The sequence below is a fragment of the Pseudonaja textilis genome, chromosome 1, assembly GCF_049901715.1.
Source record: "Pseudonaja textilis isolate UNSWEBS1 chromosome 1, rPseTex1.2, whole genome shotgun sequence".
In the NCBI taxonomy this organism is placed as follows: domain Eukaryota; kingdom Metazoa; phylum Chordata; class Lepidosauria; order Squamata; family Elapidae; genus Pseudonaja; species Pseudonaja textilis.
In genome coordinates this window covers 52,427,470-52,571,648 of record NC_141990.1, presented here as the reverse complement: position 1 = coordinate 52,571,648, position 144,179 = coordinate 52,427,470, and the positions used below count along the sequence as shown (strand labels likewise).

Here is a 144,179-nt window from a genome sequence, read left to right as displayed (position 1 = left end):
GCCTAAAATCTTTTGTGCCTAATACCACCAATTCTAATTTCTGCCTCTCCTTCCTGCACATACTTTCATTTTAAATCTTTAAATCCAACAGCATTTTAAAATATTTGTAGCATGAGGAATAAAATTATTTAATAAGACCTCAGGGACAAGAAAGGCAGAGCTTTTTTTTTTTTTGCTGTATTAATGTTTTATGTGTTGCTTTTTAATGCAACAAAGGCATCGGGGGTATTGGCTGGTAGGATCTAGCAAAATATCTTTATTGCCAAGTTTATTTTGGATTTCAGCTGCATGCACAATATTTCTGGAGACATAGCTAGGTCTCAGCCAATCTTTTTTTAACCATGTCTTCATTTAGAAGACTATTACAAAACAAGCTGCAGAGCAAGACATAAGGGCATTAATCATGACTATTTACAGGTAGTCCTCGACTTACAACAGTTTATTTAGTGACTGTTAGATGTTACCACACCACTGGAAAAAGTGAATTATGACCATTTTTCATACATATGACCATTACAGCATCCTCATGATCACATGATCAAAATTCAGAAGTGTGGCAACTGACATGTTTATTACTGTCCTCGGGTCATGTGATCCCTTTTTTGATCTTCTGACAAGTAAAGTAAATGGGAAAGCCAGGTTCACTTAACAACCATGTTACTAACTTAATGTTCTAACCAAGGCTTCCTGAGACAGTAACAATCACAGGCTGTTCCCAAAAACTTTTTTTTTATTCAACAGCTGTGAATTATATGCATTCACAGCCCGTAATGAGTCCCAAACTGTTTATGAATAGTCCAAGTCTGCCAGTCTTTCAGGATAAGGCTGATAAGCATCCACCTTTATCTCCCTTGAAATCCTGCCAACTAGCTGTACAAGGCCAAATGGAGCACAAAGTCAACATAGAGCTTCAGATTTTAAATCAGTCAGAATGAACAAAGTTGCTTCCTGCAAAGGCTCATGTCCCTTTGCTCCTCCTTTATGTCTTATGGGAGTGGCCAATCATCTCCAAGCCTTACTGCCGAGTCGCCCCTTTTGTCTTAACTGTTCTTCCCTTCTGGCAGCTCTGCGCAAGCGCACACTGATGTCAGATTCTAGAGCCTCACTGATGTCAGATTCTGGAGACTCCAGAGTCAGCACATAACTCTTAGATGGCCCTGGCCCCATCTCTGTGTCAGACCAGCTCGCTCATCTGAGCCCTCCCCAGACACCAGGACTGGTCCATGTTCCCCTCTACTGTCCAAATCTGCTGCCAGCTCTGCAGGTCTCTGGTGGACCACAACACTTAATAAGTGCAGTGATTCACTTAACAACTGTGGCAAGAAAGATCATAAAATGAGGCAAAATTCATAACAAATGTCTCACTTAGCAACAGAAATGTTGGGCTTAATTGTGATTGTAAGTTGAGGACTACCTGTACTGCCTTCATGATTATAGTCAAACCAAGAATAACACAAGTTGCATGAGAACAACAGCAATGGGAAAATTTCCTCCATTTGTAATGGAATCTATTAATTTATCTCCAAAGGGCATCTGATTGGCTAGTGTATAAGAGACTGGATGCTGGCTATAATACAATTATTGTTACAGACTCTCTAATAGTTAGCTTAATTTTCTAGATCAGCCAAGGTTTCCTTAATACTGACCAATGCTCATGACTGTGGGGATGCTGCAACAGTCGTAAGTGTGAAAAATGGTCATAAGTCACTTTTTCAGTGCCATTGTAACTTTGAATGGTCACTCCACACAAGCAAAGTACCAGCAAAGGAGGGGAAAAAGCTCCAGAGAAGTTCCTGAGACAGGAAGTCTAGTCCTGCCAAGAATGTAATAAGGGTTAACGGAGAGGCAGTTTCTGTAAGCAACACCAGAATGTTTCCTTCCTGCCTTCCTTACAGGATTAGGCCAGTAATTTCTTCTAACAACTGGTTCTCTGAACTGCTTAGAATGTTAACAACAGGTTCTAGCGAATAGGTGCGAACTAGTAGAATCCCACCCCTGCCCAGGGCACTGTACTGTCATTCAGTTATCACAGATATTCATTATGGTTTGTTTTCTTTCCAGTATTTTCCCTTCTTGGAGAAAATCCATATTTTTCAGAAAAATACTGCTATCATTCAATCCTTTTTTATATCTGGAACTTTACCATGAGTAGTCATGAATTATTAAATTAAATCTATCATTGCTTGGTGCAAACCTGTTGTAAACTTGCCATTTCTGATGATTTCAGACCAGGTTTTTTTTGTGCAGTTGCCCTGCCTCATATGCAAAATGCTATACTTCAAGGGAAGCCACTAATTATCTTCTCCTTGGATCTTTTTCATGTTTTTCCATCCTTTTTTTCTTTCCATGAAAAAAAACCCATTAAATAATTTCAAAAGACTTGGCCTGGTATACTAATTTTTGACACTTTCTTCTTTTTCTCCAATCTATGAGAATTTACATAATCCTAGAAAGAAATCCAGCATGTGGAGCAAAACACCAACACATGTAATTTAAAAAGCTCAACTACCTTTTCAATAAATTTCCTAACACCCTCTCTCCTGTCTTCACCCTCCTTTTTTTCTGACAATTTCTGTTAAAAGTGAGTAGTACTTGAAACACACTGTTGAAGATGATTGCTTCTGTATACCTATGTAAAAGATTTCTTTCCGGAAATACATAATTATTATGTAAAAGTATGTTTCTTTCACTGAATAGGCCTATAGAATTTTAACACAAAGCTCTTTTACCACCTGTACATTATCAGCAGGTGAACAATTTAACTGCAGTAATGTTAAGATGCTTTCTCCAAAGAATCATACTAGCTCAAGCAAATGATGTCTTGTACATACACGATTGCAGTTATTATTATAAATGACTGCTTGTCACAGGAATAATGGGTGACCCTAACATTATTAGACTTTTGTTCTAAAGTTTACCTGCCTGATTTGAAATGGCAACACTGAAAGATGAGAAAATTGTTTGTAACTAGTTATTAGGATTCAGAAAAGGATTCTGTATTTTGCTTGAATAGCTGAAATGCATTTTTCCATTCTGGGCAGCCACACCAAGTGCAGTGTTAATTTTTTGGCTCACCAATCAAGGGCTGTCACCTGATGTTTGATATCATTTTAATTTCTGTTTCTGATTGTTACTGATTACAGGGCTGGTTGGAACAGAAGGAAAAATATTGAATAGGATGAGTTTACTAATAAATGGGAGGCTGATGGAGAGGATCACACTCCTAGATGTTTTCATCTGAGAAGATTTAGTTGATGAAATGATTCAACTAAGTTTAAAAGCTGGCTCTGCAATCCTCAAGTTGAAAAGACTGTATGCTCATCTAAAGGTCTTCGCTATCTGAACTCCAGAGGCTGACCACAAGGGAGAGAGCTGTTTTTTGTGACACTGACTGCAATAATATTATTTTATAGTCTAAGACTTTTTTTGCTCTTTTTCCCCTAATATTTATACCATACTATTTCTAGCCTTTCTGTCAATGACAATTTTTCCTGCTTCTTGGTTTAACAGAATGGATTCAGATATTATATGTTTTTAAACCAGCATAAATCATCACAAGGGCTGCTTGATAGCCAGCTTATTAAGTTGAGAACTTCAACACTGAAGCCTTTTGTCAATACAAAATTCTCCAGTGTGTCAGAAATAAAGAGTATAATATGCCAGCATAAATTTATTAAATTAAAATTAAAAAGTTACTTGTAAAGTAGAACTGCAAAACCAATTCATTTTGATCACTTTCAGTAATTAGCAGAGTTAATATGTAATTTTTTTCAAAGCTATATCTATTATATCTGGTGGCCTATCCAACCTACAGCTATCCAAATGTTGCTTCCCCCTCCCCAATCTCTCTCCTTGATCTTTTTTGGAGCAAACCTCCTGGCCAGTCTCACCTACTCACTGTCCCTGCCTGGAGATCTCAGCACAACATCAGAAATAGTGCTTGCCCCTACATTCAAGAGTGAACAGGGTAGCATTGCTCACTGCAATTGTCAAAAGTTCTTTAGGTTAGGCTAAAGTGAGCTTGGTAAGCCATCTCATCAGGAGTTTGATATTCTTGTGCTGCTATGATCAGTACCTCAATCCTGTCTTTTAGTCCAGCTCTTTCCAGCCACTGGTAGGATTTCCCAGTGTCTGCAACCTCAGCTATCTGTTGATCTGTAGTATGTGTATGTGTGTTTGTGTGTGTGGTTTCATTTGTTTGGTAACAATATCTAAAATATATAATTATATCACAGCTGTCAAGTGTTGATAGCAAAATAATATTGAGGTGTTTTTTTTTAAAAAAAAATAATTGTTTTTTATATACAACAAATCATTCCATTTCAATCATGTGTCGACTTGGGTACATATTTCAATTATTTAAACATTATAAATGATATTCTTCTTACCAAATCTAACAATCCATCAATGTTCCCATATATATTCCCATATATATAATAATATCACACATTATAACTTTGATTAAATTTCTCTAATTGATCTATAAATACATCAAATTTTATAATATTGAGTTTTCAAAGGTTTTCTCTGCCTTTAATTCTCTGCCTTTTGGTTTATATGTTCATACTATATTATTCCAATGTCACTTTACATGTTTTCTGAAGAGCCTCTTTTAATTGGACCAATGTCTTTTGCTCTGTCTTCCCTGAGTTAGAAAATACTTTAATTATCTATTTTCACCTGTTTTTTTCTTTTCTTTCATAGTAAAATTGCTGTTAAATCATCCTAATTCCTGTCATATTTAACTAAAGCCCTTAACAGAATAAAGAAACTTTAGCAAGGAAACCTTAATGTCAAAACAGTATTCACTCAGATACCTTTAATTTAATTGTATTATAATTGGCTGGTTCATGACTCATATGAATTGTTCCAAAATTATTTTCTGTGATATATAAATGTTATTTATTTGTCCTATTTCATCACATTTTATTGAATGAATGATATTTGTTTTGAATTGCAATTTATCATTGAGATACAGACTACAAAATAAAATGACTAAATGAATGGAAGGAAACTATCTTGTACAGTAATATAATAAGGCATCTTCAAATTATGCATACTGTATGAATGAAGCCAGAAAGGGGTTTTTCCAGGCTGCTGAGTTGAAGTGTTACCATATCCATCCATTGAACTATACAATCCTAAAATCTGTTTACCCCTCATTGGTCCCCATCTTCCTGTGTTCTAACTTAGCGCTTAAATTGTATTGTCCAGATTATACACATACAATATATGACGGGCAAAGTGATTTGTCTTCCAGCTTTGTTGCCTTACCTCTTCTGCAGGATGTAAGTCATGACTCTGTAGCAGGTTGTGGAGAGTGGTGAGATGAATACCTACGAAGTGTCTATTTGCAAGCAGTCCGATGCTATGGCTCAGTCCCATGGGAGGAAATGCATATTTGAAGAAGATGTGTAGGAAAGCTCACTTATACTTTGTTACATGGAGGCATTCATCACTTTTCTATCTCTTAATTTACTTAGTTGCAGACAAAAACATGAGAGAGAAAGGAACAGAAACAAGACAGCACCGTGTTTATAAGAAATACTCTGTCCTATTTTTTTCCCTGAAAACAGGTTTCTTTCCCTAACTTGGTTAGCTGGTTACACACAATGAAACTTGAACCAAAGCGACCATTGTTTTAGCCTATTATGTCATGAAAACCCAGCTATATTAAGAAGGAAGTTGTTTTGCTTGTAGAACCAACCAGGCATAAGTCATGGAGACTCAGAAGGAACACCAGGATGAGAGACATGTCTTGTAAGGCCTATTAAATTCAGTGAGCCTTAGTCCTTTGGAAGTGGATAAAAGATTACAGCCTAAGCTAAGTGAAAAAGAAATATAGTAGTGTAGGAAGTTAGCATCCACCCCTCTCCTAGAAAAATAAATTATCCTAGGAAATATTGAAAAGGCAGAATATTTCCCCTAAAAAGAGAACTAGAAACTCAGAGATGGAGAAACTCAGCCCCTCCACCTTTGCACCTGGCCTAGGCCAGTCTATTTTGCACAACAAAGATCTCCAGGTAGAGCTATAATAGGAATTGCCCAAAGCCCTTTCATTACATCATCATCCAGCAAGGCTCAATCAGCCTGGGACTACAGAGTGCCCCTGCATGGCCCCATGGGAGTCTGACAACCAATCAGAATACAAGCTCAAATTCAAATCCCCAAAGAAGATATAAAACCCAGGCACTCTCAGCATCTCAGCCTTTTTCCTTCACCCAACATCTTGAAGCATGTGATCATCTTTGGAGCTCCAAGCCATGTGATCCTGTCCACCATTAAACCATCTTTCCAAACAGCCTCCATGTTTCCAATGTCTTTTCCCCGCACTTAGAACTGAACCCAGAAGGATAATTCTCCCCATGGTAGGAAATGTTATGAGCTTCCCTCTTGTGTGCAAGACAAGGAAAACAGGGTGAAAAATCTTACCCTCATTCTTCCTGAGTGACAAGAAAATAGTTTTCAAAATTACTTGTTTGCCTTGATTTATGCCATAATATTATTTTCCTTTCCCAAGTGCCTCATAATTATTAGCTGTAGAAAGATTGCTTGCTGTTTGTTTTTATGGCAGAAAGGAGCCATGTTGTTGTTTGTCAAACGCCACCTAGGTAACAAAATGCCAAGGGCACAATTGATTTTCTCCTAAAATTCTACTGTTCTGTTTAAAAACAAGCTACAGGGCTTATCTCTCATTTTATTGCCTCTGTTTTCTTTGTATGTCAGATTTAATCTTGGCACATAGTGCTCAGCTGAAATAGAGTTGTAGTAAGTCTTCAAATGGTGTGCTTCAATCCTAAACCCCCAATAACTATCATTCTGGAGTCTTTGATGATTACTTTAGGCCAGAGGTGGTATTCATCAGGTTCTGACCAGTTCTGGGGAACCAGTAGTAGAAATTTTGAGTAGTTCGGAGAACCGGCAAATACTACCTCTGACTGGCCACCGCCCTATCTCTTCTCTGCTTCCCGAGTCCCAGATGATTGGCTGGGTCTTCTTTGGTTGCCCTGCACAGGAGAACAGAGCTGGAAAACAGGTTAGTGGGTGGGGTGGGGAATGGGGATTTTGCAGTATCTTTCCCCTGCCACACCCTCCAAGCCATTCCCACCAAGCCACGCTCACAGAACTGGTAGTAAAAAAATTTGAATCCCACCACTGCTTTAGGCTTAGGGTTACTACTCATTTGTGTATCATTCTTCCTAAGTGCAATGTAGTTTGAAGGATCAAAATGTATTTGCATAATTACTTATGTGTGGGTGAAAGTTTACTGAAAACATTTTGTAAGTATTCTGAACTAATCTGCCCATATCATTAAGTGCTATATAAATCATATAAGTGTTAGGTGGTATGTGATAATTCTTGCACACTGTTCTCGCGTATTGTTTTTAACATCTAGGAGACAGTGGGCAGATTCGCATCTTCTGCTTGCCCCGTTCCAATAGAGACCAGTCACCATTTCCTGAATGCAAGAATGTATGACATCTTCTAGCGTTTCCAGCCCACTGCAAATACAGCCTAATTTTCCACCTTTGATTCAAAACTGCTGCTTTTCAATCTAAACTCACATAAATGCCAGGACAGATGATTTCCAGTACTTTGATCTAATCTAAAACATCCCCAGCTTCGTTTTGATTCAATGTCTAGCATCCTGCCATCTCCTCCAGCAGTTTTTCCTATCCTGAGCAACCAGTTCTGGTTTATCCAGTTACTAAGTTCTCTGCTGATCAGAGTTTGCTACCCTTAAAAAAAAAATAATGCAATTGATCTAACATTGGGGTGTGAAGTCAATGAACCTAGAAGCTCATGCTCCATTTAGCCCTAATGGGCACCCTTTTTGTTTTTAACCAAAGCTGGATGAAGCAATCTCCTTTTCCTTTCCCACCCCTTGCCCACAATACCCTTCTCTTCATAGGTACATTGGTACTTGTTTCCTCCCCTGCTATTTTGGTTATTACAACGTCAAAGCAATGATGATACCATAAGGTACTGAATACTGGGCTAAACATAGACAGCCTTTGACTTTTGGACCACAATTGACCCTAAAATTTCTGTTACCAAGACAGTTGTTAAGTGAGTTTGGCTCCATTTTACGACCTATCTTGCCATAGTTATGAAGTGAATCACTGCAGTTGTTAAATTAGTAACATGGTTGTTAAATGATTCTGGCCTCCCCATTGACTTTACTTGTCAGGAGACTATAACGATCACATGACCCAGGGATCACATGACTCAGGGACACTGCTACATCATAAATCTGAACCAATTACCAGGCATTCAAATTTTGATCACGTGACCATGGGGATGCTGCAGTGTTTGTAAGTGTGAAAAACAGTCATAGGTCACTTTTTTTCAGTACTGTTGTATTTTTGAATCAGTGGGGGTATTCAGCCGGAACCGGTAGCAAGAATTTGATATGCGTCACCAAACCGGTAGTACAGTAGTGGAATTCAAATTTTTTTACTACCGGTTCTGTGGGCATGGCTTATTTGGTGGGCATGACTTGTGGTCATGTGACTGGGTAGGTGTGCTTGGTGGTCATGTGACTGGGTGGGCATGGCCAACTCAATGTCACTCACATCAAGGGGTGCCTCACCTGGCCCCTCCCCCTCCCAGCCATTCCTTGTCACCCAGCCTCAACTTATCTATAGTTTTGTAAAAATGTTGTTCAGCTTTTTTGACTTTATTATCTGCAGATAATAGATGTACTTTCATGGACCACTGAAAGGAGGATATGGCTCACATGCTTTACTCAAGAGTGTGATAGGCAACAGGCTTTTAAGGGGCTGCCACAAAGAAAGGGGGACAATGTATTTTCCAAAGAAGCAGAATGCAAACAAGAAGCAATGGATGGAAACTGAACAGAGAGAAGCAACCTAAAACTAAGGAGAAACTTTTTGACAGTGAGAACAATTAACCAGTGGAACTGCCTGTCTCCAGAAGTTCTAGGTGCTCAATCACTGGAAGTTTTTAAGAAAAGACTGGACAGACATTTCTCTGAAATGGTATAGGGTTCCCCTCAAGGTCCCTTCTAAGTATTATTCTGACACCTTTACCAGGATTTCTACTCAGAGTTTGGCATCCTCAGTTTTCTTGCCTGAACTGGGGGTTGGACTAGAAGACCTCCAAGGTCCCTTTCAACTCTTGTTAAACACATGTGTATTTTATGCTCTGGACTATTGACATTGAATGCATGTAAACCTTGAAAAATATGTGGTAGCCCTGGGCAAAAGAAAGGCAGAAAAATCACTCTAGGGTGCGAGACGATATTCCAGGGGGTACGAGAAAAGTCCAGGTAAATAATAGGATATTGGCTATATGTTGGCATTTTTATTTATTATGCAATGGATTAACTTTGTTTTCATTTCAGAGTTAAGTATCGTTATTTAGTGGCCGTCACATACACAGCTGAAAAGATTCAATCCTACCATATATTTAATGCTTTCAGTACTTCCTAAAGTCTAAATTTCAGGGGGTGCGAGGTTCGAGTGAAATTTCTTTATGGGTGTGGGGCGAAAAAAAGGTTGGGAACCACTGCTCTAGGTGTAGGGACAGTGTAAAATATTAACACATGATAAATAATGGAACAATTAAAAATAATAGCACAGAGTTTTATCTCTCCCTCTCTTCCTATTTTTTCTTTCTTTCTCTACCTTCCTCTTTCTTTCTTTCTTTCTTTCTTTCTTTCTTTCTTTCTTTCTTTCTTTCTTTCTCTCTCTCTCTCTCTCTCTCTCTCTCTCTCTCTCTCTCACACACACACACACACACACACACACACACACACACACACACAGCACTTAACAGACAAGCATTTTGGAAGCAGCTCCTTTAAATTTCTCCAAGGCTTGAGTGGATTCTCCTAGCCCCTCTGTCAGACCACACTCCTTCTCACTCCAGCACTTTAACTCACAAGGGGAAAGCGATACTTGCAGCATCCATGGGGAATCCTTGGAGAAGTTTTTAAAAGACCTGCTTCCAAAATGCATTTCTTTTACGTTGCAAAAGTGCTCCAAGGCTCGATTCACCCCCACCCCCTCTATCAGACCGCACTCTTTCTCACTCCCAACACTTTAACTCACACGGGGAAAGCGATACTTGCAGTGTCCGTGTCTTTCTTGCTTTCTCCCAGGGAGAAAGAGGACATGGGGAACGGAAAGCTAGGAGAGCGATCGCAAGTGAGCGACTGGGTGACCGGGTTGGGGGCGTGGCCAGCCAGGGATTGCCACCAGTTCGGCGACCCATGCCAAATAACCGCTACCGGTTCTCCCGAATAGGTGCAGACCAGTCGAATAGCACCTCTGTGGTAGTAAGTTCTGGCTGGCCACGCCCCCCACCCGGTCACCCTCCTGCCTGATGCTCGCTTACCCCGCCCGCCTGCCTGACATTCGCCTAAGGTATTTCTTTTTTTTCCTCTCCCGACAATCAGCTGTAGATAAGATCAGCTGTGTTGGGATTCCCCTTGCTGAGGCCCAGGAATGCAAAAAATGGAGGAAGGAGCTCAGTCCCCCCCTCCATTTTTTGCCTTCCAGAGCCCCAGATGAGCCTTAGGGGATCAAAAACGCCCCCCCACCCCAGGCTCCTCTGAGGCTAGGAAGCTGCCCAAAATGGGTGGGGGCTGCAAAAAGCCACACCCACCCAGTCACATGGCCACGCCCACCAAGCCACACCCACAGAACCAATAGTAAAAGTTTTTGAATCCTACCACTGCTTTGAATGGTCACTAAATGAATGGTTGTAAGTCAAGGACTGCTAATGCACAAAAAGAATCTGTTAAGATATTGTCCCCATCTTTAGTAAATGTTCAACCAAGATAATACAAATTAATATTTCTTTGGGGATCTTTTTTCCAATTTCCCATTCTAGTCTACAGTGATTTCCAAGTAGTGACTTGTCCAGTGCTAACTAATATGCTAATTAAACTTGCATAAGCTTTTTGATATCAGTCAGCCAAATGCTGCCACCTGCTGTGGCTGTATCTAGAAATTACACTATTCCTAATTAAAAATTTGTGCTAGTTACATAATAGACAACCATATAAAAAGGATTAATATAGGAAGCAGTTGTCATTAAAATCTCACTAAAAGTAGAATTTAAAATTTAAATTTAGGAAAAGTAGCTTTAAGCTGTAACATGTTCCATATAACTGAAATAAGAAAAATCAATCATAATTAACGTGAGAAACTTAGTGAGATTTGATTTTTTTAAAGAGTGTTTGCATTTTAATATAGTGAAGGTATTGGATACATGTGTGAACGTTCATTTTTGGTAATTAGAATCAAGACTCACTATGTATCATAGAAAGTAATATTGTTTGGAGAATCAGAGTCTTGTATTTACAATTAAGACCATTGTACTATTATTGTGTTATTGCTAATTGTTTTGATCTATCCTTATTCTGTTGATTTTTTTAATTTTAGTTGGTATTTATTGACCAGAATTGTTAGATGGGCAGCTGTGTAAATGAATATAATAAACAAAACAGAGTTTTCTTATGCTTCTATTTTTCCTTTCCTTTAATAGGTTAATTATTATGTTTAGTGGCGAGTATAATCATGCTTATAGTGGCATATTTCATCAACACTAGGAATTAGATTTCTAAAAAGAATTCTTGGAGATGGACTAACATCCAGGCTATTTCAATATTTGATTTTGTTTATATTGAGAGCTGATATTCCATTTTTGCAAGGAAAGATGTGAAGGAAAATGTTGTAGGGTTTTGGCATGTTTTCATGTCAAAATATTCTTTGTGAATTTTTATCCCCCAACTTTCTAGTATTTATATTTTCTGCCTGCTGTGGAATTTGAGGAGAGGTATTCCAATGCCTCCACTAATTCATAAAAAGTATACTTGATGGGCCTAGGAAATGGATCCAAATCTGTTAATTTCTTCTCTTGGATTTTTGGACAACACTGCAGAGCATCCTAAACTTATTCTGGAAATGCTTACATTACATAGCTGATTATTATCTAGCATACGTTGAGACCATGACAAAGAGAACTAAACATTTACACACAATCCACATAATTATATACAAAACTTCTACCCGGGTTCAGCTAGCTAGAGTTGGTTTAAATGTCAAGGTTCCTACTCACAAACTCAACCAAGCTAGCATGTCGAGATGATGAGATCTCTTTAAGCATAACTTTATTGAATACATCATTTTGGCATGCATGAAGCAAAACCAACTCTAGCTAGTTCCCGCTGTTTTTGCCTAATTAAGGAATGAATTCTTCCCCCCCCTCCTTTGTCCAATTAGATGTTCTGGTGTATATGGCAACTCCTTCAAGACCTTGCCAAACATCTGTTGAGATGACCTTGGTTCCCACAGGACAATTTCTTGTAATCGTCTGAGTTAGCATTCCAAACCTTTCTCTCCCGCCCCATAATCTGTAGCAAGCTGAGAAACAAAAAGATGGCTGCAACAGGATACGTATGTTTTGAAGTTAACTGGATGTCCAATTCAGCTTATCCAGGTGATTGCTTCTGGCATTACTTCATACAGATCTTCTAAGGCAGCCATCCCCAACCTTTATGGCTTGACAGCCTGCTGGAAGGGAGAGGGGAACTAGCCTGCACAGCAGTGTGCTGGCGTGTAAGCACATGTGTAGGCACCGGCCCACTGCTCATGCAAGTTGAGCTGTGTGTGTGTGTGCCGGGCCACCACTCAGCATGCATGTGTGCTGGCTTGCCACTTGTGCAAGTTGAACTGCATACATGTACATGTGCGTGCTGGCCCCCCCAGTCAAGCTGCATGCACGCACACATGTGCCAACTAGCTGCTTGAGAAGCCCAGTTCCAAACAGGCCACAACCCGGTAGTGGGCTGTGGCTCAAGGGTTGGGGACCTCTATTCTAAGGAACCAGAGAATGCACATCATGGGCATGTACAATATGTTTAACAGTTTGCATATTAGCGCTATAGTCACAACAACGGGAATCTTTCCAACCCCACTGATAGAGGGCAGAGCACTTCTTCCTAGCGTCACACTCACATCTAATTCAGTTTAGTCTCTAGACAGAGTGAAGCAGATTAAAACCAGATGGTTTGGCAGAGGGATCACTAATGGTGATAATAGTTGGTGAAATCTCCTATAGCTGCAAACACCAATTAATACAGGATGCAAGGGAAGGAATAAGGACAGAAGCAGGAGGCATACTAAGAGCTGACAAATACATGACTCACATGCTGTTCAGAAGCCGCTGGGGCCTGGTACCCTGATTCCTGACGGTACTAGCATACTTGTCAGTCTCCCACCAGGGTCATCAAACACCGAGAAACTAATTTGGAAGGCAGGATTTCATTGGAAGCATATCTCTTTTGATGCCAGGCTGCTTCTGGCTGTTCCCCAAGGCAAACAATACTGCCTCAGTTCATTGAAGGTGGGGGAGAGATTTTGCACAATATATTTTTGATTTTTATGTATGGCTAATAAATAGAATAAAAAGGTCCTGCGGCAAAGGATTATGCTGAACACTAAAAAATAGTGAAGACCAAATTATCCTGGCATCTCATACTTTACAGAGTAGATTAAACTCCTATTTCAGAACTGCTTTCTTACTTCAGAATTATGTCCATATCTGCATAGAGTAAAAGAAGTCACAGGTCACAACTTCCCCAAAATAATTAGATGTACTGCATTTCTGTCTGATTCATGGTTATTATTTCCAAGTTTTCATTTGTGCATAAAAAATTGGCATATCAAATTTTATACAGATGTATCTTTTCCGGTGACGTGCTTCCTTTTTTAGCAATGCATAAGAGAGTACCCTATTTAAAATATTGCACAGAATCTGCTTGAAATGGTCTATTTTTATTTGTTATTCAAATCTGCTCTATACTTTTCCACCCACTGTGCACCAAGATGGCTAATAATGAAAAACAAACAGTGAAAGAATTAAAATTAGTATTTATTCAGCTCAAAGGACCTGAATAGAGATTGAAAGATTAGTGAGAAAGCACAGTTATTGTGGAACTAAATTCCATTATTTGTAAATTATTTGTAGACTAGTTTCTCTCATGTGCTCAACAAACAGGTGTTTGGAAGTTTAAATGGGATTCTACTGGCAGCCTCGATGCTCAGATAAGTTTATAGAGAGAGAGGCTCTGAGAAAATTATTAATATGAATGCACCAATTATCACATTAAACAAGAGGAAAACTTTCTACGCACCAATTCCACCCGTGCTTTTTACAATTTTGTAAACAACAAACTAAAAGACTCAAGGTGCATCCCACCCCTGATGGGACCTAATGGTAAAGACTGCAATGGTAACACCATTAAAGCCAACATCTTTAACACATTCTTTGGCTCAATATTTGTAAACAGCAATGGATCATGCCCAGTATTTTCTAGCTGAACCACAGAAAACTACAATGATCTAATACATATCGATTTTACAGAAGACAATGTTGAAAAAGCACTGTGTGATCTAAAACCACCTCTCTCTATTGGACCGGACGGAATATGTGCCCACTTCTTAAAAAAGCTATCCACAGCCATAGCAGAACCACTAAGCATAATCTTTGAAAAGTCTTTCAGGACCAGCTCCTTGCCTAACCTATGTTCACAAGCCACTGACATCCCCATCTTCAAAAAGGGAGACCCCACCCAAGTTGAAAATTACAGACCAATCTCCTTATGCTGCGTCACCTGTAAAGTCATGGAATCAATTATTAACCAATCCATTATCCTCCACTTAGAGACAAACAACCTACTCTCCAATAAACAATTTGGTTTCAGAAAAAAACTATCCTGTAATCTGCAACTCTTACACTGCAAAAATATATGGACTACATAACTCGATCAGGGCAAAACAATAGACACAATCTACATAGACTTCTGTAAAGCCTTTGATTCAGTGGTACACGACAAACTACTCCTAAAACTAAAATCTTATGGTATCTCTGGACAACTGCATAACTGGATAGAAGCATTCCTGTCAAACCGACAACAAATGGTCAAAATTGGGAGTGTCCTATCAAATTCTGTACCTGTCAATAGTGGTGTCCCCCAAGGCAGTGTTCTAGAACCAACTCTCTTCATAGTCTACATAAATGACCTCTGTGTTCACATTACAAGCAACTGCATCCTCTTCGCTGATGATGTAAAGCTGTTCAATACCACAGACAATACTGCTACCCTTCAAAAAGATCTTGACTATGTATCAATGGTCAAACAAATGGCAACTTCAAATCTCAACAAATACTCTGTCTTACATATTGGCAAAAATAATCAGAAAATAAATACAAACTGAATAGTCAAGACCTTGTTGATGATCCAAGCTCTGTAAAGGACCTTGGAATACTCATCTCTAATGATCTAAGTGCTAGAGCCCACTGTAACTACATAGCCAAAAAGGCATTAAGAGTTGTTAACCTAATCTTATGTAGCTTTTTCTCTGGTATATTACACTACTAACTAGAGCATACAAAACATTTGCTAGACCAATACTCGAATACAGCTCATCAGTTTGGAAACCACATTATGTATCTGATATTAGCACAGTTGAGAAAGTCCAGAAATATTTCACAAGAAGAGTTCTCCACTCCTCTACTCATTGTAGAATACCTTATGCCACCAGACTTGAAATTCTAGACCTAGAAAACCTTGAAGTAACGCTGTCTTCGGTCTGATCTAAGTATGGTATATAAAATCATACATTGCAATGACTTACCTGTCAATGAATACTTCAGCTTCAACCATAACAACACAAGAGCACACAATAGATACAACTCAAGGTTAACCGCACCAAACTTGATTGCAGGAAATACAACTTCAGCAACAGAGTGGTCAATGTCTGAAATACTCTACCTGACTCTGTGATTTCTTCCCCAAACCCCAAAAACATTAACCTTAGACTGTCTATTATTGACCTCACCCCTTTCCTAAGAGGTCTGTAGGGGGAGTGCATAAAGCGCACCAATGTGCCTATCATCCCTGTCCTATTGTTTCTTTTATTTTTCTTATATGTACCCAGTTCATGTATTCATAACTATGTATATACTTATACCTATTACCTTGTAAGCGATTGACAACTCAAAATACATAAATAAAATAAAAAATTCAGAGTGAAGTTTAAAAGTAACACAGTTTGTTATATTCAGAAAACAAAAGGCACTAGTGTAATATTTCAACATTACATAAAATGATCCCAATATAGTACACTGCTATGTTCTTAATGTATTTCATACTGATTGAGATGTCTTCTAGTAGTCCAGAACTATACCATAGGCCAAGGGTCTTCAAACTTGGCAAGTTTAAGACTTGTGGACTTCAATTCCCAGAATTCCTGAGCTAACATGACTGGAAGAGGAATTCTGGGAGTTGAAGTCCATAAGTCTTAAAGCTGTCAAGTTTGAAGACCCCTGCCATAGGCAATTGCATTGAAAGACAAGTTAAAATCTAAATAAATTACCATAGTACACCTCCAATCCAGTTCTTAAAATGGGTTATCCATCCCAGCTGAAAATCTAGCTGAAATTAATTTCAAATTTGCACCATTTTAACTGCCCTTATCAAAAAGTTATTCATAGGCAGGGATTTCCTTATCCTACAAAAAGATCCAGGAAGCATAAGATGCAGCCAGCCAGCAAAATGTCTAGTGACTCTTTTCCATTTATAGGAGATCTCCTTCACTTGCCAGTTACCTGAGTCCATAGCTAAAAACTTGGGAAGGTCTTCTCTACTACAACAGAATACTGTGTGCCTGGCTTTATAAGGTTTCTGGCATTTCACCGGTTCTGAGTTCAGCAGGTCCTGCACATTAGTTTGGTATTTTGGCAGCTCAGAATAAAGAATATATAGGTCTTATCTCAACTCATTTTCTTTTAGCATTGTATTTTTCACAAGGGGACATATGTTAGACCTGAAATATATATTGTTCTGTTCTTATCTGGAATATACAACCAAAATCAGTGATAGCAATATTATTATGAATATGTCCTTGGTTCCCCAGAATGATTCACTCCAAATAACACATTCTTTGAAATGACTCTGTTGTTAAAAAAAACAATTAGGACTGATGCGTCTCTTCCTTTGGCTCCCTTTCAACTTTTCTTCATTCCTTACATGGAATCACTTGTGTTTGAAAAGTCTTTGATAGCCTTCCTTTCCTGCCTATCCCCCACTTCAATGACTGAAATCTATTTTGAATGATAAAAATAGCTTCTCCTTATGTAGTATGCAATTACATAAATTGGCTTTATAAGAGATAGGCTTGTTCAAGCCAAATTTTTGATGATAAAAATCAGGACCCTTTGTCCAAATAAGTTTTCTAGTATTGTTAAGGCAAGAAATACATGGAAAAATAGTAATAGCTGATAAAGGGTCAAAACTAAACAATAAATAAATAAATGTAATTACATTTGCATAACTGAAGTGAAGAGTTTGGTGTAGAGATTAAGGCAACAGACTAGAAACTTGGAGACCATGAATTTTAGACTGGCCTTAAGCACAAAACTAGCTGGGTGACTTAGGGCCAATCACTCTTTCTCAGCTCTAGGAAGAAGGCAATACCAAACTGGTTCTGAAATTTTGCCAAGAAAACCACAGGGACAAGTCCAAGCAGTCACTAGGAGTAAAGGCTGTTTGAAGTACTTCCCCACTTCAAAAAAAAGTTGGAGTAACAAAAAAGCAACTTTCCAGTCACAGGAATTCACAGGAATGTTATGAATCTATGTGAAGAACTACATCCACATGCACCCACATTCACACACAGACAATAATAGACATTTCTAAACAATGATAGGAACATAAGAGTACATGATTCTGAACAAAAACATGTGCATTGGACACTTTTATAAACCTTGATAAATGGCAAGATGGGGTCACTCCTGTATACCAACTTTAAAAAATGGATAGGGAAGCCTCCCTCCACCACAGCAGTTACTTTTTGCATTAAAGAAGATATAAAATGTACCATACTAGAAAGCATTGGAAACCTGTATTTGTCTTCCTTTGGGACAATAACTAACTACAAATGTATATAACATTTAAGAATATCCTATTACTCACCCGAACAAAACTTGTTCAAAACGTAATCTTAAGAAGGTGAAAGAAATCAGAAAGAAGGAGACAAATTGTTGTATTATTAGGAGCCTTTAGTTAACCTCACATAAACTGGGTACTTTCACACTGAAGGTAATTTACCAATTTCCTACGTATTCTAAATTACGTTGCAGTTGGTCTTGGAACTAACCAGAAGGCAAGCAACTGGATGAAGCTTAAAGGGTATCAAACCATGCAAGATTGTCAAACTCAGGAAGAAAGAGCCACTAGGGTTTCAGGAAGAATCTTTCTTGCTAGAAAAGTAATATAATAGAATTTTGAAAGTCCATGAATGCAATTATACAGATCAACATATACCTGTACCTATAATTTCTGAAGGTTCAAAAGAATGCAACCAAAATGATCAGGAGATTAAAACATTTTCCTTATGAAAAGAAGTCTAGAGTTTGGGGGATTACTTAATTTAGGAAAAAAATGACCAAGGATGATAATGAATAGCAAGGAAAAAGTGGATAATGTAATCCATTGTAATTCACCAATGAAAAATGTCCCCCCTCTCAAAACAATAGGACCAGGGATCATTTAAATGAAGCTGATGGGAAGGGGGTGAATGGCCAAAAGGAAACAATATTTACACTATTTCAGTGTGTTATTCACCTATTAAAATCATTACCACAAGACTTGGAGATGGCTGCTAATATACACTAATTTAAAAGGGGAATATTTCCATCCATTGAGAATAACAATAGTTATAAAAATTAAATTGAGGGTTTTTCTCAAGTCTGAAAACATTGCCTGTGTGAAACAATATAGAAGTGGCCTTATCTGCAAGAAGCATAAGTGAAATGTTCATTTATTGCTCAATAGACTGATGGTGTGGAAAGTCCTTCAGCCTTAGTCAAGTTTGATTATTGTTCTTCTACCTCACATTGCTTCTCATCAGTTATAATTAATCTCTCTTGTTTGCAGAGATGATTTCCCTCTCTCCATTCTAGAAATGGAATATATATCTATTATATTCCATCCCAGCAGCCGTGGTAAATCCTCTGGGGTGAACGTGGGTGTAGGTAGCCCCATGGTAGAGATCCACCAACACCCGTGAGATGAAATATATTATTAATGTCATCTTTGCATGTTTCTCTAGGACTCCAAAGTCAGATCATGCTGCATATTTATGCAATGTCTTTAGCTATTAGCAGTATATACAGAAGAACTCCAGAGAGGAAAAGACTGATAAGAGATTATGTAACTCACAACACAATTCAATGTTTCAAAAAAAGCATGTAGGTGGATGTGGGAAAGGGAGGTCTTATTGACTAAAAATGACTTTTTTAGTCTTTCTAGGATAGATTTCCTCCCCCACTTACCCTGATCATTCAATCTGTAAAACACATCTAGAAGTTGGAATTCTGTAGGGAATCTGCCCACGCTCCTAGGCAATACTCAGGAAAAATTCTTAAATGAACTCTATTTTAGTCCTTAAGTAGGTGGTCAGGATCTGATTAAAATGAATTGATATTAATTAATGAAATTGGGAGATGCAGTGGCTCAGTGGCTAAGACGCTGAGCTGGTTGATCAGAAAGGTCGGCAGTTTGACGGTTCAAATCCCTAGCACTGCATGAGTGAGCTCCTGTTATTTGTCCCAGCTTCTGCCAACCTAGCAGTTTGAAAGCATATAAAAATGCAAGTAGAAAAATAGGGACCGCTTTGGCGGGAAGGTAACAGCATTCCCTGCGCCTTCGGCATTTAGTCATGCTGGCCACATGACCATGGAAATGTCTTCAGACAGCGCTGGCTTTTTTTGGCTTTGTAATGGAGATGAGTACCGCTTCCTAGAGCCGGAAACGATTAGCATGAATGTGCGAGGGGAACCTTTACCTTTACCTTAATGAAATTGTTTCCAAATTTCTTTGGATACTAACTTGGTCCCTAATTTCTTGGATGGATATCACAAAGAATGCTGTTTAACAAACTTAATTGTAGCTATTTGAAAATAGTGAGAAAAAGGATTCTTGAGCCCATAAAGTCTCCTGGAGAAATCAATCTGTCAAACCAAATCTTTCATCCTAAGAGGTGGGGTTTTTTTTAAACTTACTTTTATTATACATTTACCATAAAAACTTAGGAGCATTAAAAGCTGTTGTATTAATCCAGAGGCCTGTTTTCATAATGGTCAACCAGATGCTTTGAAAAGCCGTGAATAAAGTAGGAGTATAAAAGCATTCTATTTCTGTGAAATGCATTGCTCTTTGCTCCATTTTATTGTTCTTTGTCCATTGTATTGTTGTAAAATTCTTTCTTCATTTTATTGTTGTAAAGTTCTCCTTTGATTGTAAATCACTGTAGCATAATTTATTGTTCAGCAGAAAATTCTGTCTGCAATATTTACTAGCTATTTGGTATTTAACTATTTTGTTGTAAACTCTTAACTTGTTTTCTTTGGAGAAAAAGCTTTGCAACTCATTAGGGTACTTGCTTTAGGCTACAAAAGCTTAAGAGAATATAATGACTAATCCTGGACAAGTGGGAGCCGGTAAGGCAGTTGTTCTTTGGTATCTTTAATGGGTGCTTGGACAGAAGGAAACTTCTTGTTCCAAGCAAAAGTCTAATAATGGCAACATTAGGATGGAGGTCTTCAGGATTGAGTCACTCTGTTAACCAACAGGTTTGGGGAAATGTTGGAGGAACTTCTGTACACAGCTACTCAGTATGTCTTGTAGTAGAGCTGATAGGCAAATGGAACAGACTCACTGCCACATTTATAGGAAAAATCAGATCCTTTAGGTGAACATCAAAATTATTCTCAGGAGCAAGTCAACAGGCCTCTAGCCAGAACCTGATGAACAACAATATGGAAGAACAGAATTAAATCAGCATCTGAAAGCAAGTCCAAGATCAGCCCGGGAATCAAGCCAGAATGCCAGGCAGGAATGAAGATACATAGAGAGGCAAGAGCTGGTGGCAGATGCTGTTTCCAGCGTGGGCAGGTTGGAACTGAACCCATAAGCTCTTCTCTATGGGCCCTTCAGCCTCAGCATCATAATTTGGCTTACAGACACCCGTTTGATTTAGATTTCCGTATTATGAAATATGGTCATATTAATAAAGGACTATCAGATTGTAAATGTAAAAAGCCAGGTGAAGTTTTTAGGGGTTTGTGGTTTTTTAAAAAAATGTTTTACAAACATCTCGAAAGAATCTGTTTTTTTGCAGCTGAGATCTTACAGTCACATCTCTGTGAACATACAGATTTGTTTAGAGCAGTGTTTTTCAACCTTGGCAACTTTAAGATGTATGGACTTTAACTTCCAGAATTCCCCAGCCTGCTCAGCCAACTAATAGGGTAATTCTAGGAGTTGAAGTCCACATTTCTTAAAATTGCCAAGGTTAAGAGACACTGGTTTAAAGGAATGAAGGCAAATGTATAAGTCCCAGGATAATGATGCAAAATAGAATTTGGGTCAGTCAACAGGACCAGAGATTTACTCTTCCGAGGTTTTGGACTCATGCTGAAGCCCATCTTCAGGGATTTTTTTTTACTGGAATACATGCTTTGGACTGTTCTGTAATGTGGTGCCTTCCTATTGGTTGATTGGTCTGTTGATGGCTGGCGATTGGCTGTCATTTCCTTATGGTGCCAAGCCCTTGGCTCCTAGTATTTGATAAGCTGGTGGTAATTCAGCACTCCTGATAACTGACAAGGGGCCCATTTCCCAGGCTTCAATCACTTCCCTGGCTATCTTTGTACCTGCATGGCCAACGATCGTACTTGCTGCAAAATTAAATATGTGTCCTTGTTCATTGCAATGAGTTCAGGTCTCCTTGTCTGACCACTCACTTGCAATCTGGTGGTTAGCTTCCTCCTGTTAGTCATACATACTCACGGGGGTAATCCATGCAAGGGATTTGATAGATTACATTGGAAGTATCTCCCACCTCCAAGAGAAGTACAATGCATAATTTGGATGATGTGATAGTGCTGTTTGAGGGTGGGGTCAGGAAGCTTAAATGTTGTGCCACCCATTTAGCCAGGTTGTAGGTAAGAGTTTCTCATAGCACTACAATAGGTCTGAGGGGGACTCCTATTTTGTGTATCTTGGGGAGACCATAAAACCTCACAGGGGCGGCATCTGTTGCTCTCATTTTCCAACATTCTTGTTCTGTTGTACACTTGTTTTGTTTGAGTTGGCTGAGATACGCATTCAGTTGTGTGATCATCGTTTTCATCTCTGATATCTTTGCTGGCTTATATGCTGAGGAATCATTAAGCAGGGCAAATGCCTTCATTTCATAATCTGTGTGGTTCATCACACATGATAGCAACTTTTTGTCTGATGGCATGCTTTTCTGGCTCTTCTATCTCTACTTTGTTGAGTATGGATTCTAATGCTGCTATAAATTCTCTTGACATGGCACCTCGCATGTTAAATCTCTCATCATGTTCAAGTATTTGTAATTCCCACTGGCTTAATTGTTTGATAAATTATGTACCAAGTTCACATAGGTTTTGAATTTTATCGTTAAACTGTTTCCTTTTTCTAGCCTGTTTTTGTTTTACCAGGCTCCTAATAATATTTTCTGGATAGGTGACTAGTTCTTCTTCAAGTTGTGATAGACAATGCCCCTTATCTATATTGATGGCTGCTTTATATTTGCCCAGTCTTAAATGACAGTCATTGATTAAGACTTCTAACATGTTTCGCATAAAATAAGGCCGGGTCTTATATTTTTTGAGCCCCGAAAAAACAGCTAGGCCATCTTTTCAGGGGTGACTTAATTTCCCCCCTTGCATCCTCATCTAGAGCACCCCATGGGCAGCCTCGCCACCAGCCGCTCCTAACGGGTGATCATGGCGAAGCGCAGAGAGCTCCCTACTCCCACCAAACACCTTTGCTGCAGACCCAAGACCTTTGGCACCCGCCGCTGTTGCTTTCTCTTCTGCCCATCCCGCCGCCACGTTTGGAGCTGCCGCTTCCGTGTTTGGAGTGCCACTGCCATTTGGAGTGCCACCGCCATCTGGAGCACCGCTGCCACATTTGGAGCTGCCGCTTCCGTGTTTGGAGTGCCGCTGCCATTTGGAGTGCCACTGCCATTTGGAGCACTGCTGTCATGTTTGGAGCTGCCGCCATGTTTGGAGTGGCGGCGGTGCTCCAAATGGTGGCGGTGCTCCAAACAGTGGCAGTCCTCCAAACGTGGAAGTGGCAGCTCCAAATGCGGTGGCAGCTCCAAATGCAGACATGGCAACTCCAAACAGCGGCAGTGCTCCAAACGCGGAAGCGGCAGCTCCAAACGCGGCGGCAGCTCCAAATGTGGAAGCGGCAGCTCCAAACAGCAGCAGTGCTCCAAACAGCGGCAGCGCTCCAAACACGGAAGCGGCAGCTCCAAACGCAGTGGCAGCTCCAAATGCAGAAGCGGCAGCTCCAAACGGCAGTGGTGCTCCAAACAGCAGTGGTGCTCCAAACGTGGAAGTGGCAGCTCCATATGCCGCGGCAGCATGGGCAGAAGGGAAATCAACAGCGGCGGGTGCTGAAGGTCTTGGGTCTGCTGCAAAGGTGCTTGGCAGGAGTAGGGAGCTCTCCGCGCTCTGCCATGATCGCCCATTAGGAGCAGCTGGTGGCGAGGAACTGTTGCCCGCGGGGCGCTCCTAACGGCAAGTCCCCCCACCCTTCCCCCCATTTTGCATGTTTTAAAATAGGCCTAAATTTGGGGGGATGGGCTTAATTTCATTTTATGCCTAGAAAACATGCTGGGTCTTCCTATTGGGGGAGGTCATATTGTTGGAGAAACACGGTAACATATGTTTGCTGAATGCTTGTGCCATATGACTGCCCACCTCTGAATTGACTGGTGGTCAATATTGTAGGCTATGTGGAACCCCGCTTTCCAAATGCATCAGTGTAGGAAGTGTAGTTGTTCATAATTGATGTCTCATGTGCTGTGAAGGATTCCCAAAGTTGAACTGTTCAAAGTACTAGCTGCCCATATCTCTCACGAATAAAGGCAAAAGATACATGTTCCAGGATAATGGTGCAAAATGTGGATTGATTTAATAGTGATTTAATTTATTGTCAATTCAATATTGATTTAAAGCTTTAGCTTTCTCCTCATGAGTAAGTATGTGGGAATAGAATATGACACACAAAGAAAAACTGGAGAAAATGATGTGCAGATAAAGTTATAAAATTAATATCTTTCTCAACCCTAAAATCCCTCCACACGATACTGTAATAATAACCAATGATGGTCTAGGATCAGTTTGAAAGAAAACCTGTCCATCACTGAATCCATTGTTGTCTCTCCCCAACATAAAAATGCATCTTTTTTATTGTGGAAACATAGATAGAGATAGAGATAGAGATAGAGATAGAGATAGAGATAGAGATAGAGATATATATTATGTGGAACAAGAAGATCTGCTCATAAGTTTCGACGTGGTTTCACTATTCACTCAAGTCCCGATAAAAGAAACTCTTGAAATCTTCAAAAATAAATACCAACCAGCTAAACACCTCATGTAACTAGCAGAACACTGCTTAACCAATATATATTTCATATACAAAGGACAAAGATACAAGCAAATTGAAGGAGCCCCTATGGGATCACCACTGTCACTCATCATTGCAAACCTGTTCATGGAAGAATTCGAATCCAGAGCCCTAGCTAATGCCACCCACAAACCCAAACTATGGTTAAGATACTTCGATGACACATTTGTGATTTGGCCCCATGGAAAAGAAAACCTAAACAATTTCCTAACACACCTAAATAGCACACACCCCAAAATCAAATTCACCATGGAAATGGAAACAAACAACAACTACCATTCCTAGATGTACTAATCTATAAAAAAAAAACAGATGGCACACTAGGACACACCATATACCAGAAGAAAACACACACCAACCTCTACCTCAATGCCCAATCCCACCACCACCCAGCACAGATAAACTCCATGGCCAAAACACTAATTTCCAGAACCAAACTCCTGGCAGACAAGACACACATAAAGACTGAACTATGCACCCTGACTAAAGTACTGACAGCCAACGGCTTCCACAAAAGCAAAATCACTGGTATGATCCACAAAAACACACTGAGACATAATGGAGACCTAGAAGATGAACAGACCTATGGAACAGCTGTCCTGTCCTACATAAGAGGTACTACAGACAGAATCAGTAAGATACTACATAGGCATCACATCAACACTGCCTTCAAAACAGACAGAAAAATAGCAGCCATCCTAAGAAACCCCAAAGATAAAATTGACCTGGAAAACCAAGGCATATATGAAGTCCCCTGTGCATCATGCCCTGCCACATACATTGGACAGACCAATAGAAGAATAAGTATCTGCCTGGATGAATGCAAAAATGCAGTAAAAAAGCTGGAACACACTTCCTCACTAGTCCAACACATGAAAGCCACAGGTCATAGCATCAACTTCAATGGCACCAAAACCCTAGCCACTATAGAAAACCCCAGCCACAGAATTATCAGAGAAGCCATAGAGATTGAACAAAGACCTGAAAGCATGAATAGAAGAGATGATTCCACCAGACTGTCAATTTTTTGGAATCCTGCACTCACAAACAAAAAAATCTCCACACCACAAGCCAGGCAAACACCTGGGCACAAACAGACTCCCCCTGATACCTTCAGGTCAAACACACCCCAACCAGGTACCCAGATGAAACCTAGCTTCCTAATAAATGATAGCCGTCCATTTACTCAAAGCCAAGCCACACTAAAAGCCTCCAATACAGGAACACGATGTTGCCAGCCAATCAAGACAAAAAAAAGCTACAAAACAGACAGAAGATATTAGAAACACCAATCAAGCAGAACACAGCAAACTCCAAGACCAATAAACACAGACCAAGACTCCCAACCAATCAGGATGAAGAAAAAACCATTCTGGCACAGCAGTAGGCTAGCACCAAATTTAAAACGGCTGTGAAAGTCTGACTCACAGACGAACACTATACAGAAGCCTGATGATGGCAGATGAGATTCTGCCGAAACGTTGCTTTCCTTACAATATCTAGTTAGTTGGTGCTTGTAGGGATAATTACTCTGGCCAATTTCATCATGTCTATAAATGTTCTCATATTATACATATAATGTAATTCAGCACACTTCACAGTTTAGGAGATTATATGTGAGACTACTCAAAGATCAAAATCCAAAAATAATTATCTTCAGAGATCTATAATGGGCTGTCAAATGCAGTTTTATTCAATTTATACCAGCACTTTTAACAAAACTAAAGGCTTCCATCCGTTTCTAATTACAGTATCAACTTTTTATCAGCCATCCTCTCCTAATGCTTCCTCAAATGAATTCTTTTTTATCATAACCATGGTGCATTGAGTCAACATTTCCATTTAGCTGTTCTCCATCATGACACACACAAAAAATTCATACTGCCTCCAGTGCATGCTATTCTTTGCTTTAGCATGAAACACTGGTCAATGTGCTAAGCTATTTTGGAAGCAGCATTTTCATTAGTCTGGCCCCTTGCATTTGAAAAATATTTGGAGACAGGCTTGCTATTTAAAACAAGTGTTTAGCTCATGGAAAAATGTATTTGAGGGAAAAGTTTATATTTACAGGAATGGAGCTTGTCATTTTGAACTGTTAAATTCCTGAAGCATGAAAGGTTATGCAGTTAATAATGATATTCTGGCCAGATTTTTTTTTAAAAATAAAGGAAATTACGTGTCGATTCAATACTGGTAACTAGACAGAGGAAGTGGAAGTAAAAAGCACTTTTTCATATATTGCTTTATGTAGACAGATTTTAATTGGATCATCTGGCTGACTTGGATTGCTTTCAGCAGTTTTAGAGGAAATTTCAAAGGGCTTTAAGAGCACTTCCAGATGGTTGCTTCCCACACATTGCTGGAACTAAACAGGAGAAAGGGGGAATATACCTTAGGTTTTACTCCCCAGTTGATGTGTCACCTCTGTAATGTTTTTATTTTTATTTTTTATCAGAAGCCTAGGCATTTGCCACTAATCCAATAAACCATAATGGTGCATCCTGACTCATGGAGGGAAAGGCACTTTTTTTCCATTTTCAAATTTTAAAACTGAACCTTTGAAAACTGGGCATTTGTCAATGCATTTTAGTAAAGTGATCTTTGAAGGATTGAAAGGAGCTGTTGGTCATGTGGCCCGTGACTCAAGAATTTCCCAGTTCTGTTATTAAAGTGACATACATGCAGATTTGCCCCAAGAGAAAGGGCTTTTCTGCAGGGCAGCCAGCCTTTAGCTGTTTGTCTCCTGTGCATTAACCAACTGAAATAAAGTCCATTAATGAAATCCCTTTCCATCTTTTCCTCTGCTTTAACCACAGTGATCTCCCCTGATAGGTGGATTCCCCTACTTCTTTTACCCGGAAAATGGGTGCCAATTGCTTTTTCTTGGATAGATAGCCATATCTTTCGAGCACTATAAAGGGAAACTTGACAGAACTCTTGTCAATGTCATCCACTTCTTTAAAAAAAAATTAACTAAACCTAACCAAAGAAATATGGGTAGTCCTCAGTTAACAACAGAATTGGGATCAGAATTCCCATTGCTAAGCCTTGCAGTCGTAAAGTACAACATCGTGTGGCAGATCTGGCAGTTCAACTTGCCACTATTAAGCAAATCCTGTGACACTGTTAAGCACAAAGTCATGTGATCACCATTTATGGCCTCCTGCCATTTTCCCCATTGATTTTGCTTGTCAGAAGCCAGTAGGGAAAGTTGCAAATGGTGATCATGTATGTTGTGATGTCATAATTGTGAGTTGGTCATCAAACACTCATACTTTGATGACATGGCCACAACTTCAAGGACCAGTCATAAGTACCACTTGTTTAGCACCATCATAATGAACGGTCAGTGAAGAAGTTGTTGTTACATGAGGACTACCTGTAGCCTGGGTCATTGTATGGAACCGGCAAAAAGGGAGGGAGGGAAGAAAATCAAATCTGTCATGGCCAGCAGCTCAGACTCTGACAAGGGGACTAATAATGAGCAGCTAGTTCCAGAGTTGCTGAACGAACTGCTCTCTGGGGAGCTGCAGGAGACTGCACCACTTGGCAACCAGAAGACATAGCTGCCACCAGTCTCTGAAGATGAGAAGTCCAAGATGCCATCCCCCCTCCGGTAAAAGGGCTTGCCATGTGGAGACAAGAGCAGAGAAAAGACGCTCAGCAAGGCTCCTTGCAACAAAGGAGCTCACCCTTCCAAATAAGCAAAACAACACTTGGGTTACTTTTATTTAAGAAGAGCAGTGAGCTCAAGCCTCTGTTGGCAACGATGGTTCATTTACCCAGATTTTGTGTGTCTTGACTCAGGACTTGAAACCTCGCAACTTGGACTCAGCTGATGGCTCTCCTACAACATTTGGACCCATGGACTTCTCTTGGCCACTCTTTGCCTGCTGTTTTGGATTTAAAATTGACTTAAGGTAAGTTTGCTGGGGAACTTGCTTTTTCTTCTGCATGTGCATTTGCACTCATTTTTCCTTTGCCTCTTGTTTATTTGCTTCACAAACTTCTCAGTAAAGTTTGAAACCATCTCTCTGGGATTTGTGCATATATCTCTTAAGAAGGACACAATCTTTCATGGCAGGCAGCTCCAGTACAAACTAGGCACTGAAGCAAGAGAACTGAGGTCAGAGAAGTATTTCTAGCCATGAGCCAATTGGAATTAGGCATTTCTACTGGATGGAGTAGGTAGGCTGGATATTAATACTGGCTTCAGCAGAGAGAGGATACTCTTATTTTTGAAGTGAGAAATCTCAGGTGGAGTCACCATCCCAGCATGCAAGGGGAGGGGAAGTGTTAGGATGACATCCTCCATTCCTACAACCCCAAATGATAGGGGACCGATGCTCAAGCTGGGACAAGCAAAAGGACAGATCAGCCCAGTCTCCATAATAGAAGGATCTAAACTGAGAATAGAATCATATTTCCACCAATATGATAATTGGATTCTTGATCCAAGAGAGCCTTTCTTACATGCTTATGTGAAGTGACCTGTTCCATTTTGAAGTGAAATAATATAAATTATCATCTAAAGAAAGGGTTTGCCTGAAAATCTTTAAATCCAGAATCTGAAATTACAAAAAATAATATATAACCACTTCAGTGGAAATTTAGTAGTTTTGCAGATGCAACCTTACAGCAAAAAGTCTTCCTCTTAACTTTCTTTCCTTCTGCCATCATTTTTAGCATCAGTCTCAATAAATGATTTTTGTTTTATCATCTGGAGTTACTTAAAAGGCCAAAACACATAAGACATTCTTAATTCTGAAGTAAAAACTGGTTCAAAATATGGTGGCTCATTTCATTAGAAAACCTAATAACTATAGTATCATATTGCACACCTGCAACCTAGGGGGAACTAATCTATTTAAGCTAAAATGAAAATCGGTAATAAAACATACTTTCAGTCAATTCTACAAATACAGGATTAGAATGAAAAACTGAAATGAAACTGTATCAAATTCCCTGTAAATAAAATGGATTTTTGTGGATTCTCCACTTAAGGTATCTTGTTTTTTCAAATCCCTTTCATTTTTTTCTCCTCTCAACCTAAATCCATGAGTGGATTAGTTAATAAAATAAAGGCAGTATGCCTTACATTTTACCCTATCCGATTCTCTGACAGCCTCTGTCATCTTGGTCTCACATGACAAGAAATACCTCAGTTAAATTATCAATAACTGTTACAAGATCAGTAAAGCTTCATGGAGGAGTCTGCAAGGTTTAAAGCTGCACTTCACTAAACCTGGAAAATCTAGGGCTGTGTAACTTATCTAACTGTGCTGCAGAAGAAGAAATACATCACAGTCTTTAAGTGAAACTTTCATGGAATAAGCCTTGTTCAACAATCCAACTGCCATGAGTAAAGGCATTACTACATGTGAGTTATACAAGTTATTTTGAAGAAAAAATAAGTCCTTTACAATATAGGATAATTGCTGGGCAGAAACGTTTTCCTGCATTTTTCTCCTCCCCCTTCCTGTTTAATTTGATGGGGAAAAACATGATTATTGGGTTATACAACTAAGAGGATTTGGTTCTAAGTCACCACTATTATAGTATCAAAAGATAATTTAGGTGAGCAGGTTAGAAGATGCACTGGTTCTTTGGTGATTAACCCATCGTATTGTACTGCCCGGAGAGGACTGAAAGCAGACCTATGCAAAGCTTATTCTATGTGTGATGTGATTTGTTTGATTTTGACTTACTAGCATCTGTGAATCAAATAATTAGATTTAAAGCAGGATTTACAGGTTAGTATAATGCAAGAAACCAACCCTTATCCATTCCTGAACAAACCATAGATAAAAGATTATGGCTTAACATAAAAAACTTTTCCTACTGGCAGAAAACCTACTAATTGTTTCCCCTAACATAAGGTAGTGCTGGGGGAGGAAGCAAATGTTGACAGATGGGCACAACAATAGAATAGAGTAGAATACTTTATTGGCCAAGTGTGATTGGACACACAAGGAATTTGTCTTGGTGTAAATACTCTCAGTATACATAAAGAAAAGGTACATTCATTAAGAATCAAGAATCATAACGTACAACACTTAATGATAGTCATAGGGTACAATCAACAATCAAATCATACAAGGAAACAGTGGGAGGGGATGGGTGATAAGGAATGGTGAGAAGATCAACAGTAATAAGTGTACACTTTGTAAATAGTTGAACAGTGTTGAGGGAATTATTTGTTTAGCAGAGTGATGGCGTTCGGGAAAAAAACTGTTCTTGTGTCTAGTTGTTCTGATGTGCAGTGCTCTATAGCATCGTTTTGAGGGAAGGAGTTGAAACAGTTTGTCTGGGATGTGAGGGGTCTGTAAATATTTTCACAGCCCTCTTTTTGACTCATGCAGGTCCTCAACTGAAGGCAGTTTTTTCTGCAGTCCTAATTATCCTCTGAAGTCTGTGTCTGTCCTGTTGGGTGGCAGAACCAAACCAGAATGAATTCAACTTTCTCTGAACCTTAAATACAAATACTTATCTACCAATCTTGGCCTAAATTCTACCTGTTGAAAGCAGCATTGACTCAAGGTTCATCTTAGTAGAAGTATTTCAAATGCCAAGCAATGAAAGTGTCTTTGACATTGGATTGTATCAATAGAACAGAATATTTGTAGCTCACGGTTGAACTGTCGAGTCCTTGGTGCTCTGAGCTTGGTTGTTTTCCTGCAGTCATTTCATTACCCAACTAGTATCATCTTCAGTGCACCAAGGTCTCCACATTAAACTGTTCTGCTTTGTTGGGGATTCTTGGGGCACCTAGCCTTTTTTCCAGCAGGAAACTGTAGAAAAGGGGCGTTGGTTCTTACCAGATACGCTTCTTTTCGTAGAGCTGCATAGAGTGTCCAGGTTGGGAGGTGCTCCAGTCTCGGCTCTCACAGGCTGAGCTTGAAATTGAGGAACGCCTCTCACCATCACGTGATCCTCTGGGCGCTCCCCAGTTTTGCGAAGGCGAGAAGGAAGGCCCTGTTCTCATCCTAACTAAAGAGTGTTAGTATGCTTGGCTGAACAGTGAGGTTCCCCACCAGACGGACTAATGGGTGGGGCTGGACACTCTATGCAGCTCTACGAAAAGAAGCGTATCAGGTAAGAACCAATGCCCCTTTTCCATAGAGCTGCTACGAGTGTCCAGGTTGGGACATACCAAAGTTTGGCGAGTCCTGCGGGCGGGCTCCCGTCTGGGGTGGAACCTCCCCTGGAACCTCGAGGACCCGCTGAAGTACCCGCCTGCCAAAAGAAGCCTCGGCGGATGCAAATACATCAATCTTATAGTGCTTGATGAAGGGAGATGGGGATGCCCAGGTGGCAGCCCTACAGATGTCGATTATGGAGGCTTGTGTGGCCCATGCGGCAGTAGTAGCCGCACTTCTAGTGGAGTGGGCGGTGATGCCCATGGGAACGGGGAGGGACTGTGCCTGGTAGGCTTTGGCAATGGCGGCCCTAATCCAGCGACCCACGGTTGTGGGCGTCACCTTGTGACCGAGAGAAGCAGGTTGGAAGGACACAAATAAGGCCTCTGACTTGCGAAAATGCTGGGTGCGTTTGATATACGCTCTCAAGGCGCGCCTTACATCAAGGGAATGCCACTGTCTCTCCCTCTCTCGAGAGGGATTGGGGCAGAAATTAGAAGTATGAGCTCTTGAGCTCTGTGAAATGCTGAATTTATTTTAGGGAGGAAAGTGGGGTCGGGGCGGAGGACGACTCTATCAGAGTGAAATATACAAAGGTCCTGTCTAATGGAAAGGGCTGCTATCTCCGAGATCCGATGAGTGGATGTGATGGCCACAAGAAAAACAGTCTTGAGGGTGAGAAACTGTAAGGAAGCCTCCCTAATGGGCTCAAAGAGGGGCTTAGTAAGAGCGACCAGAACCTTGTTGAGGTCCCAGGTCGGAAAACGGTGTATGGTCGGGGGGCGGAGATTGGAAGCTCCCCTGAGGAAAGTCCTGATAAGGGGGTGATGGGAGATGGAACCCCCCATGTCCGAGGAGACAACTGTTGCGAGGGCAGCGACCTGACGCCTTAGGGTGTTGGTAGACAGACCCTTGTTAAGGCCCACCTGAAGGAAATCCAGGATCTGAGAGATGGAAGGGAGAAAGAGGGTTAATTTGAAGCTTGAGGGCCCAAGAACGGAAGGCGACCCATGTGGCATTGTATATACGGGTGGTCGAGGGTCGTCAGGCTGCCAGGATGGTGTCTATAACCTGGCTGGAAATTTTCTGTGCCTTTAGGCGATTCCGCTCAACCTCCAGACGGCTAATTGGAGCCATTGGGGTTTCGGATGTAGCAGAGGGCCCTGGGACAGGGAGATCCTGTCTGGAGGAATCCTCCAGGGAGGGGCCACCGAGAGGTTGTGGAGGTCCACAAACCAAGGGCGTCTGGGCCAATAGGGGGCTACTAGAAGAATCTCTGCCCTTTCCAAGATCAACTTGTGTATCACCCTGGGGATGATGGAGAGGGGGGGAAAGGCATAAAGGAGCCCTGGAGGCCAAGGGCAATGGAGGGCATTGTGATTCTCCGCCCCGTGGGAGGGATATCTTGAAAAAAACCTCGGTAGTTGGGTGTTGAGGGGGGATGCGAAGAGATCCACCATGGAGAGCCCGAAGATTGAGGCTGCCTCCCTGAAGAGAGAGAGGGTGGAGGCGCCATTCTGCTTGGTCCAGAGTGGCCCTGCTGAGCCAATCTGCTTGAATGTTTAGGGTCCCTGATATGTGATCTGCCCTGATGGAGGCCAGATTCGATTCCGCCCAGCGGCAAAGACGTTCGGCTTCTCTCATGAGCCTTGCTGACTGAGTGCCCCCCTGTCTGTTGATATGTGCCTTTGTGGTAATGTTGTCTGTGAGGACCAGGACGTGACGTCCGCGTACCTGGGGTAGGAAGCTGCGAAGCGCCAGGTAGACAGCGTGAAGCTCCAGCCAATTTATGGAGCAGAGTTGCTCTGTTGACGACCATTTGCCCTGTGACGAAATGGAGAGGACGTGAGCGCCCCAGCCGAGTAGGCTCGCGTCCGTGGTGACGGATAGCCTGTCGGGTTCCTTGAAGTAGTGGCCCTTGTTGATGGCCGGCCTGGTCCACCAAAGGAGGGACGTGAGAACTCTTGGAGGAACTCTGACCCGGAGTCGCGAGTTGCTCCTTCCTGAGCGTTGATACGGCAGCAGAAACCATTGTAGGGACCTGGTATGGAAACGGGCCCAGGGGATAATAGATATACATGAAACAAGCTTCCCCAACAGTTTAGACAATTCTAAAAGAGAAACTGTTCTTGCCCTCCTGACCTCTTTAATGAATTGTTGGATGCTAAGCCACCTGTCCGGAGACAGGAAAACCAATTCCCGGGCGGTGTCGATCACTGCCCCCAAGTGAGTGAGTCGGGTAGAGGGGGAAAGGTAACTTTTCCTCCAATTAATCATGAACCCATGATTTTGAAGGGTGTTAAGGGTCAGTTGGGTATCTCGTTGGGCAAGAGCCCTAGAAGAGGAGAGGATGAGTATGTCGTCCAAGTAACAGTGGAGCCGGACAGGGAAAGATCGCAAGTGGGCGGCAAGGGCCGCCAAAACCTTGGTGAACACCCTGGGGGCGGAGGACAGACCAAAGGGAAGCGCAACGTACTGGAAATGTTGTCTATTGTAAGAAAAGCGGACAAACTTGTAGTGGGAGGGACGAATTGCAATGTGTAAATATGCCTCGGAGAGGTCAATTGAGGTGAGCCAGTCCCCTCGCCGGGTTCCCGTAAGTATAGACTGCAAAGTGTGCATCTTGAATTTGCGGGGGGCAATGTAGCGGTTTAATCTTTTTAGGTCTAGGATAGCCCTCCAACCCCCAGAATGCTTGGGCACTACGAACAGGTGTGAATAGAAGCCTCGCCCCCGTTCAGCTGCGGGGACGGGCTGGATGGCCTTTATGTCAAGGAGGTGGCTAATGGCAGCCTCCATGAGGGCCCTTTTTGCAGGGTTCCTGGAAAGGGGGGAAGACATGAAGAATTCGGGAGGGGAAGATTGGAACTTGAGTGCCAGGCCGAGGTGAATGGTGTCCCAGACCCATGCGTCAGTAGTGATGGCTTCCCATCGATGGGCAAAGTGTTTGAGGCGGCCGCCTATGGGGAGATTTGCATTAACAAGATCGGCGGAAAGGTCTGTTTCCGGATCCCCGGAAGGACTTCTTGAAGGAGGCACCTCTTCTGGACCTGTCGGACGGATCCGACCGGTCGTGAGAGGGGGGGGTTCTGTAGGAGGGTTGGGAGTATCTGGGGGAAAGTAGGCATGGGGGAGGGGCGAAAGGAGCCTTGGCGAAGGGAGGGAGAGGGACCTCTGGAGTCGGGCCTCCAAAAAAGAGAGGGGAGGTACTTGCGGTTGTTACGGGTCTCAGCCAGGATGGGATCGAGAGCCAGTCCAAAAAGTTTCCCCCCAGAAATGGGAGCAGAGGCCAGCTTGGCCTTGTTTTTGACGTCCGCTTGCCAATGGCGGAGCCAGAGCAAGCAGCGAGCGGTGACCTGGGACGAAATGGCCCTGGTGGAGAATTTTACGGCTTGGAATGTGGCGTCTGCCGAGAACTCGGCAGCGGCCATGAGCTTAGCGATGTCCTGCTGGGCTCTGAGGTTGGCTGCGGGGACATGCTGTTTGAGCTGTCGAAGCCACTGTTGAAGATCTAATAAAGAAAGACGCGGCAGTGGATGCCCTGACTGCCCAAGCGTCAGAATGGTGAGCGCGGCGCAGGGCCAGCTTGGCTCGTTTGTCCTCGGGCTTGAGTGCCTCGAGGGCGTTGCTAGGAGTTGAACGGGAAGCCAGGCCTACAATAGGCTCGTCCACAGGGGGGGGATCTAGCAAGAGGGAGAACTGCGGGTCAAGGTTGAAGAAACGCTTGTCCTGGGAGGTGGGAGGGGGAGGGGGCCCTGAGGAGGCTAGCTGCCTGGAGACCATGTCGGAGAAGATAGGTGGAACAGGGATCACATCAGTTTCCACCACGGGTTGGGAAAAAATGGAATTGAGGGGTTCCCCCGATGCTGCTGGCTGGGATGGAGTGGGTGGGGTCAGGCCAGAAGTATTTTTGGCCTTAAATAGAATGGACCTAAACAGGTGCGGCTTGAAAAGCCCCACAAATGCGGGCTGGTCCAGAGTGAGGCCCTCGTCCTCCGCCATGTCCCCCTCCAGTGGGTCTGCTCCCGAGAAGGGCTCACTGCCAGTGATGGACCCCAAGTCAAGGTCCTCCTCTTCCCCAAAGTGGGTAGGGCCCCTGAGCTCCTGAGTCTCTATCTCCTCCATCCCCAAAGGCAAAGGCAAATCCCCGTGGGATGCTACCTGACCGTGCGAGACCTCTGATCCGCAGAATGATCGAACGGAGGGTGCCTGAACTTCAGGGGCCGCGGACCGTGGGGCCGGACCGGCCATGTGCTGGAGCTCTTGCGCTATCCCTTGCCGGATGGCCAGCTCCATCCATTGTTTCAGGTTCTCCGGAATCTCCACCGTGGGGGGTGGGAGAGGCTCCTCCGGGCACAGGCCTGCAGCAGTGGGAGTAAAAGTGGCCTCAGGGGCCTGTCTAGGCTGTGAGGATGAGGAAGGAGCAGGGGAGGAGGGGAGAGGAGGGTGGGTGGAGGTTGAGGGAGTGGGGGCGGAAGGAGCCAGGGGCATGGAGCATAACTCTCTGGACCGCCTGTCAATTTCCTTCTCAAGTGCCCTGTGACGCCTGAGGGCATCCCTCTGGGAGGCTTTGGAAGCTTCCTGTGTTTGTTTGCGCAGGTGGTGGGATTTTGACTTGGCCTTCAAGGAAGTGCCACGAGACGTTTTGTCATCTGCCATCTGGAGAAGAGAAAAAAGGATTTTGATTAATATGAGACGGTTGGCACGTCTGGATGCGGCCTATGGAAGGCCGGGGATCCCAGCGCCTGTTTCACACACCCCTTTGATCAAAAAATTTTTTTTTGTAAACTGCTATTAAAGCTCGGGACCTAGCCCAGGAAACCAATCAGCCAGAAAGTGAACGCCCATGCAGCTACCCTCTCCGGGCGGACCGGGGGGGGGATGACAATGCTGCTACCTCGCCTGCTGGGGGGGGGCTGCGGAGCCAACGGACCCTTGGTGTTCTAGAAAAACCCTTTGAATAAAGGCCTGAAGGTACGAGTTGAATGTAGGCAGTACAGGGATCTGCCTAGTGATTCAGAATTGCACGCAGCCTGCAATGAGTGGCCTCTAACAATGGCGGACGGCCATGCGGCCACACTCAAAATGGCGCCGACACCTGGGCGCACCCAAGATGGCGGACGCCATGCGGCGCCCCAAAATGGCGGCCGCAAACTATTTGAGGCTACAACCAGCGGCGGAACTCTCCCAGAGCAAAGAGAGAGGCAGGGAAGTAATTTTCCCTGAGCTAAGGGGCGTTCGTGGGGGGGAAACAGCGATCGAAGAACAAGGCAGGCAAAAATGAAGCGGCTTTGCACGGAGCGAAGAACGGCATGCGGAGGAGGGGGTGTGGGGGGGTGGGGGGGGTGCAGCACTCGAAGCGCTAGCTTCTACCCCTGGAAAGAAGAAATAAAAACTCCCCCCTTGGAACAAGAAAGGCTCCCTTAGGAGTTCAAACCTTAAACCCACCGCGCTGCTGAAGCAAAGGGTCCAATTTCAATAAGTATAACTGAGAAAATACTGATCAGCCAAGAGCTAAGGAACAAACAGCCTGACTACCACGAGGCTGAGCTAAAAACTGGGGAGCGCCCAGAGGATCACGTGATGGTGAGAGGCGTTCCTCAATTTCAAGCTCAGCCTGTGAGAGCCGAGACTGGAGCACCTCCCAACCTGGACACTCGTAGCAGCTCTATGGAAAATTCTAAGCCTGACATTAACTACTTTTTTTTGAAGAAGAAGAAAAAAACAGAAGAACAAGGATAAGAATAAGCAAAATTTGATAGACTGATCTGATAGACAATAATGCCTCTTGCCATAAGAAATTCTATCAACTAAAGCAGAGACATTTCCTTTTGTTGAAACCAAGTGTTTTCATAGTCTTTAGGCAGTAATCTAAGAATAAAGGAACTGTGCCTTACATAATACAATTCTTCTGTATTTAGTGAGAATTGCTTCTACCTTCTGGTTGGATAATAGTTCTGAATTATTACTAGAAATTAAGTAATAATTTATATTCCACGAGGGCAATATCTATTTCACAGACACAGTTTTCATACAATCATGTTTTGGACAGAACTTATCCATGGGTGAGAGATGCCACTTCAATCTAGATTTCCTACCCATCCTCTTTCTCTGGGAAAACTATGTTTATACGCTACTATGCACAAAGGGACCTAACACTTATCACACAGATCTGAATCATCTGATGCATTTGCAAGTCTGCTGATCATATGTCTTGGATAGCCAATGGAAACACATTTTTGCAAAGCTCTATCTTACTATACCAAATGTGTGACAGATAAGACTATGGGACAATTGACACCAAGGGGATGGCTAGTAGATGCAATCCCACTTCACGATCCCTCATCTGATACATGTATAGAGGAATTTATGTATCTCCTAACATTTTAAACAACATAAAACATCCCTTGTCAATCTGGTTAGAGCCTCAGAGTTTGAAAGCTTACTCTACCATGTATCTATCAAATGTGATTTTCATTTCATCAGAAGCCCTTCTTTCAAGGGCAAAATCATTTCCTATCACAGTGATGGCTGCCTTATTCCCAAAACACATAACTCCTGCTCCAGCCCATCTTCCTGATGCTTTTACTCACAACAATCTGTTTTCTCCCTGACAGCTTTTATGGCAGCTCTTTGGGGCAACAGTGGCTTCTGTGGAGTGGCGGGTACAGTGTGTTTCAACGCTGTAGCATTATCAGTTTTAGCTGCTGTGGGAAGGTGCACTTACATAAGCTTGGGAAAATCAGGCCACTGAGGTTTCTATGGGCATTGTGAAACTAAAGAATTATTTTTAAAATGTTTAGATTTGAACATCTCATGGGACTGGTCATTGAAACTGACTATACAATGAGCAAGGGCAAGATGAACTTGGATGGAGAGGGTGTCCTTGACTCTTTCTTTCTCCTAGAGATCAGTGGACAAGATACCGCTGATTAAAAAAAAAACCTACGGCCAATGGGATAATTCAAATCTGTGCACATTCAGACAGAAAATTGGACTAAAAACCATAAACAATCAAATGACCCTGCAATTTGTTCTCTATTATATAAAAATTAATATTAATTAAATAAAATTAAATAAAATTACTATATAAAAATTGTCTACCATTGACCTCACCCCTTTCCTAAGAGGTCTGGAGGGGACGTGTCTACCGTCCCTGTCCTATTGTTTCTTTTATTTATTTATTTTTTCTTATATGTATCCATGTATTCGTAACTATGTTTTTATTTATACCTATTATCTTGTAAGCAATTGACAAACCAAAATAAGTAAATTAAAAATAAATTAAAAAATTGTAGTGCTATCGGTCACTAAAAGAACATAGGGCTTTTCTACTACTCCAAATTTAGAAGGCATATATACCTTGTCTTCACATGGATATTGGACTAAGCTGTTCACCACATGCCTGTTGAACATCAGTCATGATTTGGTAAATGATGCCACAGTCACAGTCTGGATTAATTATTAAGCATTGGACCTCATTGTTGGGCCATTATTTAGGGCATCAGTTGGCCTTAACCTGGTATCTCAGCTAAAAGAGGCTCCAGTGTAGATCTGTCACTTATAAATACAATGGGGTTTGCCCAGTGGACAGCTATCTCAAAAGAAACATCAGGGGTCTTTCAACCTCTACCTGCCAGTTTGCTTTCAAAAGAATCACTACTGTGGCTAATTGTAAATCCATGTTGTATTAGTTTGTATTGCATATTAGTGTACTTATTGTTGCATTGTCTTTGGCAGCTGGTCCTGCACATCACTTAGAGTCAGTTGAATGGAATGTTCTTTTAACTCTATAAATCATAGATTTTAAAGAAACTAATGAAACTTGCTATACTACCCCTGTTATACTGGCAAACCATTCTCAAAGGAGGATCAGCACAATATTATGCAATTAGCATATGCAAATTTTGATCAGCTAGATCAGGGGTGTCACACTCATGTCATCAGGGGGGTGTCACATGATGATGTATTGGGACTTTTTTCCCCTTCACTAAACCAGGTGTGAATGTGGCCAGCGCATGATGCATCCCACCCATGGGCCTGGAGTTGTGAGAGCCCTGAGCTAGATGGTAATCCAAATGGTTGTGGCAATCCCAAAAGTTAAGTATGGAAGATTAACCAAAAACTATATAGCTTAAAATGGTAAGGGATACCTTATTTAATTTATATAGCTGCCTAGTCACCATAGTGAATCTAGGTATTGTTGCCAAGAAAATTAAATCAATGAATTAATAAATGATTTCATAATCTCAGACCATTGTCAAACTTTCATTATATTGCTTTAGATAATGAAAAATGAAAACAAAGATGTATAACCTACATAAAATGACTCAAAACCAATATAAAATGCGATGTAGCATACAATAATAAAGACAATCCATATCTATCTTGCTATATCATTTGCTTTTCCATGCAGCAGGCCCATACTTGTCAAATTAACAAAGGAAATTCTATGAGCTGCCATGTGATTTTGTAGTCCTTTTCTCCAGGTACATAGTTTATTGAAAAGTTATCTATGTTTATGTTGGGGGGGGGCACGCTTTCATGGTATTATAGGTATTTGGATGGCAGGACCAGTACATACAGTAAATGGAAAGGCATATTCTGATATCTGCCCTTGGGAATTGCTGAAGGCAGGATATTAATTCCACTCCCACTCCCCAAGGACAGGCTCACCCCGATGTTGATGGCATCTAAGAAGGACCTGAAAACCTGGATTTGCCATCTGGCCTGGGCATCAGATAGTGGCATGGAGCCTACAAAATGGCAGCTCTGTTCTTGAAATGTTGTGCTCTCTCAGTGATTGCATTGTATAGTTTCTGATTGTTTTTAATTGTTTTAACTTTTTGTATTGTTATATTTTTTTGCTTTTTGGGGTGGGAGGTGGGGACAATCATTTATGTTTCAATTATAAGCTGCCCAGAATCATAAATGTGAGATGGGTGGCTATATAAATTGAATAAATAAATAAACTGCATAAACACAAACACTGTCATGCCCCTGGTGGAGACTGACTCTGAGGGAGAGGAGGAACAGCCAACAGGGAGTGGAAGTGTGGCTCCAGAGGTTGTGGAGGAGGCTGAGGAAGGGCAGAGGCCATCTGGGCAGTCAGAGGAAGACCCAGGCCCATCCCCTTTCCATCCTAGGGCACGCAGGGAGGAAAGGATAGGGGAGATACATGGTCTATTGGGGAGGAGAGGGCCTTGATCCTCTTATGGGCTGCAGCTGTGACAACTGGATAAGAGGACGGACATGCATACTGTTAGTGTTTGGGGATAAACCCCTGAGCTGAGTGCACAGCAGCAGTCAAGCCAGGCAGCCAAATGAGAGAGAGGCTGGGCCCAGGAGTATACACACACTTGAGACAAATACACTGTTTGTGGTTTAAATAGGTATTTAATTCATACAGAGATTAAGAATAGTCATTCAGTCCATATGTCAGTATCCAGTTTATCAATCCAGTTATCAAGTCCATTTACAGTAAATACAATGTCCTTATCTGCTTGTAATCTTCTCTCTATGATACCTTTCTCACCAAGACAATGCTGAATCCTCAGCTCACTAGGCAAACAGTCCTTGTGTTCAGGTGAAATGGTATCTGGCACAGTAGCCTCAAGGTAAGCAGATAGACCAACACAGTAGGCAGCAGACCAGGAACAGTAACCAGGTGCATGCAGAAGCCGGACTCATACAGTTGCATCCAGAAGCCGGACTCAGACAGTTGCATCCAGAAGCCGGGGCTATTACGTTTCCCCTCCTACCTATATGGCTGCCTGTAACCGCACCCACAATGACATTGCAGTTTCTTGTGCTTAAAGCTACATAGCACTTAATCCTAGGTTCATATATTTATTCAACCCAAACCAGTTGGAGTATCCATATACCCAACACATACAGGTGAGTGCTGGAAACAAAGTGTGGAAATATCTAGTTTATTGTTACTCTTTGAGTTTGGTGTTCTTCCCAGTGCATGTTCTGATATCTGTGGATGTCTTCAAGCCCTTATCTTGCCTGGTTTGTGTTGTTTTTTACTCTTTATAATTTAAACGGTATTTCCTCCTTCTTGTAACTGCTTGTGTGGGAGTTTTTTTGTCTCCAGTCAAAGATATTTGGAGCTTGGAAGCAAAGTGAAGGAATAAAAGGGGCTTCACCTGTTTTTTATGACTGTGTTTATGGGTCATCACAAACACTTTGCAACATTTCAGGAGAATAAAGTCTTTTTAAGATTTGGGTTACCTGGTCGTATATAACCAACCATCAGTTACTGCACTTACAAAATTCTGTCCCAATATACATGTCCATTCCAGCTCTCTCTTTTTTGTGTGTGTAGAAGAACTAGAATACTGCAGGTAGATGTGAAAGAAGACAGGGCCCTTGGAAACTGTACATACCGTATTTATCGGCGTATAACACGCACTTTTTCCCCCTGAAAATAGGGGGCAAATGATGTATGCGTGTTATACGCCGATGTCCGTTCCCAATAGTGCCTAGCGGCGGCGCAGCATCGTGCGCTGCGCCGCCGCATATTAAAGGGAATGCGTGTTATACGCCTGTGCGTGTTATACGCCGATAAATACGGTACTTTTTCTCAGATGAAGCAAACTTCAGCAAAGATATGCAAGATTTCTATGACCATATACACCCCACAAAAAATGGCCGGGTCTTTCTTTCAGGTGCATTAATATTAAATTAAAATCCAAATTGTCCTACTAGTATCAACTAAGTGTGTATCATATCCAGTCCTGCTGATGGCTTCTCAACAAAATGAAGAAAAACACATTGACTCTTATATCTAAAAGGTTGTCACTGAGAGCTGACAGATCCAGGTGATGGCTGTCACAAATTCTGAACTCTTGCCAACAATAATTTATTGTATTTGTCATGTATTATGGAAATCAGTCACACAGTGGGAGACTATATAGAAGGACACAGATCGTCTGCAGAGACAAAGGGAATGCAACATGGACTGCAGCATTTCTCTGGTTAGCCCTCCCAACAACACTCACCTCACTGGCATTTTCCAGTGCCTTAGAAAAGAAATAAAATGCCCTTTCAGAAGTGAGCTTTCCCAATAGGAACATTGGAGGGGTGGTACAAGAGATTTCATATCATGATACCATCACATAAATGATCAAAAGATATACTTCACGCCAGTCACAACTTTTGCTTGCAACTTGTTGTAAATAGAGTTTGGACTGAGGAGGAAGACTTTAGAGATGGAGGGAATGAAAGGAGAGATCTCAATAGGCGTAGAAAGGGAGGTTAGGGAAAGTGGGAGATGAGGGCCTTTCATGGATGGAATTTAAAAAGAGTGCCTTGGGAGATGGAAATCAAATGAGTGGTAGAAAGGCATCTAAATATTTTTTTGTACATGTACATTTCTATCCAAGGGGCAAGCAATCTCACATAAATTGGTGGCCAGCTCCTTTTGCATCCTTATTTGCTACTTCTTTTTCACTGTACATATGTAAATGGAAGGGGAAGCTAAAACACAAAAGCCTTATTTGCATCAAGTGTGAACATCTAAAGAAGAAACAGCTGTATAACTATAATTAGGAAACAGGAAGCCCAGATCCTTATGCCTAATTTATTCATCTATATAACAAGGCCCTTGTGGAGGGATAGTGAGGTTCTCTGCAAAGTACAGGAGACAGAATAAAGGATTCAAGCAAATCTCCTGAGAGCAATAATAAAAACGGTATGAACCTATTTTGACATATCCATTGCTGAATACTTTGAGGAGCTAAAGCATATTGGAAAGTCTTCTAGGAGACATAAGCTACTAAATAAAGCTATTATAGCACTTACATTTCTTTGAAGAATTAACTTATTTAATTAACTGCCTCCATTACATTTGCACAGATTAGACTTTTTTTATGATGTGCTGCCCATCAAGATGCTGAGGAGGGAGGAGCAAAGAAGATTTGAATCCTCTGGGCATATATAATCATCAGTTACTCCACTTACACAATTTTGCCCCAATATACATGTCTGTTCCAGCTCCTTTTTTTGTTTATAGAAGAGCTAGAATACTGCAGGTAGATGTGAGAGAAGAAAGGACCTTTGGAAAATTTTCAGGTGTTTTTTTCCTCAGGTGAAGTATGCAAGATTTCTATGATCAAGACATACCCCACCAAAGGGCTGGGTCTTTCTTTAGGCAAATTGGCTGTGAATGGTTTGTAACTTTGTTTAAAATCACTCAGAGCCAGGGGTGGGATACCACAGGGTTAACTATCGGTTCAGTGATTTACGATGTGCTTCCCTGCATGCTGCAAGCGTGCCTGTAAATCATCATCAGCATGCTGCGTGCAGAGAAGCAGCCTTTGAAAAGGACTTTTTTTTCCTGCTTTTTTAACTGCAGCTGTGCCTGGTGCGGCAGCTGAAGCTGAAAAAGCAGGAAATAAAGGTCAGGTAAGAGCCCGGGTGGGCGGCTGGGCAAAAACAGCAGCAGACATAGAACCGGTTCTATGTCTGCTGCTCTTCAGAGCTACCAGTTCTATAGAGGTGGACAGAACCGGTAGAAACCCATCCCTGCTCAGACCTACCCTAGTGGGGCATGTTATTACACAAAGATTCAAGTGTGCCAACTGCATATGCTTTTATTTTGAACCTTTTCAACTTGTGGATCTGGTGGGTGTAGGAAGAATGTCTGGAAATATGAAGGCTGCCTCCAATCCTATTTGACTATCCTGATCAACTACATTGGCCAGAGGGACTAAAATTCATGTTTATGGTAAACTAACTCTTCCACGTAGGAAGAATGTGTCCCTACTAATTTAAATAGGACAGTGGTAATATCATTAGTAAACTATAGTTCCCTTGACTAAAAGAATTGGGAAAATACTTCCCACTCTTAAATTTTCATTTATGGCTAAGATGATCCGAAAAATTACAGTTTCACAACTCTAGGCATAGCTAGAACATATTGATTGTTTGAACATCTTTCAAACATCTTTCAGAGGGAATAAGAATTGCCTTTGTGAATGACCTATGTTGGCAACTGGAAGAGCTATGCAGCAACTCTCGGTAGCCATCAGTATCATCAGCTATAGCATCTTTTTGAATGATCTCCCCTTATCTCTCAAATATTTGCTAGGAACAACATTCTGAGGAGAACAACGGGCACTCATTAAGAAGTTCCACATTAGCCCTCCCTCTATAGCAGGAGTACATGCCAGCTCTGTTTGGTACAGATCAGAACATTCAAACCAGGTGGGCATGGTCCTAAATGAAACAATAAGACAGGTCACAGTGTGTCTAAAAGAGACAGCAATACAAAAGGTGAATTATCCAGCTTGTATTCCCACCCCTCCAAAATGTTGTTCGGAAAGAATGGGTTAAAGCAATGTGTATAGAAATGCACCTATTATACTGCCTCTAAGGTTGAGACTGAGATTGAGGGACAGCTTCCTCAAAACCTCCATCCTCCTACCCTAATAACTGGTTACCACAGTTCACCTTGGAACTATGGAAGATGATTAAAGAGCTATCAGGCAATTGGGCACAACCACACAGCTGTCTGTAGCCTGGTCAAGAACAACCTTGGCCTGTATGGAAATAGCCAAATAGACTGCATGCCAGGGTAGGAAAATCAAAGGACAATCTAAGAAAATGGGACTTGCCTATAGAAGATACTGTATGTGAGCGAATGCGGAAAAGAATAAGCCATCTCACATATGCTATTGCGGATACAATGTTCTTTAAAATGTATGGAGGAAGACCTCTTGCTGTCAAGAAAAAAATGCTATAGACGTGGCCAGAAACTGGGCGAATGTCATTTAGTTTTAATCCTATTTATTTTATATACTTTTTAAACGTGCTATATTTGTTATCGCATTTTATATCTTTTATTGGCTCAGTGTTGAATGTTGTAAATCTATAATTTGTAGGTGCTTCCGACATGAATAAAGAATCTCTCTTTGTCATGTTAAATTCTTGTCTTTTGTTCATGCTAGGATTCTGGAACCACTTTATCTCTTCTAAATAAACCACTAAAAGTTGACATGTGGAATGCTGAGTTTTATATCAGTGAAATAACATTAGAGCTCTGTTTGGTCTTTTTGCTGACACCTGGATTGGAGAAGACATTATTATCGGATTTCATATTTCATCAAGAGATGAAATATGGGATTAAGAGCTTTTTATCAGTTAATTAAGAGGAGGTAAAAAGATAGTGAAATGGCTTATATTTGTGATGCAGATAGAAGTTGCTTTCCTTTTTTTCCCTTTTTTTCCTTGTTTTCTTGCATTTTTTTCTTTTTTTCCTTAATTTCTATTATTTTTCACTGTTGTAATTAATTTTTTTAATAACATTATTTTTAAAAAAGAATTCCAGAGACTATCCTGCTTTTTGAGTTTACCTGGCATATTAAGGATGAATGTATTTGGGGACAATTTTTAATATACTTTCTTCAAAGTTTGTTACTCTGCTGCTAGCTCTCTTGATCTTTTTGTTCTTTATATTTATCCTGTAAACCCTAAATTACGCATTGACATACCAATTAGCAGCAATGAGAGGGCAGTCCAGTAAAAAGGGAGAGACTCTAATACTGAGCAGTTCTTCCAGCTTGACATTCAGCTGTTTGACGGGCTTATTTGGACATTGGATTTAACACACTTCTGAAGGAACACTAGACCCACTTTAATCAGTGAAGGAAAGTATGCAATCCACCAAGAAATGGGGATTGTTTATGTTAGGAATAACAAGGTTACCTAACGTAGTTTGGGTAAAATAATATATATAAACTATGATAGTAAGTTTAAGTGTGTATCACTTTAAACTGCAAAGCATGTAATTTTGGGTGTGGTGTGAAACCGCCATAAGAGGGAGCAAGAGAACCTGCTGTATTGCTGACGATTGATGGTTTGATGGTGTGCTAACTGCGTGTTCCCTGCTGCTGAAGGAAGAAAGGTGGTTTGACTTCTTCATATCTCTACTGCGAGGGGATATATTACTGGACTGATATTTGTAAGTTTTACTGACCTCTTTTTCGACACTGGACTTTGCAACTGAATAATCCCTGGACGGACTGAATTAGTGAATGATATATGGATTGTTTTGACTATGCTAAAACTATTACTGGAAAAATGTATTTAACTAGCACAGTGTATCTGTTTTACTGAGTGTAAGCTACAAAAACGTTTATCTCACATATATTTTTGCCTGCCTGCCTGACTGCGGTGCAGATTCTGCTATCCCTAACAATTTACATAAGCTGAAATTGTCAGTAAAGTACTAGGCTGTCTTCAGAGCCATCTCATTGCTCTGCCAACACAATATAGGTAGTCTTTGATTTACAACCACAATTGGAACCAGAATTTCCATTGCTAAGCAAGATGGTGGCTACAACCATTGTTGCCATGGCTGTTAAGCAAATCCGGCCTCCCCCATTGACTTTTCATGTCATAAGTTGCCTGGGAAGGTCACAAACATGGTCCTGCAATGCTGCAATCATCCTAAAACATGCCAGTTGCCAAGTACTCAGTCTTGATCATGTGATCATGAGGATGCTACAACAGTAATAAATACAAGGACCGGTCATAAGTTATTTTTTCCAGTGTTGTTATGACATCAAATAGTCACTAAAATGGTAAATCGAGGCCTACCTGTAGTCAGCAAAGAGCATAACAATACTTTCATTTAGACACTGCCAAATGTTACAGTTGGCTTATGGGGGAAATGCTACTTTAAAACAGTTAAGGATGACTTAAGCCTGTATCACTCATGGGCTGGGAAGTAGAAAAAGGCAGTGTTGTAGGTACATGGCAGAATAAATAGGTTGCTGAGGCTTGTTTGGTTGGTTAGATACAAGGATGGGATGGCCCCATGTCTTATACCCACAGCTGATAATGTCCAAAAGTTATGGTTATACTGTTGAATTATTATGATAAAAATTATGATTATACTGTTGAAGACCATTACAACATATTTTTACTTGAAGTCAAAAGAGTCATCAAACTATATGTACCAATAACAACTCCAAAAACCAGAAAAAAAACAGACTACCCATAACAATAAGGAAGCTTCAATCCAAAAAGAGAGTCTTTTGGTTTGTTGTTTGGTGGAAAAACAAATCTGGTCATGTTGCCAACTTCAAAAGCCAATACAAAAATTTAGGCCACCAGATAAAAACTGAATGCACCAATTATCACATTAAACAAGAGGAAAACCTTCTATGCACCAATTCCACCTGCGCTTTCTACAATTTTGTAAACAACAAACTAAAAGACTCAACGTCCATCCCACCCCTGAAAGGACCTAATGGTAAAGGTTGCAATGATGACACCATTAAAGCCAACCTCTTTACCACATTATTTGGCTCAGTATTTGTAAACAGCAATGGATCATGCCCAGTATTTATTAGTTGAACCACGGACAACTACAGTGATCTAATACATATTGATTTTACAGAAGACAATGTTGAAAAAGCACTACGCAATCTAAAACGATCTCTATCTATTGGACATGGCCATAGCAGTGGATAGCATAATCTTTGAAAAATCTTTCAGGACCATCTCCTTGCCAAAACTATGGTCACAAGCCACGGTCATCCCCATCTTCAAAAAGGGAGACCCCAACCTAGTTGAAAATTACAGACCAATCTCTTTATGCTGCGTCACCTGTAAAGTCATGGAATTAATTATTAACCAATCTATTATCCTCCACTTAGAGACAAATAACCTACTCTCTAATAAGCAATTTGATTTCAGAAAAAAACTATCCTGTAATCTGTAACTCTTACACTGCAAAAACATGGACTACACAACTCGATCAGGGCAAAGCAATAGATGCAATCTACATAGACTTCTGTAAAGCCTTTGATTCAGTGGTACATGTCAAACTACTCCTAAAACTAAAATCTTATGGTATCTCTGGACACCTGCATAACTGGATAGAAGCATTCCTGTCAAACAGACAACAAATGGTCAAAATTGGGAGTGTCCTATCAAATTCCGTACCTGTCAATAGTGGTGTCCCCCAAGGCAGTGTCCTAGGACCAACTCTTTTCATACTCTACATAAATGACCTCTGTGATCATATTAAGAGCAACTGCGTTCTCTTCACTGACGATGTAAAGCTATTCAACACCACAGACAATACTGCTACCCTTCAAAAAGACCTCGACTATGTATCAGAATGGCAACTTCAAATCTCAACAAATAAATGTCTGACATACATATTGGCAAAAAAAATCAGAAAATAAAATACAGGCTGAATAGTCAAGACCTTGTTGATGATCCAAACTCTGTCTAGGATCTTGGGAGTACTCATTTCTAATGATCTAAGTGCTAGAGCCCACTGTAACTACATAGCCAAAAAGGCATTAAGAGTTGTTAACCTAATCCTACATAGCTTTTTCTCTGGTAATATTACACTAATAACTAGAGCATACAAAACATTTGCTAGACCAATACTCAAATACAGCTCATCAATCTGGAACCCACATTGCGTATCTGATATTAACACAGTTGAGAAAGTCCAGAAATATTTCACAGGAAGAGTACTCCACTCCTCTACTTGTTGCAGAATACCTTATGCCACCAGACTTGAAATTCTAGACCTAGAAAACCTACAACTATGCCGCCTTCAGTCTGATCTAAGTATAGTATATAAAATCATACATTGCAATGTCCTACCTGTCAATGAATACTTCTGCTTCAACCATAACAATACAAGAGCAAATAATAGATATAAACTCAAGGTTAATCGCACCAAACTTGATTGCAGGAAATACGACTTCAGCAACAGAGTGGTCAATGTCTGGAATACTCTACCTGACTCTGTGGTTTCTTCCCCAAACCCCAAAAACTTTAACCTTAGACTGTCTACTATTGACCTCACCCCTTTCCTAAGAGGTCTGGTGCATAAGTGCACCAACGTGCCTACCATCCCTGTCCTATTGTTTCTTTTATTTTTCTTATATGTATCCATGTATTCATAACTATGTTTTTACTTATACCTATTATCTTGTAAGCAATTGACAAACCAAATAAAATAAAGAAATAAAATGATATCTTGATCTACTCTGCTATTTGCCATACTCCCAGAATGTTTTCCCCCAATATCAAAATCCAACAGCACACAAGTAACCCTTCTGTGTATTTAAAAGGGTTTATCTTCTCTGCTCTTCTTGCCTCACACTGCCAGGTCTGTTTGGATGTATTTTCTCATAGGCAGGACCTGCAAGGAGACAAAGGAATAATCCTGTTTACCTCCACTTTCAGACAGCTCAGTAGTTAGTAATAGGCCAAACAGATATAAGTTAAAGCTGTAAAAGCAAAGCTATGCTTACAAATAACATCACTGCTGTTCCCTCACCCCCATGGGAAAACCACAAAATTTGTTTTTGATTCCTAGAATTTAAGAGCATTTTGTTTCTGAACATATGCAGTATTTTAGCTTTGTGTATACTGACATCTCGTGGCTACAAATATAATCTGAATTGAAGAATTCTCCAGCCAAATCTAGCACAAAAATTGTGTTTACATATAGATAAGACAGACCCCTTGATTCCCAGTTTTTTAAAATAAAGAACTATACATCTTCTTATCCCTTAATATAATATTTTTTTATTCTCCTGAGTATCTAAATAACTAATCATGGATGAGTTTGGAAACAGGATACACATGTAGTTCAAGAACTATATCAACATGTTTAAACCGAACAACTAAGGTTATATTGATACAAGCAATGATTTGGTTAGCCATGGTTGTAGAATAAGTTGCAATTTGGGTTCCCTCCTCCCACATTCTAAGCCAAACCCAAATAAAGTATATGAAAATGATGAACAACCAATCTAAAGAAACTGCCATATGCCAACAAAATTCACAAATCAACCAATAGAGAGGCTTTTGTATCTTTATAAAATGAGGACAACTCTTAAGAATTCCACTTGTTTAAAATATTGCAGGCTTTAAAAGATGGTATATTGCCAAATTGGATAAATCCTGCTTGTTTCTGTCAGTTCTATTAATGTTAATGATGTTACTGTTGATTTTTTTGTTACCAATGCCTGCCTCAAATGCCATTTTTCAGCCACAAGGTAGGATATAAATTAAATAAATAATGGTCAAACTATGAAATTCATTTTTTAGGAGCTAAACATCTCCTTAAAAGGATATTCAAGTAAAGAAATATTAAAATATTAAAATGCCAATGGGCTATCATTAAGTGATGTGAGAGAAGTTAATATACTGGATTGTTTTTATTTAGATGCTACCTATTTTCTTATAGACATCATACTTGTCAATTTCAGTTTTTCATCAAGCAAATTTTGTCCTACCTTGATTTGCGACCAATTTGTCTAATGACTGTTCAAAGTTACACCAGCACTGAAAAAAGTGACTTAAGACTGGTCCTTGCATTTACAACCATGGCAGCATCCCAAGATCATGTTATCACCATTTGTAATTTGTTGGTGGGGCTTTCTAACAAGCTAAGTCAATGAGGAATGTCACATTCCCTTTACAACTGCAACAAAAAGGTCATAAAATTGGGCACGATTCACTTAACAACTGCATCGCTTAGCGACCAATGTTCTGGTCCCAACTGTGGTCATAAGCTGAGGACTTCCTGTGCCAGGAACTAATTCCATTCTTTCAATTGCTGAAATTGCTTTTCTTTCAATTGTGCGATTGTTACCACTAGTCTGTGTTGCTAAAGAAGGAGGGGAAGGAGGTGGCATCTTCTTAAGGGGCTTATAACCTCCAGATAAGCTTTTTGTTCATACTGAATATTTTTAGGCTATGCTGTTATCACACTTAGAAAGTGTTACAGTGAATTATTGAAAAACAAAACCAAGGACGAGATACAAGAATCAGACTTCGGGCTGAAGCTTCCCCGGAGCATGACACCCATTTGAGATGTTCTCCATTTCTGGATTCAATAGTGTAGATAGAGAGCTTTTTCTGTGATGGATAAACTATTCACGGAAATCTAAAATGTCAAAATAACTTGATGGATTAATTTTATTTCCTTGAATGCACATAGTTTGTTCATTTCAAATGCAATGAAAACTTAATTAAGTGGACATTTGGGGAATGGAAGTCTGGGATCTCCAAATGTCTGTTAAATCAAAAACTAGGTCACTTGTAGCAATTTACATCAACAGAGTAATTCTATCAGTACACAAACACAAATCACTGTAACTAATATAAAATCACTACTTTGTAAGCAATATAAAATTGAGGGGAGATGCCTAGGCAGAAATAAAGTCCATTCCATCCATCCAGTTAAAGAGAGATCTGTTAAATCAAGATTTTATTGTACTGAACTATATTTTGATGTGTCCCCCACACTTTATAGGGAGTCTGGAACAATTATTGCCATTGTTCCATTAACAAGATTTTCGGAAAATGCCATTTGCAGAAACAACTTTGTCAGCTATTTGGACAAGGCCTTCTTGTGTTTTTCCCTCACTGAAACATACTCCTTTTTCTGTAGTGGTGATTGAGCCTTACTTTATTTTGAAGAGGACATTTGCTTTTAAAGAAACTATAACAATCCTAAAAAATTTTTAATCATTTACTTTGTGTTACTGTTTTGTGTTTACATCTTTTGTCACCACTGTTAAACATATTTGGAATCCTTTTGTGATGGAGAGGTAGGTTACAAATTCAAAATCCCTTCTTGGTAAGCAAACTCTCATTAAGGAATTTTCTGCTCTGGAAGTCCAAACTTTCTCTACATTTAGAAAAAGTAAAGATATGGTTTTATTACAATGGACTTTTGGTCCCCTAGCAGGGCAGTTGCACAACCATGGTTTACTTGTATTTTATTTTACTTCATGAATAAAGTATTTTTTATCTTTTTATTTCCTTTCATGAATAAAGTATTTCATGAATAATAAATATGCTTATATGAATGAATTTTTTTTGTTTGGGTAAGAATGGACAAGCTTTGCATTTTCTCAAGATATAAATTTTCTCAAAATACAAAATAACCCATTTAGCCAGCCAAAATCAACAGGTGGATCATAACAGTATGCCTGACCTCTTCACAGTTGTCCTGTTTATCAGACTTTTTTTCTTCCTAGCTCTTATTAGCTGTTCTCAGACACAACTATAAATGAGAGGTACTTTTAAAACATATGCCTCTTTCTTTAATGCCCTGGCATTCCAGAAGTACAAAGTATCATCAAAATCTTTGTTTCATGAGGTCAGCTAAGGGCTGATTAATATGTAAAAGAATTGCCCTGCAAAGAAAAATGTGACACTTTTATCAATCCAAAAGATGAGAATTCTTCTCTTCCTCATCCTCATGGAGGCACACAAGAACTATTTTCAACCCAGTAACTATTTTCATTTGGAAACAAGGCTATCCCATTCTGTCCTGCCCCCAAAAGCCTGTTTTTGTGTTAAGAATTTTTAATGAAGAGTGGGGAAGGAAGTGCAGAGATTTTTAAATGGCATTTTGCATGTAATTGAAATGTACACTATGTGCTTAGCTTGTAATTTGTGTTTGCCTTATTATGCTGTGCATGTATTTGTTTAACAGCAGCCTTGTTTTTAACAGGATTTGGTATGCTGATCATTATAGCCTGAGCCTAGTAGGATTTACATTTGACTTATTTTGGAAAAGCTAGGTAGGACCTACCTAAATACAAGTAGTCCTCCACTTACCACCACAATGGAGTCCAAAATTTATGTTGGCAAGTGAGAAGTTCGTTAAATGATTTTGCCCTGTTTTACAAGTTTTCTTGCTGTATTTGTTAAGTGAATCACTAAAGTTGTTAAATTAGTAACACGGTTGTTAAGTGAATCTGGATTCCCCATTAACTGATTGTCAAAAGGTTGCAAAAGGTGATCCCATGACGCCAAGACACTGCAACTGTCATACGAGTTAGTTGTCAAGCATCTGAATGTAAATCAAGGGCCCACGGGGATGCTGCAACAGTCATGTAAGTGTGAAAAATGGTCATAAGTCACTTGTTTCAGTGCCATTGCACAAACGTCACTAAGTCAACTGTAGTAAGTCGAGGACTACCTGTAGTATAATTAGTATTTAAATCGGAGATCACCAGAAGATCCCAGAACTATGGGCTATACTGTGAATTTAGAAAAAAAAATCCAAAAAGATTTTAATGGCAAGTCCTTTCCGAGTTGCTCCCTTCCGGCCTCCCAAAATCAAACAACGCACATGCTTATGGAGAGACCAACAGCTCTGATCCTGCGAGACCTTGACAGAGGTATCCAAACTCATTCAGACACACCGGGAATTCCCAAGAAGTCGGCGCGGCTGTGATCCCTCGGCCGCGGTAGCAGGGAAAGTCCCGGAGGCTCTGAGAAACAAATTACCGGGCCCCGAGTGGGAGGCGTAACGGGAAGCAGAAAGGAAAGCCCCCTGAGCACGTGATCCCCGACCGCGTGGTTTCCCTATCAGGCACCAGGGTTTCCCGCCCACCCTCCTCGCTGAAGTCTCGTCCTCTTCGGAAGGATCCATCGTCCCGGGCGGCCTTCGAAGAGCTCCACAGCGAGGCGAGGCTAATCAATCGCTGAAGCTGAGGCGCTCGGACGGGGCGGGATCACGAGCTCTGCGCTCGGCACGATCTTGGCGCCACCGCCGCCGAGCAGAAATTGCCGCTTTCTTTCTCGAGGCTCAGCGGGAAGCTTTCCCTGGGGGCGTCGCGGGTCTAAGGGTGGCTATGGCGGAACCCGCAGAGAAGCTTTACCGGGCCGAATACGCCAAGAGCGGCCGGGCTTCCTGCAAGAAATGCAAGGAAAACATCGCCAAGGACTCGCTCCGCCTGGCCATCATGGTGCAGGTAGGAGGACCCTATCTTCCCTCTTTAGCAGGCTTCAGAGCCTAAACCAAGCAAGGCAGAAGCAGGCGATCATCAATCGTCTTTGTGGCCGCCCCTCGTGCATCTGTTCGCCGCTGCCCTATGCGCCTGATCCCCGGAATCGGTTCGATTCCGTTTTGTTATATGTGCCACCGATGGGTCAAGGCTGCTGAAGGATGCTGCGCAGGAGGAACCGCCCTTTCCCTTTCATAGCTTCCCTTCTTGTGAGGACCTTCCAGAGATTCTAGTTTGAAATCATTTTTTGCCAGGGTCATTTTCTGCCATCGGGCCTCCTTAAGCTGCATGCCTCTTTATCTTTTCGCTTAGGAGGAAATTCTTTGGGTTTTTTACGTCTGGGTGGAGAAATTTGAACTGACAGTAGTTCGTCCATTCCCACGTTGTCCCATTAGCGCCGTGGGGTTTAGCTGCTCGTCCTGCAGTGGGTGGTGGATTTCACCTTTTTTCCCCCCATCGATGACTATGCTTCATGTGAAAACTCACAACCAAGTCCAATACCCCGTTTTTTACAATATGATTTATAATGCTACCCTCTTAAAGGCTTGTTCCGAAGTGCACAGTTCCGAGTAAATGTTCATACAACTTTGAATGAGGCTTTTCCCTGGGATTAACAAATTTCTTGATCCTGATGCCCAGTCTAGTTGGAATTAATAGAGTTGGGACAATCATATATTGGACAGAGTTGACATATGGAATCGTTATCTTTGAGTTGGAGAGGATTTTAAAATCTAGAATGTAGGACAGCTGTTGCTTGCTTTGTTAAAAATAGACATGCACTGCAATCATATTTTTCAATCTTTATTTTGGAATCTGAATTTGAATGCTGTATTCTGCAGTGGGTCATAAAGTCTTCCAGCATACAGTTTTTACTCTAGTCTGATCTGTTGCCAAAAACAGTGTATATCTATTGAGTTAGGAGGAGTTTGTTCAGCCAAGCAATACTGCATTCTTCCATCTCTTTGATAATTTGCTATTTTTGCAATAAGCCTGTGAATTTGACTCCATTTGACATAATAATAAAATAATGTAATTGGTAATCCTGACCATTTTTAACTCCCCAAACAAAGGCAGCTTGATTGCAATAGGATGAAATGAAATAATTGGAATAATAATGATAGTATATATATAGTGTAATGTCTTAAAACCTATTGTTGTGCAATGTATACTTTATTCCATTCTCTGAGGAGCATGAAAAAGCATTTGTTCATAACTTCTTACCTAGAAAAGTAGGTCAGGCAGAGAGCAAGCAGCTTTAGATATATTAGCAGGGGAACAGGAAGATGATTTGAGTTTCTTATCCTTGGCGTGTAGATGAACTTTGCTACAGAAAACTACTGCTGGATATAGTTGTTCATGCTGAATTATTCTGTAGACCTTACCTTCTCAAGTACAACAAAAAAACCCTGCTCCAAAATAGAATACTCATTCACTCCATATTGAAGACTGTATTATGAAAGAAATAAACAAACAAACTTGGTAGCAATGGATGTTCTGTAAAATGGGGGAAATTGGTGATCATGGAACCATTTTGCTGGATGGTACTTGTACACTTGCCTAGTAACTTGTACTATTTGTTACAGTACTATTTAATATATTTTTGTTTAGTTAAGTCTTCAGTGATGTAAATCTGTTAGCAACAATACTTAATAGACAAATTTATCCTATTTTAGCTACTATTCTACCTTTTCATTGTTATGAAATGTCTTGCTTTAGCCATTTTTGTTGTTTATAAAATGTTTTTGAAAGAGAAAACTGTGACTGCCAAATTAGATTAGACTTTGATGTACTAATAATTATGATTCAGAGGCTTCTTTCACTAAATGCCTTGTACTTTTAATCTGGAAAAACCTCTTTATTGCAATCAGTGATCCATACTTTTACCGTACTTTATCTGTACTTTTACAATAAGATGTAAAAGTATATAAAAACAAATATTTGGTAATCAGGGTTACACTATTTGATGGTACAGAAAATTTGGGCACAGTATTGGGGATGCTGGCATTGGAATTGGAAAGTAAAAGGTTTATATACCAAATATCTGTCTGTCTGGGATGTTGTTGCAAGATAGCATGAGTTCCATAAATCCCTATAAAAAAATTTGGTACAGCAGTATGTGAGTGATGGTTTTGATTTCTTTTCAAATGCATGAGCCAAGTTTTTTTTCACTATTTACCAGAAAGAACGTGAATGGCACGATGTTACACTGTGCCTTTCTTCAACCTAGGGAAACTGAGAAATGCCATATATTTGTTTTGGTTCCGGGAACCTTGGGATCCAGGTTCTATTGTTGTCAAGGTTCCTTTGACCTCCACTTGATACTGCACATGCTTTATCTTCTGAAGGAGCATATGACTGCCCTAATTGTAATCCAAAGTGGGGAGGTACTCCATTGAGAGGTCATAAGAAACTAGTTTGGATTCTGTAAGACCACTCCAACTTAAATTATATTTCTTTGGCAGTGCCATCGTTGGGAAGAGACTGATTGGGAAAAATGAGGTTTTTAACCCACATTAATGTTTCCTATTCCTGTGTAAGAAATGTATCTCATTGGCTGTCAGACTCCCAGGGGTTGGAGTCTTAGTTAACTTTGTAAACTTTGTCTGGACCACATGGCTTCACCTGAGTGCTGACTAATGCAATCTTCCCAGACTATGTGGTGAGGTGGGTAATCCTATAATTTCCTGAGGGCCATCCTTAATCCCATCACCCTAGACCTGAAGGGGGAACAGGAAGCTGCAGGAAGCTGCTTTGTCTTTAAAACATATTTCTCCTTTTCTCATCCAGGGAAATATAATATTCTGCCTTTTTAATATTTCCTAGAATATTTCATTCTTCTAGGAGAGGAGTGGGTGCTAACTTTCTACAGTTCAATATAGGCAGTGTTGCATCTCCAAATTCTTATTAAAGCCTGCGCAGAAGGAAGCAAAAGGAATAGAGGAACTATAGTTACTTCTGGATGTTATGGAAATCTGAACAGCAAATCTATTGATAACAGAGTAGATAAAAATCGGTGATTTTTTAAAATTAAAAAAAAATCAGATTTTTAAAATTTAAATCGGATTTTTTTATTTTTATCAAATTTATTTTAATAAAATACTTTTGGAGTAGAAAACTAAAGATAATTTTCTATTTAAGATGCATTAATAATTTAGTTTATTCAGCATGAAATAGAGATTAGTTATATAGTGTGAGGCTGTATATTCTGCAACATTTTTGGTAAACTCATTCAGTGAATTCAAGCTCTATAAGTTAAATAGGAAACCTTCATTTTGTTTGCAAATAATATTAAAGATTCTAACTACCAGCAAGAATGAGTTCTTACATTTAAAAAGCCCTGTCATTTCAGATCCATCATGGTAGCTAGTGCTTGCTGCCCGTCGCATCCCTCACCTTGTTTTGTCACTGCCGCATAACCATTAAGGTGAATGGGACTGTCTGGTGAGTCAACAGCTGGTTAGAGGAGGAGGAGGAGCTGTAGGACAGAGATGGCAGTTGCTCTTTAAAAAATATGATTTAAATTGAGTTGATTTAAATAAAGCCTTTTTACAAGTGATTTAAATTGAGTTGATTTAAATCAAATCCACCCTGATTGATAATAACTGGACATGGGCAGTTATAGAAAAGGAAACAGTACTCATAGATGGACACAAGTTGTTTATTTATAAAATGTATTATCCGCCCATCTTGCCACACAGTCACCCCGGGTGGCTTACAATATTAACAAATAAAACTGTATATTTTATCATAATATAAATACTATAGTGTAAAATCAACCTAGCTAAAAAGATGGGATATGATAAGAAGGATTGGATCTGTAATTATTCAATCAACCACCCCAAACATGAAGCTCATCCGTTGGTGCTCCAATCCAACATTTTTGTCTGGATTCTGATTATACTGTATGGCATTATTTCTTACCCAATTCAGTTGTATTGGTTTACATGCCTGAGGTTCTCCCCCCTGCCATTCTTTCTTTTCAGTCCCCTATGTTTGATGGCAAAGTACCTCATTGGCACCACTATTCTTGCTTCTGGAAACAAGCTCAGCTGCTGTCCCATGCTGATCTGGAGGGCTTCTCAGAACTGCGTTGGGAAGACCAGGAAAAAATTAAAAAACACATAGAAGGTGGAGGAGCTGCAGCAGGTGAGCTACTTACTGGTAATAGAAAGAGAAATGGCTGTTATTTTTATGCTGAGAGCAGATTTCATTAATGGAGAAATGTTAGAAGGTCTCCAAAATATAAATGCTTAAGAAATTATTTGGAAGTAAGTTTCAGTGAATTACTACTGCTTTTGTCCTCTGGTATCATTCTTGCATGTTCTAGAACAGCGGTCGCCAACTGGTGGGCCGCGAGAAAATTTTGGTGGGCCGCAGAGAAATGTCACCCCCAGAGCACCCCCCACAAAGCAATTAATTCAGGCTGCACAGAAACACAAGGCTGTGCCGCCCACATGGACCACGGGAACCCTCACCGCCCACTCGCTCTTTACTCAGCAACTTGCCTGCTAAATTCCTTTTTCCAACCATCAGCTCTTAGCTAGGAAGAGGAAATGGTTGGATTTCTTGCTTTCTAGCTAGTCTTTAGATCTTCGGCTCTACTTTTAAGCACAGCCGAACCTCCCTTAGGACTATTATTCAGTGCAGACTCACAGCAAACAAATTTTATGTGACAGACTGAGCTAGCCGATGGCACATAGATAGATCACTAAATGATTCTGTGAGCAACTCAATCTGCCTGCCTGCTTTGCCTGATTGTGGGTAAAAGTTGCTCTTTTTTAATAAAAAATTCAATATTTATATAAATATTTATAATATTTACATACAAGCCATGCCCAGCCAGTCACATGACCACCAAGTACAAGTACAAATTAGGCCACACCCACAGAACCGGTTAGTGGTCTCTGGGATTTAAAATTATGAGTTTGGTGGTCCCTGAGGTCCAAAAGGTTGGTGATCCCTGTTCTACAAAACATTAATTGCAACCAAGCATTTCTCTTTCTTAGTATGGTCTCAGAAAGCATTTATTTATTCCTGAGCAAATCTAACCGATTTATGTATCTTATTTTTGTTGTCCCACAGGATTCACTAAATCAGAACCTAAAAATTATTCCTTTCCCTTTTTTTTTTTAGGCAAAGGTGGCGGCCAAGAAGGAGGTGGCAAATGTGAAAAAATCTTAAATGATTTTGCAGCAGAATATGCAAAGTCCAATAGAAGTACTTGCAAAGGTTGTGAACAAAAGATAGAAAAGGTAAACATGGGTAGCTCTCTGTGTAAAGACGTAGACATTCACACAAAGATACAGATACATTGTTTTTAATGGCAGAAATGTTTTCTAAAGCAGAACTTCCCAACCCCTGGGCCACAGCCCACTACTGGGCTATGAGGTGTTCAAAACCAAGACGTCTGAAGCAGTGGGTGAATGCCTGGATGCATATCCCCCCTTATGCGAACAGCAGGAGAGCGCATGCCTGCAAGCATGCTCCACTGCTCACGTAAATGGAGCTATATGCGCACTTGCCCACAGCTCATGCTGAACACACATACACACACCCACGTATCAGTCCAAGCCGGAAAAGTTGGGGAACTCTGTCCTAAAGCATCCCTCCAAATCAGAAATTCTGATTATTTTTGAGTGCCCAGATTATTTTTTGTCTTTAAATCCCAATGAATATGGTCTAAATACTCCATTTTCATAGTCTCCCTTGAATAAAACATTAATGGAATTCATTTATGATTATATAATAATTGAAGAGGCAAGATAGAAATTGAAATTTCACATGGTCTAGATTTAATGGGTTGTATAGTCATAAAATAAAAGCTTTGACATTGAAGAAATGTAACATGAAATCTTGAAATTTTAACAGTTCTGTATTATTCCTGAAATGAAGGTGGAAGAGTAATTTTTTTCCTTCTAATTTTTGGTCTATATAGTAACACATAATATCTATCCATTTGTTTATTGACATTCTATTCTATTTAAAGAAATAAAGGATAGAGAGAATTTAGTGTGTGCGTGAAAGAGAAAAATGGAAAACATTTGGGACTGAAAGAATCTGTTTTATATTCAACAGTAGGAGCTCATTCCATTTTTATTTCAGAAACAAAGCTCCTATTAATGTGTTTTTTGGAAACACTGATCTTAACTTCCAGAAACAGTGAAGAAAACCCAAAATGCATTATTCTGAATTATTATTAATAAAATAAATAAAAATATTAAAGTCCTGGCTTGAAACCTTAGTAGGCATTTGCCTAGTTTTGTTTGTTTGTGAGTTTGTTTCTAATTTCTCTTCCTGTCTGTGCAGGGTCAGATCAGAATCTCAAAGAAAATGGTGCTTGCTCAAAAGCCACAGCTGGGGATGATAGACAATTGGTACCATCTTGCCTGTTTCAGTAGCCGCAGAACAGATCTGGGGTTTCTTCCCACCTTTAATGCCTCTCAGATCCAGGGCTTTGAGCTCCTGAAGGCAGAAGACAAAGAAACTCTAAAGATGCAGCTACCCTCTGTCAAGAATGAAGGGTATGTAAAAGATGCCAAAAAAAGGTGCATGTCATGCTGTTGACCCCTGATTTTGATGATGACCGATTACTCTAAAACACCAGTGTGGGTGATGTTTTCTTAGGTTGACTATGGAAGATCTCCAGTAGTCACTATTATGGAGAGGTAGCTGCAGACTAGCTAGTAAATGCACTAAGCTTTTTAAAGATGTCAAGCTGTCAATGATCAGAGTGATAATGCAACATGGCAGATGGAGGTTTTCTAATTCTTAGGATTTTTTATTGTTTTTGCAAGAGGATTTTTTTTAAAAATAACTCTTGACAAGCTTACCTTTAGACTTACGCTATTTGTATATGTTGCTTTCAACAAGATGGTGGGCAATAACTTTGATTTCTAAGGTATTATGCCACTGAGATTTGGTGGCACCATTACAGTAGTTTTTGAAGTCATATGTAAGGAGTTTGTGGGCCACAAGTTGCTTATTCTATTTTACTGCTTGAAACATGATAATATTTGTTTATTAAATTTATATGTTGTCCATCTCACTATCCAAAGTGACTATAAATGCAGAAGGAAGCAAAGTTTCTTTGATGTAAATAAGCTATACCTTTTTGCCTAGATAGCTGATGTAAATACAGTATCTGTTTTCTGTTTAGCTAAAGATCTTCTGTGTTTTTTCCCCTTCTCTCATTTTTTACTAGTCTAAACAACCGGTCATTGCAATATATTGTAGCTGGGTCTACCCTGGAGTTTGTCCAGAATCAGCAGGAAGTACAAAACATTGAGGCTAGGTTGCTGAGGAGGACAAAATGTATCATGCCTATTTGAAGATATTGCACTGGATGCCAGTTTGTACAAGGTTCTTGGAATGACATACAAAATGTATATCTTTTAGAATCAAAGTATGTGATGGAGCATTTGAATTTGCTGGTCACCCAGGATCCTATAGAGGGTGCCACATAATGCAGAAACATAAGAGGAGGCATTCTTGGTACATAGTTGTGTTGTGGAATTCAGTCTCAGTTTAGTTATGGTTGGTGCTGAATTTTACTAGCTTTCATTCATAACTATAAGATAGACCCGTTTATCTGGATTTTTTTAAAAAAAATATTTGCTCTTATCCATCTATTCCGGTGGTCCCCAACCTTTGGGGCACCAGGGACTGGTTCCGTGGAGAAAGGTTTTTCCACAGACAGGAGGGGGTATGGTTTTGCATTTTGCCTGCATCTTACAGATGGGGCTTCGCTTGTTTGCACGGCCCAGTTGCTAGCATGTGGTGCCCTGGTGCTGGTCCACGGACCAGGGATTTGTGACCCCTGATCTGTTCCATTTTTTATTAATGTATTAATGTTGTTTTCTGACACAATAACTTTCAAATTATTTTTATCTTATTGCAAGTTGTCCATTTTCTATACTTCGGGATGTGTTTTCATAAAATGCTCTATATAGGTCTTTTAAAGCAAAAACAAAAACCTACGCCATTTGTTCTATAGCTGCAGGAGAAGTAGGAGTCATAATCCATTACTGTGTTTGACTATCTTTTTAACAAATCTACCAGATCCTTCTGGGTTTTCCCCTACATGCTACATTATCTTTTGCTTTCTATTTCTATTGCTCTGTTTTTTTTTAAGACTGCAGCAGAAAGCAAATTCCTTAATTTTCTCCTTAAAATTCCCGATACAGTCCTCAGTGAATGCTCAAGTCTTGCATCTTTCGACAAAGCCATTGCACTGGCATCATGCCCAAACTTAAGAGACTGGAGATCATTTGCCAATTTTTATAAGGAATTGAAAAGTGAAAATAATGGCAGTCACAGAGCAAAAGATAGAATGAAGAAGATTCTGAAAGGATCATTAAGTGAATGTTTTTCTTAAGCCCATTTAATTCCAAATCCCCATGCTACTGAATTTCCCATTTTGATTTTTTTCATACAAGAGATTTAATAGCAGTGGTCTTGAGTTATTTCAGAGTCGCTGTGATAAAAATAAAATATTAACACTAACACACACACCAACTTATATACACAAACACACCACATAAGTGGCAGAGATATATTCTTCCTGATGAGAACAGTAAAACAAGGAAGGATTTTAAAGTAGCAAAAACCATTCTCAAATATGTTCTTAACAGTAATTCCAGTGCCTCAATTCTTGTTTCTGGCAAACATGAAATTTCTCTGAAAGCTCAAAGTCACAATATAATCCAGAAATATTTATAAGTAATAGCATTATCTTTATTATTGTGATTCACATAATTCTGACGTCTGAGTCCACTACTTACTCTGAAGGAATATTGTCTACTCAAAAGTCAAAGCTCTACAGAATGTTGTGTTACCTGACAAACATACCCAATGGTTATGTATTTTTAGTGAAAGTTGACTGAGGATATGTGATTATTTCACCTAAGGATGGATATATCTTAGGAATGATTTCAGAGAAAAAGAAATATGGATTTAGATCTCAGAAAATGCCTTCAAAGTTATTGTCTATAACCACAGGTTATTATCACCTCAATAATTCCTAAAATGTTGATTGCTTTAGATTCAAAATCTGACCCCCAGCTGAAATCTAGATCTTGTTAGTTTTTGCAAAATTGGAAACCTAAGCTTTCAGTACAGATACCATCACTGTATAGTTTTTGATCAGAAAGGGAAGTTTGCTACTGTAATAGTTGAAACACTGGAAGATAGATGCCACTTTCTGGACCTAGTTTCCATCAGTTTTAGAGAAGGGATCTTGCCTAACAGAAGAAAAAAAACATGTAAAAAAATCCCTCCTTAGAAATGGACATTTTGTGGACACATAATGCTTAGCTGAATTCCACAATTTTCTAAACCACAGAACATTGTTTTACCAACCACAGTGTAATTTAATTTGCTGAGGCTTCTTGAAGGACAGTAATCTAATACCTTTTTGGGGGTATGAGCATCAAGTTATTCCAGTATCAGCCTTGAAAGCCATATTTTACATTGTCTGGGAAAATGGGAGGGGGGCATTTCATAGAGAAGTGGAAGGTTAGACTCAACAACATTCTTCTTGAAATAAAGGACAAGTTAGTCTGCACCTGGAGAAGAGTGGCTCGAGGAATGTCCAGTTGGGACAGTGTTTGACTGGACCGTGTGATGGACTGGTGGGTACAGGGGTTGGATCTTTGACTTTCTATTGAGAAGAGAAAACCCCGAACTCTCATATTCAGTTTTCCCAGATGTGCCAATATGACAACTCTAATAAAATAGAACTTTGAGAAAATGTTTGTCTCTGAGTTTATTGGTTTAGATTGTTAGTTGGAACGCTGACATCCACATTGCCAAATAGTGAGTGTATATCTAATTATCTACTACCTTCTACTTCAGATATTTACTCTGAGGTGCCTTTTTGCCTTGTGTGTGGAGTTTTCCAACCCATTATCTAGCAAGGTGGCCACCTTCATGGATAGATGAAATTAGATTCTTCATTTTACTGGAATCTCTCATATAATTGTTTGTATCAACCTGTTATTCAAGTACATCCAAAATATAAACATTGACAAGATGTTCTATTCAACAGAAATTAGTCTTGCTCATACCCCATTATGATGGTCTGATTGTAGGCTGCTGGAGAGGATGTGCTCTGATCTCTTTAGTGTTTTTATTGTGTCTTTTGAGTGGCGGGCGAATATGGTTTATCTCTATTGATGGCTGATTTGTTTGAATGCCAAGCTTCCAGAAATTCCCTAGCATTTTGGGGTTCATCTTGATTTATTAGCATGCTCACTATTTCCTAGTTGAAACTATGAGTCTATAAAATTAAGGAGCTTTCATTGTGTGCTCTGAATGTTAGTTGATGTTTATGGATGTGCTGTGCAGCTCTTCTGCATGTCGGGCCACATAGTGGCTGTTACAGTCCTTATCTTGTACATTGCAAATGACTCCTGTTTTCCCTTCTTGGGTTATTGGGTCTTTTGGCTTATTTAAGAAATTTTGGAGGGCTTTATTGTGCTAAAGTGATACTTTGCGACTGTAATAGTCTGTTGTTTTTTCTGAGATGTTTTTGATGTATGGTAATGTTATCCCTTTCATAGCTTGTGTTGATTGTGTTGAGTGGTCACACATTTTTCCATAGAAGTTGTGTGGATATCCATATTGTTGGAAGATATTATGTAGGCGGTCTGTTTCCTTTTTTTGGTGTTCAGAGTTGCTGCAGTGAATTTGTACTAGTCAACTTTTCTATGTAATCTCTTTTCCTTAATGAAATGCTATGGATACTTGTATTGAACATAAGCTGATAGCCAACATAATGTAGGTTCTGGTTCAGGATTGGGAAAAGCAAGAAGAAAGGAAGAGTACACCATCCTGTTTCTAAAAGAAAGGTTGGTATCTCTGTGTGCATGCATGCGTGTGAATATACACTATATAAACTCACTGTATACAATCACTCAATTGTACACCGAATTAATCTTATATATGTTACAAGAAATTGGGGAAATAACTTTAAATAACTCTCCTCAGCACATTGTATGTATTATTTCCTTTCAGAAAGAGAAAAGGAGATGAGGTGGATGCAAATGTGATCTCAAAAAAGAGACCCAAGAAAGAGAAAGAAAAATTATCAAAACAGGAAAAGCTGCTAAAGGTTTGCTTTGCTATGACTAATTAGTTTCATTTAAAGCATCTTTTGATGAGGAGATCAAAATACTGTAAGAGTAATTTGACTTCTTGATGGAGACTGCTATCGTCTGCAGTTTCACTGTTTTGAATATGATTTGACCCTGAAGGGTGCTTGAAGTAAGTGGAATGTAACAATACTGAAGAAGCTGACAATGTTACCAACTTTCATTTAGAACCAGTCTCATATTTTGGTAGCTCGGTTTAACTGCAAGTCAAGTCTCAGTGAGAACATGCTAGCCTGACATAACTTTCTGGTTATTCTAAATATCTAAAAGCAATCTCTTGTTTCTTGAACCATCATCCAAATAATATTTCATGTAGGAATACAAGCAACGGTACTGAATTATATAAACTGAGTCTGCTCTATAAACCTGCCACTCTTATTATTATTAGTAGCAAGGTGTTGAAAAGAAATCTCACATGTGATACTTTGCACATTTATTTACTTGCAGGATCAGACAGAACTGATTTGGAATATCAAAGATGACTTGAAGAGAGCCTGTTCTACCAATGACTTGAAGGAGCTCCTGATAGCCAACAAGCAAAAAGTTCCTTCCGGGGAAGCTGCTGTGAGTTGAGCTCCATTTTATTTGACATTTTGTATGGAAATGAGGAAAGAAAAAGAAGAAAAGGATTTTGTATTTATTTATCTATTTGAGTGCACATACACACAGACACTGAGCCATTTCTAAATATTAATGCTCATGCAAATTTAATTGAAGTGAGATGAATGTCTGCAGGCCTCAAAGATCTACATGGATCTAAATTTGATCTCCTTCAAAAGATGCTTAAAAACTTTTTTTCTACTTAGGCCTTGGCCTAGGTTGGGTAGCAAGGCTCTTTGGACTGTGTTATATCCCCTTAGGTTGTTACCCTCTTCTGTTGATTTGGATATTCCATTCATTTTCCTTTCTTTTAGAGTTGCATGCTGCCCAGAGTTATTATGGAATGGGGTGGCCTTATATACATTTCATTAATAAGATAAAAGAACTCAAGAAATACGGCTTGGGCCTATTAACACAAGTAGTATTTAACAACCACTCATTCAGTGATTATTCACTGTTACAGCAGCACCTAATAAGCATGACTGATAATGGATCCTTGTAGTTGCAGATATAGCAGCATCTTCATCAGAGGTGGTATTCAACAGGTTCTGACCAGTTCTGGAGAACTGGTAGAGGAAATTTTGAGTTGTAACCAGCAAATACCACCTCTGACTAAAGATTTTACAGTATCCTTCTCCTGGCACACCCATTAAGCCATGCCCACAGAACTGGTAGTAAAAAAAATGAATCCCACCACTGTTCCTCATAGTTACCTGATTGCCTTTTGGAGGCTTCACTGCCAGCTTCTGACAAACAAAGTCAGTGGAAAAACTGGCAGGAGTTGCAAATGGCAATCATGTGATTGTGGGATGTTGTGACTCAACAGGATTCACCTAATAATGGCAACAACGTCTGCCTGAACTGCTGTCCTAAGTCAGTCAGCATGGTCACAGCATCACTTAGCAATTAAGCTCCTAGCCCCGATTACCATTGGTAAGTAAGGACTGCGTCTAATGAAATTTAACTTTCTAGGGTGGATTTAATGGTTTTCATAAAAGGGTATGAAATTAGGAAGCAAGGGTGGCATCTAAAGGCAGTCTGTTGTCAGTATAGTTTTTAACATACGCCCCATTAATGACTGTCCAAAGTTATGACAACTCAGAAAGGGTGCTTTACGCTCTAAAGAATTTCTGGCTACCGTAAAATCACCCTTGGCAACCTGTGCACATGGGAACAGTTGTCAAGATTGTGATTTGCAATATTCTCTGCTGGCTTCCCCAGAAATTCAAAGAGGAAGCTAGCTGCAATATTGCAAACTGCTAACTGCCTGCCAAAAGATTTCCCCTCTCCTCCATGCATCAGGGGTTGAGGACAGAAACCACTATTCAGGCTACAGAATTGAAGTGTGGACCTTCGGGATTCCTGCTTCATCTCCCCAGCCCAGTTCACAAGTTCCCTTATGCACTTGGAGGGAAGGGGATGCACTGGGCTGGAGAGGTGAAGTGGGAATCTTTGTGATCCCTGCCTTGTTTCTACAGCCCAGCGCATGATTTTCGTTCTCCAGTGGAGGGGAGCTGCCAGCCCTCCTTTGGTAGACAGCTTTTTTTGCTGCCTGCTTAATGACCCACACGGTTACTTATCCACAATTGCGAATGCCAAGATTGTAATAGTTCAGTGAAGCAGTCACAGCGTCTTGCTCAATAACCGAGAGACTGGTTTCAGTTGTGTTGAAAGTCAAAGGCTACCTGTAAGTGTATCTTAAATAATTGTGGGGGAAGTCCTGATATCAGAAACAGAATACCATTAAGGAGTCAGAAAGGGTTATTAAACAGTCAATTCAATGCTTCTACTAAGTTCTTAGAATATGAAGGTCCTGATGCAATTGATAATAATGCTGCATTTTGTCATAGTTCTGATGATCAACAGATTAGGGGTATTGTTAGCATGTGACTACAGACTGCTGTAACCTAAATCACAGGTTCTGCTCTCCGTGAGTAATGGATGTTTCTCCTGTAAGAATCCAAAGGCCAGCTTAATTCAGATTCTGTTCTAGCACCAGGGCGGATAAAAATTGATGTTTCTTAAGAAAAAATTTTAAAACAGATTTTTTAAAAAATTTAAATTGGATTTTTTTAAAATAAAATTTATTTTAATAAAATGCTTTTGGAGTAAAAATTTATCTAAAAATAGTTTTCTATTTAAGATACAATAATAATTTAGTTTATTTAGCCCAAAATAGAGCTTGGTTATGTAGCATGAGGCAATATTTATATTTTTGATAAACTCATTCAATCAAGCTCTGCAAGCTAAATAGGGGACCTTCATTTTGTTTGCAAATAATATTAAAGATTCTAATTACAAGCAAGAATGACTCCTTATGTTTAAAGAGCACCTGTGATTTCAGATCCATCATGGTAGCGCCTGTTAGCGGGCATCCACACACCGTCATGTCCCTCACCTTGTTGTGTCACTGCCATATCACCAGCCATCCCATTAAAGTTAATGGGACTGTTGATGAGTCAACAGTGGGTCATTTCTGTCGCTGTGGGACAGAAATGACAATTGCTCTTTAAAAATTATGATTTAAATCAACCCTTTTAATAGTGAGTTAAATCGTGGTTTAAATTGACTTGATTTAAATCAAATCCACCCTGTCTAGCACTGGTTAGTGGAATGCCTAAAAGAAACACAAGCAAACAATTGTGTAGGATCCTTGCCCTCATATTTTTCAACAAACAGTGTTGAAATGCATACAGCCTTTGGTATTGGGAAGAGTAGATGGCCATCCAGCTATGTAAGCTATTGATGCCATTCTCCCATTAGTAGATGTAATTCCTTCATAAAGTTGTCTATGTGAGTGGCATTCTACCTCGGGATTTGTTGTTACTGATGCATGTGTGAACTTTTTGTTTTATTTGCCATGAATATCTCACCATTTGGCTTCATTTGAGTGACTCCAGGATCTAATATTAAGAAAAGAGAAAAACAGTTGTAACCTTTCCTTACAAGGCTGATATTTCAGCAGTCCTCAAAATTTTATTTTTTGTTACTTTTTCCTGCACTTGAAAACAACTGCAGCAATTTTCCAGCAACATCCCCCCACACACACACACAAAGGTAGCTAGAATTGAACAACATATTCCAAGTGTCTCTCTTCATAGATATGCTGGCAGTTTTATATTTGGTTCTTTTCCTAAGAATCCTCAGCATGAAATGGGTGCATCTTTCACAGGAATTCTTTTATGTCTATATGGCTGGAGGTTATAGTACAGTATTTGTAATGCAAAACATGCAGAAGCCACAAAATGAGTCAGCTACTTGTGTTCTGTATATTTTAACTCTAAAATAGTTGTAGTTTTATACATCATCTTGCTTGAAGCAAGCTGGGAGAAACTCCTGTTAGACATCCAAATGAGCCTCTCAGGTTTCTTTGTCCAGTTCCAGGGCTGTCCTTCCTAGTCAGAAGATAAAATAAGTCTCAACAAGATGAGGGACAGATGAGTCCACTTCTGGGAACTTAAGTTATTGTTGGCTTCTTGGCCACTGCAACTTGTCAGTGAGAAGAGGTTAGGTGAAGAGGAGGGACTCCTATAATTTTAGTGGGGAGCTCTGGTTGAAATTTGTTTGACATCCTATACTCTGAATAAGGCCTCTGTGGCACTGGGCATTACACATTTACTTCTTTTGCTTTTTCATTGCTTCAGATCTTGGACTGTGTTGCAGATGGGATGGCTTTTGGAGCTCTGCTTCCCTGTGAAGAGTGCAAAGGACAGTTTGTGTTCAAGAACAATGCCTATTATTGCACAGGGTATATTACAGCTTGGACCAAATGTGTTGCCAAGACACAGATGCCCAACAGGAAAGAATGGACAATCCCAAAGGTAGGCTGTGAGGTTGGCTAAACCATTTCCTGTTATCACATTGATTAACATTGTTTATGAGATGTTTGTGCCCTTTTTCTTTTCTTCCGTTTCTCGCTCTGCCGAAGTCCTTCTGCCAACATTCTGAGACACTCACGCCCTCTCAGCCCTTTCTCCTTTTTATATAAGGAAGTTGGATATAAATCTGGAGAAATTAGGCTGCCTTTCTCTCTCTCTCTCTCTCTCTCTCTCTCTCTCCTTCTCCTGCTCCTGCGTCCAGGTACAGGAAGACGAGGAAGTGAAGGCAGCTTCTCCATATCTATCATGCAAGGTTGCTTTCCATTGTCGACAAAAAACACAGCTTGCTAAACCTGAACCTGATGTGCTGAACCTATCCTTGCTCAAATTTATGAACAAATAAAATGTTTTTGCCTCTGATCTCTAGCCAAGAAGATGTTGGTTGAACAGGATTGATGGGGGATAAAGCCATACAGTGAGATTGCTGGAGAATTGTCAGTGTGCTATGAATGTACTATGCAATAGTGCTTAATTGGTTTACAGGCCTTATTTAATTTGTGACTTAATACTCAATTGGTATCACTATGATACATGTCAAGTTTTAAAATGAAAAATTTGAGATGCATATTGTTAATACCTATGGAAGCAGCAACTTTCCCAAAATCAGTGACCTCCAGATTTATTAGACTACAGCTTTCAGCATTCCCAGCAATCATTTTGCAGCCCTCAAAACTTCCCCAGATTGTTTCATGATTTGGGTTTAAAGTGTGGTCCTTAACTGGTGAAAAGCTGCCTGCCCGCAATTTAGAGATCTCCAACTAGAGATACATGCAAAATATTGAAATAGAGAAGCAGAATCAGTTTAAGATGGTTATGTATGACCTCGTTTGCATTTATATAAAACAGAGGCAGCTGGTGCTACTGAGTGTTTTAGTTCAGAATGGCTGGAGCCCAAATATTCTCCATCCCTAATATAATTAATATTTATACATTTTATTACTAATTAGAAAAGAACAAAACTACGACTTATTAGAGACAACCATTTGATACAACAATAAAGCTTCAGGATATTGAAACCAAGGGATGGATAGAGTCTGGATCAACTCACTCCACTTAAATGTTTAATGTTTTAATTACAGCAGAACTGAGGAATTGGACCAATTAGTTCTTCCCAGCTTCACAGCTGTTTTTTAAGAAAAAAATCACTTATACTTTGAGTCTACAGGATCATTTTTAAGTTGATTCAGTATTACCTGCCACTGCTCTAAATGTAAGGGCAGCATTTTTTAGAAAAGAGGATGAAGAGAGGTCTCCTTCAGTCCAATCATTGTGATTTGTTGTTATCTCAATCTAGTTTGTTCCTGTGAGAGATGTTTAGTTTAAGGTGAGCCATTACAAGGTTATTGTTGCTTTTTTAGAGTTTTATTTGAAATATTAAGTTATGAAGATTCTGGTGATTTATTTGAAATTATTTATATATTTGTAAATCACTATTTATGATTTGCCCACTCTGATATGAAGAGTTTGTAAATAGTAAATAGTAAACTTTACCCCTGAATGTGCTTGCCTATTTTCATTGTATTAGTTTATGAGAATTTTTTTCTTATTACTATTTTAAAAAAAAAATTCCTCAACCTTCTGTACAACAGAAATTCCGGGAGATCCCTTACCTAAAGAAATTCAAATTTAAAAAGCGGGATAGAGCATTATCGCCAGAGGCTGCTTCTACAAATTCTGTACCACCTTCAGCAGTTTCTGATCCTATTACAGAGAATTCAGCTACACCAGCAGGTAATATTAACTGGAGGCCATTGTGAGAAACTGTTTTGATTTAAAAGCATGACATGTTAATTTTTCATTAAAATATTACTATTCCCACAGGGGAAGAAAAAAGTCTACCTACTGAAAAATGCTATTTACCATTAGAATGAATAAACCAGATTACAATTTAATTTTCTTTATTCTTTCAGAACAAATTGCCCTATGATTCTTACTGTACTATGCTGTGCTCTGTTATACTACACTAAACTATGCACGCTTTTGTATAGTATGATAAATATGCTTTTCTTTATTTTATTATAGAGCTGCCTATCTCATAAACAAGTGACTTTGTACAGCATACAACAAAGCTAAAAGAAATAATACTTAAAGCTATTATCATTAACAACTATTTTAAAACATTAAAGAAACCTATAAGAACACTCTGCATACATAATGACACCCTGGATATTACCTATTAATTTCCAAACTCATTCTCCAAAACCTTTTAAACACTTAAGAAGTTTACTGTCTTTTCTACAACAGCCATGTTTTTGGTTCAAAATACAATTTTAATAGAATGGTACTTTCAAACAAACACTTCATACATGAAATTATTTCATAATTATTTCTTTTCCACATGAATGGTGGATTCTGTTGGAACAGAATGGAAGGTTTTTTCTGACATTGTCAACCCTTGCTTATTGCATAATAACTGAATTACTCTTTTTCTCTTGAAGGAAAGCATTGAACATCTTTTCTCACCCCATACCCTTAAATATGAATAAAGTCCCATCTATTATGCATAAAATGTATTTAAATTGCATTGTAATATTCATGGAATAAAAATATATATCTGGGCATAACTGTATTCTGCAATGGAAAAAATGACACCGGCTCAAGAATTTAACCTAAGATTTTCAAGTGACACATTAAAAAATCAGCGTAGTGTATACAGTAAAAGTGTAATATATTTATATGCTTTGTGGTTTCACTTGATCAGATAAGCCATTAAACAACATGAAGATAATAGTCCTTGGGAAATTGTCGAAGACCAAGGATGAAATTAAATCTATCATTGAAGAACTTGGGGGAAAGGTGACAGTGACTGTGAATAAAGCTGACTTGTGCATCAGCTCTCAAAGTGAGTAGATGGTGATACTGTTAACAGGGACATTCTCAATAGCAATTTGAGTTTAATGTTACATTAGCAGTTTAATGTTACATTAAATAAAGGCCTAAAAGAAGAGAGTAGATTGTACTAAATTTAGTAGCTAATGCAAGGAACTCAGAGCATTCATCTGTATCTTACATACAATCTGATTTTGACTGCTTTTATTTGATACAATTAAGTAGTACCTTAGTTTGCTTTTATGTCTATTTTTTAATCAAACATTTATGTGCCTATAAATGTTACTAATAATCTTTTTAACCATCGATTTAGCCTTTTGTTTTTACTTCATTTTTGTTAACTTACTGGTTCTTTACTTCATTCTGCCTTCTCAATTGTAATGCTGTTTAGTGGTGCAAAGCTGGGCTTGTGGGGTAAAAGATTCAACCCATCTTGCTGTAGGGTAGACAAATGGTAGTCCATTTGGTATTGATATCAATATAATTTTAAGAACAAAGGAAATGGAATTTTTTTGGGGGGGATTTTGAGGAGTCAGCAGAAAACATTGAAGGGTAAAAACTGGAACTAAAACTACAAAACTTAAGTTTTTAGAAAGAGGAGGGATTAATAGGATCTCTGTGGTTTTAAGTGTTGGTAGGTATTAACTCTCCTGATTGACAGAAAGGATGTAGATTTCATGCATGAGAAAAAGCTATTCTGTGAATGCCAGCTTACATCACAACAAAGTTTTACATTTCCCTTTTAAAAATTGAGTTTAGAACTAAGACATGAAACAGAGTAATTTTTATATATATTGTATGTATTCAGTGTGTGCTACCATCCAACTATATTATTTTCTGGGAAATCTAATCTACTCTTGCCTAGTTTTAAATTTACCCTCTAAAGTCACAATATATGCCAGTTTCAGTTTAGTAGGGATTTTCATAGGGATTTTGTGCATCTGTTCCCACAAGTCTAAACCAGGGGTGTCAAACTTGATTTCATTGAGGGCCGCATCAGGGTTGGTTTGACCTTGGGGGGCCAGGATGGGTGTGGCCAGCTCGACATGACTGTAGTGGCCCGAGTGCTCTGTCAACAAAAACAGGCTCTCGAGCTCCGCTTTTGGCTGTGACGGCCTCCTGCAACCCCCTGCCAGTGAAAACAGAGCTCAGGAGGGCCACACAGCATTTTCCAGAGCCGAAAACAGAGCTTGGGAGCCCGTTTTTACTGACAGAAGTACTGTGGGCCGGTCCTTCACTGTTTCCAGGGCCGTTCCAGAGGCCAGATCTAAATACCCCGCGGACTGGATCTGGGCCCCGGGCCTTGAGTTTGACATCCCTGGTTTAAACACTTGATATACTGATTATATTCTTTTGGCAACATAACTAATAAATCTACTACCAGAACATAGGATTTAATAGAATTCTGGAGATATAACATTAGAAGCTCTGAGATCATGCTTAATACAGTATATGATCATGATAATTGACCTCAGTGTCAGGTATTTGTATGAGGGGAGGAAGCCATATCAGAAAAATAAAGGGGGGCTGCTACAATTGAGCAGATGAAACTATCCTTTTGGAATACAATACTAGATTAACTAGATTTGTGTGTTCCAGCAGAGCCCTCATTCATTTAGCACTCTTGGGTTAGCTTTGTAGGTGCTTCTGGCACAAATACAGGCACTACAATTCCTGTACCCTGCAAATTAGTGTGTTCTGCTGTTTGAGCTAAAAAAGGATAACGTACTGTGCCTTGCCCTTTCTATTTCTTCTCTCTTCCCCCATCCCTCAAATCTTACAGAGGAAGTTGAGAAAATGAACAAAAAAATGGAAGAAGTAAAGAAAGCCCATTTGTGTGTGGTGTCGGAGGACTTCCTCCAGGATATAAAAAGCTCCAGCAAGGGTTTTCAGGAGCTTCGGTCACTGCATGCGGTGTCTCCCTGGGGTACAGAAGTAAAGCAGGAACACAAAGAAGTATCTGTGAGTGGAAAATCCAGTGGACACGCAAACCTGAAAAATTCTGGGAAGAACAAGGAAGAGCAAGGTAAAAGCCACAATAGTAGTAGTTATCTTCACCTCAGACTGCCATTTTCTTACTAAGAACTTTAGTTAACATTTAGAATAGGATCCTTAATAGCCATTTCAGGATTTGTCCTAAACAGAGGCAATTCAAGAATGAAAGGTATGTATTTGTGGAAAAAAACATAAGAAAAGCTGCCACCTGTGATGGCCACACTTATATTACAGGTTTCTTTCTATTGCACTTGCTGTTGGACTTCTAAAAATAAATAAGTGAAGCAGTTTTTACCAGGCAAAGGGAAGGAACCATAAGGAACCATCCATTGATTAGATAAGGAAATCCTCCTCCCCATTATAGTGTGCCCTTCCACTGCCTAAAGAACAGGAGAAATGAACCCTTTTGTCTTGCCAACTGGAACATGGGAAGCTGAATAGAGGAGGCTTACTTTCGTTCAAGGCTAGCTAGATAAGAAGATCTTGATATGCAAGAGTAGTCTCAATGAACTGAGTATCTGCATAGTAGATTCTGCTTGTTGCTTCTGGCACAAATATGCAAGCTGAAAGATCTCTTCAAGAAATGCTTGGTATTCTGTACTTCAGGTTCCTTAGAACTTGCCTGAAGCTTACTTGTTATTAAAGCCATTTATTTGCAGTTACCTTATTGCTAAGGTAGCATATTCTATCTTGGCACCCTCTTTTTGTATTGGACTATGGTCATCTGCAACGTTTATCAAGGAGGGAGCTATAGCTCAAAGGAAATCCCTCCTGTGTAGAGAAGGCTGACCTGAATCTTAAACTGGAAGGTTGTGTACTGCCAAGAACTTTTATGCCACTGTAGTGTAAAATGAATGCTAAAATATGAGGTCCATTTTCCAAATTCAAAAGAAATATCTGAATCCTCATTTTTTTGTTTTCTTTTCTAAATAAGGTCGTCCTTGATTAATAATTGCTTATTCAGAGGTGGTTTAAATCTATGACAGCATAGAACTCAGAGTTCTGCAGTCACATGATCATGTTTTGTTACCTTCCCTACCTGCTTCCCACAAGCAAAATCGATGGGGAAGTCGCTAGGATGCCAGAAATCACAATGAGATCCTCATTTAACACCATCAGTTGGGACTGCCAGAATTGCCATTGCTAAGTGAAATGGTTACATAATTTTGCGCATTGCTTAGTAATAGGAATTGTAATCCCAATCACTGACATTGAATAGGATTGTCTGTTAACAATTGCTATATCCTTATTTTGTTCCAAACAGAAGCCCATAGTTCTATTTATAGTATTTAGTTGAAGGACCTACGTTTTTTAGAATTATTCTTTTGTAATCTCAGGAAAACATAAATTGACAAATCCAAGAAATATGCCTTCTGTGTCTCAAATAAGAATTTTAGGTACCCTAAGCGCTAGGTTCTAGAAATTGCTGCAAAAGAATTATCTGAGGGCAAGGTAGGTGATTGGATTTAACAGGGGTTAAACAAAAAGCAAACGGTTCTTTTGATTTATAAGATTTATAATCTGTACTATGTTCAATTCTAATATTCTAGACTAGTCTGAACTGGGGATTACACATTTTATTAAGAATCGTTACCCTTTTTACTCCTACTCCTGTCTTGCTTTTTCATTGGTTAAAATACTTCCAAAGGCAAATAAAACCATTTAAAAATTAAAACAACGTTAAAATAATTTAAACAAAAAAAATATTCAGTAAAATATTCACTTAAAAATATTAAAGTCCTACAAAGCTTAAAATAATCCCAAAGGCAATTTAAACATATTATTCAAACGCTAAATAACATTATTTATCAAGTTATTGGAAACTTAGAGACTGCCTCACAGTGGACAGAGTAACTCAGCAAATGATCAGTTTGCATTACAGGTTGAATTAGTTCCTGAAAGATGTAAGGAGCATTTGTATAATCACCTAATTATACTTTTTAAATTGATGGATGAATTCTGTCTACCCAGAGAAAAAGAAATTACTGCCTTGTTTCCCGTCATTATCTAGGAACAAGCAAGTCTGAGAAGAAAATGAAGTTGACAGTTAAAGGAGGGGCTGCTGTCGATCCTGATTCAGGTATTTTTATTTTCATAAAAATAATTCTACTTCCCTTTTCTCACATCAGTAAGTTGGGCAGCCAGGGAATGTTCTTATATCCTTGCTTTCACTTATTGGGTCTGCTTTTCCAGTTTTTCTAATGCATGAGTGGTATTAATGCCTCTGTCCTATTGATGCCACAATTTATCCTATATATATGTAATTATACTTTATGATCAGATAAACAATAGTAAGACTTCTGGTTTTTTACCTAGCATCTTTTGTGTGATGTTTCCTAGCACAAAACAAGGAAATTGGCACTCTGGGAGCTGGAACAAGGCTTTTATATATTCAGGATAGGATTCCCTGAGTATGGATGCTTGGAAAAATAAATTTGTGATTTTGGCAATCAGTACTAGAAGTCTGAAAGAAGCAACATGATTTGCCATAAATCAATTAAGGGCAGTTACAATTCTCCTTTGTGGATGAGAAATCAAAACTCCAACTTTTCCAATCTTACGATCAATTTAATAATCTGAATAGGATGGAATATGTTTCGGAATAGGAAGAATTAACATTTGTTATATACATAAATAGGTCTGGAAGATTCTGCACATGTTTTTGAAAAAAGTGGAAAAATCTTCAGTGCCACTTTGGGTCTAGTTGATATTGTCCAAGGAACAAATTCTTATTACAAACTTCAACTGCTAGAGGATGACAGAGAGACCAGGTGAGAGTTCTCCTTTTCTAAACAATAACCACATGCAAATTTCTACTTAGTTTTTATTTGTTTGATTTAAATAGTTGTTCTTGCTCTTAAACAGGTGATAAGAATCCAAAACTAGAACAATTTGTACCCTATATAAAAACCAATCTTCAATTGTAGTTATCTGGGAATGACTTCAATTGAACTTAGTTTGCTTTTTTAATTAGCCTTAGTTAAAACTCAGTTATGTAGAGGCCTAGATTTTCATGAAGTACAATACAAATATATAAAGCAGTTTTATCTGTAACATGCTTACACAACTACAGATAAGAAAAAAAGCAGAGGGAAGCTTACTTTATTGATTTTGCCTTCCGTTCATCCCCCCACATGGAATTCCAAAGTTAACTTTCCCCACAAGTTAAAAAGTATGCAACTTAAATGGAATAAAATTCAGAAAAGCACAGCCAACTTAAAATATCTTAATAGAAGCAGAAAATACCTAATTTCTATTAGCTTTGAGATATATCACAGAAAAAAAACTTCCAGTGTTCTTTCTGCACAGCAGAAAAATTTATTGCAAAAAAAAAAGAACTATAAACTTTTTATTTCATCTTAGCCATTACAGGACAAGGATGTTAAGTTTTCTATTTTTTTATGCTTGTCTGATAAAAGAACTTAGTTGCAGAGAAGTAGGCAACTCTTAACTATCTGGTTTAATACTAGCCTAATATCTAGTAACAATAATTTTTATAGTTGATGGTATAAAAGCCCTTTGTGAGCTCCAGTACAGCAGAAACTCCATGTCTGTTTATTTCTATATATACTCTTGTCAGTAAACATACCGTGGCCCCTACCAAGCTTAGATATGCTTCTCGACAACATGATCTGGTGGGCCATACTCATTTTCACCTAGTAGATTCTATCCAAATCTCAGCACAATTGCATATTTCTTTCCAGCTGCATTAGAGTAGGTTCACACTTATACTCCTCCAAGCAATTTTTGTCCTATAAAAAAGGTAATGTTTTGTTATATATATATGATCCAGCTGTATTTTTTAAACTCAGATTTGCTTATGCTCAGCCTACTGAATGTGTGTAAACTCAAATCAATGTTTAAATGATGCCAAATTAGTTAATGTCAGGAGGGGGGTGTTCACTGTATATATAAATCTCTTCTTTGTAGATTAACTTTGAATTAGCATTTAGGCAAAGCTTTCCTACCAGTTATCCCTGTTTCCCAAGCATACTGTTACTAAATGTAGCACAGGAAGCTGTTCTATGCTAATATTGAATTGACAGTCATCCTTCTCTCTGTTTTGTATTTTTATTATCAATTTCTGTAATAATGAATACAGTTACGTGTGCTACAAAGAGCTTGGTTTTATATCTTCCCTTTCAAGACAGCTTGCTAGATTATTTCATATTTTTCTTTCATTTACTTTTGTCTTTAGGTACTGGGTTTTTCGCTCATGGGGTCGTGTTGGCACATCAATTGGAAGTAATAAGCTAGAGAAGATGCCTTCTAAAGAAGAAGCCGTTGAACATTTTCTAGATCTGTATGAAGAGAAAACAGGCAATTCCTGGCATTCCCCAAATTTCACCAAATATCCCAAAAAATTCTACCCTTTGGAGATCGACTATGGTCAGGTAACTTGTTTCTTTTCAAAAAGATATGCTCTCCTTTGTCAAGATTACATATAACAGAACATGCTTTGGAGTAACCAGGAAAAACTTTAGTGTTGAGGCAAACACTTCGCTATAGCAAACACTTGTTAGCTCCATTCATTCATTCATTTGTATGTTACAGGGTTATATTTAGTGTTGGTGTGCAATCAAAACATAGTTTGATGGAAACCGAAAACTTAAATTTACTGCAACATTGTGTAGCAGACTTAATATCTGAAACTAGTCACCTGCTCTCATTCAACCTTGCTTAAGTAAATTAATTGCTGACTGAGAACAATTAATCAGTAGAATGGCTTGCCTCCAGGCATTACAGATGTTCCATCATTGGAGGTTTTCAAGTGGAGACTGGAGAGCCCTTTGTCTGGAATAGCATAGGGTGGACTAGAAGACCTCCAAGGTCCTTCCAATCCTATTATTATATGTTCTAAACTGGAATTTCACATCATATATTCTGCCCTTATTGTTTTCACAAATAATTTAAGGTGGCAAACATACCTATTGTACCTTCCTTCTATTTTCCACACAACAATAACCCTGTGAGGTGAGTTGGGCTGAGAGAGACTGGACCACGGTCACCCAGCTTGGTTTCATGGTTAAGGCAAGACTTGAACTCATAGTCCCTTGCTTGTTTGCTTCAATCCTTGCATATGAAGAGGCACCATCTTTCACCCAAAATGTGACTTTGTGTGACTTTGTTGATTCTATAACATTTGATAAAGGGAATGGCAGTCATATTGTATTTAATCTTAGTTCCCATAATCTTATAATGTGGATCTGCTGAAGATCAGTATCAGTAATATATAAAAAGATTGCCCTACAGATTATAACCTTCCCCTATTTTTAAAAAAGCAATAATGTTCTGTTATCTAGGTCCTTCAGATATTTTAAAATTAATCAAATCAAATTAAGTTATTTTTAAATTCATTCCTCTTGGCCATGCTAGCTGCCATTGCTTAAAATCATCCAAAATTTGACAGCATGATAGATTGCCTGTATTTGAATTAGGTCTCTCAAACAGCAACAAAGGACTAGGTAATGGACAATGCCACATTATCTTCCAGCCATCATCATCCCAAATCAGAGCTGGTATTTTCTAAGTACTCTAAAGTTAGAAATCAATTTATTTCTTTGAGGGCAAGAGGAGGGGGATGCAAACAACTTTGTGCCCAATTTGTTGTTTCCTTGCAACGGGTGGAAATAAAATGTCCCAGATTTTCTGAAAATCCTAGTAAGTATGGGTAGCAATAACTTTCAAAGGTCAATTGAGAACTTCATGTATTCTCTGTCCTTAGCTAAACAAGAAAAGAAGTAGCTTAATTTGTGAATGTATGTTGCTTTAACAAAAGTTCCTTCCATTCAACTCCTAACCCTCTCCCAATAGGATGAAGAAGCAGTCAAGAAACTGACAGTGAGTGCAGGAACCAAGTCAAAGCTTCCAAAGGCTGTCCAAGATCTTATTAAGATGATTTTTGATATAGAAAGTATGAAGAAAGCCATGGTGGAGTTTGAGGTTATTATTCATCCTTTGCTTAACTACTTGGTGTTATTAGTTTGATATTCTCAGAATGATAATGCCAGGAAGGCAGTTTGATGGGAAAAGGCATTCTTTATCCTTCAAGAATGACATAGTGATTTTTCTTTGGCAAAATAAAGTTATGTCTTAATGTATATTTTCTAACCTATTTCCCATAATGTGAAAATATAATCTGGAAATAGATGCACATAGATCATTTATCTATTTTTTAAAAAAACTTTTACAGTACTTAATTGTATTTAATTGGGCAAATCTAAAGAGAACAGGTATATTAAGCTAAATCATTTCACACAAATGGATTGCCTAGAATAAAGTTGCATCCTACATTCTCTTTGTATTTCTATTCCTTGGGTTAAGAATTTTTTTGCTATATCTTCTTTTGCAGCCAGTTTTCCAATGTTTTCCCATAATAAAATTCTACTTTAATTGGAACCATTTATTTTGTTGTTAGATTGATCTCCAGAAGATGCCATTGGGGAAGTTAAGTGAGAGGCAGATACAGAGCGCATACTCGATCCTGAGTGAAGTGCAACAGGTAGGTAAAAAGATCAATTCCTTTTTTAGCTATTTAAAGCAATATTCATTTGATTCCAGAAGTAGTTTACAATCTTCAAGAATAGTAACCATCAACAAATGTAGGTAGGTTCCTTTAAAAGTTATCTAACTGGTAGCCAGGGGTGGGATTCAAATTTTTTAACAACCGGTTCTGTGAGCGTGGCTAGGTGGGCAAGGCCATGTGACTGGATGGGCATAGCTTTTTTTTTTTTTTTTTTTTTTGCAACAACCCCCCCTTCCCATTTATTTTTGCCTCCTGGGCCTCAGGGAAGCCTCCCGGGAAGGCGTTTTTGCTCCCAGCAGGCTTCCCTGGGGCCCAGGAAGGTAAAAAACGGAGTGGGGAAGCAGCTCCCCTTCGTTCTGTTTTTGGGCCTTAGAGAAGCCTGTTGGGGAGCATTTTTGCTCCCAGGAAGCTTCCTTGGGGCCCAGGAAGGGGCAAAATGGAGTGCAGGGGGCAAACATGTCAAAGAGAGGGTGCAATTCTGAACCAGTTAAGTGGACTATTTGTTGAGCATTTTCTAATATAGAAAAAATTAAAGGTGTTGCTTGTCACCTTAAAGCCTTACTGGGTGATCTGAGGGACCGTCTTTTTCCAAGAGTTTTTAGCTATCCCAATTCAATCCAACAGATTGACCATGCTGCAAATCCCATCAAAGAGTGTCAATTGGCAGGAACTATAGGGGCAGGCTTTTAGCTGGATCCCCTGCCTTATGAAATATTCTTCCCAGACATTAGAATGGCCCCAAACCTGTTGGCTATGTAACTGGACCTGGACTTTGGAATGCATTAAGGGCCCCTTTAGTTGGCTTTACTATTAGGGGATAGATCATCATAGCTTTGTACTTATCTTGTGAATGGTTTTATTGTTTTTAAATTATTTCATTTTTTTTCTAACTTTAGAATTGTAAGCCGTCCAGAATCATTTTGTTGAGTTGGGCAGCTATAGAAAATGGATGGAGGGAGAAATCTCAGCCATGAAACTATAGAAACTTCAGGAAGGACTGTAGACCAGTCCTTCCTGAACTGAATGTGGGAAAATAGCATATTGCAATGTTTGCTTTTGTTTAACATTTAACATCATGGATTCTCACCTCCTGCCATCCCATGATGTCATATTTCAGTCGCTTTGTTACTGATGAGGATTGGGAAGGCATCATACTGAGAAAAGTTAGATAAGCATTTCAAAATGCTGCCCTAACTGACATTTAAGCTTAAACTAATTTTTTACTAAGGCAAATAACTCAAATATATGCATTTGTTGCTGCTGATTCTTATAGTTTTATTTCTTTTTCTTTTCATGTAGGCAGTTTCTGATGGTGGCACAGATTCACAGATATTAGATCTCTCCAATCGCTTCTACACTCTAATTCCCCATGACTTTGGGATGAAGAAGCCTCCACTTCTAAACAACCTTGACTACATTAAGGTACTCTGCATTTAACTCTGACACTTGAATACAGAAATAATATAAATCATGTTTTAATAGATGTAATTTTAAGATAGTTATGTCAGCCTAACAGTCAACTTTCTAATCCAGTTTGAACAGTTAATACACTGTTGGACATGGGCAGGAGGTTCAGGTTCAGGTCATGCCTCACCTATAATGTTTATTTGGTAAACCTGTGGCCAATCACTTTCAGTTTAATTAAATACTATTATTACAGGAGTGATTCATACTTCAAAGGAGGGGGCATTGGGTGTATTTAAAGGAATCAAATCCATCATCCTTTGGTTCCTTTCATAAAGTGTAAAACAAAAAATAGGGGAATTTTCATTTTTTGTCAGAAGAGGTAACTATTGCTACTTTTTGGAAAATAGCAATTGGAGAATCCTAAAGAGTCTCTTGAGGTAATAAACACAAAGACTGTGCAGTGCATGTATTGTTATAAGTAATTGCATCTTTCATTTATCAAGACTAAAGTGGAAATGCTGGATAATCTGCTTGACATAGAGGTCGCTTATAGCCTTCTAAGAAGTGGTGGTCAGGATGGGGATAAAGATCCAATAGATGTGAACTATGAGAAGCTCAAAACCAATATTCAGGTAAAAATGGCACGGATGTGTGTTATCCTCTTTTGATTCCATATTTTTCCAACTTTCCAAGGTTAATTTAGATGAGTATATGTGAGATGTACATTTTGGTACTTCAGTGATAACTGCTCATCTATAACAATTTCAACCATTTTTTAAAGTTTGGTTGTGTAGAAGCTCATATACGTTTGGCTATTTTTTTTGTTATTTTTAATGTAGAAGAAAGAGAAAATGATGCTCTAAAACATAAAAAAAAGAAAAACAATACATACATAACATGAATTACGTGTATATGCTGGAATGCCCAGGTTTTTAAAAAATATAATGGCTCATTTTCAGTATTCAACTTGGCCACCCAACAAATTATTGACCCATCCTTTCTTTAAATTGATATGAAATCCATTCATAGGGGACAATAGACATATATAATCAACCCATATACAATATAAGATTTCTTGCACACTGCCAATATCAGTCTTAATAATTGGGTTGCAAACTAGAAATTGTCCTTTGGAAATGTGATATCTAAATGTGATTGACAAATATATAATATTCTTCAGTTATCTGTAAAAAATAATCATTTATTATATTTTCAAATATAGCAACAGTTTAAGAATACTAACAAAATTGGTTCAAAATTATGTAAGAAGGTGTGGAAATTGGATAATGAGTTCCAATTGTTCCTGCAGTAACACAGATATTTTAGAAGAGTGATTGAGCAAAAAAGTTCATCAGAAATTTTGGTTTTTGTTGTTCATGAGCTTCTAAAAAAGATTAGGTGCCATTCTCAAGAAGGGATTGTCCCCCAGTATCGTTTTCTCATAGGAATAAGAATCAAGTATGAGCTTCTCTTGCAACATAAGCCAAATACATATTGCAGCCTTAAATGCAAGAATAGCAACTGATATTTCTTTATTAAAATTAGTGTTACATCCCTGCCAAAATATCAAGAGACAAATAATCAAGAGGGACAAATAAAAACTTTAAAATTGTGATAATAAAGGCTTTAGAAATAGTAACTTAAAATCCATAGGTTTCAAAGTATAAGTATGTTGATAAATCTTGAAATCTGGATGATTAAAGCTCTTTTTTTAATAAAGTAATTTTGAAAAAACAATGTCATAAGAACATTATTACTATCTTAAGATACTCTTTTAATTTATTCTTTCCATAGACTCAGAGACATTTTCACTATAATCTTAGATGTTTTTCAAAAATTGTCTGGGCAGAACAAGACTTTTAGGTTGGAGGCTGTACTTTGGCTATCACCCAGACTTGGTTAGATAACAACATAAAAGGAAAAGCACTCCCTTCTCCCAGATTGCAGCTTTCCATCATATCTTCTCCTGCTTCTTACCCTTGTAATCTTTGTTCCCAGGTCTAAGTATTCCCCATCTTCCATCATCTCCTTAACACCTCTGACACCAATATAGTGACTCTTTAGCAATACTTCTACCTCAGGGCAGTATTTCTTTTAGCCCAGGGAATGCTTGGATGTTCCAGTTGGTAAGTTCTTCTGCTGTCTCACCCTGCAAGGACAATTGGCAAAGCAGATAGTATCTTCAACAGTATCTGCTTCTCTTTCATATGATGCTTAAAAAATAACATTCAGATCACTGAGATCAGGATTTCAGGAGTAGATTGTGTACATCATTTTAATGATCAAATACATTTATAGGTTCCTTTTTCTACATTATTAAATTTACGACAGTGAATTTTTTCTCAACTTTCTGACAGGTAGTAGATAAGGATTCAGAAGAAGCCAAGATTATAAAACAATATGTTAAGAACACCCATGCAAGTACCCACAATGCATATGATTTGAAAGTTATGGAGGTGAGTTCATGATTGGGGGATATGGTATTTTAAGGAACTGGTCTATATTTAATTTGTCTTTCCTGTAAGTGTTGCTGGAGTATCTAGGTAACTGTTGCTAAATAATACTTTTGTGGAACTGTAATCAAGACTCATGATTACCTCACTTCTGTTAACATAATCTCTTCTCATAGTGTTGTACCTTGAGAGTTAATACAAAATGTTTATGGAGCGGACATTCTGAGCTTCTTCTCCCACTCCCCAAAATCTGAGGCTTGTGAGCATGGAAATTCATGAAATGAATGTCTTTCATATATACTGTATGTAGATAGCTACATTCTGAATATACATCCCTGCACCTCCAGGGGATGTATATTCACATGTGCTTGAATAGTGTTACAGTGCCCTCTCATCAGATGCCTGCACTGGGTAGATTTATTTCCATTTGAAGCAAGAATCCTAGTGGGCCAGCCATGTAGAACTTCAAAAATAGTGGTTAGGACTTTGAATTGTGCTCAGAATACCACTAGCGGCTTCCAGATAATCTTCACTGGCACATATTCACATACTGAAAGCTGCATTGCAAAAAGTAGGAAGGACATGCTTGGTTTGTACACATAAAAATCCAGGAGGGAAATAGGTGCTAGATGTATTTTTAGATTTCTCTACGTAATTATCTTATTAAAATGGCTGCCTACAGAGGTGATATAAGTTGGGCAGACTGCATAGTTAAGTATGGCATGCATAATTTAAGAGAATTATGTGGAGAAACCCAGTTACAGATTGCTAACGTAGCATCTATTTCTGTCTTCACAAAATCAATTCTAAAATAATGATGGACAAAAGTGAAGTAATGAAATTCAACGAGGATGAACACATCCTTAAAAGCTCTTTCTGGTGCCTCTGACTTTTAGAAAGCTCAATGAGCAACCACTTCTTTTACTTATAGTCAGATTTTTTGTATATTATATTCAAAGTTTTCAAAGCTAACTTGGTTTTAAGATGTTTTAGAAAAATGGCTAGATTTTTTTTTACAGCTGTAGATATTTCAAATTCTGTTCTAAAAGGGTGCACACGAGGCATGAATACAACATTTGTATCTGTATCTTTTTGTAGGATGATCCCATTGTAATTTAGAAAAAGAAACACAACTGCTTTAAAGAGCTACAGGGAGATGTCACATTTGTACCCCTAAACACTCCTAAGTATCTTTCTGAATCAGTTTTAATATGGCTTTCAGTACATTGCTTATTCAATAGAGGATATTCATTTTATTAAATGAAGTATCTGGATTTAAGTTTGATGCATAGTTTATGTTACTGTGAGACTTTCAGGGACTAGCTTCACAAAAATGAAAGAATATACAGTACCTAAGATTTCAGGGTGGTTTTCTACATATTGAATTATTTTTCAATATATCTGTTTTATTAGTCATATTTTTTCTCCTCTTTTCCAGATTTTCAAGATTGAACGTGATGGAGAATATCAACGTTATGAACCCTTCAGGGACTTACACAATCGCCAGTTGCTCTGGCATGGTTCTCGCACTACCAATTTTGCTGGTATCTTGTCACAGGGTCTCCGAATAGCTCCACCTGAAGCCCCAGTGGTTTGTAATATGCTAATTTTCTAATGCAGTGTTAGTGACTCTCCAGGTGCCAAATTCTCAGCTCCCAGCAGGCTTCAATCAGCAATGGCATGAGGGATGCTGGGAGTTAAAATTCAGAAATACGAGACATATGATTCTTAGAGGGACTTACAATACATTCTATCCTAATAATCTTGCAGTTTCGGGGATGGAATTGCATGTTGTTTTAGTAGAGTTTCCATTTTAGTTAGCTTGACTTTCTTCTGTGCTCTCAATGGAGTGTACATAGAAGGAAATTACACTATCACAATTCTAGATGTTCTATATTTCTAGATTAATCATTGATTAATGCACATTGATTAATGACAATGTAAAGGTCATCTCACCACCTCTGAGCAATTAGACAATGACTTCTGACCAATTATTTTATTCAGTCTAATCATGCATAGTAGAAATACAGTTTATTTAAACTAGGATATTGAGATGCAGGTCCAGAACTGAAAGGGAAAGTAAATAAATAAAATACAGAATTTCTGTCCATTCTAATTTGAAAGGGGAAAAATATATTGCCCTCCAATGTGAAAATTTCATTGAACTACCATTTCTTCCCAAGGCTAAAATAAAACACATCTAGAGATTAGGAAAAAACGTTTCTTTTTGTTGTTTTATATAATAGGCATATATTTAGAGCTAAAATTTTCTCTACACAGGTAGTTGTAATCCCCATTGGAGTTCCTAGTCAGATGACTTTTGGGGAGCTTAGAATAATTTTCTTTTTTCTTTAGACTGGCTATATGTTTGGCAAGGGTATCTACTTCGCAGATATGGTGTCCAAAAGTGCCAACTATTGTCACACCTCTCAAATTGATCCTGTAGGCCTAGTCTTGCTGGGAGAAGTTGCTCTTGGAAACATGTGAGTGATATCTTCTTACAGTGATAGCATGTAGAGCAGTGGTGGGATTTAAATATTGTTGCCAACGTTTTGGTGGGCATGGTTTGGTGGATGCGTTGTGCGCATGCACACACATTGTGTGCATGTGCATGCCAAACATGCACTTTGTGCAAGCGCAGAGGCATTTGCGCAGGCGCAGAGGCATTCTACTTCGCCTCCTGCAAGCCTGCACGATCTCCCGATTGCTTCAGCAGCTGCCGTGCAGCACTATTGTGTGCCGCGCAAAGCAGTTGCGCTTAAAATTCAGCGGATAAAGGTGAGTATGGGAGCCTGGGCGGACAGGTGGGCCCAACAGCAGAGCCATTAGAGCAGCGGAGACAACTGATTTGGTCTCCGCTGCTCATCGCTCCTTCCAGCTCTCTAAAACCAGACCGGTCAAATACCACCGATGTAGAGTATCAATTTAAATGTGAAAATATATTTACTCTAAACAAAAATGTTCTTTCTGTGTCTCACAGCAGATGAGAAGCTATAGGAAATACCTTATTCTGAAGCAAGAAGCCCTTTAGTTTTACTTTTTTAGTTTTAAATATTGTTTCCTAAATGGTTATCCTCTCTGCTTGATAGGTTTGAATTGAAAAATGCTTCCCATATAACCAAGCTACCAAAAGGCAAGCACAGCGTCAAAGGTAAGTGCCTGCTGGAAATGGCGTTGCTAACTTCAAGAACAGATGATGGTGATTTTTATTTTGTATCCAAGACTGACTGACTTCGCCCAGATTTTTGTTTATGAGAACTGGGAAAATGTTTTACTGTTCAGTAATCTCATTAAATCAGATTAATGTAATGTTAAGACACCACCATCCTTCAAAAAGGCATTCAGTTAATAATTTTATCTGAAACCAAACTGATGACATAAATTAAAAAATAGTGTTAATGTATCAGAGCTTATATAGCATGGATGCTACATATTTTAGGCAGAAAAGAAAAACAAGCTGATCCAAGGTAAGGCTAGATTCTAATAAATAATAGAACTTCATTATTAAGATTGCTATACTAAACTTGCTAAGAAGCAGGTGCCCTAGTTTGCAGAAATACTTTAAAAACATAGGTACTGTCCATTTAAAAATATTTCTTTTATCTAATCTTACCTAAATAGCTTGTGCTAAGTGATGATAATCTTAAAACTGATCTACACCCATCAATTGTATTATAACTGAATAGTTCCTCTCCAAATGTACAAGGCATCTTTGCCCAACCTGATACCCTACTGCTGTGTCATACTGAAGAAGACAGAAGCTTATAGTCCCAACTTGTTTGCAAATCAAAAGGGACAGATGGAACTATTTGCAATTAATAAACGGTTTAAGAAACCTAAACATTAGGGAAACTATTCTATCCCCATAATCATTTTGCATGCTATATTAACACCTTATAATTTGGATCAGATGAGTTTCAGTTTTTCAATATTCATGTGAATGCATTAGATTTAATTACAGTCATTTGTTTGTTTCCTATTTAGGTTTGGGCAAAACAGCCCCAGATCCCACATCCACTGCTTCTCTTGATGGTGCAGATGTTCCTTTAGGAAAAGGAATTCCATCTGGAATAAGCAATACTTCTCTTATGTATAATGAGTATCCTTTGATCAATATTAGAACGGAATATAAATAGCCATTGAGGATACCTGAATGTGGTTGCTTCTAGGCAGGTGAATACTGTCAGTCCTAATAAATTTGGATTTTTAGCATCAGTATGTACAGTAAGTTACCGTTACAGTTCTGGGATAAATGTCACTGATAATTAGAAGAAACTGAGAAAGTATAGGCTTTACTAGAGTTTTAAAACCTGTACATTTTATTTAGTTATCCATGTATTTGCATGCCCCTTATTCCTAAAATTCTAAGTATCTTAACATATAAGTATCTAAAAGCAATCAAAACTATTGAAACCTGATAAAATAATGATGCCATAGATCATGCAGTCAAAGGAAATTAATATTTAACTTAGTTGCCTTCAGTTGAGTGGCATAGGAACTAAGCAAGTTCTGGGTTTGGGTATACTCCATGCTTCTTAAGTGGTAACTGGAGAACAGGAGAGGGGGTTTTTCGTTGGTGCATCGATTCTGGTGGAGAGGAGAAGTTTTGCTGTTCTCATATTTTGGTACTCTCTTCTGCAACATGCTATATTGAATTACGTTTAGTGGTAATTCAGAGACCATTACTTGGTTTAAAATACAGTATCAGGAACTTTAATAAGTGCCTTACTACGACTGTTATGCCACTGATCTCTCGGTATGCTGCCTTTCAGAAGTATTGGGCTAAAATCCTAGAATTCTCACCCATCTTGAATCATTTGAGAAATCTGAGAGGACTTGGAGGATGGTCTTTATGTCTTTCTATTTTATTTGGCAATACAGAAGAACACAGCAAAAATCTTGGTTTTTTCCTTCATTCATTACTTTCTTCAGATACATTGTCTATGATATTGCTCAGGTGAAACTGAAGTATCTGCTGAAATTAAAGTTCAACTATAAGACAACTCTTTGGTGAAGATCAGCTTCTTCAAATTAATAATACAAATGTTTTTGAACTCCTCCTTTATTTTATTTTTTGATAAATACACAAGATTAGATGAAAAATGCTGAGCAATTTTGTATTTGTGCTTCTCTCCCCCCCTCCCCCTTCTCCCTTCCCCTCTTGGCTTAATCTAGTTTGGACATATTGTACATCTTTAACTAACAACAATCTCCCATTCCCCAAAAAGGGAGGGGAAGTCAGTAACCCTTGAATTAAACTTTTAGTATAAGAGACAGGGGAGATAGATTTAGAATTGTTTACACACTTTTTTCTTCTTTTCCAAATCTTCCTTAATTTGTATTCTGAATAAATGTTAATGTGTTTATTTTGAAGTAAAAAATAAAAGCTACTTTCATACTAATGTTTTCTTGTATGCAAAATATAGTACTTTTGTATAAGGTATTAAGGTAAGAAGCCAATATAATGTTTGTGGATCCTATCAACCTGTTGCTCAGTCAACAACTGTTAGTTGATTATGTGTAGAAGGAACAATCCTTTTGGAGTTGGCATCTATCCTGCTCTTGTGATGCATGCTGGGAAGTGAGTGTACTCAGACATATGTGAAATCTACATGTTTCCAAAAAAAAAGTACATACCTAGCACAAGCATAGCAGCTCTCTACCTTTAATTAAAATATGGCTTATTGCAGGCTTTTGTGTAAGGCTGAAAAAGGATGTATCACCAACACTACATTATGACTCTGCCATAATGCTTTCAGGGTTGTGCAGAAGCCTAAACTAGAAGAGCTATTTTATGAATGATAGGTGCGGTTGTTTTCATGAGCTTTGAAGCATTTCTTTAAATTATTTTTTAAGGATGCAAAGCCCTAATATGTACATCACCCTCATGCACTCACAGGTGCTTTTCATTCTTACATACGTACACCTCCTTCCCTTCCCTCTATCTTTAGCAGACTTGTTGAAAAGAAGGAAGAAATAACTTTCATTTCTACACCCACAACTTACCATAGCAATCTGCTTCTATATTGCAATATTTCTTTATTAAAAGTACTTTTGCATGCTGCATTATGGGAGAAGTAGGATGCCTACTCTATCATTGTCAAGCAGAAAGAAATATGGGACAGAGAAACAGCTGGTCTGGAAAATCTGGGAAGTAACTTAACAAATACTGTACCTCAGAAACTAGATGAGGAACAATGTAGTTGGATCAAAATGTTAACAAGGGAAATACAAATGGTACAACAGCAATAGATGCACTAACAGTTTATGCACCAGTGTGATGCTTGAAAGAATGAATGTCATGGAGGTGATACCAAGTTGCCAGACAACACTTTTAAAAGACTGCCCAAAATCTGCACTGCTTTGCACACTAACATTCAGTGGCATCTCTGGCATAGTTGGGTTGCATATTGCTTACAGATCACACAGCTGCAATTTCAAACTTTCAATAATTGGGCCCTTTTATTTATTAAACAAATTTAATATATTTTTAATAAACTTTGCTCTGTATAAATATATAAAAATTATTTTTCTTACACAATTTATTCTGGTAGCATTGCATACTTTAATTTTGTCACTTCACATGACTAACAGACAAAAGAGGACCTAATAGGAAGAGCAGTATGTAACGATCAATGCTCAGCTATTGTTATAAAGCAAAAATTCCAGGATCTTTGATTGCTCTCAGATGATCATACACACACTTTTAAAGGGTAACTGTACTGGTAACTTGCAAATTCCTTTGGAGGAGGGAGGTCCTCTGGAATTCTTGAAGATCAGTGCTATTCTGACATGGCTGAGCGATTACATTTTATTGAAGAGTTCATTTGTGTGTATATTTGCCTCTTTATTTCAAATTGTTTGTGGATAATACCTATGCAATTACATCTCAGCTGGTATAGCTATGAGGTTTGACGCCAATTAGTACTTGGATGTTGCAGTTTGCTAGACATGAGTTTCAGGTGATGGCAAATTGCTTCTGGTAATGCTGATAGAAAACACCATTGTTAATTATTAAATTTACACCTTGGCTTTTCTCTAAAAGTTCAAAGAAACACATTTTCTCTTCCTATTTGAGGATTTTTTAACTTTAAAATATAGATTGTCAACCTTGTAAATATGTGTGGGAGGATAAATCTGCTTTTTATAGCTTTACAGGGCAAAAAGGGTTGCCTGTGGTCAGAAGGGAACACATTACCACACAAAAAATTAGCACTCCCTTTGGAGAAATAATTGCTTCATGCTGCATTTGCCAAGTGGTAATATCAGGCAACTTCATGCAAAATTCATAGTTAATCCAGCTTCAATGAGAATCTGCATTGCTATCAGTAGCTCTGAATTATCAGTATTCATGTTACATCTCAGAAAAATTAATGTCTCTATACATCCTATCCTGTAAAACAAGTGTTTAATGATTTTAAATCAATGTATGCTCTTTAAAGTTTAGGAAAGATAACTTAAGACATTTTCATTTAGAGGACAGCATGGATGGCAGCTGCTTATACAGCAAGTAGTATAGCTTGAGTTACAAGAGTAGAGTGATCTGTCAACAATAACTTCTAATTCAGGAGTAGCTGCAACAGGCATATAAAGTGGAGCTGTGCAGGCCCTTTTAAGTACATCTTTACCTGCTCCTCCTGCAGGAGCCATGAATCCAGGAAAAACTTCATATTGCAGAACTGATTTATATGCAGGAGTGCAACTCCATCCAAGGGATTAGATCCCCCAGTAGCTTCATGTAGATATTGAACAGCAGAGAAGAGACCCCAAGGCACCTTATGGTAGAGAGCTTGATCTCTTCACCAACTGGAACTGCCCATTCAGGATATTAGGGTCAGTAGTAATGAAGGCTATCGAGAAATCAAGCAGGATCAAGAGCATTACACATGGACTACTCTGTCTCACACCCAGGTCAACAAAAATAATTAATGCAGTCTTAATCCTATAACCAGGGCTGAAACTAGAAAGAAAAGAACTGAGATAATCTGCTTCTCATTATGTCTTCTTCACTTGCTCTCCTATCACTTCTTCACCAATCTCACCTAAGGGCAAGTTGGGGGAAAAAAGATAATTAAGACAACCAGGATAAGTGATTGAGGAGAGGGCACAAAACAGCTCCCTTCAAGGCAGGTGACATTACCTCATCTCAACCATCATCTGCATCCAACTTCCTCTCATTCTGGCAGCTTTCACTAGCCAAATGGAGTAGGAATCTAACAGGTTGTGGAGCTTACTGTACATATCCTAGAACCCCAACTACTTCTTTGGGATCAATAAACTCATACATATCCCAGATGATATTCTATCTTGTCAATAGAATTTGTGCAGTAGCCAATGCCAGGTTACATCATCTAACCCAGAGGGATATGTGTAACATGAATTCATGTGGCACAATGTCCTATATCTGTTCTTGTACATGGCAGTAATTGAAATGCTAAAATCTGTGATTTTTATATTTCAATCTTATATTTTAATCTGATGGCCGCATCTCATCTGAAAATCATGATAAATGCATTTTATCACTTATAAAACCATGCAATATCCAGACGCCCCATTTTTATTGCTAGTTAGGCCTATGCCATATCTAGCAGTGTTGAGTGCCCAAATAAGTATTAAGTCAAATTCTCTGGTAGTTTATATAGAGGAGGCACTGCTCAAAGGTATCATAGGCCAGTTCTTTGTCAAATGGGATCAGTGGTGGGATTCAAAAAATTTTATTACCAGTTCTGTGGGCATGGCAGGGGAAGGATACTGTAAAATCTCCAGTCAGAGGTGGGATTTGCTGGTTCTCAAAATTTCCACTACTGGTTCTCCAGAACTGGTCAGAACCTGCCGAATACCACCTCTGAATGGGATCATTATGTATTCATGACATCTTTGCAAAAAAAAAAGTTGTAATAAGAGACCATTGGTATTGCTCAGTTCACAGGAGTCCAACATTAAATATTAAGAAATTATTACTAAGTTGATACCATGGTATTGCTTTGTATTTGCCCAAGAGTAATATCCCACTGAGAACAGTTTGTGCAAGCAGAACACAAACAGTATTTGTAAATACAGATAGTTCTCAATTTACAATCACAATTGAGTTCAACATTTCTGTTGCTGAGACATTTGTTTGTTAAGTGACTTTGCCCCATTTTACAATCTTTCTTGCCACAATTGTTAAGTGATACATTGCATTCATTGTTAAATTAATTACACGGTTATATCTGGCTTCCCTATTGATTCTGCTAGTCAGAAGGTTGCCAAAGATGATCACATGATATCAGGACACTGCAATTGTCATAAGTATGAGTCAGTTGCAAAGCATCTGAATTTTGATCTCCTCACCATGGTGATCCTACAACAGTCAGAAGCATTAAAATTGGTCATGTCACTTTTTAGTGCCGTTGTAACATTAAACAGTCACTAAACAGTTATAAGTCCAGGGCTACCTGTACAATCTGCTGTCCAGAATACATAACAAGAGTTAGAAGAGTCCTTGGCAGTCTTCTAGTCCAATTATGCATGTGCATAAGTGCACCAATGTGCCTACTATCCCTGTCCTGTTGTTTCTTTTATTTTTCTTATATGTATCCATGTATTCATAACTATATTTTTACTTATACCTATTATTTTGTAAGCAATTGACAAACCAAAAAATAATAATAATAACCCCCTGCCTGAGCAGGAGATCTTATACCATTCCGGCCAAATTAGTGTCCAACTTCCAGTGATGGAGCCACCCACAGATGAAGCGATCGACCAGATGCGGCCACTGCATGCAGCCGTCCATTTTCCCCAACTCGTCTCCTCTCGCCTTGTGGAAAGATAACAGTAAAACTGTCATGAAACTGCAACAACTTTTTTTCGCCGAGCCCGACGAGAGAAACACCAGACAGCCGACTTCCCGCTCGAGCCTTGGTAGAGCCCGGGTAAAGCGAACGACTCGCGCACGTCCCGCCTCCTTCCCTCCAGTCAGGCAAAAGCTAGAGGACGCCGTCTCCTCCCCCACAATGCACCGCGACAGGCAGCCTTTGAAAAAGCGGCGCGGCTCCTTCAAGATGGCGGAGTTGGATCAGCTGCCTGACGAGAGTGAGTAGCAATCTTTGCCCCGCCACCGGCCTTTCCTGCTCACCCACTCCCGAAATAGAGGTTCTAACCGCCGGATCCTCGTCTGCTCCCCTTTACTGAGTCACAGTCTCGGGCTCGATCCTCCACCGGCGCTTGCTACTTCTTTTGTTGCTCCTGCTGCTGCTGCTGCTGCTGTTGTAGTAGGAGCCGGAGCTGCGCGGGGCCGGCTTCACAATCTCCTCTCTCTCTGTGCCTGGCCCAGCTCTGATTTTTGATGGCCTCCCCTCCGGTCTCTCCTTCGACTTTTAGAAGGGGGCTGCGTGGGGGTGGGGGAGAGGCCAACCGAGCAGGGCCGGAAGCCACTATTATGTAAGCTGCCCTTCTCCTGGTGGGACTGAACCGCACCCTGAACCCCGAGTCTCTGAGCAGGCCGGAACAGAGATTGGGTCCGTCTTTGGCATGGAAGAACTCACGCTTTTCAAATCGGCCAGAGAAGCGTTGTGTGTAGGGCAGCGAGTGGCATTACGCCTCTCCGGGATAAGCAGGGAGGGCGAGTAGAGCTTCACGCCGTAAATAAAGTGAGGGGGATATTTGTCTTGCTGTGAGCATCCTTCTAGTAGTTGTAATGACGTTGGCCTCCTGTCTGCTTGGAGAGATTTGTCTGTTGGACTTTTACTCGGAGAAGTGCACTGGTTCGTGGGGAACTGTTTTTAAAGTGCATTAAGTAATGGGTTTAGGTCTAACTCTTCTCTTGTATCTGCCTATCTTGTATATATCAAAATGATAATGTTATTTATATAGGTGGCAAACCTTTCAATGATCTGTAAATAGAAAAGCAAGCTTCCAATAGTCCTGTTTTGATGGTTGTCTACATCCTATATATTTAAACAATTTGTGTATTATATCTGGGAAATTATGCTACTATTATCTTGAATGGCCCCAACTGTATGGTGAAATTAGTAGGCTGGCAAAATTATTGGAAGCAATTTCAAATGTTTTAAACTGAGAATGGAAGTCACTCCTCTCTGAAAGTACTGACTGAACAATCGGGGATATAGAGCAGCAACAAACATCAGATCTGAAGAATTAATTTTGTTTCATATAGAATCCTGAGATTCATCAATCACACCTGTTGGGAAGTCATTTCCTTGGAATTAAATTAAAATCAGGACTTGAATATATGGCATACTTCTTCCTTACATAAATATAAATCTGCATCATTCCATGCTTCTTATATTCAGCACTGTAATTTAAGGAGAAGATTGAATTCATCATTACTAGTATGGTATACACACACACACACACACACACACACATATACATATACATACATATACACACACAGTACTATTTGAGCCACCAGTGAAGTGGAAAGAAAATAGTTCATTGAAGGAAGGATACTTTTTTTATAAAAGTGAGAGTTACTCTAGAAGCAATTTGGTAAAGATGTTTGTTTGGCTTGTTTGTAAATATGACGTACGTATATAAATAAAAGGAGCTATTAATTTTAATGGTAAAAGACAATATCAAATATTCTTGTCTATATTTTGCAATTGAATTTGATAAAGATATGTGGAACATGTATTGATGTTGCACAGTGAATATTGAAATAAGGCCATTGATGTGAAAGACATGAAATGACATAAAGACAACACAGATATAATCAATGGATATTGCTTTGAAATAGTAATGTAATTATTACAAGCATTTTTATTTTATAATATGGAAGAAATCAAATTATAGATTTCATTCTTCAGTCTAATGTGAAGAATTCCATATTTCAAAGATTATTTGGGGAATCTGGAACTGTCTAGTTCGGACTTATAGGTTATGTAATAATGAAGGGAAAAGAAAATTTCACTCTGGGGAGTGAACTTTTGCATATGGATTTCAGACTATTTCCTTGTGTGGCATATATATGATAGCTGGACGAGAGACAAGGCATATACACACTGCAGAACTTAATATTCTGTATTATATTTATGGCAAAGTATATGGCATTGTCAACAAATTTGAACATCAAATTGATAGTCAAAAATGTTTGGCATTCAAAATATAGTATAAAAAAATTCAAATACTAGGTAATTTTTCTGTTATCCTATAGGTAACTGAAAGAATATGTAAATTATATAGTCAGAAAATGTGTTTATAAATACCGTGTTTCTCCAACAATACGGCCTCCACCAATAGGAAGGCCCAGCATGATTTCTAGGCATGAGGTGAAATTAAGCCCCGCCCCCAAAATTTAGGCCTATTCAAACCATGCTTTTCCCCGCCATTTCTCACATCGTTTGTTAGAACTAGGTGAAGAGAAATGGGCGGGGGGGGGGATGGGGAGAAAACTTGCCTTTAGGAGTGCCCTGCAGGTAGCCTAGGCTAGAATACCCCGATAGCTGATAGAAGCTCCCTGAAGACAGAGTCTCCAGCCGCTTCAGGGCATGGCATGGCTACCCGTGTCTCCTCGCCTTTAGGGCAATCTCTTTCGGGCGATGGAAGCTCCCAAATGCAGTCACCAGCTACTTCAATCGGCCGGTAGAAGCGGCCTCAAGGCGAGTGTGTGTGTGCCACGCCTCACCCCGAAGCGGCTGGGGTCTCTGCCTTCAAGGGAGCTTCGATTGGCCGGTAGAAGTGCCCTCGGGGCGAGCGCGCACACACACACACACACACACACACACACACACACTCCCCTCGCCGCAAGGCCGCTTCTATCGGCAGACAAAAGCTCCCTTGAAGGCAGAGTCACCAGCCGCTTCAGGGCGAGGCATGGCTGCCCATGTCTCCTCGCTTTTAGGCAGTCTCTTTCGGGCAATGGAAACTCCCCAAATGCAGTCACCAGCCACTTCGATCGGCCGGTGGAAGCGGCCTCGGGGCGAGTGCACACACCCACACACACACTCCGGCCAATCGAAGTGAAGTGGCTGGTGACTGCATTTGGGGAGCTTCCATCGCCCAAAAGAGACTGCCTAAAGGCGAGGGGACACGGGCAGCCACGCCACGCCCTGAAGCAGCTGGGGACTCTGCCTTCGGGGAGCTTTCGTCGGCCGATAGAAGCGGCCTCACGGCGAGGTACATGCGTATGGGCCGCTCTAGGTGGAGGAGGAAATTAAGTCACCCCCGAAAAGACGGCCTACCCATTTTTTCAGGGGTCAAAAAAAAAAAAAAGGTCTGGCCTTATTTTGTGAGAAACACTGTATATATTCTATACAAAGTTGCAAATTAAACCATTGCTACTTTTTTGAATTCTGTATACCTTTCAATTAACTAATCCACCAATAAATGTGTGCCATGATGAAGAATCAATATGGATTAAAAAAAATCTTGAATTACTTATGCTTCCCATGTCATTTGCCTTTACTTTTACTGCTTAAGCCAAATGCTGAGAGCATGTCTTATCACATTTAGTTGTATATTTTGACCTACTAGAAAAGCTCTTTTATATGGGGAATAAATTACATTCTAAATAAGGTTTAATTTTATTCACCTCTAAATTATTATTGTAATCTCATGCCATTCCAAGTATACCACCTAAGGTGCACAACCTTAGGTTTCTCTAAATATTGCTGGAGTTTAGCTTTCATAAGCACCAGACAATATTAGAACATCTGGATGCTGACAAACCAGAATCTAACATCTGGTTAGAAAAGCCTGTTTCTCATGTGTTTGATTTAACTCTCTCAAATACTGGATGTCAAAACTACTTGGGTTTTCTAGTCCAAAAGTTTAATTTGTAGGCTGAGCTTCATGTAATTATATATTTCTTATACAAGAGGTCACAGCTGTTAGAGTCTACTTAAGTTCTACATCTGGCTGTGAACACTTGATTCTCAAAGGACAGGGATTTAGATTAATATTTGAGGAATTTCTGATTCTAAAGAGCAAGCCTTTTCATAGCCATCACTTGTATAAATACATGTTCGTATACTGATAAAACAGTTTAAATTAACATACCTATAATTAAAATTCATTTTTAGAAAATTAGATAATTCTCCAACAGTCTACTACCTAAATTCCCCAATTTAAGCTAAAATAATAAACATATTTACGAAGAAGTCAAATTGAAGTACATTGGATGCCAGAATAGGGCTGCAAAGCATAGTACATTATAGACCTCATAGACATATTTATCAATTTTTATTGCTGAATAAATAAGCCTTATGTTTAGCCAATCTAGTTGAGAAAACATGTATTGCTTTATGACAAAGAGAACATCTTATTAACTTCATACAACAATGTATGAATTGGTAATTAGAAAATAGAAATAACATTGATGATATGGAATAATTTTGCAGCATGAATATAATAGGTTTTTAATTTAACAAATTTCTCTATAGAGCAGCGGTCGCTAACTGGTTGGCCGCAAGAAAATTTTGGTGGGCCACAGAGAAATCTCACCCTCAGAACACCCCCCAAAGCAATTAATCCAGGTTGCACAGAAACACAAGGCTGTGCCGCCCACATGGCCTACGGGAACCCTTGCCCACTCCTTACCCAGCAGACTTGCCTGCTAAATTGCTATTTTTCCTTTTTCTAACCATCAGATGTTCTGCTGTGCCGGGAGGTTTAGATTAGCTAGGTAGCAGGAAATGGTTGGATTTCTTGCTTTCTAGCTAGTCTTTAAATCTTCATCTCTGCTTTTAAGCACAGCCGAACCTCCCTTAGGACTGAAGGGTCTTTTATTCAGTGCAGACTCATGGCAAGCAAATTTGAGAGACTGAGCTAGCTGATGGCAGATAGATAGATCGCTGAATGATTCTGTGAGCAACTCAATCTGCCTGCCTGCTTTGCCTGGCTTTGGGTAAAAGTTGCTCTTTTTTTATAAAAAATTCAATATTTATATAAATATTTATAATACTTACATATAAGCTATGGCCAGCCAGTCACATGACCACCAAACCACACCCACAAATTAGGCCACGCCCATGGAACCAGTTAGTGGTCCTCAGGATTTAAAATTATGAGTTTGGTGATCTCTGAGGTCCAAAAGGTTGGCGACCCCTGCTATAGAGCATTCTATTAAGCCACATGAATTAATAATTTCAGGCTTAGCATTATAACACTCCATGTTTGTAAGCTTCTGGAATGCATCTGACAATACTGGACTAGATCGGACAGTGGCTTGATTCAACAGACAGTTGCATCTTTCTACATCTTATCTTTGCTAATGTTTTTCTTTACAATTTATTCAGCTGCATAGTGAGCTGCCTGTTGTTCATCTAAAACACTGTTGGTGAAAATATAATCCATCAAATGAGAATTACTGAAAAATAAATATGACATATTAAAATAAAATTTAAAAACATGCTCATAGTTTCCTCTTCTTAAAGAAAAACCTGATCTGATGCATAAATATATTAACCCAACAATTGCAGATTATATTGTTTCATCTTGAAATATTTTAGGTCCTTAATGTAAAATATAAGCCATCTGTAGGATTCACTATTTCAGTGTAACCTACACACTAGAATAATATAGCAGTATTATTGTAAAACTAAAGAGAGACAAAAACACCTTCTGTAATGTTGATTAAAGAATATACGTTGTTAATCTCCAATGAAAGTTTCCCTTGTGGGCATCCTATGTTATATCTTGTATGAAATTGCAATAAATGTTTTTTTATGAATGTATGACTTTGATTCTGATTTGCAGGGAAGTAAAATTTATGGTATGACCATTTGAATGTAACCAGTTTATTATAAATTGAGAAATAAGCAGTAGGTGCTGAAATGAGCAAGCACAAAGCTCTATAGCTCGGGTGACAACCTCGATCGCGTCATGTGACATATCGTGACATTTTTTGCTTTTGCGGAGCTGGGGTGGGCATGGCCTGAACATGACACATCTGGCCCGCTGGCACCAGTTACACAGGCCTGCCCTATAGCATCAAACTCTGATTTACTATACATTAATTTATACTAGTATGCTTCTGGTATTTTGTTTTACATTTTTATTTTGTTTTTAATATATCTATAATCTCTAATACATGCTTTTTTTACAACATGAAAGTATTTTTTATAAAAAAAATCTCTCCTTCTGCAAAACTGTTACATTTCCTTGTACGAATTTGTAAAAGTTTTGAAATCAGTTTACATCTATAAAGTAGATATGGCTTAAATGTTTTGTTTTTAACAAGAAAATATGAAGTCAAAATATTAATAGCGAAGTACAGAAAAGTGAAACTGCAAATCTACCATTTCATCCTTAATCTTGCTGTGCCATGCTGACTAAGCAGACGGTGTTTAAGTTGGAGTAAATGGATAAATTAGCAATGCCAACCTCAGTGCTAGCTTACTTGAAAGGCTTGGATTGGATCCATCTGGAATAATATAATGTCTTTGGATCTGTTGTCAATTTATGGATTTAAAGACTGAGCTCTTAAGTCTGTCAGATGTAAAAGCAGCAAGGCTAATAACTTTATTGTTAGAAATAATATGACTTTATTGAGTGTTGTTGTTTATTTCAGGTTCATCAGCAAAAGCCTTGGTTAGTTTGAAAGGTAGGACAACCAGATTATTTCTTCATATATATGTTTATATGCATCATACTGAGCCCAAAGCAAGTCATGATTTAAGTTGTATAAATTTATTTTATAAGTTACCTACTCATTTGTGGCAGTATTTGGTTAATCTTGTACAAAGCAAGATTGGTCCCAATTATTACTTGGATGAGAGAGAGGGAAGGAGAGAGAGAGAACTCAAACTGGAGGATAAATATGTATAAAGTGACCATATATAAATATAGAGTCAAGAGATTATATGTATGATATCAAGCTCAACTCCAAAGGTGACATCAGATCAGCTGTAATGTATCTACAGTGGATGGCATTTGTGGAAAAATTGAATATGTATGTGCATGTGGGTATATATAAGCATGTGGGTTTATATAAACATGTGTGTAATGTACTTGAATTTATTATGCTGTATTCATCTTTATTCTATTTTATTTTTGTGTATACTTCTTTCTGTTAAATATCCAGCGGTCAAGCAGACAAAGACCTAGTAGTTCTGTGGAAACAGCCAATAACCAATAAAGCAAGGCAATAAATTAATGGCTGAAATAAACAAAGATTAAGTTAATCCACAAAACTTTCCAGAATGAAATTTGTAATTATGCAAGAAATAAAAATATGAAATGAATTTATATGAATATAAATATGTATTTATTCTACAATACGTTTCTAGATTTATAGAAATGGGAATGTGAAGATCAGGAAGATAAATAAATTGAGAAGTTCCAATTTTATTTTCATAGGCATGAAATGAAAAATGTGGAGTCCATTTAAATAACATCATCATTAGTTTTTGTTTTAATATTGTATCTAAGAAGTTTGAAATTTTAATTAAATATCTTTTTTTAAAATTCAGCATTAAAAATCAAATGTAACATTTTAAATTGTACTTTAAAAAGTACCATAGTATGTCATTTTCAAATTAAAACTATAACTTCCCTCTAAGATGCTCATGATTTCCTGTCAGATTGGAAAGAGAAAACATTCTCTCTCTCTCTCTCTCTCTTCCCCCCCCCCTCACACACACACACACACACACACACACACACACACACACACACACACACACACTGTTTCTTTTGGGGCTAAGCAATATGCCAAGTTCTAAAAACGTAAGCCAAAGAAAAACAAGGTATGAGGTAAAAAAAAAAATCCTCCAGCTGATTTTCTGGGTCTTCTTTTTTCTTATGACCCATTAAGTCATATTTAGCGTATTTTATGAGCCATTCCTTTTATTCTGTTTGATTAAACGATCTCAGCATGCTTTTGTGCACTGATTACTCACTTTCATATTCAATCCAGTATTCATTCTTAATACTGTTTAGTATCTTAAGTATTTCATTCTCATTGCATTCAACTTTTTTATATTTCTTCTGGCATACCAAATTCCTATATAATAAAGTACACAGCAAAAATACATAGCTGTTTTCACTTCTTTCAACAAACATTCATTCTTTGCAGCAGATTACATACTACTCATAACCATTCTACCAAGATTTGTATGTTGTAAAATTTTTCCATTCATGTTTCATAAAAGCAAAATACATAATATTACAGTATATTGTTTTCAACATTTATGTCAACATTAATGTAAAAATACTGTATTTCTCTTCCATGGCTTTTGATAAATTACAAAAATTATATGACTATAATTGATTTGTTGCATCATACTATCTAATACTGCACTATGAAGTATTTAAAATCTAAGTTCTATTGCTATTTGTGCTACAATCATTTGGGTTCTTGACCAACAATACAGCATTATCTGGATATAAAACTTCCTGCGCATTCACATCCCAGATGAATACATTTCTAATTTCAACACAAATATTCCATATACGTTCATAATTACATTAAGCATGAGTGAACATGAGACAGTCACAGCATTCTATCAATTGACAGGCACAGATGCAGTCTTCACATACACATTAAACAATCCACATGGTCACTTCTTAAGCATCTAAATTCATTTCTCTAGTACATCATCAAAACCTAGCTTTACCATATTCAACACTCCTACACCGTTCAGCATTACTTTGTCATTTTTTTCTTTAACGCTAACATAGCATTTGCTTAAATTCCACTCTTCAATATGTCACTATTATTCCCATACAAATTTTTAAAATACCCACAGGAGCATTCTTCATTTCAGTTTCATCCTACATCATTTCATCATTTTATTGAGTGCTGGAGACTCCTTATTTGGCTCTCTTCATGCAATTCCAAAACAACTTTTTATTTCCACCCAAATTATTTTGCATTTCTTTTGCCTCTTTCAATTGTAATAATTTCTTGCTGTCTATAACTACAGTACTTTCTTTGCAATTTAACATACTTTCTTTCACAATATACAGTGGATATAGAAAGTCTACACAGCCGTTAAAATGCCAGGTTTTTGAGGTGCAAAAAAAATCAAATCAAGATAATTCACATGTTACTATGCCACACACAACATTTCTGCTAATAAATTCTAACTTTGTGAATTAAAATCAACATTTATATAAAGTTGATGCCCAGTTGCAGCAGTATCTGATGGGGGGGGGGGGGTCAAATAGTCAAGATGATGATTGCAATGTGACAGTCAAAATCTCACCCTTTTGTGCATGTATGCAACAACATTGATACACATACAAAAGATGCAGCATTTCTATTGCCACAATTACAGTCTTGCTTTACTTTCCACACACATGCACACACCCTGCAGATGCCACTGCCCAATTTTGTCCAGGGAGTATTAGCAAGTTTGTCCCTGGTGGATCATTGTGCAGCAAATACTCCTCCTCCCTACCTTTATGGGGGAGGGGGATATAATTTAATCTGAAAATAAAAATGAGGTATAAGCATACAAATATAATTGATTGGGTTTAAGAGCAAAGAAAGCTGAAAATTTGCTTCTGAAAATATATTCCTCTGGTTGAAATGAAATCATAACTTGAAATTAATTTGATATAAACTCTCAGAATAAGAATGTAATTGACATAATTCACATTTTAATATATGTATAATTTGTGAAAGAAATTATATTTAAAATATATAACTTATTTATTACAGAGGGAAGTTTATCCAATACATGGAATGAAAAATTCAGTTCTTTGCAGAAAACACCTATTTGGAAAGGCAAAAATGCAGGAGCTACTGTAGAAATGGTAAGTAGCAACTTTTATCTTTATAGGTTGATTTAATATATTTTTATCTATCGTTCTTCCAAAACACTGTGTTCTTCTCTGGTCTAGCCTACAAAGCTAGTTAAACCCCATAAATTTCTTTCCTTTTGCTTTTCATTATAACATATGATGGAAAGCAAATTATTTTTGCTTGATTTATAAAATTGGAAATTTAACATTTTTATGAAAGCAGAAAGAAAAATCCTATGCATACTTTTTTTAAAAGTAACACCAGAAGACATTTACCAATGAGGTTTGTTGTAGTCATTCTTCTAATTTGTGAACTCCTCTCAGGAAGCAAGCTATAAGGATGACAGATTCTGAAGTTAATGTAACTGTCTCCAAGTCTACCTGTTCAGATGTCATGAACAATTGTTTCTTTGCCTTTGTTTTGTTTTTGTGTCTTCAATGTTGACTCTTGGCAACTGTTAGGACAAGTCTCTTCAATTTTCTTGACAAGATTTAAGAAGTGGTTTGTCGTTGCCTGCTTCTGAGAAAAAGTGACTGACCCAAAGTCACCCCATTGACTTTGTGCCTAAAGTGGGACTAGGCGTCACAATCTCTCAATTTCTAAGCTGGTGCTTTAACCATTACAGCAAATTGATTTTGTTTTGAGGTAGACATTAATCCATCAGATATATAGGACTGCTATATATGCTATATATGCTAATCATGGAAGTTTGTGGATGCTTCCACTGTAATAAAGTTAGCTGTTAATGTTGGAGTAAAGAACAACATCCCTTTTTCCATTCCTGTTTCAGCTACAAGGAACTAAGTGGCAAATTATTTAGATTTTTCACATAGTAGCAATTTGTTTTGCCTAACCTGAATTAAATATGGCTTATTGTGTTGCAACATTTTCCATCACACTATGTTGCCCTCCTACATTGCCATTTGAGATTAAAAGCTTTTCAGATTATTCAGAACTAAGTCTAAGTAATATTATGGGTGGGATTCAAATGGTTTATACTGCATAGATTGGACTGCAGCAATACTACTTAATTCCCTTCTATTACCATTCATGGTTTACTGCAAAAATTACTGTTCTCTCAAATGGAAATAGCATAAGCCCAGGGCTTCTCATTAGACATTGGTATCAGCTATGCATCCAACACAACAGACCCGTAGGTATCTGTCTCAAGACTAATAATGCTCCTTGATTCTAGAACATATTCTTCTGGATAATTCCTCTATTGGGATTATATCAGAGACAGATGAGCTTAATTGTCCTTCTTACCAGGACTATAGATTGAAGCTTGATTCCCAAAGAGATATAACCTTTGGCAAAGCTGTTGTTTCTTCAATTGCCTTATGAGGACTAAGTCCTCCTGCAAATAAGAAGCTTTTTACTGATTTTTGTGTGTGAATATCAGAGAACATCATTAAAAAAATGGTTACATGTATTTGTAATTAGATCTCAATGTAATTAGATCATCAATGTATTCACACATCCTGTCATTTTTTTCTCCTTTGATCTATTGTTTTCCATCAAGTTAGAGAAGTCTGTTCTAGATTTCAATATAGATAAGGGGTTTGTTTTTTTCCCCTAAACAAAAATCATAATGAGCTTGCTGTATTGTAAGAACTGGTACTGGGAAACCTTACAAATCAAGTTTTTGTTTGGTTGTATTTTTTTGGTTGCAGCCTTTCAGAAATTCCAAACGAACTCGTTCCTTTTGTGAAGAAGATGAAAGACAAATGAATACAAGATCACCAAAAAGAAATCAGAGAGTTGGAATGGTCCCACAGGTATATATGAAGCTGTTCATATATAAGTAGATTACTTATTAACAAGTTTGTGTTACATAGAGCTTACTTATATTAAAAGCTAGGGACATCACTTTTTGCCTGTAAAAAAGGAATTTGCAGGTTCTACCTGTAACTCATTCCTTCCATTAAAAGTATGTTCTAAGGTAATGATGGCGAACCTTTTGGAAAATGCTTAACTTGATTCTGTTGACATGTCACACACACACACAACCCAAACAAAAGATAATTAATTCCTTGCATATTCATTTTTAATTAAAAATATATAGTCTAATTTTGTATGATCCCCAGGATCTGCTGGATTTGCAACACGCCTCTTGTCCTCAAGCAATGTTCTCTTTCTCTTGAGAGGTCCGTCCCTATGACCCATCAGCCACAGGCAGCTCCAGGTCACACAAGGCCTTCATTCTTGAAATGGCTTTGGAAAATGCTCTTTTGCAATTTCTTCAGCCTCCAAAACAATGCAAAAGTATTCCTTGTTCTCACTGAATTTTTGGAGGCTGCACAATTTCTGGAGGCTGTGCAAGAGCACACCCCATTCTTTTGCAGCCTCAGCAGCTTTGGAAAATAGTGTGAGAACAGAGCATGTTGTCAGATATTGGTGAATACCATGTGTATTATCCAAAATGGTGTGACATGTCATCTTTGACACACATGTCATATGTTCAACTTCCCTGTTCTAAGGGGATGATAGTCATTCCAAAGCAAGAGCATAGAGAAATTGGAAGATGTTCTCTTGACTTTCCTTTCCTGGTTGTGCCATCATTGTATAGCAATCTTCTATTAATAGATGAGCCTGTCCTTTTGTGGAAGTTACTAGTTGGAGCTAACACTATATTGAGGTGTTAAAAAATTGTTAAAAAACAATAATTTGTATTCTATATGGTAGATAAAATTCAAAACATGTAAGTCTCTATTGATCATTAATATTTCACTTTAAATGCTTAAATGTCATATATTAATAAGCCTCTATTTATCTTTGTTACTTAGAAATTTACTGTAACTGTACCAACACCAGACAAAAAGGCATCACAAAAGATTGGTTTGCGGCTACGTAATTTACTCAAACTTCCTAAGGCCCACAAATGGTGTATATATGAATGGTTCTATTCAAATATAGATAAGTATGTATGACTTTTCATCTACTACTTTAAATCAGTTTATGATTATTAAGCTTTTTTTTATTTTCATTGGCCATATTCCTCTAAAAATTTAACTAATGGCAGTATAGCAAAATATATTTGACAGTATTTAACATTGTTAAAACAGCTTTGGTGGTAAACTTTAAATATTATCAAAATAAAACATTAATAAGATAAAACTCTATCAAGCTCAACTTATGATGATTTCATAGTTATGCTTATGTCTTTTTCTTGACAGCAATCTGGAAATGTTTTTCAGCTTCATAGCTTAAACCAGGGGTTTCCAACCGGGGGGGGGTGAGATGATATTCTAGGAGGTGCGAAAACTTGGGTTTAGAAGTTTCAAAATTATAGTGTATGTGCATAATTATATGCATATAATTATTTATTTTTAACAGGTGTGTGAATATATCAGAAGCGTTCTAGGGGTGCTGGGTATAGAAAAGGTTGGTCCAGGATATAGGAAAGGTTGAGAACCCCTGGCATAAATAATTACATATTGTACCTTAACATGATTTCTAACAGATAACAGCATGTACTGCATATACTATCTAGTAGATACAAAGAGAGAGGGAGGGAGAGAGAATGAGAATATAGACATATATTAGTATATAGAGAAATTATAGTAAAATATTTTAATGTTATTTTTGTATCTCGTTACGAGTAATAATTATGAATGAAAGCTGATATTTACATTAAAATGGCAACTGTTCATTCTTCACAGATTTAGGAATCAATGTTTACTTTCAAGTTACATTTAATTTACATTGTTATCTTCAATATATGTATATAGAATTTGCCCTAACATACTATTACATAATTCCAGAAAACATTCATGCCTATAGTGACAGAATATCACTTGTTTTAATAGGCCATTGTTTGAAGGAGATAATGACTTTTGTGTTTGCCTGAAAGAATCTTTTCCAAATCTGAAAACAAGGAAATTAACCAGAGTGGAATGGGGAAAAATTAGACGATTAATGGGAAAACCACGAAGGTAAAACTGTGTTTTGAAGAATTGGGTCTTTTAAGCTATATTGTATGTATGGTTGGGGACAATTACTTTTACTTGATGGTTTCCTTTTAAAAAGTATTGAATAGTTTTTAAAATACAGATTATGTTTTATAAGTACAGTTAAAAATAAAAAAAATATGATACTTTGGGGTTTTTTTGTCAAAAAACCGTTAGATGCAGTTTTTGTATCTTAATAGAAAATGAAACAAACCAGTTCTACAAAGTTGGGTAATAAATTTTAAAAATTGGCCCATTGTGTCTTAAATTTAAAATCATATATTGTATTCTTATCACAAAGTAGCATGTAGAGTGCATTTCTTACCACAATCCTCTAATTCCTCTGGGCCATTAAAAATTATGTAGGTGAAAAATGCAATTCCTGATTAACACAATAACAATTTTTCCTGCTTTGATTTTCCATAATGGTAAAGTCATTTATTACTTGATATCAAACTACTTTGAGAATCAAAATAAAGAACTCCTTCAGTTGGGTCTATTCTTAACCCTTCATCTTCTCAAAACTACTTTGTAAGAGAATGCTGCATTTTGGAGTAGGTATCATTAACATGCTGATGATACCAGCTCTGTCCTGTGAAATACTTGAGTTGTAATCATATGTACATTTACATAAAAGTAAATCTCACTGAAGGGCAATAGGTAGTAAAGAAAATGTTTTTCCAAATAAACTTTCAGTGCACAAAATTGATTTGTTAATTGCTGAAATAAAAACATGATTCTCGAAGCCTGTCAACAGCACTTTAGAAATGAGCAACATGACTTCATGTTATAGTTATGAGAATAGAATTACAGAAAAATCTAGAGAGCAACATGTTGCCTAGCCCTGCCATACTGTGATGTAGCTGTTACTATACTATTCTTTCTTTAATGGGTGAATTTGTTTTTGGCAGGCTTGGGTTTAATTTTTTCCCATCATTTAACATTAATATTTAGCTCTTGTCCTTCAAGAAACAGTTCATGCTGCTTATTGTTAGCTTTGCTTAGAGAGGATTTCCACATGTAAATGTTTCATAAAATCATTTTACTGTATTTCCAGAGGACCATCTGCAGGATTTAACATATTTTCATGAGAATAGGTGAAAGACATCAGAATAGTTTCATTTTCTGTTTGCAGATGTTCTTCTGCATTCTTTGAAGAGGAAAGGTCAGCATTAAAACAGAAACGGCAAAAAATTAGATTATTGCAACAGCGAAAAGTGGCAGATATATCTCAATTTAAAGATCTTCCAGAAGAAATCCCATTGCCATTAGTAATAGGCACAAAAGTTACAGGTAATTTTTACTGCTTTTACATAAAAATCTTTTTTTAACTAATGTTGAGTTTTACTGATCTAGCTTAGTTTGAAAATAACTTTTCTTTTTGCGTGTACTATTAAATCCATCCATAAAGAGATTCCAGCTGATTTAAGTATTTCAAGTCTAAAATAATTCAGCTTGTCATAAAATATATGAAAATAGTATTTCAAAATTTTCCATCATTGACAAAGAATAATATCGTGAAATCTTATGTCCACACTATGTTTATCATCTTTGATGTCGTTCAGTGTTTTATTTTTCTGAGCAGCCAAACTTCATTTAATCTGTTTCCTGTAGTTAATACAACTTGTCTGATTATCATGATGATAATCCTAGGTATATCCAACCCCACCGATACCAGCAGTATTACAGTCAGCTTTTTAGAATGAAGTTATTTCAACATTATCTAGCATTATTGAGTAGCAGTAATACAATTTTGTTTTAACTGCCTACCATTTTGAGTTTTGACACTTTTAACAATATGTACTTATGCATAGGCTTTGTCTGAAAATCTAATCTAGCTTTTTATAATTTTATGAGGACAGCCATTCACATTGCACAAGCAAAGCCAAATAAAATCACATGCTACAGAGATGCTGTCTGAAATTAGAGATACCTTTCTGAATCTTTTTTCACTTGGAAATAAATTAAATAATTATTTTTAAATAGTTGAATACTTTTAAAAAATGATGCTTACTTAGTTTTATTGCTATAATGGTTACAGAATTCAGCTTGTTACAGAATTTGGAAAGCTAAATTGACCATGCAATTTAAATTTTGTCATAGCCCAGCAGGCTTACTGTATTTTTCTCCAATTAATAATGTGATATTGATCATAGCACGGTTACGTGGTTCCCATGATGGACTCTTCACTGGACAGATTGATGCTGTTGACACTCTTAATGCTACTTACAGAGTAACCTTTGAGAGGACAGGACTTGGGACACACACAATCCCAGATTATGAAGTCCTCGTAAGTATTGTATTCTCATTTTTTTAAAGAAGTAAAATAATGAAAAACTACAAGATAATTCAGGGATGAAAAGATAGCAGTATCAATACTGTCAATTTTATCAGTGTTTCTAAAATATACTTGGTTCTCTCTCAAAACACAACTAAAACTTGATCATTCCATTAGCTACAGATTGTCCTAGATTTATTTACAGCCATTCCTTAATGGACCAAAATTAAAATGACACTGAAAAAAGTGACTTATGACATTTTTTGCACTTAACAACTGTTATAGCATCCGTATGGTCATGTGATCAAAATTCAGACATTTGGCAATCGGCATGTATATCTGACAATTGCGGTATCCTGAAGTCATGTGATCAATTCAAGCAAAATCAATGGGGAAGCCAAAGTCACAATCATATTACTAAGTTAACAACTGCAGTGATTCATTTAACAATTATAACAAGAAAGGTCATAAAATGGGAGAAAACTCATTTAACTGTCTTGCTTAGCAACAGGAATTTTCACTCAGTGGGATCATAAGTAGAGGATTACCTGTATACAAAATCATTTTAATTTATTTTTTCCTTTATAATTTCAGAGTAATGAACCTCATGATACCATGCCAATTGCTGCCTTTGGACAAAAACAACGACCTTCTAGATATGTTATGACACCTCCTCAGTTACATTATGCACCTTCCCTTCAATCACCAATTACAGTAAGTGATGTAAATTAAAATTTTGCTTCGTTTACTAATTAGCTGAATTTTGAAAGACTCAGAAACATTAATAGTTCAAAACATTCTAACATTTAATTAAAACAATTTAAAAATAATAATTATTAAATACTTTTTTCTTTTGTAGGACAGTGATCCTTTATTAGGATCTTCTTGGAAAAACAAAATTTCAGGTTCAGACAGTGAAACATTAGGTGGTTTTCCAGTAGAATTCCTTATCCAAGTGGTGAGTCTCAAATGTTTTTCAGTTTTACCCATATTGATGGATTGACACTTTTTGTTCAGGGATAAACCACTGCAATTCAAAATAATCAATTCTTATGTGTCATATTAGAGAACAGCGTTTGTGAGAAATCATTATTAAATCAAAGATTGCATGGGGTTTCACAAGGATTTGTTGCAGGCCGGAGGAACTGTTGGTTACTAATAACTATTTCTCCCCAAAAGGTTGGTTTACTGTTATGCAATCAGCTGAGAAAATTCTATTTCAAAAATAGCAAATATTAAAGCAGTGAGATGTGATTTTAAGAACTACTTTCACAATTTTTGAATTGCAGCCATTATGGTAGAAAGTGGACTTTAATTCATCAAATCAAGTCACAACTAAGATTTTTAATTATGGTTTGTTTTTATATTTTAATTGATTAACCATAATTTGAAGTTACTTCTTCAGCCTATATCCTTTAGCCATAGTTTAAAGCAGGGGTCACCAACCTTTTGGACCTCCAAACTCATAATTTTAAATCCTGAGGACCACTAACCGGTTCTGTGGGTGTGGCCTAATTTGTGGGTGTGGCTTGGTGGTCATGTGAGTGGCTGGGCATGGCTTGTATGTAAATATCATAAATATTTATATAAATATTGAATTTTTTTTATAAAAAAGAGCAACTTTTACCCAAAATCAGGCAAAGCAGGCAGATTGAGTTGCTCACAGAATCACAGAATCACTTAGAGATCTGTGTTTCTGCCATCGGCTAGCTGAGTCTGCACTGCTTCAGTCCTAAGCAGAGCTGAAGATCTCAAGATTAGCTAGAAAGCAAGAAATCCAACGATTTCTTGCTTTCTAGCTAATCTAAATCTCCCAATTCAGCCGAACAGCTGATGGTCGGAAAAAGGAAAAATAGCAACTTACCGGGAAACTTTGCCAGGTAAGGAGTGAATGGGTGGGGAGGGTTCCCGCGGGCCATGTGGATAGCGCAGCCTTGTGTTCCCATGCAGCCTGGATTAATTGCTTTGGGGGGTGCTCTGGCGGTGACATTTCTCTGCGGACCACCAAAATTTTCTCACGGACCACCAGTTGGCGAATGCTGGTTTAAAGGGCATTGTTTAAGAAGATGTGGAATCAAGGAGATTCTGCATCAGAGGTTCAAGACCACTTTTAGTTATGGAAATTCAGTGGGTGACTTACTCTCTGCTCAAGAAGTTGTCTTACGTATCTCCCGTTGCTGGGAAAAATGGAGCTGGGAAGTTATGTTTGTCATCTTGAGCTCTTAGAGGAAATATACTTCTAAAAGTATTCCACAATCTAAAGGGGAAACCATATGAAGTGAGAAATTTTTACTCATGGATAATCTTCATATTTCATTTCCACTCATTTTGATAAATGACATGAAGGGGACTCAATCATCAGATCTTCCTCTTACCTGGATAAAATAAGAGATTTTTACATGTCTTGTCTATCCATTCTTTGTGGAATCTATGGAGAAAAATAATAGCACATTTGTGTTTAGATAGCCATATTGTGGTTAAACATTTCTTCTAGTTAATCTTCTAGAGCAGATACAATGGAAATATATCATATTTTATTTTACAGCTTCCATTATACAGTGTTAATCATAAATCAGGAACAAGAAAACAGTAGTCACGTTTTTGTTTCCTATTGGTCAAACATCAAACCATCCTCTACCTTGTTAGTTAATATAATTAATATCCTTATTAGTACATTTTATGTACCATCTAGATGTGTTGAACTATAAATCCTGTAATGCAGAGTCAGCATGCAAGCTGTTCTGCTGGTTGGAGAAGCAAAATTATCCTGTGCTTATATAAGGTTGCAATAGTACGTAAAACTATTAGTATTTCATACTTATAAAATTTGAAGTATGAAATTTGAAGGCTTGGGTCACAGAGTATGCCAGATTCTGCTAAAATGAAAGTCGGGTAGATTGCAGTTTAGTTTATTGTAGGAGCCCAGACATAACTCTTCGTGTCTTGTGGGAATTAGGCGTTTAATATAAATTATTGGGATTGGCAGCTCTGTTGTTAAGCAAAGCAGTCACTAAATGGGAGATTGCCTGTCTGCAACCGTATTTTTCTTTCGCCCATCTCTGCTGTTTAGAGTTCTCATCCTGATACTGGGATAATTAGGAAGAAGGGAATTGATGTTTATATTTATATTAATTGGAAAGGAAGGGATCACAAGAGAGTAGGCAAGCACACAAAGGGAAGTACAGGTTGAAAGGAATGCATTGATGCCAGCAATCCCAAGCATGGGATTGGGAGCCATAAGAGTGCTCATCAGACAGCCAGTGTATTCTCCATTGTGTGCCTTCTTTTCTAATCTTTCTGCTCTGCAACAGTGGGGAGAAAGAAAAACAGATCATGTGACACTCACTGCAATGCTGATCATGTGACTAAGACTGCAAAGGTCATAAATATGGGCATGGGTTGCAAAATTATTTTTTTAGCATCATCGTAACTTTGGTTGGTGAACAAGGCAGTTGGTAAGCAAAGTATCTATAAAACAAACTTAAGGTTGCTAATCAAGCAAATATTTATTACATGGGTATATTCAACATGCAGCATCCTTGGATGATCTAAAGATGTCAAAAAACAAAATGAAAAATAATGTTTGCTACAATTTAGTGTGGAGGTAGATCTTCCAGGCAGAGAGATTCAACCAATCAGTAAATTCCATTTAGCAGGAGATGTGTTAGTAGAATTGGCTGCAGCAAACTTAACGCATCAAGCCTGAAATGGTAGACTTGTGCTTGAACTTTTAAGTATTTAATAAATAAATTTATTCAGACTGGGTAGAAAACAGTACCTTGCTCTCATTCCAACACCATGGCAAGCTCTTTGGGAAATGTTTCCAGACCATAGTACAAATAGTACATTACTACTATTGTTTTTAATATAGACCAATCTAGAAAAACAACATTATATTACTAACTTCCAATTTCTATGATAAATGGAAAATATATTATACTTTTTTCTCTGCTTTCCTCAGACCAGATTATCAAAAATTCTTATGATCAAGAAGGAACATATCAAGCAGTTAAGGGAGATGAATACAGAAGCAGAAAAATTGGTAAATATATGCTCTTTTTTCAGTGGTCATTATTATATCAATTTGTGATCCCGGAACATATTAGTCTTTTCTTCACATGTTTCAGGCATGCTCTAAAGGCTGCAGGGATAGTAAAAATTTGTTCCACTAGTGCAGTGTTTCTTAAAATGGGGTCCCAGGACTCTTGGGTTTCTGAAGACCCACTTAGAGGTCTACAAAATCAAAATTATTTGCTAGTCTAACTTGAAAAATAATACAATAATGATTTCTTTCTGGGGAAGAGCCATTGACTGTGGTGGAATGAAGAGTCAGCATGTAGACCAGCTGTTTGTACTTCCTCTCCAAATAAGAGGATTAGAGATCACTCATAAGGGCACCATACAGTTGCTCTTCACAAGGAGACTGAAAAATAGCTTTCTCTGACAGGTTTAGAGCACAGGGAAAAAAGGGAATATCTAATTTGTTAAACAGTCAGCATCTTCAAAAGGACTCTGGGTTCCCAACATCCTTTTTTAATCACGTTTGAAAATTGCTTGTTGACTGCTTTTCAGTTATTAAGGAACATTTGAATCAACAAGTTTGACAACACTGGTTAAGTCATTTAATCCTTAATAAAATAAGTTTTGAATACATTTAAAAAATTAATAAGCAGCCAAAAGGGTGATTAGAACTTTGGTTTTGAAAAGCTACATACTAAAAGTCCAGATGTATTTGAAATAACAGGAAATTAGTTTCAAGCAAGTATGGGAATATCAGCTGTAATGAAATTATTAATATTTATGAGTGTGACTGAATGTCTTGTTCAGTAGGCAGCAAAATATACACAGGCTTCATTGGTTCTTATTAAAAGAGTGACTGTTGTGCAAATACAGTGCAATATCAAATGAAAATAATATTAGTGTAAAGTTTAGAACACAATGGGTTTCAGGTATTGTTAATTTTAAAATAGTTGTATTAATTTAATTGTTAGCAGCAATTGAATAAGAGGATTCTTAGTTCATCAAATAAATTTAAAATACATTTGTATATTTTTTTTACAAGAGATAGGTAAAAGCAGAAATATACTTAAGGAAATATTTGGTCATGTTTAAATGTTAGGAAACAAAAATTATAGACTAATTTGTGTTTTAAAAATCTGATCATTATAAAAATTTTGCCTCTTAATGCATTTAATTTATTTATATATATTTTCTAGAAATCCTATTCTATGCCTATTGGTATTGAATTTCAGAGAAGATATGCAACTATTGTTTTAGATCTTGAACAGCTGAATAAGGATTTAAATAAAGTTTTACATAAAGTTCAGCAGTATTGTTATGAGGTAAGTGTTTCACTGGTTTTATGTTTCAGTAGAAGCTATGGGTTCTTTTGAATATATTCCTAATGATATGCATTACCTATATTTATACATTACTGATATATCTTCTATGCTGCCATATAAGCATAGAAGTTATCTTTCATTTCTGTTTGATGTAATTATAATTAACTGGTATCTGCAGGTGACTGAAGAAATAGGATAAGCTACTCAAATGCAGGTGAGGTCTATTTTCTGTCACAAGTAAAAAGCTGATAGGATACAATGCTATAGTTTTGAAATGTCAGTGTCCACCCTAGAAAATATGGCCTAAATGAGCATTTGGAATCTTGGCTTTTAAAAGTGGCTCAATTCTCAATTCCTTATTCTATTCCAGCTTGCTCCAGAACAAGGTCTTCAACCTTCAGACCATCCCACAGATCTGACACGAAGATGTGAGGAAGAAGCTCGGGAGATTGTCAGGCAATCAAATACATCAACAACTGGACAACCTTGTGTTCAAAATGAAAATCTGACAGAATTGATTGCTAGACTCACAACAATATTACTGCAGATTAAGGTAAATTCATTAAGAAAATGAGAACGCTTACATAAGTCTTCAACTTACAATCATTCATGTAATTACCATTTGTAGTTGCAGTAGTCTTAGAAAAAATGACTTACGATCTGTACTCACACTTAAAACCATCATACCACTCCTGTGATAACATGATCACAATTTGGGCACTTGACAACCCACACATACTTACAGTTGGTTGTAGCATCTTACAGTCACATGACCCTGATTTTGTGCCAATTTCTGACAAAAAAAATGCCTATTGGGAAAGATGGATTTGCTTAACAACTGCATGATTCGCTTAATGAACACTAAAGAAAAATATGATAAAAGTTGGATCCAACTTGCCTTATGGCTGCAATGACTTACAACAAAAATTCCAGTCCTAATTGTGGTTGTATTTACATTCTATCTACATACATTCTATCACTTTGGGTTAGGAAGCGTGTTGTGATCAAATCACCTGCTTGAATCTGGACTCATAAATAGACAATTATTAGATATAGGAAGTAATTTTCCTATACAATGTTCAATTATCTTGTATTCATTTTATTAGCGAAGCCTAGTCTATAGTGACTCCCCATTACTTATACTTATGAATATTGGAGTAGTAATCATTTCTTTCCCAGCCTTTGCAGGATACATTAAGATTAAAATCATGTCCACAATTGTTTTTCCTGGGGATGGCTTCCTCACCCTGTCCATGTTTCTGTTTCTGATGTGTGATTAGGTATACATGTATTTAAGCAATATACAACAAAAAAAACTTACACAATTATTTTCATGAAATTTCTTCCAGTGTCTAGCAGAAGGAGGCGATCTAAATTCATTTGAGTTTAAGTCATTAACAGATTCATTGAATGACATTAAGAATTCTATCGATTCTACCAATATCAGGTAAGAACTTGAAATTAAACTTGTTTCAGATATACTTATATTTACAATAATCTTTTTAAAGGGATCGCCATCATATGCCAATACAGACCTCTTAGTAGATGGAAGAAGAAAGTAGCAGCACGTCAGTCTATTTCATGATGAGACAATCATATTTCTCAGTTTATATGCTGCATTAATCACAGAGTGACTCTAAATTAGGTACAATGCATTATATAAATTAGGTACAATATATTTGTAAAAAGTAAAAGAATAATAACCCAAACCTTGTTAAACAACCATACCGGAGAAGAAAAATACCATAGCACCAAAAATTAATAGCAATTCATCCCAATATCAGTTCCTTCCAAGTCCAGGTGTCCTTCAAGAAGGCTATGAAGACTTGGCTCTTTCAGCAAGTCCTGGGCTCTGTGATTTTGTAGACTCATTAATATGTATGTATGACTATTTCAGTTTTTGAATTCCCTGAACAAACGTTTTCTATTTGGTTCTCTTTGTATTGTCATATTGTAGTCTTAACTTGTCTTGTACACTTCCTTGTGTTTTTTGGACAATTAGCCTTACAAATCTAATAAATATATATCAGTGAGGGTGTCACAAATTGCTCTGCCCCAGAACATGCTGAAAAGCCACATAAGCAGAGTCAGGGTTGTATGAACTTTGAGGGATTGCCGTTCCAATGAATAGCCATGGAAGAAGCAAGCGTCTGAGATCCCACAAGGTGACATAATTTTATCAATTAATGCCTGGAATCTGCCCTTATTAAATATAACAGAGCAATTAGCAATAGGCCCTGAGACATGTTTTACACATGTCAAGTAATAACTGAAAACAACTGACAACCAATGTAGTTCATAGAGCAGAGGTGTTACTTGGGTGATCTAAGGTTCTTTGTACATTCAGGCCCAGTTGATGGTTCCTAGTAGTCATGAAAAGCAGCCCCATGTAAGCTTGTTAGTGTAATTCAAGCACAAGATGACTAAGGCATAAATGACTGTGAACAAGACCACCCAATTAGAAAAGGGTGTAATTGGAACCCAAGGTGGATTTGTTTAGAGGCTCTGGTAGTCAAAAATTGTTACCTGTTTGATCATGAGCTATAAGTCCAGGAGGACCCCTAAAACTATGTGCCAGTTCTTTTTGAGAAAGTGCTATCCCACTGAGTATCAGTGTTGAAAAGCCACTCATAATAAAGATCTCATGAATCCACAGACACTCAGTCTTGCTGGTTTGAACCTAAACCTTTTCTTCCTTATTCAAATCCTAACAGTGTCCAAAACTTGGATAGTACCACAACAGAATCAGTTGTCAGCAGTTTTGATATATCACTGGGCATCATCTAAATATTGATAACTGTCCCATGGTAGTAGATGTAGTAGTAGTTTAATATTATGTGAAACAGAAGCTAGGAAAGTATTAAACTTCAAGGAACTCTGTTTAAGTCTCGCTCTTTTCCCTTTATCAATACCAATATGATGAAATTAGTACTATTACAATGCCTTCTGCTCCCATCCTCAGACATTTTTGAAGGATACTACTATGTTAGTATCAAGGCTACCAAAAGATCAAATAGGGCAGGAGAGTCGCACTACCTCTACCCTGGTCCTGCGAAAGATCATTTATAAAAACAGTGCCATCTCTCAAGCCCAGGATCTCATTGAAAAGCATCTTAATAATCTGCTTTTTCCAGGACACTCTAAAACTGCAATCCCACTACTTTCCCCAAAAAGGGAACAATTGGAAGTTATCCAGCCTAATGGAATATACAACTGCCTCCCCTTCAGTAGACCACCCTCTCACTCAATTCATGGAAACTACTTCAAGTGAATAATGTTTGCTCTTCACTGTGTTAAAAGACATTATTTTCTTTCATGGTTGATATTGAGAAATATGGTTCCTTTTCATGAAATTACCTGAAATCATACCAAAAAAGGCAAATAAATACTTGATATTATGAAAGTGTTGTATGTAAACTTAGAATATGTATCTAAGCACATTAATACATCTGCATGTATTTTGGACTGTTTTAAAAAGAACTGTTTTTCTTTCTTTAGCTGTTTCCAAAATAATGTAGAGATCCATGTTGCACATATCCAGAGTGGCCTCAGCCAAATGGGAAATTTACATGCTTTTGCTGCAAATAACACTAATAGAGACTGAGAGAAATATATATACTCCAAGTGCACCGAATATAGTAGAGGAAAATGCTTGGTGTGTATGCATTACCAAATATTCTACCAATTGGAAGACAAAGGAAAAAAGGATATTTTGAGAGTGTTTGTACTACTTCTGAAGAAACCAGCATAAAATTACCAGCATTGCTATGGACTTCATCACTTGCTATGCACATAATATTATTTTGTTTTAACAGCTAAACTTTAGTTGTAATATGTGTGTGTATTTGTTGTTTTAAACTGAAAGTTATGCAGACACATTTTCATAACAAAGGAAAAAACTAAACACGGTTGCAGCAAATGCTGGCAACTAAATTAGAAGTTTTTGAAAACAGTAAAACTAATATGATACAGTTGAGAGTTCATATTAGTAATTTCTTCTTATTGGAAACCATGATCGCTAATACTGTGACTTACTAGCTTTTTGATTTTAGCCTCTGAATAGTGTGCTAATTGATAAAGCAGTATAATATATTCCTGTGTTTGAGAAATAGCAGGATAATAGAATACCTGAAGGAGTAATAGCAAATAGATGGCTATTGTACACTTGTGGATATTGAGAATCCCTGTAAATCAGTTAATGCCTTTGGAATATTTAATTTATTATAACTTATAAAAGTAATTGAATGAAGGAATAGAAAAGAAGACTATTTTTTTTAGTTAAGATATTTCACAAATAACTGGTAATACTTTCCACTGATTGGTTTGCACAATTTAAACTAAACATCTGGTTATCAAGCAATTCATATAATTTTATAATGCAATTGGATAGCCAGTCCTCCAAACTGCCTTAAAAACTAAAGACCCGAGGAGCATAGAAAAATGTTGATCTTGTAAAAAGGTGTATTGAGTTGTTATATTTAGTATAACCTTGTAAAGCTTCAGTGTAATAAATTGTTTTCAGATTAGAATTTTCAGATAGCTGTAGCAATGTTTTGATTCCTTAGTACCTCATAAAATGAGGTCTTTTGTATGTTAATGTATAAAGAAAATGTAAACAATTATTTTCAATTTAAAATTTTGTATAGTTTTAAAAATGAATCTATATTCTGTGTCTGCATTTATGCTGCTTCAGAATTTAACTGCAGAGTCTATATTTAGCAAAGCCTGTTCTTTTATGAAATGCATAAATTTTATTCTCATTGAGTGATGAGAAGGCTGCAATGTTTTACAAAAATTGGAAACCATTTTAAACATGAAAAGGTTGAAATAATTTTCAGAAATGAAAAACTGTTTTCAGAAATGCATTCTTACCTGATATGGAGATGTAAAGCAAAAAATTCTTAAAACTGAGGAAAATGTATTTAGTGAAAGTTTGGCAAGCCTTTTCAGGAAGGCATTACATTAAACCAAAAGGAGGAGACAGAAACACAGACTCAGTAGAGAAGTTCTTGGCATTGAGAATATTTATTTACTTACTTACATAATTTATATGACCCCCATCTCACAATAACTCTGGGCAGCACCAAATCTGCAACCAATAACAATGATGCCAGAGGTAAAACAATACTCCTCAATCATGAAAAACCACATCAGCACAAGAGCCATGTTTGTGTGTGATAGTATAACAGGCTCAAAACAAAAAAGGATATTCAAAATCCCTATAATAGGTGGAAGGGAGACCAGTAAATAGCGATTTCTCGAATCTGTACACTGATCCATTGGAGGAGCTAGAAATCCTAACAGAAGAATATAGGTGTCATAGATAATGTGGGATGGGACCCATTGCTGAAATCTAGAATTCGAACAATACCGTATTATGTGTTCTAACAAAACACATCAAAAAGGGAGAAAGGGGTGTATATAAAGAATGATACCTGTGAAGAAATTCATGTGCCTATTGAGAGCATCTGAGTAAGATCAAAAGTAATAAGAAATGAAAGTAATACTATTCTATTATCCTCTTGAGTAAAATGTACAACATTTCATGTAACAGAAGCATAATACCTAGTATCGGGAACAGAGGACACTGATATTTAGTTTAGGCACCCCTTAACACTACTTAAAATATTTTTAATCATTTCTGGCCAAATCCCCAAAATGAGGACATAATATGTTTAATACAATCAGTGGAAAGGCAATAGCAAGTGTTTTCAAGGAAAAGAAATGAGACAGGTTCTATGGAAGATGTGTGTGAGAAATTTATGGTAAAATGCAGTGGTTTACTGAAAAGAGAAATGGACAAAACTATTTTGTTAAGTGAGTGAAAAACCAAGGTAAAATTATAATTGGGGGAGGGGAAGATAGTCCTCAACTTATAATCATTTGATTAGTAAATTGTTGCAACCATGGTTAATGTTCAATGTTACAACAACACTGAAAAAAGTGACTTATGACCATTTTTCACACTTAATCTTTGCAGCATCCCCACAGTCATATGACAATTACAATTGGATGCTTTGCAACTGGTTCATATTTATGAGAGTTGCAGTGTCCCAGGATTATGTTACCACCTTTTGCAACCCTCTGACAAGCAAAGTCAATAGGGAAGCCGGATTCACTTAACAACTATATTGATTCACTTAACAACTGTGACAAGAAAGGTCATAAAATGGGTCAAAACTCACTAAAAACTCTTCATTTAGCAGCAGAAATTTTGGGCTCGCTTGTCATAAGTCAAGGACTACCTGTACTGGTTTTTGGGTAGTGACAGAGGAAGAGGATTATAAGCCAGTTCCAGGTTTGTGAACTCCTCAAATGCACACCTATCAGGCCACTATATAAGGCTGGCATAGATGGGATAAGGGCTATTTGGTTTTAAGAATGGAAGAGTGCAGTAGGTTATATCCCACATACCTTAATTTAGACGTTTAGCCCCAATACAAAAATACGCACCAACATTCTACCTTCATTACTCCCCTCCAAAAGGCCAAATTGGTAAATTGAGAAACTAAGCGCAGAGAAAAGTTATGCAGGGAGGGTGCACCTTTTTTAAAAAAGCTGCCTGCTTGCAAAACAAGCACTTTCAAAGCTGTTGGGGAAAATATCTTCCAAATACCTATATACTTCGAGGGTGGTGTCTGTTCAGAAGAGCTATTCTTTTAATACACTTTGCAGGGGAGGGCTGCAAAGGCACAGGCAAGTTGGAGAGATGGAGACCCACACGTATTTGTTTTCCCACTGCCCTGCACACCTTTCTGGATTAGACATTCCCCACTCCCAGAATCACTTCCTGTCACCGGCTTATTTTTTCCCCAGCTGGAGGAAAGATCTCTTGGGCCAATTGTTGCCAAACTACCGTGTTTCTCCAACAATACGCCCCCCCCCCAATAAGAAGACCCAGAATGTTTTCTAGGCATAAAATGAAATTAAACCCTTCCCCCCAAATTTAGGCCTAGTTTAAAACATGCGAAATTGGGGGGGAGATGGGGGGAACTTGCCATTAGAAGTGCCCCGTGGGCAGCTACGCCTCACCATCAGCCGCTCCTAACAGCCAATCATGGTGGAGCACGGAGGGCTCCCTTATCTGGGTCAGCAGGTGGGTGGCATGGATGTCCGGCAGCGTTTCAGCTGCTTCTCAGGCCTCTGTAGCTTCCACGGTTCCCACCGGTGCTGGCGCCTCTCTCGCCAGCACCGTCTCCAACAACAGCATCTGAGTCGCTCCCACTTTCCCCCCGTCCCCATAACAACGGAAAAAAAACATTTTGAGGTACCTGGGAGCTCTGCGCTCTGCGTTTTGGTTTAATCCCGAGTGGCTGGGTGGGTGTGAGAAGAGCCGAGCAAGCGTCTCTGCTGCTGCTACCTTGGTGCTCCAGCTCTGCAAGTTTGCAAAAGTCCCGGTGTGCAGCCAGTCCCTGCATTCCAAGCACCCAGGCTGAGCTGCAGCTGTCCCTCTCTCGCCAGCGCCGTCTCCAATAACAGCAGCAGCAGTGGCAGGAACCGTGGAAGCGTTTCAGCCGCTTCTCAGGTGGGGGAACCGCCTCCATAACTTTCACAGTTCCCACCGCTGCTGATGCTGTTGTTGGAGAGGGCGCTGGCAAGAGAGGGACAGCTGCAGCTCAGCCTGGGCGCTTGGAATGCAGGAATGGGCTGTGCACCGGGACTTTTGCAAACTTGCAGAGCCCAAGGCTGGAGCACCAAGGGTAGCAGCAGCTGAAACTCTTGCTCGGCTCTTCTCACGCCCACCCAGCCGCTCAGGATTAAACCAAAACGCAGTGCGCAGAACTCCCAGGTACCTCAAAAAAATTTTCCTATTGTTACGGGGGAAAAGCGGGAGCGACTCAGACGCTGTTGTTGGAGACGGTGCTAGTGCGTGGCGGGGGAGAGAAATTAATTCACCCCTGAAAAGACATCCTAGCGTTTATTCGGGGCTCAAAAAAAAATAAGGCCCAGCCTTATTTTGTGAGAAACACGGTAAGAAATGCTGAATGGAAGGAGCGAGGACCCTCCTTGGCCTTTCTTGCCAGCCTAGCCCGAGCTTCCAACATTTTAAACAACCTGTAGTTTCATTTTGGATAGATGGGGAGTGATGTAGTCCTGGGGAGATGATTTCTATTACCAGGGAAAGAAGTTATATCTAGACTAGAGGGACAATCAAGAGGGAACCAAACTTTCTGGACCTAGGAATGGACTTAACTCTCCTTCAAGGCATTTTTTAAACCCAGGAGAACAAGAAAAATCAAACTCTGTTCCATTCTCTGCGAGAAATATGCTTTTGTTGGGTCAGCTTTATATTAGACCACCAACAGTTTTTGAAAAAGCATGAGAACATCAAGAATCCATTCCTGGGATTCTGTTTCTTCTAGTTAAAACCAATCCCACTTTGCCTTATAACTCTGAAAGCATGAGAGCAGGAAATTTTTAATCTTTTTGCAGTAGATTCACTTTAAAGACATAAGGGAGACATCTGGCATATTTGCTGTATACTTCTCAGATCCTGTTTTTAAAAATTCCTTAATACTTTTCCTGCCAATTTTTTTGCTTTTTATGACAGGTTTTCTATGGTACTTCCTGAAGGAAGACACTTTAACTTTTACAAATTGTAAAAAACTCAACTTTCCTCTGGACTTGATTTACATTTTCTTACATTGTATAATATATCCCATCTGAATACCAACTTACTGCATTATTTCAAATAATTTCAGGAATTATGACTTTTATGACCTTTTGACTTTTCCTTTCAGTCTTTTTCATCAATTCCTTTATTTTGGGGAAGTTTCTCCTTTTGTAATGAAATGTGACCATCTTGCACCTAGCCCGTATTTCCCATCTGAAAGTATACTAAATGTATTAGCATTATGGTCAGTGTTTTAAATCATTCCACAATACTGCTTTGCACTTGTTTTCAGATATCACTTAAAATTAAATCTATGATAGCCTCAACTCTATCAGTTCCAAAGGCCAACTGTTCTAAAATCATAATGTACAGTATCTAGAAATCTTCCTTTCTCATAGTCTGAACATGAACAGATCAGACTGAGATTAAGTGAAGTCCCCAACTATTACATTTTGTTTGCCTGCCTCTTTAACTTCTTTCTCCATCACAAGAGTACCTTCAATATTTTGATGAGGTACATTTAGCATATAATAACCTGATTTATAGTTGTGGCCAGATACTGTCACCTAGAGTAGAGGGACCTAATCTTCTGATATTTCTATCGTATTACAGTTTATACTTACCTTGATATAAGAAATAACAGTTTCCCATATATCCTTCCTCATGTTCCAGTAAAGTTTGCCTTCCTTCTTTGAGGGTTAAATACACTGGAGATGACATGCTGTTATTATGTGCCAAGTTAAATCATATCCTATGGTCCACTCTGACAGTGTGAGATTATCTCAACAGGTGATCAGCTATTTTCCCTTCCCTTTGAACACAAGCAGAGGAAAATTCTCTCACCCAAGCTAAGTGCAAAGTTGTACCAACAGGAACATGCCTGTTATCAAGAGAAATCTAGAATGGGTGCATTCTTTTCTCTTATCCTATTTTTAGCCTTTCTACAAGCCTAATTGGATTGGTGGAGCAGTTTTCTGGATGGAAAGCAAAATATATCTATCAAAATTGTAGCACAAAATTCTACTGGCAAAAATAAGTAACCAGGTGCCTTCCAGATAGCATGAATTAAAAGACTCAGTTTTTCATTGGCCATAGAAGCTGCAACTGATAGAAGTTGAAGATCAAATCACTTGCAGGGCCCCCAGTTGCCTTTCCTGTTATCAGAATTCTGAGGCTTTTTGTAATCTTGTAAGTCCTTGGTTGGGCAACCTCTGAAAGAAAGGTATAATTATTATAAATGTATAATTCATAATCTTTTTCTAACATTTGATATGTATCCTTTTTATTTGCACATATGTAGATTAAAAGTAAAGGCTCCTTCAAGTTGAACTGAACCTTGAAGACTACAAGTTTCTTACCGGTAACTGTGTGGAAGTGGTTTACCATTCCATTCTTCTAGTAGTGCTTTAAAAAGAGGGTTTTTTTCCCTAAAAAATGTTATTTTGAAATTTTTCGTGTTAACAATATATATAGTCCTTAAAATGGTAATACTTGACTTTGAGCAAAAAGAAAAAAAATCATCTGCTTTGCAAAATTCATTATATAATCCAGCAGATGGCAGTTGAGTTTCAATTGTTCAGTATTCCTTTTCTAGATTTTTGCTATTTCTGTATTTAAAGAGCCAGCTTTGAAAAAGATGCCATCATAGAAATGATATACTTTATAACACATACTAAATACTTGATCTAATTAAACTATTGATAGAACTTCATCAGCCGAGTTACATTAAGTATAATGTAGAACATAAACAAATTGGGACAGGCTTAACTAAAACAAGACAGCTATTCTCTCTGAAAATCAGCTTTGAACTCTGATTTGAATTATTATCTGTGAATTCTGGAGGTGCCAGTCCCTGTGGAAGTTTCGAATATATCGAATATCTTGACAGAAGCAGAAGTGAAAGTTAAGATGCAGGATGTTTCTGGAAAAAAAGAATAAAAATACCTCTTTTTACTCATTATTTTTCTCATTCACTTTTCTCCAGCATGGGATAAAATATTGCAGTTACAGCCTGGCAGCCAACTCAAAACTAAATGCTATAGTACTCTACAGCAGAGCATGGAAGAGAAAAGACAGAGAAAGTAATGGATGTTTCTCTGACTATTTTTCTCAGCTTTTTCCCGTTTGTAAATATCACTGTAAATCTCTGGTTCCAGATTGCCAGGTAGTTAAGTTATGAACAGGACATTTATTCTAAAATTAAACATGCAAGTACTTAATGAACACCATGAAGCCAAATAAATTGATTGCAGGAACCAGAAATTAGGAACTTATTATGGACCTGTTGTCCCTCTGCCCAGTTTGCTGCTAACTGGTTCCTTTGCCTTGCCTGCACAAGCATTATTTTAAGGGCTGCCAGTTTCTTACAGTCCAAAAGCTACAGTTCAGTGGTTCAGTTTGTAATTTGCATAAGGAAAAGCAAATGTCTTTCATATTCACAGAAGGAAAGAGCTCAGCCTAAGGCTCTAAAGACAGTGCTACTGTCTGTGTCTAAGGGCAATTGCAAAGGTTTCTCAAAGGCTGCCTTTTTTCCATCAGAAGGGAGATTTTGGAAAGCCAGTGTAAATATTTTCTGACTGAAACAGCTGCACTATCCCTTTCTTCTTTTTCTTTGCTTTCTTACAGATGGTCTAGGATTAATGGCAAAGAGCCCATTTCCTGACTCATAAAGTCGATACTGTGCACAAGATTTAATATGCTGTCCCAGAGGAGGTGAAGATAGCATTACATCATTTCCATAAACTTGAAGATTGCTTTTATACAAAATAGAAAACAAGTTTTAAAAGCCCTTTAGCATAGCCTTCACAAGATTACTTAACACTCTGTGTATGTGTGTTCATTGTTTTCAGAATATAGAAATGTGTTAGAGACAGAATTGCTTGCTCAAAATGAACTTCAACTAATATACCAAATGGGAGAGTACCGCCTCATCTGGAAGGTCACACGTCCACCACCCCATTATTGCATAGTTTGGGAACTACTTTACGGAGCAGTTCTGCCTGATGTCGTGTGAGCAAAATTAAAGTTTATTTATTTATTTGTCAATCGCTTACAAGATAATAGGTATGAGTATAAACCTGAGTAAGAATACAGGAAATAGGTACGAATAAATGGAGACAACAGGACAAGGACGGTAGGCACGGAATGGGGTGAGGTCAATAGTGGATAGTTTGAGGTTGAGATAGTTGATTGTGGAGAGACTGAAGGGTGCGTATTGATTGTTCTTTTGACTTGATAGTAGTAGTGGTAGTGGTAGTATTGTTGTTACTTCGTTATCAAGACCGCTCTGCCTTTCGATAATCCGAGTGAATTCGCCGGCAGTTTGAACAGCAGCACTAGTGAATCGGTGGTTGTCATGCAAACGTCAAAGAGATTTCTGTCCGGAAATAAAAGAAGGCAACTTCGCTGGCGTTTACTCGGGATAAAATCGCCCTGAACTTCACAGGCTTGACTGCCCTAGGACCGCCTTCAGGAAAGGCAGGTCAGGAAATATCCCCAAGATGCCCGCAGCAGGGCAGGCAACTTGGCAAAGACCGCTGCTACCGCAGGAGGAGGTAAGCAACAACACGGCTGTTCTCCTGAAGGAGCACCTGACTTCCTCCTCCTCCTCTTCCTCCTCCTGCTGCTGGCCGACTTGCCTGCCTCGCCGGAAGATCCGGGTCGTGAGGCGGGAGGAGGAAGTCGGGACGTGGCCGCCCAGCTGAGCAGCAGGGGGCGAGGAAGGCGATGGCGGCCGCGGCGGCGCTCAGTTCGGAGCGGCTGGAGGTTTCCATTGACGGCCTGACCCTGAGCCCGGACTCGGAGGAGGCTAGGCCTGGCCAGGCAGACGTTAGGCCGCTCCCGCTGGCTGGGGGCCGAGTGGGGACTTCTGGTCAGCCGGGGGAGCAGGTGAGGGACGAGGCCGGCGGAGAGGGAGACGGCGATGGCGGCGGAGTGCTGAATCTGGAGCGGCGCTGGGGCTTCGGCCTGGAGGAGTTGTACGGCCTGGCGTTGCGCTTCTTCAAAGGTGACCGCTTTTGCCTCTTGCCAAGTCGGGAAAGTGACTAAAGTGTCCCGGCTCTCTCTCGACTTCCCGGCCTCTCCATCGTAAGAGGGGTTTAAGGGCGGGGGAAAGCTTGGTAGCCTCCGGCCCCGACTCACGTTCGTAGAGCCCCCGAAATCTTAAACTAGACGTCCGTTTACTTAGTTGGTTCGTGTCTGGGGAGACACCGCCGTCACCCTCAGACGCTTGTTGAGGAGCAAGAGAAATATTCAATGAACGACACTATTCAGTTTGCAGGGGAATATATTCGTTGCAGAAGTGACATTAAGTAGGCTTCGAATATGTAGGCAAAGGCGAAATTGCTAAGTGAAATGTATTAATGTTTTAAACTAAGCCTGAATTGTATATGGATCAAACACTTTTTCTTCAAAACATGTAACCTTATAGAAATACGGGAACCTAGAGACCTATAAAATGATACTGTGCTTGTTCTTTTAATATTGGTTGCCATTTTGTAAACTATTGTTCATTTGGACATATACAATCCTGAAAACCTTTCCAGAATATTTTAAGGGTAGATATATTTTGAATAAAGCCACAGAAAATAATATAAAAGCAAAGATAAACAAGGACATAGTTGAAATTAATTTTTAAGTAAAATAGTAGGCCAAAATATAGCATGTGCTGCATAAACTTATGTTATAAATCCATTTTTGTTGCTCATGCTCTGCTTACAAGTACATGCAGTACTACTGCACTTGGCAATTTTTATGTGTTGAAATTTATCTGTGAATTATAAAAGTAATCCAGGAATACTCTTTTCAGATGAGGAGGAGTTGGGTGTTATAATACTGTACTCAACTTTTACAGAAATTCCCAATATGTAATATCTTTGAATAATAGGGAAACATACAAAAATCCACATTTGAAACTTGCTCTCATATCTTTGCTGTTGCTTTCAATATTATCTTTCATGTAGTGCAGTCATATTCATTTTTATTTCAAAGCATGAAATAATAAAAATGTAATATCAGATGTAAGTAGAATTATACTTCTGAGCAAAATAAGTGCCATTCCTGGGCATATTGTATATTTTATAATGTGTTTAACTTACATCACATATCAGATCATGGAAACTGGTTGAAATATTTAAGATCTTGTCATAACTGTGACAAGACATGTGACTTAGTGCGGTCTCAAGTAGTTCTTTGCTAGCCATAACAAGTGCATAGAAATATGTAAATACTTCATTGCTGTTTCTTCTCCAGGAAGAAAATATTTATACATATTTTGGGCCCAAAGTGAGCCCGAACTGCCCATTTAAAAATGTTGAGATAATATACAATATTCTATTATCATGAATATGCATTTCTTGAAATATACTGTCACCTTCGAAGGTCAGCCTAAACAATCACCTTCTGTGTAAGAAAGGGTTGCTTTCTTAATCTTGTTGTTGCTCTCTTTTCTTGGTGTGTGAAAGGATTGGGGATCTACATGTACCTAAGTTATTAGACCATCTAATAAAACAGAAATATGCAAGTTTTCTTTGAAAAATATTGGAGTTGCTAAACCAAATACTACTTACCACCTCATAGCCCATTTTAAATCTCCTTTATAAACTCAGGAGAAAGTGCAATACAAACAAATATCAAACAGCCATACTATAGATTGTGGCTACTGCCATAAACTGGATTCAAGAAATATGGTCACTGTTACTGTTGTAAAAAATGTTGCATACAAGTATTACTGAGCTATGCTTGGAATACAAAACAAAACGAATAAAAGTAATGTGAAGTAGAAAGAAAAATTATGGTAAATTGAATGTTCTAAAAGTTGGAAGATTTAACTTGGTAGGTTATGTTGCAGTGTTACAGACTAGATTATCTTTCTTTGGCAACTGTTTGCAGTTATCCTTGGGTGGTTGATTTATACAGACATACAGGTGCAATATATCTATTGTATTCTTTTAAAAGAACACAGATTTATACAAGATAAATACAGTGTTATCTGATATTTTTGTCTGAAGTGTTGCTATGTAGAAGGGAGGGACGGAGGGACAGAGGGAGGGAGGAAAAGAAAGTCCCCATAATTCTAGTCCCAATGAAATCCAACTGAGTTTTAGGTAGGGTAGTAGGATATTACCATCGGATCTGGCTGAAAAAATCCTGATGACTGTTAGATGGCAGCAGATAGAATTATGTCCTAAATTATGGAGTCCAGAACTGCTAATGTAGGTCCCTTTCTTTTGATATCATTGATCTATGTCATTTTAGTCAGCAGACACACCATATAGGTAATGTGAGAAATTTTATCTGCCATAAAATGTTTCACTGTAGCCTAACAAGGAGTGCAGCAGTTGAGATATCTGCTGATCAACCTTGCCCTATTTCAGGATGAGCATTAATGGTATCAAGATGGTATCACTATCTCTTTGAGCTCCTGGCTTGTCCATTGTTTTTGGAGACACTGACTATGTTCAGTCCTTATTGAAATGTATTTTGAAGGGCTTTTAAAAAAAAGATCTTTGGCACATCTAATGTTTCAGTTTTTTCCTCTTTTTTATGGTGTTAATGTCTTCCCAGTTTTATCTTGTGTAGGTACTGACTTCTTCGTTATTGGTAGAGCAGAGGATAGTATTGACAAAAGAGCATATAACTATATTTGAAAGACATCCAGCAATTAAGTTCCTGGTGTGTATAGGTTTTTTTAATGGTATTATTTGAGCAGATAGGGACAGTACATACATTTCATTGCTGGAAGGCCTTCTCTTTTGTTGGATAAGTAAGAGATATTTAAACATATATGAATGTAAGAAAAAATAAGGTTTAGTGGGGAGAAGCAGGTCACTATTATACTTTGTCACTTTATTGTCAGGAATATCGTTTGAAGTAAATAATTCCTGAATGCCAGTTTGGATTTTGTGCTTCATTAATCTTGTTTTAAATGGTACAAATTAGCATTGTTAAAATTATGGTCCTTGGACTGCTGAAAGATCAGATCATTCAATCTTAAAGGAAATCAACCCTGACTGTTCTTCGAAAGACCAGATACTGAAGCTGAAGCTCAAATACTTTGGACACCAAATGAGAAGAGAGGACTCATTGGAAAAGACCCCAGTGTTGGGAAAGATTGAAGGCAAAAGGAGACGAGGACAGCAGAGGATAAGATGGTTCAATAGTGTCATTGACACAATGAAAATGATTTGGGCAAACTCTGCAAGCCCTGCCATGGTGTGATCCTTGGGGTTGTGAAGAGTCAGACAGGACTTAGCAACCAAACAACAATAACCCACGTCTTCTGGGGCTCCCCAAGGCTCTCTCAGAGATTCATGGAGTCAAGTGTTTTTGCCAGTCTATGTTGAAAAATAATACAATAATAAAATCCTATCAAACAATCATGAGAAGTGGTGGTGGCAGCAAGTGCATCAATTTTAATTTTTAATATGGATAATATTGGTAAATATAACCCATATAAAAAAGCTATTTTGGGGGTCCTCCATCATTTTAAAAGTTGGGATTCTGAGAAACGCTGGTATAGATAATTCCTAAATAATTTATTATTGGAAGTATATTATCATGAGTCCCTTATTAGCATTTATGACTGACCCAGAAAATAATAAGTTGAGATAAATATATCAGGTAAAGTACCTCAAAATGGCAATCCAGGCTTGTTTTATTATAGTAATTGTATATCTTTTTAAAGTCCCAAGTATAAGATATGATGCAAATGGATTATGAAAAACTTGGGAAGCTGGTTTTATTCTAAGAAGAATAATTCCAGACCTTATCCATCCAACTTCAAACATATTCAGATAAGTAAAATGGCTTTGCAGAAGATGCGGTTAAAGAATAAACAGGAATTCCTCCTATGCTGTCTAGCTTGAAATTAGCGTGGCCAGTATTTGAGACCTCTGATGTCAGTGTCAACAAGAGCATGATTTTGCAAGTTTCAGCAGGTATTCATAGGGACTCTAGTATGACAATAGTGTAGCAGAAATAAATTATTTATTTGGCTTTATTGTATAACAAAATAATTCTTGCACTTGCATCTTTGTTTCATGTTTCATCAGTCAGCATTTTTTCAATCAATAGCTTTTGCTCTTTTGTGTGTTTTGCAAATTCACTGAATGTACTATAATTGGCATATGCTCGTGAAACCTAAATATGTGTGTGTATTTTTTAAATATAACTTGTTGATTTGGGTTACAATTTAAAATATACTAAATTATTGTATTATGTTTGTTCTGTAAGTACAGTTATATTTGATGCTTATTTCAGGTGAATCCTTTGAAGTCAGATCAATGTTTATTGAACATAAATTTAAAATGGATGATATTCCTTTTGTGTTAAATGTTTATAAAAACTAGTTTAAATTTGTGAAATGGCTCATTATTTATTTGCTGTATTTTTTTAATAAGGTTCTTTCAGTCTTTCTATCCCTGCCTCTCTTTTAGCTTATTTATCAGTCATATATGTAAATAAACCTTTAATAATTAAAAGTAAAACTTATTTGTTTACTTCACTAATCTTTTTTGTAATTTTATTAAGTAATTTATATTATTTAAATTTAATATATAAATTATATTCTGGTATATAAAAATAGCATGAATACTTTCTAGGTATATTTTTATCCTAGCTGTATAGTTAAAATAGGATTTATGTACTGCAAATAATAAAAGAACAGCACATTGTTTTTGTAAAATCAAAACCACATTGTTAAAATAATGCTGCATAAATATAGATTTGTGACCTTGTTTATTGCTATGCAAAATGTTTGTTCTAGTTTTATGAAGAGTGCTGGAAAGCTTATAGCATTTATATCTTCACAATACCTGCAGGATGGGTAAGACAGACCTCCAAAGCCATCCATTGGAAGTTCATTACTAAATTGAGACTTAATCCAGATCGTTCAGTATGCTAAGTTATCACACTATACCTTTTTTCAATAAAGTTCCTTGCCACATAAGAGGCGGTTAAGTGAAACTACCATTCTTGATGCCTTTCCATGTAAATGTGCTGGAATAAGGTTGTAGCTATGTTCTGAGTGTTTGCATGGATTTAGGTCTCTGTAACTGTAGGATTGTTTTTCTCTGAAAATATAAGTAAGTCTTGGTTTATTGCCTTTCTTGGAGGTAGTCTATTCCTCAGTTTTTTGCACTGGCCTAGCATGATTGATATCCCTTTGAGGGACTATTATAGAAGATATGACATTTCACTGTGTTCTTAACTATGGAAACGTAGCATTGTGACATTTATTATTTATATCTTGAAATTTACTGTGTCTTTTACTTTCAGAAAAAGATGGCAAAGCCTTTCATCCCACCTATGAAGAAAAACTTAGACTGGTAGCCCTGCATAAACAAGTTCTGCTGGGACCTTACAATCCAGATACCTGCCCTGAAGTTGGATTCTTTGATGTACTTGGAAATGACAGAAGGTAAAAAAATATTTATAAATATAACATAGATTGTTTTATTTGACCAAGACATTTTAACCTAAGATTGCAGTGTGAGTTGAAATATCAGTAGTATGGTGATGTCTTATCAATTCAGCATCTGAGCATATTTTTAAAATTCCTGAAGACCTAAAAAGTGATTATTTATTGACAGCAGGTTTGAATTTAATAGTTAAACCGAATTCTATATACATTTATTCTTGTTCTCACACAAGACAGAAATATGAATGAAATATTTAATCACCACCATATTTGTTATTTTGGGGAGTCATCTGACAAGATTATGTATGTGTATATGCCTCATCATGTGGAATTCCTAGTATTCTGGACAAGCACTGCTTTCAAAAATATCCATGTTCAGAGCTGTTTTCTGGGAACATTTACCTGCCTGGTTGTTTAGGATCAACTTAAGCATAAATTGTTGTGCTTATACTTAATTTGATGGAAATGATTTTCTTTTTATTCCAACTCATTTTATCTCATTGCAGGAAAGAATGGGCTGCGCTTGGCAGTATGGCAAAGCAAGAAGCTATGACAGAGTTTGTAAAACTCCTGAATAGATGTTGTCAACTCTTTTCAACATATGTTACATCTCATAAAATAGAGAAAGAAGAACAGGAGAAGAAAAGGTATGCTTTTGTACTTATTTGGAACCACGTTCCAGTCCACAGAGATTCCTGTGTCCTGGGGATCTTTTCTAATAATCTCTTAATTCTTATTATTTTGTAACAGTCTTGATGATGAAGTTGTTTTACTGCAATTTTTGTTTGCTTACGTTACAAATATGAGGATTATTAGTAATATTTTAAACATTGCTAAATACATGCTTGTCACCAGTGCATAAGAATCTTTGTAAATATGTAATGTGGTTTATAGATGAATCAGTTCAAATTCATCATGTGAAGACACACATTTTGTTCTGTTTTGTATTGCACCAGAGCAGAATATAGTTAGGTTTGTTGCATTATTCCTGGTTTCTTGGTAAACTTTTGGATTATTCCGGTGCATAATAAATTATTTTAATGTTTTTGCGATTGTTCTATGTACAATATTATTTTTGAGAAGAGGTTACTTAAGACTTCTGTGTTCCATTTGAGTTGTTTTGTAACCTTACTATGCAGCCATCATTGTGATTGATTCCAGGGTGTAAATTTCTCTAAGATTACAGTCCTAAGATCACACTACAGTAAAACCATGATGTAAAAGAACATTTGGAAGAAAGATGTTCCTTTAAATCCAAATATCTGTTAAATTTAAATTGACATAATTGGCATTGTTTGCATCAATTAACACAAATGATGTCAATTACTTAAATATATAAAGTACATGAAATGCCTAGACCAGGGATCCCCAACACCTAGGCTGTGGCCCATTACTGGTCCGCAACCTTTTCGAAACTGGGCCATGGGAGAGATGGGCAAGTGTGCATGCATGAAGTTCCACCCGTGCAAGCGGAGGGCGCTTGCCCTTTTTCGCAAAGTTCCATGCGTGAATGGAGCTTTCTGTGCGAGCACAAGCATCCTTTGCTTGTATGAGTGGCACTTCGAAAATAATTTCTTTTCGTCCAACATTCTCAAAGGCCTCAAAAAAATACCTTGCAGGACAGACTCTGTTTTCTTGTGCTCCCCCACAGTAGATAATGGAATGATATATCCTTAACTAATAGAGGAAATATAATTCTTATAGTAGTAGCTATTGATAGTTTGATGGAGATAATCTCATATATTCTTTATTGTTAAATCCAGTGATAGATTGGAGAGTAGCTACACTTGACTTGAAACTTCCATTTTTCGTATTGCAGCATGACAAGCTGTAAAGAATTACAGAGTAATTAAGTGATAGATACAAATATTGCAGGAGGGAAGAAGAGGAACGTAGGCAACATGAAGAGGAAGAACGAGAGCGTTTACAAAAAGAGGAAGAGAAACGCAGGCAAGAAGAGGAAGAGAGGCTCAGACGGGAAGAAGAGGAGAGACGGAGGATAGAAGAAGAGAGATTCCGAATGGAACAGCAAAAGTAGGACTCAGTAATGCATGATTTATCATACATTTCAGTCTTTTTTTTAAGAGGTTTTGAATATGGGATGATCTCGTTTATTCTCACACTAATAGAAATGCCACCTTGCCCAAGACCATACAAATAATGTTTATAAGTGACTAAATATTTTTAAAACTATGTTTTGGGCCCTCACAAAGTGATATATAGCCAAAGTTTACAAGAAATAAACTTTGTAGACAATAGGCTTTAGATTCAACCTAATATTTTTGACAAGCAAACCATTTTTGAGATTATTTAAAATACTGAAGGCAAAATTTTATATTGTTGAATAGAAAATTCTTCAAAAGTATATCTAAGTTCATGTACTGATGGGACTAGGAACAAGTCCATTTGAAGAGAGTTTTGCTAAGAAAGCTAAAAAACTATAAAGCCCGAAAGGACATTAAACCATCAAATTCAATAATGCAGAAAATTTAAATGATTGCACTGTTATTTAGCTTCTGCTTGAAGCATGAAAGATGAATCTATCATTCCTCAAGTAATTGGTTTTACTATTAAACTATTAAAAAGGTTTTTCTGGTATTTTGATTGCATGAGTTCTTGACTTTGATTTTGGAATAATGAAGAACAGGCTTTATCCTTGTATAATATCTTTCCAGGTATTTGAAATTACATTCATCCTCAGTTTTTTATCCCTTAAGCCTAAAAAAATCTAATTTCCTTGATCCTCTTTTCATACAACTTAGTTTCTAGTCTCTTGCTCATCCTTGTTGCTCTTCTTTGAACCTGTATCACTTTATCTGAATTTTCATTCAAGTGTAGTGCCTGAATTTTAGTATTGGAATAAGAATTCACCATTTACACTGAAAAGCTAATAAAAATTGTAATACATTCAGCATGAACTCTTGGAGTAGCCTGAAAAATACAAAATTCTTCTCTGAACGTTTATGAAATTGCAATCGGGAGGTGCTGTTAACTTCTTGTGGATGCATCCCCAAAATTTCAAAAGCAAGCCTGAGGGAGAACCAACATTGATGTGACTTTTACTCTGGCAGACCCTGAATTCATTAAATGGTTTTTAAATAGAAGAAATAAAATGTAGGGAGCTTTCATACAAATTAGAATTGGTGATTATTGCTTGTGGGAAATTGAATGGAAGCTCTTTATGTTTTTTTTTTTATTCTGGACTCTGACCCTGAGATAATATGAACACTGCATAATACAGGTAGTCCTTGACTTAAAACAGTTCATTTAGTGACTGTTCAAAGTTACAACAATGAAAAAAGTGACATTACTATTTTCCACATTTATGACCGTTGCAGCATCCCCATGGTCACGTGATTTACATTCAGGTGCTTGTCAACTAACTCACATTTATGATGGTTGCAGTGTCCCAGGGTCTTGTGATCCCCTTTGGCGACCTTCTGACAAGCAAAGTCAATGGGGAAACCAGGTTCACTTAACCGTGTTACTAATTTAAGAACTGCATTGATTCACTTAACAAATGTGACAAGAAAAGTCATAAAATCGGGCAAAACTCTCATAACAAATTTTTCACCTAGCAACATAAATTTTGGGCTTAATTGTGGTCATAAGTTGAGGACTACCCATAATAGAATGTAAGGCTTTCCCCAGTGAATTTGGTGTTTGTTCTGGATACCAAAAAGGAAATGTTGAGAAGTGAATTATATTTTTAGATATTATGGAAAGCAAACTAGCTCCATATATACTTATATAATATGTGTGATTGTTTATCATATTTTGCATGTTAGTGATACCAAGTAAGAACACAAATGTCTTTTTGGGAAAGGTGTGAAATACAGATTTTCTGACATGTAATTCAATTTTTTAATTACTCCTTTTGACTTTAGGGTTCATATTCCACTTGTACTCTCATATAAACTTCACTAAAAAAAATTAGATACTACTATTTTAGAAATAAAATTTAGTATGCTTGAATCTAGTTAAATAGCTGCTGTTTCTATGTCTGCTGAATTATTTACTGGAGCAGTTTGTTCTTAATCCAGGCAACAGATAATGGCAGCATTGAACTCTCAGACTGCTGTCCAGTTCCAACAGTATGCAGCCCAACAATACCCAGGCAACTACGAGCAGCAACAAATCCTAATTCGCCAGCTCCAGGAGCAGCATTATCAACAGTATATGCAGCAACTTTATCAGGTCCAACTTGCACAGCAGCAGGTATAGTACACCATGGTAGCAATGCATCTCTCAGAATAGCAGCTTTTTAATTTTCTGTTGAAACTGAAACTACTAAGTTATAATGTAGGTACTTCTGAAGGTAGAATAAATTCTAATAAGAATAAATACTTACCAAGCTAGAATAAATTCTAATAAAATATATTACAGCCAAGTGGCAGCACCTAGGCAACTAATGACGACCTTGAAAAGTTAAACAAGTTCCAGACTGACTAATGTTTGGATGGGACTCAGGAAATTCAAGGCCTATCAACTAAGTTGGGAATTTGAAAGAACATCTTGGAAAAAGATGGTAGAAAATCATTATTGTATTATTACTGAGAAAACAATATGGATAGAATCACCAGGGCCGCTTGGTATTTTATGTATGAACAGGAATATGCTCATGCAGTTACCAGGAGCCGTAATCATAATGATTGTGTGTGTGTATTCTGTTACAGTTTTTAAAATTCTGTTTAAATTAATGCTTACATTAGGTGACATTAGATGTCAAATGCATTGCACATTTTTATTGATTTTGCAATAAGGGTTTGTTTGTTTTTAATTTGTAGGCAGCTTTACAGAAGCAGCAAGAAGCAGCTGCTACAGCTTTAGTTACATCAGTATCAAAGGCAAATTCAACCACTGCAGGGGAAATCTCATCAGTCAATGGACAGGCTAGTGTACATTCAGGCGGCCCTGAAAAAGACCCGGAAATAGATGCTTTAGAAGAAGTACTCGAGAATGGACCAAAAGGTATGACTGATGTTTATTGGACTCTTTAAACACAAGAAATAGTTTGAGTATTTAATATCATATTTAGTACAAAATATAGCGACCTGTTTGTTTTTTGTTTTTAACTAAAGCCTATATGCCCACCCTTTGTAATGATTGGAACTAATAGCCTGCAGATCTGTGACTTATTGCCATGTAACTATGCAGAGTGCAGAATCCTATTCACAGACAGAAATTGGCTAAATAAAAATTAGTGGAGGAAAAATGCAGTTTCTTGTGGTTTTTCATTTGGTCTTTCAAGGTAGCATCATAGGAGACTGCTTTATTCCTGGACTGTTGCTTAGCCCAATATTGTTTACCCTGAGCTTGGCTCCTCATCTGTACCAAGACAGGACATAGCATATGGCTGGAGATTTAACCCTTGTTTACAGACAAGCCTTTAGGTGATTCAAACCAGTGGATGCTATGTGGTTTTGTCAAAGTGAAACTGCTTTCCATTTGGGCCTACTAAATAATTTGGAAAGTGTAGCCCTGTAACGTAGTTCTTCTTTGTACTGTGATTCTTATATCTATTTATATACCATCCCAAGAAAATTCTGTGGGAAAATGTAAATTGCTTAGTTTGTTGCACTTTCTTTTGTCCCCTCTTTCTTTTTAGAATCAGTTCCAGTCATAGCAGCACCCTCCATGTGGACACGGCCCCAGATTGCTGACTTCAAAGAGAAGATCCGCCAGGATGCAGATTCTGTAATCACAGTGGGCAGAGGAGAAGTAGTGACAGTTCGAGTTCCAACTCATGAAGAGGGCTCTTATCTTTTCTGGGAGTTTGCTACAGACAATTATGACATTGGTTTTGGGGTATATTTTGAATGGACAGACTCCCCTAACACAGCTGTCAGTGTTCATGTTAGTGAATCCAGTGAAGATGAGGAAGAAGAAGGTATCTTATTTATATACCTAGCAAAGGTTTAAACGTGTTGGAGACTCTCATTTGTCACTTCTTTGGTCTACATCACTTGTTAAATTTTTTAAAAAAACCTCAAACGAAATCCTATAGGAAATAATAAATACTGAAATAATCTTCTTTTATCCTGATACTTCCAAAGATATTGGGACTGATTTTCAGAATGACCAGCTGGTCAGTCATTGTGGGCTGAAGGTTATCGCTTGACTGTGGGGGTGCTGCTGCAACCAGTCACTTAGTGCAAGCTGGTTATCAGGCACCCGAATTGCAATTGCATGACCACAGGGGCGCTGTGGTGGCCGGAACTTCTAGGACTAGTCTTAAGTTTTAGTTGTTTAGTGCTGTCACAATTTTGAATAGTTACTGAATGATTAATTAGTAAGTGAGGACCAATTCACTCCTAAGTTTTGGCAACTTCAAAGAGTGAGACAAATGGGTGCTAGAAAAATGTATATGTGTTCTTTGCTAGTTGCGTGTTTAAACTAGAATCTCAATTTACATGCAATTCATAACACAAGCTTGCAGGATAATTAATTTAAATTATTTCATTTGCACTAATTTAATTTTGATTTGAATTAATTCAAATTAGTTCATTTATTAATGAAATAAGTCTTGACATTTATGGGGTCCATCTTTGATTATTCCTTCATGTGAGACAACCTTTTAGCAATTTTGGTTATATTAACAAATATCCTTTCATTTCCATTTCCAAAAACTAGGAAAAAAATGCTATTACAACTAGGCCAGTTTTGCCCCATTATCATGAGGACAATAATTCTGCACTTTGTTGTCCTAAAAAAATGGGATCAAGATTTTACTGAGAAATCACTTAAAGTTTTTTTAGAACTGTCTTATTAACATCACCAGTAGATATCTAAAGAAAGGTTCAAAACATATCTAAAGAAAGGTCCAATCTTCATTTTATTAGGCCCTGATAATAGTACAGCTGTAAAATAATGGAATTAAATCTAACACTTGTTATTCTGTATTTACATTGATCAAAAGTATTCATTCATTAGTTAAGAAGATTGCCCCAGATTGCAGTGTGTGGATTAATTTCAGTTGCTTCTTTGCAAATCCTAGTATCAGAAAGTCATGCTTTTTTACCTCAGACTGTGAATTGTTTAAGGTTAGATTATTTTTATAAATGATCGTCTATAAATAATTGATATTGGGATTTATTTGGCATTAAGGCATGCAGTAATTCATACTTTATTTCTGTCTCTTTCTCAGAACATGCTAGCTGTGAAGAGAAAGCCAAAAAGAATGCGAACAAACCTCAGCTAGATGAAATAGTGCCTGTGTACAGAAGAGACTGTCATGAAGAAGTGTATGCTGGCAGCCATCAGTACCCAGGGAGAGGAGTCTACCTTCTTAAATTTGACAACTCTTACTCACTATGGAGGTCAAAAACAGTTTACTACAGAGTGTATTATACTAGATAAAGCTCTTATATTGTTGGAGGTTGGGTTGGTGGGGAAGACATCATGTTATTTGGAACTTACATCAAGCATACTGGACTATTTGACTTCGTTATCCTGTTTAATGTAGCTGTGGTTGTGTGTGCATATGTGTGTGCTTGTTAATTTTGATACTGGGAACGAGGCTTTTATCTATAGATCATTATAAATGAGATAGGTGGGGCTAGAATCTTCCATCTTTTCTGGTGATGGTTCTTTGCCAGAAGTCAAGAGAAAAGTCAATTGTATTTATGCATTGACTTTCAAAATGCTCTCAATTCTAAGGCACGCATGCACGCACGCACACACAAACACACACCGGGAGATCTTTCATTATTGGCAGTCATGATGTTACCTGATGTATAAACTTTGAACTTTTAAAAACAAATCTGTTAGCTGTTCATTTGATGGTACCAGCCTTACTTGTGGGGAACAGGGAAGTTGGATACCATCTGCACTGTAGCAAGCAAGTTTCTTAATACTGTATTTGAATGTCAGATTTTTACACCATTAAACTTGAAACCTTAGTGGATGCAGTTTAGAAAAGTATTTGCTGTCTATTCTCATTGAAAAATTTATTTGGAGCCTAGTATAATACGATTTGGATGAGATAAAAAAATGTGTGTGTGTGTGTGTGATGTGCACGCATGCAAGCAAGTGTCCTTGTCAAAAGGTGTGCACGCCCATGAGTGTACATATACATAAATCCATGCATATGCTTACCTATATACATCAGGGAGGTTTTGTTTGATCACAGGCTTACAAATAATTGATTTTGGGCATCAAGAAAATAACAGATATCTGCCTTTCCCCTGTATCTGCTGCTATTCCTAATATTATTTTGTGTATTGTTATTATTTTAAAACAAAGGTATAACATTTGGTAAAACTCTCGATTTATCTCACCTAAAATTAATGAAAGCCACTTTTGCTTTTGAAATTTGCAATAAAACAGGTATAAGACATTCCTTTTGGACTACATGTCTTTTGGAACTGTATAGGTAAATGTCCTAATACATACCGGTAATATTTCTTAGCATTTGTCTGCACTAGTTTTATAATCTAGGGATCTTTTCCTTTTTTTGAAAACTGAAGCTTTCACTTCCACTTTATACATTATCAAAAAAGTTTGCATTATTGTAGAATAAATATTGCACTAAAGTTCTTAGAATCACTGCCAGGCCCACCCTTATCTTAATTTAGGTTACTTTGGATTTTCCAACACTGGCACTCTTGTTCTTTCACACATAATATTCCAACGTTCATATCAAGACTAGACCAAAACTAAAATTACATATTTGCTCAACAATGACTAAAGTGGATTTTTGTTCTTTATTTTCAGTTATACAACAGTTTTTGTAGAGTACGCTTTCAAAAAGCAAGGTAGGAGTGCAGATGTTAAAAAAACAGTTTTTAGAGATGTGTTATGCTCAACTCCCCTTTACCGATTTATCTTTGGATAGGCTGACATGCATATTTGTTCCACTGCAGATAAATCTGTTGGTATTTTGGACATTGTTTGAATATTTGTATATACATGATGTTTTTCCTTTCTCATATCTTATGGAGAGTTATCTTATTTGATTTACATTTGAAGCTTCTGTCCAACTAATGCTGTCCGGACAGCTCTGCTCTAACATGTTGTTTCCTCATGTGTACATAATACTGTATAAGCAGTGGAGTTGAAAATAATTTGCTTTTTCAAAGCTGTTATTTTAAAAGGAAATTAGAGGAAGGCATTTATTCTGTTCCATTTGTTTTCAACCATACAAAGTATGATCCAAAAATAAAACATATATTAGAGAGCAATACTTGTAAACAATGGCAATTTTTTGCTGTCAGGCTTTGTGGATACCCAAACTCCAAAAGTTGCCTCTTACTGTTAAATAGTGCAGATAAGTGCGCATTCAAAATATCTTGGAATAATATATTTAATCTGAATTAAAAATGATTATATGGATTTTCTGTCTTTTTCTTAAGTTTTATCAACATTACTTGGCTGAAGGAAAATACAGATATAATACTAGATACAATACTAGAAATGTACCTTTAATGAACTCTTTTTAAACTATATTTTTAACTCAGAGACTAAGTCAAGCCATGTTTCATTAGCATGTATTTATTTTTATATATTTCTTTGCCTCTGAACATAAATTTAATTTGCATGATTTGCCCATACGTTCAG

General features: G+C 38.0%; 3 protein-coding genes and 1 long non-coding RNA gene across 4 annotated transcripts; 3 read left to right on the top strand and 1 right to left on the bottom strand.

Moving 5' to 3' along the window:
• Window positions 1-49,749: 49,749 nt before the first annotated feature.
• On the bottom strand, window positions 49,750-53,935 carry LOC148127619 (uncharacterized). Its single transcript, XR_015743796.1, has 3 exons — window positions 53,828-53,935; window positions 53,675-53,735; window positions 49,750-49,870 (listed from the first exon to the last, which is right to left on the bottom strand). It is a non-coding gene; the product is annotated as an uncharacterized LOC148127619 (long non-coding RNA).
• Window positions 53,936-54,028: 93 nt separating this feature from the next.
• PARP1 (poly(ADP-ribose) polymerase 1) lies at window positions 54,029-90,725 on the top strand. The gene is made up of 23 exons (XM_026695664.2): window positions 54,029-54,452; window positions 58,469-58,631; window positions 59,619-59,737; window positions 60,792-61,006; window positions 65,499-65,595; window positions 66,083-66,199; window positions 69,880-70,056; window positions 71,703-71,844; window positions 72,815-72,955; window positions 74,726-74,968; window positions 76,949-77,017; window positions 77,576-77,708; window positions 79,136-79,331; window positions 80,752-80,880; window positions 81,356-81,439; window positions 82,763-82,885; window positions 83,374-83,502; window positions 85,228-85,326; window positions 86,762-86,914; window positions 87,679-87,806; window positions 88,413-88,474; window positions 89,308-89,422; window positions 90,256-90,725. Exons 1-23 carry the CDS (start codon window positions 54,333-54,335, stop codon window positions 90,335-90,337), a joined length of 3,036 nt encoding a protein of 1,011 aa, XP_026551449.1. The 5' UTR covers window positions 54,029-54,332; the 3' UTR covers window positions 90,338-90,725.
• A 4,581-nt stretch (window positions 90,726-95,306) lies between these two features.
• Window positions 95,307-121,248, top strand: LIN9 (lin-9 DREAM MuvB core complex component). Its single transcript, XM_026695665.2, has 15 exons — window positions 95,307-95,400; window positions 101,840-101,872; window positions 104,936-105,030; window positions 106,693-106,797; window positions 107,806-107,939; window positions 108,829-108,954; window positions 110,105-110,262; window positions 111,126-111,259; window positions 111,842-111,961; window positions 112,107-112,205; window positions 115,209-115,289; window positions 116,464-116,589; window positions 116,960-117,142; window positions 117,939-118,036; window positions 120,088-121,248. The coding sequence occupies exons 1-15, from the start codon at window positions 95,322-95,324 to the stop codon at window positions 120,191-120,193; spliced, it is 1,677 nt and encodes a 558-aa protein (XP_026551450.1). The 5' UTR covers window positions 95,307-95,321; the 3' UTR covers window positions 120,194-121,248.
• Window positions 121,249-128,886: 7,638 nt separating this feature from the next.
• On the top strand, window positions 128,887-143,954 carry ACBD3 (acyl-CoA binding domain containing 3). Its single transcript, XM_026695668.2, has 8 exons — window positions 128,887-129,209; window positions 134,480-134,621; window positions 135,128-135,268; window positions 136,497-136,655; window positions 138,665-138,839; window positions 139,409-139,592; window positions 140,230-140,511; window positions 141,769-143,954. Exons 1-8 carry the CDS (start codon window positions 128,930-128,932, stop codon window positions 141,978-141,980), a joined length of 1,575 nt encoding a protein of 524 aa, XP_026551453.1. The 5' UTR covers window positions 128,887-128,929; the 3' UTR covers window positions 141,981-143,954.
• Window positions 143,955-144,179: the final 225 nt, after the last annotated feature.

Excerpts from the sequence above, each read along its gene's own strand:
- LIN9 (XM_026695665.2), top strand. The coding sequence starts at position 95,322 with ATGCACCGCGACAGGCAGCCTTTGAAAAAGCGGCGCGGCTCCTTCAAG. Across the intron at positions 95,401-101,839 it reads GGATCAGCTGCCTGACGAGA|GTTCATCAGCAAAAGCCTTG; the intron begins GTGAGTAGCAAT and ends TGTTTATTTCAG. Across the intron at positions 107,940-108,828 it reads TTCTATTCAAATATAGATAA|GCCATTGTTTGAAGGAGATA; the intron begins GTATGTATGACT and ends TTGTTTTAATAG.
- ACBD3 (XM_026695668.2), top strand. The coding sequence starts at position 128,930 with ATGGCGGCCGCGGCGGCGCTCAGTTCGGAGCGGCTGGAGGTTTCCATT. Across the intron at positions 134,622-135,127 it reads GTACTTGGAAATGACAGAAG|GAAAGAATGGGCTGCGCTTG; the intron begins GTAAAAAAATAT and ends ATCTCATTGCAG. Across the intron at positions 140,512-141,768 it reads TGAAGATGAGGAAGAAGAAG|AACATGCTAGCTGTGAAGAG; the intron begins GTATCTTATTTA and ends TCTCTTTCTCAG.
- PARP1 (XM_026695664.2), top strand. The coding sequence starts at position 54,333 with ATGGCGGAACCCGCAGAGAAGCTTTACCGGGCCGAATACGCCAAGAGC. Across the intron at positions 72,956-74,725 it reads CTTGTGCATCAGCTCTCAAA|AGGAAGTTGAGAAAATGAAC; the intron begins GTGAGTAGATGG and ends CAAATCTTACAG. Across the intron at positions 83,503-85,227 it reads AGCTCAAAACCAATATTCAG|GTAGTAGATAAGGATTCAGA; the intron begins GTAAAAATGGCA and ends ACTTTCTGACAG.